Raw genomic sequence first — 105,000 nt, 5'->3', positions numbered from 1 at the left:
ACTGCTCGGCGGTATTAAACAGGCTGCAGAGAGCATAGCGTATGTATGTGCCCATCAGATTGGTGCAGATTGTTTCATTATTTTAATCCTTGTTTGCTTGCAAGGCCTTCCCATCTGCAGGAATCAAAGCTCTCCCTCTCTCTCTCTCTCTCATGGCTAATTAAAGGTATCCGCTATCCCGACCAAACACCGAGGCAGCATTCTATTGTGCTCGCTCTCGAGTGTGGCAACACACAATTTCCCTCAAATAGACCTCCATTCATCATTTAAAAACATCTACAAAAAAATGCACAACACAAAGCAACAGGCGGTTTTGAAGAGTTATAAAATTCACACGCTCCTCCCAATCATAAACAATGCACGGGGCTCACAGATGTCTTCTTCTGTCATGTCATTTGTGTAGCTACTAATTGCTATTGATTACCCTTCTGGCAGATTGGTGTTGTTGGGTTTATATTTATTGTCATTGTAATTAGAGTTATTTACCCGAGCTGGATGAGTGCGTAGTGGAGGGAGGGGACAAAACAAAAGCAACAGAAAAAAAAACACACAGACATCATTGCGGAGTGGACTGCCTGCCTGCCTGTGCAACACCCCCACGCATGTATTCCCTCTCTTCTTTATAATGTTCCCTTTTTGTGTGAAAGTGTGCGGACGCCCAGGGTCCGTGTTTTCAGCGTGGGGGGGGGGGGGTGAATGTGGAGTGTGTACAGTGTTGTTCCGTCCCTCGCTCTGGTCCTCCTCCATCTGGGTTTTGTGCGGATGTGAAAAGGGGCTATTATCATAGGACACATAACCCAGTGCAGAATGGACGACTAAAACTCTGTGGATGGATGGATGGATGGATGGATGGATGGGTGGGTGGAGGGGTGGGGGGTTCCAGGGGACTGGGGTTGGTTGGGGTTGGGGTGGAGGATCCCTTGCAACATTAGCGTACAGATTCCAAGCCCTCGTAGTTTAATTACCCGGCCCCGTGGAGGGATCTTGATTTTTAACGAGTTTTAAAATGCATTGTCTCCAGGCCTCCTAAAAGGGACGTGTGTTGCGAGGGTGAAAAGGCCAGAAGGGTAGAGGCAGATTTGGTGAGTGAACAGAGCGGCCTGAGGGTGGTGTGTTGATGTGTGTGTGTGTGTGTGTGTGTGTGTGTGTGTTTGAGTTTGAGTGTGTGAGTGTATGTGTGTGTATGTGTGTGTGTGTGTGTGTGTGTGTTGGGGAGGGGTGGGGATGGGATGGGGGGGGGGGGGGGCTTGGATTTGGTGTTGGAGTTGGAGAGGGGGCTGTTCTTCAGGAGGGAGGGGAGGATCTTTTTATTAACCCTAGAGTGACTAGCTAATGTGATTGAAGTGGAACCACCTGGCGGGTGACACTGCTCTGTCAGCTGCCGCTGAAGGCCTCGAATGGGGGAGGACCAGGTGCTAGGCTCAGGCCTCTTAATTGTTGCCATGTAATAGTTCGCTTGACTGCACAGTACGGCTTGGGGCTAGGATTAAAAAAGCTGTTGCGAACACAGAAGTCTATTTTCTTTCTTTATAACCCCCCCCCCCCTCCATACATACTCACACAGACACACACATAAATACACATGCACACACACACACACACACACACACACACACACACACACACACACACACACATAAACACAAGCACGCAACACAAGCAAGAAAGAGAGTTGAGTGGATAAGACACAGAGAGGGGAGCCAATAGAAAAGATGTTTTTATGTTGTAGACGTTGTGTTTGCAGGTGCTTGAACAGGCTGTAATTGGGGGAGATTTTTCTCCTCCATCTGTCCCTGGTTTCCATAGCTGACAGAGGGGGCCAATCCGTCCAGACTGCCTTCAAGTGCTCGGAGGATCACCTTTGTGACAAGCCAAAAAAATAAAAATAAATTATTTTTTTTTCTTTTTCTTTTTTTAAATCAACAGTTTTGAGGTAGATTGTGTTTTTCTTATAACATACCGTCTTGTGATGAATTCAGGGGACAAATGTCTGTGTGTATCTTCTGATAAGATTTGTAACTGAGAGGTGTTGCTGTTTGGGATCATATGGAGACCCATGTGTTGTGCTGGTCTTTGTATGCCCCCCCCCCCTCCCAACAGCTTGCACTGTGACCTTCAGTGACAGAGTTCACAAAGGATTGCAACAGCTAAAACACAGAGGGAGAGATTAAAACTTCAAAATGAAAATAAATATAACATTTCTAAAAATAATAAAATGTATACAAATAATAAATATATAAATGTTTATTGGGGTTTACATGTTTAATTTTAGACCATGTATTTTGACTTTCCCAGATTTTCTTAAACCATGAAAGCTGCAACTGGGCGGGTTTGTAAAACTCTAGTCGGCCATTTCTTTATGTTGTCAGGGTCAGATGCGGTGTGGAGCTCAGAGCCGTTGGGGGCCGGTCTAGAGGAGGGTGGGGGCGGGGTGCGGTGACTCTTTCTCCATCACCCTCTGGGACCGCTGCTGCTGACGACAGTCCAGAAATGCCTCGCAAAGCTGTCACCGCAACGGTCAAATCCCAGGAGACCCCCCCCCTCCACTAACACTGAAGGGATTTGCCCGCGCTTAGCCCTCCCCGTAGCCGTCAATGCTAGCCATGCCAGGCAGCTCCAGCGCCCTATTAGTACACCTGGCAGCCCGTGGGTGGAGGGTGGGGGGGAGCAGTGGACACAGGAGACCTCATCAAAGTGCTACGTGCTGCGCGGTGCAAGCGAGTGAGTCATCCTCAGAAGCAGCGGTGACGGCGCTCATAATGTGCCCCTCTTAATGCGCCCGGCCTGCCCGGGCCCCTGTCTCTTGCCTAATTGTCCGCCATTGTTGTTTTTACACATCTGAGCCCTGCGACGACAGCATAGCAGTCAACAATTGAGCCGCGCGGCGGCTCTGGGTGGACAGAGGGGAATGCTTTGTCACCGGGACTTTGGAGTTTGGTGGGGTGGGGGGTGGGTATGTGTGTGTGTGTGTGTGTGTGTGCTGGGTTGGGGTGGGGGGGAGGGTGTCACGTCTGTCTTTGACGGGCGCGCCGGCGCAAGCAGGGCCGGTGAGCGAGGCGCGGCCATCTGTGAGCGTGAGGCCCGTTGCCTCCCCGACCGCGAGTCCCATATGGCAGGCGGGCCCCGGCGGGGTGTTCTGCCTCTTGTTGCTGTTTGTTGTTGTTATTTATTTACGAAAGCAGAGGGATCGTTTTGAACTGTGAGCTGAGCTGAGCCGAGCGGCGGCAGGTGCCAGGAGTGTGTGTGTGTGTGTGTGTGTGTGTGTGTGTGTGTCTGGGTCTGGGTGGGTGTGGGCGTGTGTGTGTGTGTGAGAAATGGCGCTGGCATGGACTGGCACCGGTGTCGACGGCCGTCTGAGCAGTGAGCCAACGGAGCTCCGTTGTCAGGGAATGATGGGAATAGACCGGAGAGGGGAATGCTGTGTGTGTGTGTGTGTGTGTGTGTGTGTGGCACACCCAGGAGGACATCCTCATCTCTGGGGGCGGCTGACTCACTGTGACCCCCTGAGAGTGACCCCCCACAGCCCAGAGGTGTGGGCATCATCCAGATAGCGCCATCATACCACATCTGTACTTCTCAGCTAAAGCATTACAGTATAGCCGGGTTTGGCATAACAAAACTGAAACTGAAATGAGTAAGCACTTGCTCACTGAACTGCAAGATATTGGAAATCTCACCACGGACTGGAAGAGCAGTAGTAAAGTGCTGAACGCGCTCTGTATGTACCTGTATGTATCGGAGGTCTGCATGAAATTTACCACCTTAATAACTTGCTGCTTGTCTGCTTGTGACATATGTCCTTTAATCACTCCACCATCATCACACCACCATAATCTCTCCTGAAGTGAAACAAAAACATCCTCCGTGACATTTATACGGTTGAAGCATTAGATGATGTGTGTGTGTGTGATCATGCATACATAATACCGGTATTCCCAGGGTTGCTCCTGACGAGTTCTTGCCGACAGGGACAGCCCGGTGAGATCAGCCCTGAAGCCACTGATGCCAAGGCCAGACGAACCTGTATGCTTCTGAAATAACCGATGATTTCATTTCATCTCTTTTCATTTATTCATCGTCTTCTGGTGTTTGAAAGTTTTCATTATTCCTCTTTATTTTGTCATCATTTATTCAGTTTAATCTGAATTTCCACTTGGACACTTCCATCGGAGGCACGTACATTTTAGGGAAATGCGACTCTTTGGCTGTTCAAACCTCAATCTCTACATTCTTATTGTGACATTTGTTATTTATGTATTTGAAAAAAAAAAAAAAAAAAATGAATAACTAAAGCAGAAAAATAGAACAGTACTTTATCTCAGCCCGAACAAGATGGCTGAAAGCACTCGATCCCACGCCTGCGCACTGTTCCCCACACCCAGCTGAGGCTGTGTGATGCCGGGTAATGACAGTGAGTGGGCCTGGGCAGGCAGGCAGGCAGGCAGGCGTGAGGACGTGCGGCGTCCTGCATATTCACCACTGACTCACAGTTCTTGGAAGTTCAAAGGGAGGGGCGCGACTCCATGCGCTCCCCCAAAGGCTCAATTAGAGCGCCCCCACAGGTCCCCGCCGCGCTAATGACATGACTGCTGCTGCTGCTGCTGCTGCCAGTGCTGCGGAGAGCATTTCAGCACTTCAGAGCCTCCATCGTCGAGGAGGAGGAGGAGGAGGAGGAGGAGGAGGAGGAGGAGGAGGAATGAGCAGGAGATGCGCGCACCACCCAGAGTGCCTCTGTCCCTGCTCTCAACCTCAAGAGGGCTGAGGGAGGATGAGGTGTGGTGGGGTGGGGTGTGGTGGGTGATGAACTGCTGGTTACCATGAGGATGGGATAGTTCTTCGAATTCAAGATGGGTGCTTTTCCTCATTACTTTACACAGCTTCACTTTAAATCCTTTAAATGACTTTGAATCCTGTGGTCAGAAGAGGATGGAAAACACATCTTGTTATTACGTTATTATTAAAACAATTATTATTATTATCATTATTATTATTATTAATAATAATAATAATAATAATAATAATAATATTTAGCTTTAATTAGCGCATGGTGTTTACAAGACATGGTTTACTAATGAGACACCTTGTCCCCAGGTAGTTGCTGGCACTGTGCTGACTGCATTAAAAGAGGATGGGTGTGCCGGCTAATCACCCTTGTCTGCTAGCCTCGCTCTTGAGGCATCGGCGAGTCCTTCACTGCTGCTGCGACAACGCAGTCCACCTCTCTCTCCCCATGTGGTCCGAGCAGTCATTATATCTCCTCCGCTGGCGGAGTGAGTGGCCAGATGTTGAATTTCCATTAAAACAGGACGTCGGGGGTGAGAGAGAGAGAGAGAGAGAGAGAGAGAGAGAGAGAGAGAGAGAGAGACAGAGAGACACAGAGAGAGAGAGAGAGTGCGCCACAATGCTTCTGCCACCACCACCGCCACACATCAGTATCTATTACAGATGCATTTTAGCTCAGACGTACTTTAACACTGATGCTCGCCAGCGCAATTAGACGAGAGCATCAGCGCTCTCACGGTCGCCTGCAGGAATTAGGCCACACGGAGGTGAGGCTGATTCAGGGGCAGAGAATAGGCTAATTTCGCCGAGGTAATCAGCCTCTGGTCGTGGGGTAGAGGCAGTACTCTCATCCCCTGCACCTCCAAAAAAGCGTATGAAAATGTAATCAGCCCACTTATTTGAGTAATGGGCCAAAGATTGGATTACCCTCTCACTCTCCGAGAGACGGAACTGTTTGTGTGGCGGTGGCACAGCCCTGTGGTGATTGGGCCAGGCGGCTTTTTAGCACCTTATTAATACATGGGGGCTGATGAGGTTAATTGGGCTGCTTTCAGGATCCACGACTGCTTAACGACCTTTAGAGGATCAGAGGTGTTCTTCCCCCAACACCCCCCCCCCTCCACCCCTTGCTTGTCTCGTACGTCTCTTCTTCTCTGCACCACCACCCGTCCTCCTGCTTTTCTTGAAGGAAAACAGTCGATGTTGCTCTGTCCCTGTGTGAGGTCTCCGCTTTTGTGCCATTTTGCCGGTACGCTGATGTGCGATGTCTCCGCATTTGAGAGCCAAATACCCAGATCTGGGGGTGGGCAGGGTGGTGGTAGTGTGTGTGTGTGGGGGGGGGGGGGGGCAGATTGACTAGGCCCCTCTTGGGAAGGTCATGATGAACAGTAAAGGTTAATTACCCAGACTCTGTGCGAGAGGCACTTGAGTGTTGGCCTCCACTGCCCCCATCAACCACCACACTTCTCATCGGGGAACCTCAAGGGCACAGGCCCATAGCGAAAGCCCTTGTTGGTTGTGTGTGTGTGTGTGTACAGTATGTGTGTGTGTGTGTGTGTGTGTGTGTGTGTGGTGGTGGTGGGGGGTAAATAATTTCTTTCAGACATTTCATGCCTTTCTGTGCCATCTATAGAAATGTTCTCTTGTCCTCTGACCTTGTCAGTTCTTGTTCTTTTTTTGTTCTTTCTTTCTTTTTTGCTTCGCTGTCTTAGCAACTTCAGCTGTCACAAAGAAACCAAATGAAATGCCATTTTGATTCAGGTTATTAAAACTCTATTAGGAGTGAGATTTTCCTTTTTTATATACCACTCCAGTAACCTCTCAAGTTCCTGCTTTGTGAGAATTCTCCACAGCTCTATTTTGAAGTTCATTGCATGGTTGACATTTTGAATTATGTTTTTCTGTCAGGTCATTGTCACTCCCTTATGTGTGTTACTCTTGTCAGCCTATATCATTACAAAACACTCTGTTGCAACATAAGACAGGCCCCGGAGTATGAATACCAACAGCAAAAATGAGCAGTAACTGAATATTCTCTGTTCTCGTTCTCTTTGCATTTGCACTGTGTGTATGTGTGTGTGTGTGTGTGTGTGTGTGTGTGTGTGTGTGTGTGTGTGTGTGTGTGTGTGTGTGTGTGTGTGTGTATGTGTGTGTGCGTGTGTGTGTGTGTGTGCACGCACGTCTGTGTGTGTGTGTGTGTGTGTGTGTGTGACGATAGCTGAACATTCTCTCTTCTCGTTGTCCTTGCATTTGCCCTGGCTGTGTGTGCGTGCATGCGTGCGTGCGTGCGTGCGTGCGTGCAGGCATGCGCGTCTGTGTGTGTGGGTGACTATTTCTTTGTATAGCTCCTGAGAATGGTGGCTATTGAAGACTTCCCCCTTCATGAGACTAGAAAAGGACTGCAGTAACGCGCCAATAACTTAATATGTTCCTCTGTAGCCGTCCATTGAGAGCCATCAGCCAATAGCGGAGCCTTTGGAGCTTTCTATGCCCCCAAAATGCAGCTCTGTATAAAGAGGCTCTCTTTACAGCGGCTCACTCGTCTCACCTGTACTGTCACTGTCACCTTTGGCAACAACCCCACTTGTGTTATGTGTTCCAAGGTTGAGGGGAAAAAAATCAAATGAAAAAAAGATAGAAGATAAACAAAACTACTAACTACGATGTCAAGCAATGATGGCATCCAACATGTACAGGCATAATTGAACGAATCACAATAATAGCAGACAATTACATAGTAGCAAGAAAAATGAATTGTATGTTGCAGCGGCATGAAGGACTGAAACTGACAATAATCAAGTAGGCTATTCGAAGAGATGGCACTGAATAATCCACAACGATAACATAGGTTGTCAGATGAAAAGAAAATAAATTGTACATTGCAGTGCTATGAAGGACTATGACTGACAATAAACGGATGGACGTTTTTGAAGAGATGCCACTAAAAAATGTGTGTGTGTGTGTGTGTGTGTGTGTGTGTGTGTGTGTGTGTGTGTGTGTGTGTGTGTGTGTGTGTGTGTGTGTGTGTGTGTGTGTGTGTGTGTGTGTGTGTGTGTGTGTGTGTGCGTGTGTGTGTGTGTGTGTTTGTTGGGACCAATGACACTCAAGGATCAAATTAGTTATCTTCCTTCTTCTGCCAGTTCTAGTTGAAGAGGTTGGCCATTGCATCTGTGTTAATCGTTCATTGTTTATTTGATGTTTTCTGTTGCACATTATCCAGTCAGCATACTTGAGGTCCGACTAACCTGGTGATTTTATCAATCAATCACTCACTCTTTCATTCAACCAACAAATCAATCAGTCTACCAACCAGCCAAGTTGAGCCAACCCGTAAATCAATCAATCAATCAATCAATCAATCAATCAATCAATGAAATAGCCAACAACTAACCAGTCGAACGATCCATCTCTCTGTCGATACACTGCTCTCATTCTTCTATCCTTCCAGCTATTCCTCCATCCCTCCATCCATCCATTCAATTGATTTCTCTTTGACACTTATCTCCCCAGTAAGAGAGAAATGAACAACAGACAACAGACGACAGATTAAATATCACACTGTCGCTTTGGTGCATTTCTCAGATCAGAATTGAAATTCTCAAAATAGTTGCTAGTTCAACCTTCATATCATCTAGTCACTTGTATGCATCATACGATCAATTTCTCATTTCTTTGACAAGCATTGAGACAGGAATGCTTCATTCTGATGCCATTGACGTGTCAACTGGCATAAACGTTTGTGTTTGAGACCTAATACACTATGCTCATTTTGAACGAGTTAGGCCTATGTGCTTCTGCAGGTACTGCGTGGGGCAGCTTGCATAAATTGTTTCGAGAAATGCACTTACTGTTCTGCAAACATGATGATTCGAGGAATGGAATGCACCAAAGAGACTAATAATGAGAAAAACGAATAAAGTACGATTGGAAAACAATTACAGTAACTGCCCTAAACAGGGCCACTCTGGCCAAAATTACATTACTTTGTTTACACAAGGCTCTAATGCTTACAAAACATTTGGGTCTATGACGTGACATGCGTGATGAGTCCATTAAATGATTCATAACAAGCATCATTTTTTCTATAGGCTAGAACCTGTATAATTTGAAAATATTTTCTGTTTATTATAAAAAAAACTATACATAGTGCAAACCCACGTGCGGATGTTATTTGTTGATTTCAGCTCAGCATTCTACACGATAATCCCCCAACATCTGATGAGCAAACTGGCACCCCTAGGTTTCAGCACCACACTATGTAACTAGATCCTGGATTTCCTTTCTGAAAGACCCCAGTCTGTGCGGGTGGGGAAGAACACCTCCTCGGTCATCACACTGAGCACATGGCTCCCCTCAGGGCTGTGTCCTGAGTCCGCTGCTCTTCACATTGATGACCCATGACTGTGTCGCCAGGTCCACTACAAACCACATCTTCAAATATGCGGACGACACAACAGTAGTGTGGGCCTCATCCGCAACAACGACGACCAGGCATACAGAGAGGAGGTGGAGCAGCTGGTGCAGCAGGAACGACCTTCTCCTAGTCTGGTTTTCACCATACTAAACTCAATCTCTGGGGAGGCTGCGCTTTGTTTCTACTGCACTTTGCGTCGCTTAAATTTCGTTATAGTCACGTCACAGGCCAATAGCGTGCCAGGACTAGAGTATGGCCGTTTCTGATTGGAGCCAAAGGTTCTGGTAGTAAACAGAGGAGATAGATCTGCTGGTTTCCAGCCTGAGCTCTGACTCAGCAGTACAGCAGGTGAAAAACATCAAGTTCCTGGGAGTGTGCATATAACAGAGACATTAACTTGGACTTGAAAAACATATTTTAATGTAAAACTCTTTACAGGAACACGCCACCACCGTTTAATGAAATTGTTTTATTCACCGTCTCCCCTAGAGTTAGACAAGTGAGCAAAAGCATTGTAGCCTACTGTAGTAGTCCGGCAGGACCCCCTGCTAGGTTAGCTTAGCATAGTGAATGGAATCCTATGTTGCCGGAAAGGAGCGCACATTAGCTCGTCTAGCTGTCTGAGGGGTTGTGAAAATTAAGATCAGTTGGTTTAGTGAATGGTTGGAGCAGATACAGTATGTGGCAGGACTTTTATTTTCTCGAGATTGGCATGGCTTTATTTCAGTTAGCCTCATAGCTGGTTTGATTTACATTGAGAGATGATCTCAGCTTACAAGTCTGTTTTCATTGACAAATTGTAGGCCTATATCTACAGCACACAGTCTTTTTTTGTGGATAATTGATTCCTGATTGAAAGATTTTTCCAAGGAGTTTCACTCACAGACATTAGAGATTTATTATGATCATTCAAGTAATATCTGATAGCTGTGAACGGATTTCTCCAATTTGTTGAGTTGGATTTAAAAAGGTTGTCTTCTTAGGTCTGAGAGAACCAATCAAATCTGAGATGAACTTGACAGCACTCTAAGGGTCTTCACCTATACAACTCATATCAAAAGGTAACAGTTTTACTTCAGTTAATCCAGCAGAGTTTATAGTCTTTCTATGAGAGCTATGTTAAGTGTTTTGAAAAAGGGTGAAACCAATGAAAAACACGTTTGCAAGAGGCGACTTTTGTTGTGAAAGACGGTGAAGATGAAGAGTAAGTGAATCCCAGTTTCATTAAGTGCATCTTGGAGAAAAATGGCAAACAAATCATTGTTCTGCTTCTGAACTGACCAAATATCTTAGGCCTGCAACAATTAAGAGGTTATCTGGCCAAACAACAGCATGAAGATTCCTCTTACTGTAATTGCTTCATCTAAATACATGACAGAACAACTCTGTCAAGAGATTAATTGTTTTTTTATCTTCAAAATAAAAGAGTATGTTCATTCACACACAAAATACCAGAGCACTCAAGAGATGACCCCTTGTTACGACATGCTCCCTGTTGCCATGACAGCAAAACCCAGTATGCTCTTTGCTCACCCCATCTCAACATTTTTATTATGGCATAAAAACCCGCACCACCAGCACTGCCCATGTAAGAGGGAGAGGGCCCACTATAACTAAGTAAGTTCAGCCATCACTAAGCAACCAACTGAAATTTTCATTTGGGCTTTTCAATTTTCCATTAAAGGTATACTACAGTATAGCCTAAGAACCATTGACAGTAAAGGGTAAGAATGACCAACTGGTGTTTAAAATGAGTATTACAGTTCTCATGTTCTCATTAATTAGGCTAGCTTCCACATTACAGTAATATTCTCACGTACTGTAGGCTATACCACTAGCTTTATTGTCAATAAACTAGCCTATTGAATAACAATAAACAACCTACCAACCATGGCATGAATACATTCATTTCATATTTCAAGATTTCAGTAGCCTAGTACATTTGATAAATGTAAGGTAACAACAGTGTTTCAAAGTGTGCAGTAAAACACATTCAGTTAACAATACATTCAGTAGCCTGCTAGCACTTGGCTGGATCAGAATGTAATCGTATGACATGAAACACGTAACGATAAAACAAATGTGCCTTTCCCAGAGCTGTTCATATCTCTGTTTGTACCAGCATGGCTAGCATGGCTAGGAGTTTGAGTTGTGTGATAACACTTGTTGGACCATGGCAAGTAACTGTCCAACAATGTTGTCCTTCTAGGCTATTTGTAGCACGACTAGGCCTTCTAAGAATTTTTCATTGTTTGCAAATTTGGGTGATTGTTTCTAACTCTGTCTATGAACTAGCCTGGTCCTGCCCACCTAGATCTTCTTTCAGGGAGAGTCTGGAGCATCATGGTTCATAACCGTTTCCCTCAGACAAGAAAAAATGTCAGGCCAATCAGCGACGAGAGGAGAAAACGAAACCAAAACTTGTGATAAACAGAAACGGCAACACCTGCAAACATCGGAAAAATGCAGTTGGAAAAATGCAGAAATGTATTTGAGGTAGACCCACATATGTTGTTTCCTGACTGTTGGTGCTGTTTATTGTCAGATTGTAAAGTTTAAGCGAAGTAAGAAGTAATGTTAGGAATCTCTGATCAGTGTGATAGGTAAGGCTGGATCAAAGATTTCAAAATTAGAGCCCATCGCGATGCAAGTTTCCAGTCCAGTCCAATTATCCAGTCCAGAATTACCGGATTCTATTCACTTCGTGAATGATTTTGGATATTTGCAGGCTAAATGAATGGTGTTCCAGACTAGATCTCCCTTAAAGAAGATATATAGCTGGGCGGAGCCAGGCTTGTTCCTTCGGCCTGATGATATCTATATATCGATATACTTATGTCAGTCAGAGTGTGCCTGATGGGTTTTGGGGGTTGAAGGGAGACAGCTCAACAACCAGTCACTGCTATTAGCTCAATGCAGAGCAGTTTACTAACACTTCAGACATGTGTTGAGGTTACAAGAACAGCTTTTAATGTCTATTTCTAGCTAGCTTTGGCAAAATCCAATCTTTAAAAAGCCAACAAAAACAGGTTAATCTGCAAATATGTGTAATACAATCTACTGAACTCTGAGAGGCATCTTGACTTATCTGGCAACCTGTAGGTCCCAATATAGCTGTGTGATTGGTAAACTTGGCGGAGGGTGGCATAGCAAGCCAAAACACAAACTCAAAATAGACATTTGCGGACCGCAAAAAGTTAAAGTTTAAATTCTGAATAACCAGGCTATACCTCTAGAATCTCTGATGGCATACTGTACATTTGATCTACTGTATTACAAAAAAACGTATAGGCCACCTAAGGTTAAGCCGCGTTTCAACAAAGTTAGAAGTTTTCTTCAGTTCAGTGAAACCCTTTCAGTTAGAAATATAGGCCTAAATGTTGCTTCTATAAATGAACCTATGACTGACGTAGTGCACAATTGAAGCATCAAGGCTATTGCTAGGCCTATTTGTAGGTAATTATTAGCATCATTATCATGAAGAGGATGTAGAGTTGTAAAGGATCTGTAAAGCAGACTGAATATCTGACTGTGTAAAATAGACAAAAGCACACTGGACTGTGAGGACGTGTGTGTACAGTATGCCGAGACAGCTCACACACACAGACACGCTCGGGGTCGCCTGGCTCAGGTGCTGCGGGCTTCGCCCATGAATCGGCCCCCTTTCACCGATTGGTCACGCTTGCCTCGGGGTGCCTGAGGCAGCACGTGCCAGCCTGGCGTGGCCGAGCCTGTTTGTCCGCACCCCTGCGCCTCCCCTGCACCTCCCCGCGCCCCTCTCCCTGTCCCGGCCCTCCAGCCTGCTGCTGCCCCTGACGGCCTCCTCCTCCTCCTCCTCCTCCTCCTCCTCCTCCTCCTAGCCCTGGCAGCGGCCGCAGCTCTGAGGCGCTTCAGAACCAGAATAGCCTCAGTGCCGAGGGGCGTCCAGGGTCCCCTCAGTACCAACAGAAATGAGAGCAGCAACTACGGAGGTGTGCAGACTTTTTTTTTTTCAACATTGTGTGTGTGTGTGTGTGTGTGTGTGTGTGTGTGTGTGCGCGTTGGGGTGGGTGGGTGGGTAATTTACCACGAGTTCAAGCTGAATGAAAGAGGCAGGTGTAAAGGATGCACAGGCTTTATGCTCAAACACACACACACACACACACACACACACACACACACACACACACAGAGCTACACATTAGGCCTGCTCCTGCCACTCAGCGCCGTCCCCCTGTGTGAGTTTAATGGCGTTCTGAAGTGTTTAACCTCCAGCCCACAGAGGACAGGGCCAGCGCAGCGCCACGTTGTCATGGTTAGGAGGAGGCCAATGGAACCACTAACCCCCATCTACATCAGTCTGGAGGGCTCGACGAGCCGGCTCCGAGTAGCTCACGCTAGCAATGCTTCCTGTCATGCAAGAGTTATATGCTCAATGGAATGAAGGAAGACTACGTATGACCCAGAAACAATACTGGAGGTATATGGAGGTAGAGATGGATTTCATGAATTTAATCATTTTAAAGGCACTGAGTGGATGATTAGTAAATAACAGAAGTGTAACATTTGTTTGTTTTTCTTTCTTCCTTCCTTGTTTCATGTCTTTCTTTCTTTCTTTTTTCTATGACTTTTCCAATTTCACTTTTACTCATTCTTTCCCATTTCACTTTTACTCTTTCAGTCGTTTCTTCCCTCTTTCCATTACTTTTCCAGCTTTTCATCTCTTTTATCCACTTGTCCTTTCTTTCTTTCTTTCTTTCTTTCCTTCTTTCTTCCATTCTTTCTTTCTTTCCTTTTCTCCTGTCCCCCTCTCTCTCTGTTAATGCTGATGGTGAGAGGCTCCGTGGCTGAGCGGCTTTAGATTAATGACTGGGCTCTTTATAATAAGGCCAGGCTTAGGGTAGTGGAGGGGAGAGGAGGCTTGCTGTGCACCGCAAGCAGTGAACGGGCAGCTGAAACTAAATTACAGAACTGCTCTCTCTCATGCGCTAGCAAGTATCATGATCTGACGCACACATGCACATCATGCACACACACACACACACACACACACACACACACACAATGCATGCATGCCTGCATGCACACACACACACACACACACACACACACACACACACACACACACACACACACACACACATACAAACACACACACAAATGTCAGCATAGTTAAACTATTTCATTGTATTGATCTGTTTAAAAACAGCACATGTGAATTGTGAATTCTTTGTGACACTTGGCTGAACTGGTGCCGCCTCAGCCTATGGCACCATGTGCCCAGCTGGCGTGTGTGTGTGTGTGTGTGTGCCAGCCTACTCTGTCTTTGTCTAGACCCTGGTTCTGAAGAGCGGTTGCACAGATTTGAGTGGAACTGTTCCTCTGTCACCTCAATCAGCAGTGCCAAATGATCCTGAGCTTTATGGAGGTCCTAACACGTTGTTTTTCTCACCGAAACACTTAACATGTAACAGACAGGGAACTTTTTGCCTTAGGGGCTTACTTTATGTTATTTGCTGGGTTTTTCCTTAGAGTGTGGATATCAGTGTGTAAGAGTATGTGTGTGAACATGAATGTACTACATTGCATTAGATTGAATGCCTTTTTGTATGTGAGTGTCTGAGTGTCTATAATAAAAATTATATTTGCTTATGTATGGTATTGTATGGTGCTCATACTGTATGTACTGTACTTATGTGTATTTATGTGTGTGTGTGTGTGTGTGTGTGTGCGCGTGCGTGTCTTCATTTATGTTACACAAATTCACTTGAATGTGTTTGTATTACTTTTGTGTCTTTTTGCATGCTAATTTGTATATAACAATGTGACAAGGTAGCCATTTATAGTGTGTAATTGTGCATGTGTACCGAATATGTGTGTGTGTATGTGTGTGTGCGTGTGTGTGTGCGTATGTGCCTATATATGCACAAGTGCACGGATGCTTGAAGAGATTCTGCTGAGCATCACAGAGCGCAGGCCAGATAAGCAGACTGGCAGCATCAGAGGGGAGCCGGCGGCATTTGCATAATTATGCCCCTGCTTCCTGGAGCGGCATTGAGAAACCCTGCGCCGACCTCTATCGACCTTTCATGAACCCGAATACTGAGCAGCACTGGGACACGCTGGACAGAGAAAAGGAACAGACCTGTAATTACTAGAAGTTTGTATGTGTGTGTGTGTGTGTGTGTGTGTGTGTGTGCGTGCGTGTGTGTGTTTGTGTGTGTGTAGTGAACTGTAGTGTGCGTGTGTGTGTGTGTGTATGTGTGTAGTGTGAGCAATGGATGTCTTTTGTGTTTGTGTAAGCCTGTCTGCTATATAATTTTTATGAAATAAAAAAGTCCAACACCCCTTCACAGACAGCTTGTCTTCAGCCGAACTGTATATGTTGATGTGCATCTACGCGTCATGTGCTAGCGTGGATGTGCTAGCGTATGTCTCTTTGTAAAGACGTAGCCGTGCGCGCTCCCATGACTCACAACAACAACACAACAGAGTTCCACCACTGCAGCGCAGCGCAGCGCATGGCTTAGCTCTTGGCTAGCGCAAAGCAAAAAATAAACATTTCTCCTCATTGTCTCTAAATGGAGGATTTGTTTCATGTTCCCTTCGCTCTGGCCAGAGGGCCGCAGCCGCTCCCTAATCAGACTCTAATGCGAGAGGCCCTCTTCTCTCATTGGAAATTCATTCTCAACAGCTTGTTATTATCCAGGCCCCTGAATCTCTGAATAGATTTACAAGCATTAAGAGCGGCCATTGTAGGGGACATGTGTGGAGGAGGTCCTGGGGCTTTTGTCTGGGCCCCAGTTTGGAATCAGCTGTCCTCCCTGCGAAAGGGGAGGGGGGGCAAAAAAAGGAGGAAAAAAGCCGTCTGGTTTGGGACTAGAGAAATATGTCACAGGTTTTTCAGGAATCACACACAATGGACGTGTGCCAGACTTGGCCCCTGTCACTCACTCCAAAACAAGCAGTTAACACACACACACACACACACACACACACACAAAGGCATACACAGATAAACATGACATACACATGCAACAACAAACAAACGCACAAGTGGGAATGTCTGTGAACCACTCAGATGCTGGTCACATTCCGAGGCTTTTTCTGGTTATTTTTTGTCCGTGTTTTTCTGAACAAAATAAAAACATTTTTGGTTTGTGTCACTGCACATTAACACCCAGCATAAGATAGTAAAGATGATTTTCTTATTTATCTTTAAATATTTCTTTGGATGAATAAGAAAGGACCCTCACACCAGGATATAAATAATAAAACACAGCAACAAAGGCCTGGTCTAAGCCTCTGATGCCATGGCTCCTGAGATTGGCATCTAACTGAGTAAGTCCTCTGAGCGGTTTGGTTATTTTATGTGCAAATCATATAGGCCTACTTATGCAATGTGCATGTATGTGTACATAAATCCATGTTACCTGTGCATACACATGTGTGTATGTATGTGTGTGTGTGTTTTAGTGTACGTGTGTTTGTGTGTGTGTGTGTGTGTGTGTGTGTGTGTGTGTGTGTGTGTGTACACACACAGACACACGCACACACACACACATCTGCTTTTCCCCTGTAGCAAATCTTTTCCTGTTGACTTTTTCCCCTCTGCGCGCGTGTCCCTGACAGCAGCACCTGCCGTACTGGAAAATGCCTTGAGGTTTGTTTGACTTGCCAGGGGCTGCTGCGGAGGGCAGCGAGCGAGGGAGGGAGGGGCGAGCGAGCGGAGAGAGAGAAAGAGAGTGTTTACTTTCCTCTCCCTCCTTTTGTCTCGCGCCGAGGCAGATAAGAGGAGGCACGCGCGGAGCTGCACTCGTCTGTCAGGCCAGCTGAAAGAGTGCCTGTTCACTTCTTTCACTTCTTTTATTTCCCCCCTCCCTCCATCCCTCCCTCCCTCCCCTCTGCTTTCTTTTCAGGGAGGGAGGGGGGGGGGGGGGAAGAGGGGGCGGGGGTGGTAAACAGCAGACGGGGCGGGCAGACAAAAGCGAAGGAGAGGAAACCTGGAGATGCGTGGGTGGGGGTTGGGGTGGAGGGGGGGCAGAACGCAACACACAGGGCAGGTGTGCTCATGTTTGGCCTGGCTGATTTATGTGCTGTTTCTTTTTTTTCTCTCTCTCTCTCTCTCTGTCCAACGCAGAGGTGCTTACTTTTCAATCCATTCCTGGCCTGTGGTCCAGATAAAAAAGGATCGCAGTGGAAACACAATCGCCGTGTTTGCGGACCGCAAATAAGTGTCGGCAGATGCGTGCGGGGACTGAAAGATACCTACTGGCATCCTGTCTGCGTCGCACGCCGACCAATCGTCGCGATCTCTCGGCCCGTGTGACAGCGGCTAATCATGATGGATACTAGATGCAAACGGGGTGGTAATGACAAAATCTGGTAACTGGCAAAAGGCCTGCTGTGGTGGTGGTGGTGGGCCCATCCATGCGAGCCCAGTTCTGTCCAAGCCCACACCAGACCAGCGCCGGTCAGTGAGCCAGAGCGGGCCGAGGCCAGGGGCTTTTGGAGCTGCCGCAAACTGGTGCCCGGTGCGACCTCAGCGGGCGCGGGCGCTGATTGGAGTGGCCAGGCGTGCGGTCAGGCCCAGCCGGCGGTGGTGGTCCGGTCCGGTCCGGTCCGGTGGTGTGTGTGTGTGGTCAGTGAGTCAGGGAGGACGGGCGGTTCGCCGCGGTCTGCTGCACGTGGCCAGCGCGGGGCAGTGGGCCGGGCGGGCGGTCAGGCGGGCAGGCAGGAGGGGGGGTTGGGGGGTGGGGGCGTTGGGGGGGTTGGGAGGGTGCACTGCTGGCCTCAGGTCCAGGGCTGGGCGCCACTCAGCTGTGCTGGAGCTGAAGGGGGAGCTGGATGGAGAGTGACCACAGATGCCCTCCATGTCCAATTAAACAATGCCACATGCACACTCAGATAGAGACGCATACACACACACACACACACACACACACATACATACACACACTCACACACATTAATAATCACAGCCGTGGATCCATGCACACACACACATGGCATCTAAACACACACATACATGCTGTCATAGACATATACTGTATATATTCTTCTAGACAACATATATCATCTTCTGCAGAACTGTGGAAAGAGAGACTACCTCCTGTGCACCTCCTGATGACCACCTAAATGAAAGCAAATACATGATTTCATTATGATGACTTTTTAATATTTTTATTATCGTCTCCTGGTTATCTTTCTCCCTCCGTGATTCTGTCTCTGTCCCTGTGTGCGTGTGTATGCCTGGTCTGGGCCCTTGCGTGTAGCCCTGGTTCTAAGGTGAAGCAGAGCGACGGCACTGTTTGTGTTTGAGGGTCTTTATCTTCCTCTCTTATCGTTCTCTCGCTCTGCAGCTGCCACCCACCTGTCACTCACACAGGGAGTGGCATAAGGGGCGGTGCTAGTGTGCGTGTGTGTGTGTGTGTGTGTGTGTGTGTGTGTGTGTTGGTATACATGTGAGTTTCTCTATTTGTGTGTATAGATAGAGAGCGGGGGGAAAAAGGTGAAGTGATGGAATGTTTTCAGTAAGTTAAGCGACTTGCACGTTCTGGGGAAGCACCTTGGTAAAGCAGCAGAATTGTGGACGCTGACAGGGAATGTTGACCACACCCATTCCTTTTGATGGGGCTTCCCCCCCCCTCTTTCTTTTCTCCCGCCTACACGAAAACCTACAGTAGTATGTTTTCTTCATATCAGTTGATTATTCTCTTTCACACCTCAACCAAATGTCACAGGGTGTGACTACTCACACACACAAACACACACAAACTGTAAGTGCCACCGATCCATCCAACTGACGCAATATCCATTCACCATCTGCTATTTCTTCATGCATGTTTTCATAATAGGGCTTTCAGTGGTTGGAAAATGACAGTTGGCTTAGTCAGTGCATGTCCATGCTATACCCAGCACTGCTGTATCCCGCAGGACACTCTTTCTCTCTCTTTCTCTCTCTCTCTCTCTCTCTCTCTCTCTCTCGCAGCTAACATAGCAGTACTTTACTGACGGCCGACCCTTGGGTTTTTCCATTCAGGGGAATTGGTTGCCATGGCGAGGGGCAGGTGTAACCCAGGTGTGTTGAGGTCCCTGAGCAGCACCTTTCCACTTATAGTGCATCCGAGGGTTACAGATAACAGCTCTGACCAAGAGTGTCTGAGACAGACTCGACCTTCGAGGCTATTTGTCCTCCAAAATGTTCTCTTTTTTTTTGTCAAGCGCGAAAGTGTATGCTTCATTATATATGTATAAGGTGAGGATCACAGTATCAGACAGACAAGGTCTACACATGCTCAGTGACTGTGGAAGATTCCAGAACTTTCCTATGATGCTGTTATTTTCATGTAGATCAATCAAACACACACACACACACACTCACAAGCATGCCTGTGAACACACACACACACACACACACACGCCTGCATGCACGTATGCACACATAACCACGCGTGTGAACACGCACACACACCTGTTGTGTTTCTGGTCCGCAACATGCATGAGGATGCGGTGTGATGACGATTTCCTTTAATGTGAGAATACCATTGAACAGGCTTATTGCCTGTATTACTCCCTTGAGACTTGGGTCAGTAAGTTCATAACGCCAGAGGATCTTAGACAGAGTAATATACCACTGCTTCACTCAGGGAATGTATTCAGGTACACAAACAGGCAAATTCCATACTGTCTCCGTGTTTTCACACACATGTAACTTGTGCCTCTAGTCTCCATAGCAGTGGCAGAGAAAGTATGGTTTCAGTCACAAGCACTCAGTCAAGCACTGTGCACTCAGTCATGACTTTAACTTGACTGTAATTTGTACTTTTTCGTTGAACAGAACTCCTTTAAGGTCACTAGGCTTTTGATCTGGTCTGTATGAAGACTGCAGCCATTAATGGGATCTTTGATAAGCACCCATAAGGCACTTGAATGATAAGAGAGTGAGCTATTGTCATGGGCAATATTATGTTTATATTGGTGGTAGAATTCTATAGGTAAGAGGAAAACACCTTAGACACAAGATAAGTTCAACAAAATAATAACAATTGCTTATCAAACCACAGTGTTGTTTATTTTTGTTTATTATTTGGACACATAGCAAATACTGCAGAAACATAGAAGCATGTTAAGAGCTAATGATTACAAAATAAGCTGCCGGTAAACAATGATTGTACCTAAAGGCAATGGCCGTTACAAGGTCATGTCTTGGATTGCAAGCTAGTACACTTCAACTTAATCGAAAGCATCTAAGCAAACTTAGACGACAAGTCTGACAGAGACAACATTTGGCTATGTCAATGAAAACAAAGTCAACACGACTCACAAATTACTCTCACGAAACAATAAATATTTTCAATAAATAAATACATAAATAAATAAAATAAATGTGAAGGTAAATTTATTGCAATTATATAAAAATAATAAGTGTAGGCTACGATTTGTGACAAACGCATTGATGATAAATAAGACGTCCAAACAATCACTTGATAGGATACATGATTAAGGCAATTGTACAGCAGAAGATAATGTAGAGAACTCTATTTCAAGGCATTTGTGGCTACACTAAAAGGCCCAGGGAATTTTTCCGGAATGTAAAATGTTTTTTTTGTCTTTTTTTGTCTGGGAAAGCTAAATTCCAATGTCCACAGATTCACAAGCTATGTTAAAGCTAGTAAAGTGATAAGTACATTTACGGCCTGTGAATTAAAAAGGCATTTTTTTTCTCACGACATCACAGCTAGGATATCCCCCTCTTAGGTCTAGAAGCTAATGCGTAATCGCAAATGTGCAGAGATCCTAGAAAAATAATTTAACAGTCTAGTTTTACTCTCCAGATAAACTAAGTTACGTCAGAAAATATAGCATTCAAGTTCATTGGAGGATTTTAACATCCTGTTGCTGTTTCAAGAGTCACCTTGCGTTGTGAAACTCCTTGGTTCGTGACGTCGGTTCCATGAGAAGGCACTGTTTTGAGTAGTGATTTAGCAGGCTGGCCGCACCGGCATCTGTAAGAGGATGACTTGGCGGTTTTCCGACGGGTGACATTTGTTGATGTGTCGCGTTAGTCCCGGGGAGCTGTAGAACATCGCGGGGCAGTATTTGCAGGGGTACACCTGTGAGGAGTGCTGGAGGCGAACGTGCCTCTCTTGGCTCACTCTGCTGGGAAAGTTCTCGCCACAAACCGGGCACAAGTGACACTCGGAGGAGCTGAGATTCAGCGGCACTTGGTTTTGTGCCTGATCTGAGGCGAGCGGCGTCTTCGCTTTGCTCTCGCTCTGGGCTGTCAGGCCAACATCTTGGCTTTGGGAGGCGTGATGAGACACAATGTGCTTCCTCAAATAAGCTTGACGTTTGAACTTTTTCCCGCAGTGGTGACAGTCGTATAGCCCGTCTTCAGATCCCGACTCTGACAGCCCGGGGCTGGGTGTGTCTCTGTCACTCGCAAGCTCCGCGCGCATGGTATCCTTGGCAATCTCGGTCGACGCGCCCTTGTCCCCGGCGGGCATTTTGGTGACCTCCGATTTGGGGTTTTGGTTTCCAGATACCATCGTCGCGTTTTGCGGTTTTGGCTTGTGCCAGCGTCTGTGGGACGCCAGGTTAGCGGGGCAGCTGAAGACCTTGTCACACTCCGGACACCTGTACTCGACCCTGACGATGCGGGAGCACTTGTGCTGGGCCAGAGCGAACGGGTCGACGTACGCCTCTCTGCATAACTGACAGACAAACTCCCCGAGAGGCTTGTCGCCCGCTGAATGTGGCTGTGTGGGCTTCTGGTCGACCAGTGCCTCCTTTATTTTCAATCCAAGCACTGGCGAAGTTGTGACCTCATCCTCAAATTGCAGTTTCCTGATTGCTTTGGGTTTTTTAGGCGCTGGCCTGCTCTTACGCTCGGTGTTGGTGTCGGATGAAGGTCTTTTTGTTGTGTTGCTTGTAGCAGTTGTTGTCGGGACACTGTTAGTGGTGCCACTCCGGTTGCTGTTGCTGGTTCCGATTTTTAGGTCCACTGGTGCGAACAGGAGGTGATCTAAACTGTTGAGAGCCGCAGGTGTCGGGAATGACTCCGCGGAGACCGGTGAACCGAGGTTGAAGCGTCGCTCAAAATATGCCCGCTCATGCTCCTTGCTGACGGGCCGGGTGGGGCTGTATAACGCCTGGTACACTGCCTCCGGATTTCCGAACTGAACCGGTTTAGCATCCTGCCTGGATGGGTCCCGGCCGGACTCACTATTTGGTGGTGATGATGTTGCAGCACGAGGAGGGCTGGCTGCGATCGTGCCGGATGTCAGAGCACTCGCCTGTGTCGGCAGGACCGGGAACTGTCCCTGTTCCTCCTCATCAGAGCGAACTCTGTAGGAAACAGGTGTCGCTTTCTTGTTCCTTTTCACTAAAAATCCTCGGGGCATCTTGGTGGCGAAGCAGAAGGCACTGTTGAAAAAGGGGGGATGCGAGAGACGAATGGTGTCAAAACAAAAATCCCGAGTCTAGTGGATTGCAGACACCGATGATATTTCGGTTTTCTGTGGTCTCTTCACGTCTCGCCGCTGTCCTCATGAAATGCTTTTCATCAGTAAGGCATAGCTGCACTCTTTTTAAGGAGAAATGATGACATTGTTCTCGCCCCTCGTTGCCACATCCTCAGCCAATCAGATGGAACTAAGATCCCTATGGATTTGTGAGTGGGAGGGTAGGAAGGCTTGGTGTCGGGTGAAAATGTAGGAGGATTTGCAGATTGCTAAGCAGATGTACCTGAGGTTTATTATATTACAATGCGTCCCGCGCCCCTTCCTTCCCGACAAGGGCACACGCCGGGACCCACCTCTTTTTACGGTCTGATGGGTTTCTATACAAATGCACACGTGCCTCGGCTTTGTGCGTCTCCTTTGGGGGGCTCTGATCTGTCCGTCACTACCAGACCATCAGAATCCCAAATTAAAAAGGGGAGGGGTTGCCCATCAACGGAAAATGACAACAAAGCAGGGCATCGTGTGGACAACAGCGTTCAAGAGTGCTTGCAATTCTATCTTCTGTTCTCTTAAAGCAAAGAACCGATACGGAACACATAAAACATTATTATGCGTATACCCATTGTACCAAAACTGATAAATTGTTTAATTTTATTTTCGTTTTTTTGTCTGTTTTGGATATGAGCAAAGCGCCGACGGCGACATGTGTTTGATACGACAGTTGAATTCCGGACATATGAATCAGTCATCTTACGCATACATAATTAATAAAAGAGGGGGTCCCCTGCTTTGCATCACAAAAGCCATGCTTGTGCAGTCTGCACCCCGTATGCGGCTGAAAAGGAAATTGCACGGTAAAATAGGTCTCACAAGCAATCTGGTCGAGAGAGAGAGAGAGAGAGAGAGAGAGAGAAGTGAGGCGTAATCAGCTGGACAAAGATCTTCAAATGGGGCAAAGAACGATTACTGCTGGGTTATAAATGGTCTCAAATCACTCTCCTCTTACCTAAAATCCACACGTCTAAGAAGTGATTATGATTATATTAATCCCTCGTTGTTTGACTGGACCCTGACATGTGGACAGTTAATTCTGCTGTAAACAGAACATGTCAAAACAGGTTTCCAAATTGTGCACATCATGATATAGGCTTGTAAACAGACCCTGGGGTGGATTGTGTGTTAATAATATCAAGTTTAGCTCATCTTGATAGCTTTCACAGGGTACACACATACATTTGTGAATTAAACAAAATGGAAAACTATTGCAATCAAATTATTGGAAATCATCCTAAACTCTAGCGTCTCCACGTTGTCTTTCCATACTACGTGCCGGGAGCTCATTTTGACACATCCACTTGTCTGTAGGAATGATTATTTTCCGGCCACTCGAAAGCGCCGCATCAAGCTGCGGGCTGTGGGGCCTATTGTTCTGCTCATTAGCATAAAGCTGCTACGGGGCGAAGTTAAATTAGTGCACTGTCAAAGAATTAAGACTGTCCTCCAGAATGCATTTTCGTTTTGTTTTGTGCCCTCATCGAACCGTAGGCTATTTGTTGGCAAGTATACCAAACAAACAATCCAACTCAGGATTACTATGGAGTCCGGAATTTATTGATTTTAATGAAAAGGCATGAAAACCGCTAAAATAAAATGTTTGGTAAAATGATAAAAACAACTAGGCCTAATAAAAATGCATTTTTTGTAAGTGTATGGCAGCTCATTATTCCTCTCACACAAATCGCTTTTTGTAAAACTAAATTAGACAGAAGGCTGATCCCCAATTTAATATCATTGAACCATGTCAGTTGACGTGTTTGAATACCCATACCGCGCGATAATAGATAAAAGTTAATGGGCAAAATAGATGCCTGGCCGAGCTCATGCGTCAGGGCGCGCGCGTGTGCGCCTGTTTGTTCAGCGGCGTGTGCTGTTGCGCGAGAGGAGCGGTGAAGATTTGTGCTCAATTAACATACAGCTGCCAGAACTCCTAAAGGACCGCAAATGCGGCTCTGGCAGAAGAATGACTTTCTATAGCATGTCTGTTATGATTTCGGATTCTTCCAATCCACAGTTTACATTCAAACAACTAGTGGACGAATTTCGTGCAGTGCACACGTTTTTATTTACTTGATTTGTTCAGAAACAAAAAGAAAGACAAAATAGAGGTTAACAAAGAAGACAAAATACAGGGTAAACAAAAAAGGAAAAAGTCATAACGATGCCCTCATGAAATCACAACATTACAGAGTTTCTCATGTAGGCTAAAGAGAGATGAGAGAAGAGAGAGACAGGAGGAAACTGAGACGTGATCACAGTACCAGTACTCACAGTAATCCAGGCTGTGCATACATGGTCAGATGGTATCTGTTGTACTTAAGGTAATTGAGGGCGCTCTTCTTCAAGGAGGCTAATCCCTTGCTCTTCTCAAAACTCTTCTTGAGGAAATGCTCTGGTTGTTCTGTGATTTCCACTTTCGCCTCCACCAGTCTCTGAATGAGTTCAGGCATAGACACGGCATCACCCTGAAGCTGGACACAGAACAGGATTCAGACACTGCCACAGGCATTCTCCCTCTTAAAGGAGGGTTAATTAATCTTTCATACAACAGAGACAGAATCATTACATACAAGTACCATATATAGGAACACACATATATATTTTATATGGACAACTACACACCACTACACACACACGTGTACATGGAAAAGTACAAAACTGCCTCGCACAATGTCAAACATAATATTGAAAAGGCCGAAAAGAAGGTAGACCAACCTGTATTTGAGTGGATTCCATGATATGGTGCATCTCCTCCTCGAAATCAGGGAAGCGGTCATGGTAAATTGCCAGACACCATCTCTCCCGGAAGTAGCTAATAATGATACAAAACAAAAGGTGTCCATGTTGTTTTGGAACAGCACAAACATAAACACAACCATTCCGCCTGCACACACACACACACACACACACACACACACACACACATTTAGCATCCCCATTTAATAGTCCGGGTACAACAGCATGGTCAATCAATTATTTTAATGGTTCTTGGTGTTCAGCCAGCTCCAATAATGCCATTGAGAGGGGGGCCGCATTCAGGCCCTGTGACAACAGACAGTGAGGAATCCACATTTAATAAGTGTTAGAGAGCCTCATGACCACCGCTGGGCTGGCCGAGCCATTGTCAGGCCGCGGCCGAGCCCGGCAGATTGGACACCTGCACACACAGATTAGACGCAGGGGCACAATGGTCCCCCCCGATACGCAGGGGTCGCCCGAGTTAAAATATGAGAAAAGAGGTCATCCATCTCCAGACATGGATCTCTCGGCACACAAACAGTTGGAGCGAGGGGGACACAGACAGGAAATGTGTGCGCTGCGAGGAGGGTGGCTCACTGGGGGAGGATGTCATATCAGGAAGACTTGTGGGACGGCTTACGAGCGTGACGCGGACGACTCGGCCGCAGTATCTCGAGAGCTCGAGACGTACAGCTCAATCATGCTAATGACATGGCTGCCTGTTACGTGCGTTTTACACAGCTTTTCTAATCCAAGCCTAAAGCTGTGTCCATCCATGTCCAGATCTTTTTAGATGTGCTATGTGTATGCAGTGTCCATCCATGTCAAGATCTTTTTAGATCTGCTATATGTATACAGTGTCCATCCATGTCAAGATCTTTTTAGATCTGCTATATGTATGTACTCTGTACTGTAGTGCAAGAATCATACAAACCCATGTATGTTTGAATGAACACTTTAAGAATGTTTTGTAGATGTAATAATTTCACTAATAATTTTGTGAGATCACTGTATTTTCGAGCCACAGTGTGAAGACCCTCTTCAGTAAATAATGGTAACCAGGTCTGGTTGGATCATTCATTTGATACACTGGTTATAATTCAAGATCTATTAACTGAGTCAACAATTGACCCAGACAATTTACCATTCAATGAATCAGAAGAAATATACATCAGAAGATAAAACAGTGAATTGGTGGTTATGAGTACTAATCATATCTGTTGTACAATACAGGTCCTGTATTGGTCCTGTGGAGAGAACAGGTGAACTGCTTTCAAAACTGTATTTCATTATGATTTCAAAGGTCACAGAAAGCTGTGTGAATGTGCAGTATTTGGGCATTTTCCCCTTGAGATGCTTTTACTGCATGGTTTATCAAGGACTGCACTCAACAACACAGCTTTATGGTCCTATGATCGTCATAATTAAAAGAGAGAGAGAGAGAGAGAGAAGAGAGAGAGAGCCTCTGTACTGTATATGAATTGGTGTGAATTGCCATTTGATATTGTGATGAATGACAAATGCAAAGTAAATATGGATGTTTTTGTACATGTTTTCAGGCTTTTTTAAACTGACAATGTTAACTGAAAGTAAACCAGTAGCAATCTTTTCAAAACCACTGTGCAAGTTCAATAGCCTAGAAAATCTAGACGCGCCCTAGCAAAACATATTTTTTGCCTAGCGGGATGGTCTAGCGTCACACCGTTAAGGCCAAGCCTGCGCTCTATCTGAGTACCAAGTTCTTGAGCCCGCCTTAGCACGGTGACGACAGAGCTGCGCGACAGTGAGATAGCAGGACAACCATAGAGAACAACGTATCAAAGCGCTGATTGGTCACAAGTGCTGGCCTATTACGTGCAGAGGCAGTTTGAAAGACAACGATTCATCCCACCCACAGGCTTCAGCTCTATGAATGGTCCATGCTTGGAACCATATGACTCTGCCAAGCAAAAAAGCCTTTTAGTTGACTGGAGCTACTACCTGTAGAGGTCATAAACCAGGCCTTCGTCGTAGCGAGAGCACAGGTGGTTGAGCAACTGCTCGTGTTTGCCGTAGAGACACAGGTAGTTGGACACGGGCAGCGGCTTCATGGACATACAGGTGATGGCGTCCACCATGCTGTGCTGGTCAAGATGCAGGCGGAAGTAGTTCCCCGTCTCTGTCCTTCCAGTGATGATGTTCCTCCCCTGAGGGAGAGAGAGAGAGAGAGAGAGAGAGAGAGAGAGAGAGAGAGAGAGAGAGAGAGAGAGAGAGAGAGAGAGAGGAGAGAGAGAGAGAGAACCTACCAATTATTAAGACGGAGATGGCAGGAACCCATTACTGCTTTCTCTGTGGGACAAGCTAACAATTAAACCAACATAATGATTTGATTTGGAGTCTTAAGATGTTTTAGCCGTTTAATCCGAGTATTTTGGAATGAAGCAGCACTGCATGTCAGCACTGCAGTGCAATCCAATCACAGACACTACAAGTAAACAGAGATATCACCACCATTTCTTCTCAAACATATTGTATGATGAAGAAGACACACCATGGTATGAACAAATTAAAATAAGACTTACATCTGAATCTCTTGGGGATGTCAGCCAAACAGCTGGCCTGGTTGCATGCAGGTAACTGAACCCTCCTGGCAGTCGTGCACCTGTGCATACACAACCACAACACGCAGCACACACACACGCAACACACACACACACACACACACACACACACACACACACACACACACACACACACACACACACACACACACACACACACACACACACACACACACACACACACACACACACACACACACACACACACACACACGCACACACACAGGCAATTGATCTCTGGCTAATTGCAATACAATGCCGAGGAAAGGTACAGTATTTCCAGCTGTGATGAGACCTGTTGAGTGTGCAGCATGCCCCTTGCCCTGCCCCAACCTCTCCCAAGTCCCCAGAGTAATGAAATGTGATTTGAACATGTGTAGCCTTGTAAATGTAATGAAAAGAAACATCCAGCACGGCTGAAAACATCAGCATTGATTATATTGACATGGTAAAATAGCAGGAGACACTGAGAGCTATTGATCAGTCCTTTTAAGGGAGCAGGCATCTTCAAAGGAGAATGTTCTATGTGTGTGTACAGCAGGTGGACAGCAGTGTGTGTGTGTGTGTGAGAGAGAGGGCGAGAGAGAGAGAGAGAGAGAGAGAGAGAGCAAGAGAGGGAGAGAGAGTGTGCAAGAGAGAGAGAGAGAGGTGTGGAGGTGAGGCTGTCGGTCAAAATGAAGAAATGTAGCGGCTATGTGTGGATGCTATCCGTCTTTATCCTCTATGGTGAGCCCAATTCCTCCTCCTTACTCTCTCTGGTGCCCTTGGTGTGTGACCTGTGGACGCTCAAAATGGTGCTGCAAAAAAAAACGGAACAGAAACGTTTTCCGTGGCTCAATACTTCTACTCTTTGCACAACACGCAACCGAAGAGAGTGAAGCCTGAACAGCTACACATGATCTCCCCATATCTGTGGCCAGAGAGATGCTACTGCCAGTTCCACAAGAGCATTGTGCAACCGTTTTCAGCAAGCGAGACCAACCGGTTCAAGGACGGCTCGCGCGGTAACAATAGATACCAACAGAAGTGGTTGCATTGTTAATGTCTTATGCAGAGCGGCCTTGTTTAGGCTTTGTAGAAACCACACAACACAGCGGAGCCATACTCCTATGAGTCATCTCTCTCTCTCTCTGTGTATCCCTCTCTTTCTCTCTCTCTCTCTCTCTCTCTGTATCTGTCTCTCTCTCTCTCCAATAAGAGCTGATGAATGAGGATGTCTAGGATTCCATCACCACGGGCGGAGTGATGGGCCAGCCGAGTGGAGAGCCACGATGGTGCCCGCTGCTCGCCGGCGGCCCGAAGGACAATGCCCGCTGAGCTGTAAAAGCATGCTTTCACATTGCATTACAAAGAGCCCTCGCTTTCACTAGCAGATCAAGGGAACAGGAACCTGAGCACAGAAGGGGCCATTGCTGACACGCGCATTGAGGCCAGAGCAATAATACTGCAATGATAGCACTCGGGCGGGCTGAATAGTTAAGGACCATGAGCTCCATTCAATCTGACAAAAAAATACATGAGAACAGAAAACACACATGATTTCATTAAGGTTAGTGAAGAGTGCTCCTGAACAGTGTCTTTGTGTTATTAGATCAGATTATGTATTAATGTATCTAACTATAAGAAATTGATGTATTTCTTTCTTTCTTTACTTTCATATTTTAGCTCAAGCTTTGTCGTGTTTCCCCTTTTTTCCCAATACACTGATCGTCCTTCGGTGTCCGAGTGTCTGAGTGTAAAGTGCCTGTGTGTGTGTGTGTGTGTGTGTGTGTGTGTGTGTGTGTATGTGCAAGACCTTGGATCTTGGCTTGACTGTAGAGCGGTATGAGGCGGTCTGCGTCGACAGGGGGGTCTCCGATGAGCTCCAGCGTCGGGTCGAAGAAGGGCAGAAGCACGGCGGCCAGCTGCCGGCCCACCTCCGTCGAGTTGAAGTTGCCGTGGGACCACTGGTCGGCGTGGTAACGGCGGGCAAACTTAGTCATGGGGCCCGCGGCTCGGATGGTGGAGTCGTTGGTGTGGAAGGTGGTGTCGATGACCAGGCGCCCGTCATACACCAGGCAGGCGTCGTTGATGCTCTTAAAGGCGTCGTAGTCGACGTTTTTCGTGGAGAGATTCAGGAAAACCTGTAAGTGGATTGGGGTAGAATGACTGTGTGCAAAGTCGTCTCTCCACAATGAGATGCCTCAAGGTAGCACAGAGATTTTATTAGGATACTCCTGACAGCAAATGTGAATAAAAGGTTAATAGCTCTGAAAGCCAGGAGTCAGTAGCAGTAGCATTAGCATCAAACGGCCAGGAGTACTGAGAAGAATAGAACACTTAAAACACTACATGTCACTTTTGACACAATCCTCTGCTAAAAAATCTCTGCTAAAGATAAACTAATCTTAAAATGCAACTTTGGCATACCTGTGTGCTTCAACATATTCAGTAAATCCTTCAAATGCATTTCATTTCATATGAAACCATAATGAGGAGATGGACAGACCTGAAATTCCACAAATCAACAACTGCAGTTATTCAGTCTTGGCTCTTGCTCTGATCATAAACTTACAGCACACTCCAGTCGGAGAGGAGGTCCATCCGCTAGTCCGCTAGTGAAGGACGCAGATGTGATAGGGTCAGGGTGGTGTCCATCATTCCACTGAGCCAATAGGTAGCTGTTGTGTACGTGAACGCCACTCTTGTCCAAGGCCTTCGTCACTGCTTTGCCCACTGTGGGGTCACTGAAGCAGGACTCCAGGCTGTCGGTAGGTGGGTGGACCAGGTGTATCCTGGAGCCACACACCCCAATGGCCAACAGGGCCTCCACACAGCTGTACATGTCAATGCTGTTGCCATACACGATAGCGTCCCCTAGAGCCAAACAAAACACTGCTTGTTCACAGAAGTCATGGCATGCTGTAGTTATACGTTTTATTTCCAGCACTAGTACAATCCATCTGGAAACGCTGGGTTTTTTTTTTCAGTATGGGTGATGCAACACCTGCCATGAAACACCTATACCTAAACTAGATATGAAGAAAGACCTACAGGAATAATTTTGGCACAATAGCTTTGAACAAAGCCCAAATCAACACGCAACTGTTTGGCAAAATGAAACAACGACAACAGGAACAACCAGAAGACTAACGAGTAAGAATGAACAACACACTTCATTCAATTCACCGCGTGTGGAACAGGAATTGCTGGTGATTCAGCAGAGGCTTTTGGCAAATATCTCTGATGCTATGAGACCAGGGGAGGTCACTTAGCAACAGGCAGCCACTCAGTAAAGAGTCTGCAGGGCCTCATCTCTTCTAATCATACACGAGTGGTGTGTGTGTGTGTGTGTGTGTGTGTGTGTGTGTGTGTGTGTGTGTGTGTGTGTGTGTGTGTGTGAGAGAGATGGGACTGAGTGGTGAGGGAAGGGGTATTTTGAGAGAGCTCTAGAACAAAACTGCCCCCACAAATAGAAGCCATTGCATTACTAGATGTACAGATGTGAATGTAATTGTATCTGTAGTACAGCATTTGTAGTAGAACAGGAGCAAATGATGACAATTGCAGTGATGAAAAATAGATTGTGTGTGTGTGTGTGTGTGTGTGTGTGTGTGTGTGTGTGTGTGTGTTTCCTACTGTATAAGTGATTATTGAATGTGAGTATGAGATTGCAGCAGTGTTCTCTAGCTGACGATGTAAAAGTGTCTTTTTGCTCAGCCAGTGATCTCTGTGTCATGCACTTGGCTGGCCGTGCAGCCCAGGCAGTGGGCTCTGTCCGTGGTGCTGAACTACTACAGCTGTCTTAACACACATAACAGAAGCAGGAGTTTCAAGGGTATACTTCAGTGCCTGCCTCAAAAGCACGCACTCAAGGACAATTCTTTTTAAAAATTAAACCTTACTGTATATGTAACTCCACAAGAGCGGCACTCGTTTAACATGAAGGAGTCACAAAGAATATTACAAGTAAAAAAAAAAAAGAAAAAAAAGAGCGAGAGCGAGAGCTGATATAGACCTTGGGCTTGTTTATGTGAAAGCCAAAACAAATCATTCCATCTCGTCTCATGCACCAACACAAACAGGGCCCTCTATTCTGGGAAATTGACTAATCTCGCAAATTGATATCCTCCGTGTGCGCCTGCATCATTTGCATTTTCTCATATAATTGCTGGACATCCCTGATTGTTAGCGAGGCCTGTAATTAGCTAATATAATAGGCTTAATCAGGCACGGATCGCTGGATCTCTCCTCTGCCCTTAGCTGCAGATTAATCCCTGGCTCTCTTCTCTGCAAATGGATGGACGAGTCAGACTTATGGGCCTGTCCGTCTGAGAGTGGGGAGAGATTTGACTCGGCCTAATTAGGCCCTAATGAGTCTGTGGCTGTTGGGCGCACACTAGGCATAATGAGCACACACAGGAAACAGGAGTGTAAGGGTGTGTTCGTGGTTTAGTCTTGGTGTGTTTTTTTTGTATGTGTGTATGTGTGCGATATCACTAATGCTGCACTCCAAACCCTTGTGGTCTATGAGACTGTTGTTTGTTGTTTGTGTGTGTTGTTGTGTGACAGTCTATATGAATTTCTTTGTGTGCCTGTTTTTTTTTGGTAGTATGGTTGTGTATATTTGATACATGTCTGTAGCATGGTTTTATTGTTGTGCTACAACTGTTCTATAGCCCGTCGTCAACAATGGTACCATTTATGTATTCATACAATTGCTTTGAATGGGTATGTCTGTGTGTGTGTGTGTGTGTGTGTGTGTGTGTGTGTGTGTGTGTGTGTGTGTGTGTGTGTGTGTGTGTGTGTGTGTGTGTGTGTGTGTGTGTTGTTACAATGTGTTGCTTAGTAGTTGCACTGAAGGTAGACACTAAGACAGCACAGTTTCACAAACACATCTTATCCCACACCAGCCCCCAATTGTTTAGGAAGTCATAGCTCGGCTACAATCTCACAACAAGTCTATAGGGAATTAAAGTGCAGCCAGCCCAGACCAGAGAGCCTAACCTAAGGCTTCCCAACGGTGTGTATTTGTGTATGTGTATGTGGCATGAGTGTAGGCATGCATGAGTTAATGTGTATGCTTTAGGAACGTTACTGGAACATGCCGTACCTTCCTGCTCTATGAAATTGGTGACCAGCCAGCCGTAGGCAGCCTGGCAGTCGAATTCGTCGTTGAGGGTGAAGAGGTTGTAGGGCACTGGGGCCGTGTACCTCTCGTGCCTCGGCTGCACAGGGCGGCCGCCACTGGGCGCAAGATTACTGATGTCCACCCCAGTTGGACAGGGGACCTGCAGGTAAGCATCAGTCAATCACATCAGAGTCCATGATGGCAGGTAAAAAAAATGAACTGCATTTATTAGAATATCATTCCATTAAAAGCTCTTTTTTTTAAAAGCGATTTTGTGTTTTGTCAGTTAGTCATGTTAAAAAACCTGGTACTGTTGTCCAGTGCAGAGGATGAGATGGTCGTAAGGGACTTTTCTGCCACCTGTCACCAGTACGTGTTTGGAGGCTCGGTCAATGGCAATCATCTTACCCGTCACTATGTTTATCCAGGAGCGCAGAGAGAGCTGGGCATGGACCCTTGAACTGTAGCCATGGCTACAAGTACACAGAATGACAAAGGTCAGTCTCTGTGTCTCTCTGTCAACACATACACACTACTAACAACAATAAATCAGGAAATATCTGAAGAGTGATATGGAAGCATAGAGCAAATATCATAGGCACATCCACACACACACACACACACACACACACACACACACACAGTATGCAGGCACAGATAATAACACTAACACAGTCCATGAGTCTCATATGCGAGGGTATGTGTGAGTGGGCTGCCTCTCATCCACCAGTGAAAGGGGAGCCTATAGAGCGACGGCGCGTACCTCGTGGCCAGGAACCTGGTGGCCTCCGCGCCGTGACTGGCTGGGATGCCGTGAGTGGAGATCAAAGTGATGTTGTTGAACCTGAGATGAGGGCTGGAGAGGACGGGAAGACGGAAAACAAAGAGACAGAGAGGAGAGAGAGGAAGAGGGGGAGAAAAAAACAGACGAGTAAGGATGAGAGCCATTAAGAGGCCTGGTGAATTAGACTGAGTGCTGCTCTCTGCAGACATTCTTGGTATTCTTGTTGGACTCTCTCTCTCTCTCTCTCTCCCTCTCTCTCTCTGGTGTCATTACTGGGATGCACATGAGATGCTTTCACTACAGACAGATAAATAGCACACAAAACATGGAAATAGCTATCTATTGGGTTTCCATACAAAACATGGAAATACACAGTCACAACGATAAAAACAAGAGTTATGAGATGAAATTCCAGCTGTGAAATTATAGCCTATCCACCTGTGTATCAACTTGTGGTAGTAAGAGAGGGTGTGTTTGAACATGCCTATGTATTGGTGTGCAAGTATGAAAAGTGTGTGTGTGTGTGTTTGGGGGGTGCACATGTGTGTTTTCCTCTTATTTTCTGAAGTAGAGAGGAGAGTGCAGGGATGAGAAGGACCACAAAACGAAGCAGCTCAGAGCAGCACTGTGGTGTACCATTACTGAGGGGAACAAAAGCAGCAAAGTACCTAAGTGTCTGTGTGTGTATATTTGTATTTGTGTGTGTGTGTGTGTGTGTGTGTGTGTGTGTGTGTGTGTGTGTGTGTGTGTGTGTGTGTGTGTGTGTGTGTGTGTGTGTGTGTGTGCGTGCGTGCGTGCGTGTATGTGTTTCTATTCAAATGTTATTGTGTGTTTGTGTCATGACGTGCATGTGTGTGTGTGTGTGTGTGTATGTGAATGAATGTGAGTGTGCGAGATTACTGGACGAAGCAGATGGGGGTGCGGTGGGTGGTTGGATGGGGGGTGTTGTGGTGTGGTGTGCTGACATCTCTCCATCCATTCCTCACTGAGGCAGCCACACTACACGTACCCCCCGCCCCCCCCACCTCCCCCAACCCACCCGCCTTTGTTTCGTCATCTTTTTTATCCCCCCTTCACTCTCTCTCTTTCTCTTTTTTTGTCTCCTGCGAGCAGTGTGACCCTACTGGGTTTACCCTCGGGAGTGTAAAAGGTCTCTTGTCATGTAAATGACTTTCTTTTGTGCGCGCCAGAGAAAGACATTATCTCCATCCGCGCTGGGGCTGGGGCTGGGGCTGTGTGTGTGTGTGTGTGTGTGTCGGTGAGTGTGGGGGGGTGGGGGGTGGTGGGAGGGGGTGTGAACAGCCTCGTCTCAGGACCGACTCGTCGACGTCCTGGCCTCGCCTCACCCACCTCCTGTCCGCCCGCACTCCACACAACGGAGGCTGAGTCTCGGTGCGGCCTGTGAAGAACCCTCGAGGAGAGGCCGAACACAGCGCTTTCATTCTGAGCGCGTACGCTGACCGCGAGAGCACAGGGCCAGGTGTGAGGGACGTCTGATTACTGGCAGCGGCGGAAGCCATAGTGGTCTACACAGTTTGGCTTGACCTCATCAGTTTTGATGGTGGTGCATGCCAGTCGTCTTTTTTATTGCGGTTGTTTTGTTACGTTTCGAGCACAAATCACAGCTCACAAAATGCCCCCGCATGATTTCGATCGACGTTTGAAGACCTGATGATGGGCTGTATGTCTTGGATTCCGGATCTCTGTCGTGCGGCGAGCGGCTGAGCAGTTGCCGGGAGATGACACCTTGTTTTCTTCCCCGCATGCGAAAAAAAAAAAAAAAGATCCAAGCGTAGTAACGCCCCGAGTCCAATCTCAGTGCACTCGCTGCCCTTATCTCACACCAGAGGAAGGCTCTTCCGGCCCAATGACCCCAAGGGGTGATAAGTTAATCACTGCCTGCCCGTCACAGGGGCCCAAGGACCGCCCCGCCCCCCCCCCCCCCCCCCTTCCTGCTGGTGGGTGGACTTGACCAAATTACCCGCCGCGCGGACCCCCTTTTTTTTTTTTATTCGGGCCCTTATCAGCGGCTGACAGACGGCCATTGTGGCCCGGGCCCTGACCACCAAAGCAAGACTCATGCATCTTATCTGTCTGCGCCCGTTTCCCTGCCGTGACCCCCGCGTCCCACCGAGTGATGGAGTGGAGGGGGGACGGGTGGGCGGAGGTTGAGTGAGGGCGGAGGCTGGGTGGGGTTCAGCGGGGCTGGGGAGAGAGGCAGGGCTGGGTGGAGGTGGAGGTGGAGGGGGGGTTGGGGGAGTAGCGGGTGGGAGTGGGTGTGGAGGTCTTGGGAGGTGGTGGTAGTGGTGGTGGGGGGTGAACTTCAGTCCCCGTGAGCCCGTGGAAAGCCGAGGGGACAGCCGTTTGGACCTGGCTGATAAGAGTGCTCGGTGGGACGTTTGGGTGTTTGTCTGTGTGTGTGTGTGTGTGTGTGTGTGTGTGTGTGTGAGAGAGAGAGAGAGAGAGAAAGAGAGAGACCCTGTGTGTGTGTGTATGTGTGTGTGTGAGCGAGACACTCCCCCCTACTCTAAACCATCCATCACTGTTCCTGGGCAGGGCTGTCCCCAGCCTTAGTGGCTTCAGTGGACGCTAACTGCCTCATTAGTCACATCATTAGTGACAGCGCGCGCCGAGTGCTGCAGCGCTGCGGTGCCGAGCTGACAGAGGAACAGTGGTGCCCGCCGCTAATTGAGGGAACAGCAGCGCCGCCTGCTCCACGCGCCACTCCTCGGGTCAGTGGCAGCTGCGTGCCTGCCTCCACGGCTGGTACACTGACCTCTCTCTCTCTCTCTCTCTCTCTCTCTCTCTCTCTCTCTCTCTCTCACACACACATTCTCTCTCTCACACACACACTCTCTTTCTCTCTCACACACACACTCTCTTTCTCTCTCACACACACACTCTCGCTCTCTCTCTCTCTCACACACACACATTCTCTCTCTCTCACACACACACACTCTCGCTCTCACACACACACTCTCTCTCTCTCTCACACACACACACACACACACACACTCTCTAGTCACTTCTCGCATGCTCTCAACATCTTCTAATGTTTGTGTACATTCGTTCCATCTTCCCAACTTGATTGAGTTCCTCGTCTAGAGGCAGGTTTGACACAGTTTAGATCCCCACATGGACCTTCAGCTCACCGCACCAACGACTACACAAGCCCAACACACACACGGTCCCTTTGATGTGCTGCAAACTGCTCCTCCTGCTCTGCTAGGCTGGGCCCCATCACAAGTGGCAGCCCGTCTCCACAAGAGGATCTCAGCAGGCGTACTGTTGGGGTCCCTCAAAGTGGCAGAGCAAGCTTCTTCTTCTTCTAGCCCCATGTGGAGGGCACAATCCACTCCATCAGGAATGGTCCCGCAGACACTTTTCTGACCGGCCCCACTGTGATCTGATATCTACAGTAGTCTCCAGACTATTAGCCGCAGCTTATACATTGATTTTGCAACATTTGTTCAGCTATGAGGTTAATACAGGGGGCAGTTACGTAAGGGATAATGTATAGAACGCCGGTCATTATCGGAAAATAATTCCCGACAGGACGGACAGAACCCCGACGCGCAGCGGAGGGGTTTTGCTTCGTACTGAAGGGAATTATTTTCAGATAATGACCGGCGTTCTATACATTATCGCGATTATTATATGGCTACTTGCCAAAACGAGAAAAGAAACTTATCTCAATGTGTCTTTAGCAATGACTTAGCTACCGTTTCGTGGCTTCCGTAATAACTAGCGGAGTGAACCCGTTGCCATTGGCAGCGGTCATTATACCTCCGGAGCGGTCATTATGCAAATATAACGGACCGGTAGAACGTTGAGAGGCCCATTCAAAGTGAATGGGAGCTCCCTCAACATTCTAGAGAGCCATATAATAAAGTAATATAGTATTGATATGGTTTTGTTTCTTTTAACTTGCATAAAACACTGTGCTGCGGCTTATACACAATGCAGCTTATATGCGGGAAATGACTGTAGGCCACGCGGGGTGGGCACAATCCATAGAAGCCCTGACCTCACCTCACCTCACCCCACCCCATCTCACTCCACCTCACCTCACCTCACCCCACCCCATCTAACCTCATCTCACTCCACCCCACCCCATCTCACTCCACCTCACCTCACCCCACCCCATCTCACTCCACCTCACCTCACCCCACCCCATCTCACCTCACCTCACCTCATCTCACTCCACCCCACCCCATCTCACTCCACCTCACCTCACCCCACCCCATCTCACTCCACCTCACCTTTTTGTTTCTTTTAACTTGCATAAAACACTGTTCTGCGGCTTATACACAATGCGGCTTACAGTATATGCAGGAAATGACTGTAACCGTCCATTCCTCTGACTGTTCCTCTCAGTCTGACCCTCCCTGTCTCCTCTATGCCACTGCCATCTTGATACATCCTTTACTCCCCTCATATCCTTACTCATTTTTATTGCACCCCCACCCCTCTCTCTCTCTCTCTCTCTCTCTCTCTCTCTCTCTCTCTCTCTCTCTCTCTCTCTCTCTCTCTCTCTCTCTCTCTCTCTCTCTCTCTCTCTCTCTCTCTCTCTCTCTCTCTCTCTCTCTCTCTCTCTCTCTCTCTCTCTCTCTCGTTCTCTCTCTCATTCCCTGTGTCTCCAATGTCCAGACTCAGGGAAAAAAATGACCCTGGTTGCCAGGCAGTTATCAGCTTTCAGGCTAGCCAGCGGAGGTGTGGGGGTATTGTTTGCTGGAACAGTTAATCTCTGAAAGGCCAACGCAACACAAACAGAGAGCTCTGCCATTTGGGGTCGGAGTGATCCATGGTAATTCACAAACACACGGTTCCTTTCCGTCCTACAGGAAGAAAGTGCCTTTTGCGTTATTCATAAACGAAATACTGTACATCACCTATTCTGTCTCATGACACAGTAAAAGTGTTCATACCATTATTCCTTGAGAACATGACAGTAAGAAAGAAAGACAGAAAGAAAGTAGGACACACATTCATATCAGCAGAATTGGGAAAAAAAGAACCAGCATACAGCACGCTCCAGAACTATTGGCACCTTCGGTAAAGTTACATAAAAAAGGTATATTTTAGAAAATTTAAATCTTTTGGCGATTTATTGCAATCTCACAATGAAAACAGTGAAAACAATTGTAAAGGCGAATGGTCTTAAATCCCTTGCTTTGTATTCTCCAACTTTATATATATATATGAGCTGTTTTATTGTCAAAAGGCTTAGGAAGATATTACAAGCAGAGGTGCCAATAATTATGAGTGACGTATTTTTGCTACAAATATTTATTTCTTTGTGAGTTTTTCCCTATTCTCAGAATAAATTTGCTTCCCTTCAAAGTTGGGTTTTTCCTCATTGTTTTCATTGTGAGATTACAATAAATCACAAATAAAGGATGTATAGGATTTACACCTGTTTTTAGCCAACTATACGAAAGGTGCCAATAATTCTGGAGGGTACTGTACATGCATCAAGGTTTTTTCTTTATGTTCTTGAACTTCACAGAAAAGGTTTCAAAGAAAAGCACAATGTAACAGCAAGATTTTAAATGGCAATATTAGTTGATGCTATCTAAGTGTGCACGTGGAAGGTCTTCATATGAGTTCACTGACTCAATATTCAAAAACATAACTCTACCTCAGACCTATACTGTAACACATGTGTTTTATGTACACCAGTACTGCATTACTTCTCTGATGTGTCGTACTCTATATTTTTGCCTTTGATTCACTGTTGATTTATTTCTTGTCTAATTGACATGATATATTCTTGCTTATTTTTTTCCCCCAAAATAATCTATTCCAAAATAAACAGCTACTGTGCTTATAGTCTTTGATTAAGGACATTGCAAATACCCTTCTTGGAGAAGCAATCAGAGAGTTTGAAGGGCACAGAGTAAGTCCGTGTAATCTTTAGACACAAAGACACCCTAATTGCCTCAGTGCAAAATGCATGTTGAAGTGAGGGTTAGATTGTACATGAGGCTTTAAGGTCACATTTCAGGCAATCACAGCCTCTCCAACAAATCCCACAGATCCCGCCCCCTCATTAAAATCATCTCTCCAATGATGAACTTGTTTTTTTCCACTCTAATCCACTTGTGTAACGATGGAATTGTGATTTGCAAGAGGAATTGCATTAGTGGCAGACAGTGAATTTACCTGCTTGTAAATCCGTCCGCCCTGTCAAACATTGATTGAAGGGTTGTGTTGTGCCGTCACAGAGAGGCCCAACTGTTTACTTACCAGAAAATAAAGACCTCCAGGAAGGACAGGCCTGTGTCCGACGCGCCCACAACCACTATCCTGGCATTGATGGTGACTTTGGGTTCCATCGTCAGCTTCCGATTGAAATGGTTGAGTGCATATGGTGGCTGATTTCAAAACAGAGAGAGACAGACAGACAGAGAGAGATAGATCATATATATGAGAGAGAGAGAGAGAGAGAGAGAGGGAGAGAGAGAGAGAGAGAGAGAAAGACATGAATAGAAGGTTCAAAGACAGCCTCACCTGTAAGAGCATTCGTTTGTATAAGAAGCCTGGCAGAGTTTGCTCTCATATCGCCTTGGCTTCGCCCAGTAGCTTTTAGTCATTTATTTGGGCTTTAAAGTATTGGCCAAAGACAATTACCACATTCCTGAAAGCTTTGCTTCTGATTATGCACCGCGAGGAGCTTTTTCTACTTTACTTTTCGCCGTCTGTCGGCTTCCTTTGAATGAAAATGGGCCCGAGAGCGGGCTGAGATTTCACCAAGCACTTAACAGCCAAAATGTGCCGGCGCTCACTTAAAAAGAAATAAAAGAAACCTACATTTGGGAATGCTGGTGCATTGTACACCGCAAGGGAGAGAGGGAGGCAAAAAAAATGGAAATTTCCTTTAATCTTTGATAGCGTCTGCATTACGTATTGAGTGAAGAGAGAGCACCACTGCCAGCTCTCCTCCGTCTAACCCATCCCACTGCCAAAAAAAAAGAAAAAAGAAGAGAAAAAAAAGATTTATGGAGCAGGCCGCGCTCCTGAGCATGTAACAGACAGAAATGTCCTAATGTAAGAGCATTTCTGACCCGCGTTGTAAACGGGGGAGCGAAATTAACGAGGGGAACATGCTGCTCACCCGCCCTGCCGAACGTTTCGACTCGCGGCCCGCCGCCGCCACGCTCGGCTGATCATCTCTCCCCGGCGCTCGCGGCGCTAATTGGTGCTTGAGTGTTGATAATTGGACGGGTAGCTTCCACCGCGCACCTTGCCTGATGGAAAATGGCAGTTGGACAGGAAAAGACCCCGGCACCTGGAGGCAGATCTGGGCCCTCTAATCACCTCGTAACACTATTCCCCCCCCGGCAGGGTCGATGCCCCCACTGCCCACCTCTGCCCCGTGCCCACGCTCTACGTCCTCTGCTCTGGTCCGCTTCGCTTCGCTACAGGAGCGAAGGGAGGGGCATCTTATTCGAATCTAACACAACAGCTCCGTCTGAATAGCCCTGCATGCTCACCGCCATCACCGTTTATGAAGAGGCCAACTTGGAGAAAGACCTAATGAGGCGCATTCTACACTCCTGACCGCACTGATCACTCGCTGATTAGACACGGTAGCCAGAGTTAAACGGAAAAGCAAGCTCTCGGAAATGTCAAAACTGAACCACCTCGCACGGGCTCCTCACTGAGTACTTACTTTACACTCTCCCAGGATAGATGCTCACGAGTGTCAAAAGACTTAAAAGCTTACTTTAAAACAACAATAAGAAAAGAAGAACAAAGAACGATCCTGGTGACAAGATCAGCATAACCTTTTGCAATCCACTCCACAGAATGAACTGTTTTGACATCCACCAAACCCTTAAGTTATTGACATGCAGATATCTGGATGTTCTAGCTCTTGAGGCCAGAGACCTCTGGCCCTGAGGCTGTGCTTAACTGCCCTTAAGGCAGGCTAGCGTGGGCTTGTGACATGGGTGGCATTGGAGACACATAACCTTTACTGGACCATAATGGCCATGAGCCTGACTCAGGCAGCCCACAGTAACACGACCCTCTGTTGACAGAGAGGGAACAGGTGCTTTAAACATGATTACTGCATCCATGTCTGACATGGGGCTTAGAGGGGCCGTGGAGGAAGAGAGGGAGAGAGAGACAGAGGGATGGAGTGAGGGAGAGAGAGAGGGAAAGAGAGACAGGGAGAGGGGGAGAGAAGTAGAGGGATAGAGTGAGTGAGAGAAAGTGAGAGAGAGAGAGGGAGAGAGAGGAAGCGAGAGAGAGTGAGAAAGGGAGAGGGAGAGAGAGAGAAAGAGAGAGGGAGAGAGAGAGAGAAAGAGAGAGGGAGAGAGAGAGGGAGAGAGGGAAGGAGGGAGGGGGAAAACAAAGACAGCAGACGTTCTCTTATCTGCATGGCAAGCTGGAAAGCTGTGGTTGCTGCGATACAGAGTGGGCCTGGAAATGGGCGCTGAGTGAAGGAGAATATGCACAGGTGGACCTACGGGCAGGTTAATGCACTGAGCTGCAGTCACACACACACACGCACACACACACACACGCACACACACACACTCATACACACACACACACACACACACAAACACTCATTCACCTACGTAAAACCTTACAAGTATACATACATGACTAATTCCACCCGAAAGCCCGACCTAATACAGAACTGTTAAAAAACAAGAACATAAAAAAGCAAAAACAATTTTTTTAAAAAATCTACCCGGAACACACACACACACACACACAGTGTCATCGGGTTCAAGCGGCTGGCTATGCATACGCAAAGAAGACACTCTCCCCGTGGATGCGCGGCGTCTAAAGTAATGTGGGCCCACTGTGATTAATGTGACGGCCCAGCGTGGCCTCAGACAACACGTCCTCCATCAGTCTGCGCCCATTAGCCGTGTTTGCTCCCTAGCATCACTTTAGCATGTCAGCGCTAGTTGCCCGGGTGCGGTGCAGCCAACCCCAGAGAGAGGAGACGTGATGGGGGGGACGCATGAGGATGATCCCACCGCTGGGTGGATGGTTGGTGGCGGAGGTGGCGGTGGTGGTGGCGGAGTGGTAGTGGGGGCAGGTGAACAGGTGTCGGTGTGGCAGCATGCTGGCCAGTGCCGTTAGCTGTTGCTGGCTGAGTGGTGGTGTCTGTTTTACCTGTCAAACAGCAGCGGTAAACATTTTTTCTCTCCTGCCATCTGTGCCCGGTGCCATCTGCCACACAAACACGGGCTGTTAAATAACCTGGGGGCTCGTCGGGCGGGGTGGGGGGGAGGGTGGAGGGGGCAGTCATAAACAAGCTCCGACCCTCGCGTTTCGAGACGCTTCATTTGAAGGTGTTATTCTGACACGTCGAAACATGTGGCGATGTGGGGCTGGTCGGAGACACGGGTGCTTAATTATTAATTGGGCAGGGTGGTGCATCAGATAAATTATTGAAGAAAAAAAAGCACACGCTTAGGGGTGAGTACTTTAAGAAACAGTGCCACCCTGTGGATAACCTCGAACATGATACAATGACAGACTTCTCTCAACTTTAAAATATCTGTCATAGTTTTTTCCACAGTTTAACAATATCATGGCAATACTTCAGTCTACACAGCCTACAGTCTTCTCTCTCCATACTCTCCACTGTTCTACCCAACGGGCCCAGGCTTTGCCCTGTTCATCTCACCGTGGGTGATTTCCAGGGTGACTCCATGTGTTACCCATCTAAACCACTTACGTCTCTACTCTTCCATTTCTCCCTCCCTCCCTCCTTCCCTCCCTCTCTTCCTTCCCTCCCTCTCCTTCCCTCCCTCCCTCCCTCTCTTCCCCGCCCGCAGCACCCTGTCCGTCTCCCCTGTCTACCGTATGCCTGCCCAGCATGACATGGCAGCGCCCGCTCCCTCCGCCACGACAGCTTTCTCACCTGCTCCTTGGTGATCTGCTGCGATGGCGCGTTGGTGCCAAGCTCCTCCAGAGAGAGGACGATCTGCCGGCGCGGGCGCACGGGCACCATGTGGTGCAGCGCCACCGTCAGGTAGTGGCCACAGGAATTCTGGGAGTAAACACGTCAACATACTGTACAACAGCAACATAAAGTATTTTGTGCATTTAAAAGTAATCAAATACCAAGACACTTAGCATACAATTTTGTCCATGTTCTAGACCACAATTTACAGGGCATGCATAGATGGTTATGGATGTAAGTAAGTAAGTAAGTAAAATGTATTTATAAAGCGCATTTACACACAGCATAAGCTGACCAAAGTGCTGTACAGTGAAAGACTAAAATGACACAAAATAATACAAAGCAATACAAAGAACATTTACTAAAACATAGATAGTGAAATAAGTAACATTCAAGGCAGGGCACACAACACAGAACATATAGATGAACTCTTGAAAGCCATTTCAGACCCACATTAAGGGCGCATTCTTGTACTCCGATATTGTCGATATGAAGTGACTATCTGATATCCTTATAATGCAGCTGAGGAGTGTGGTAATGTAGTGGATAAGGAGCTGGGCTAGCATGCAGCAGCCTTAAGAATTGTGGGTTCAATTCCCGGCTTCCACCATTGTGCCCTTGAGCATGGCTGAGTTGCTCAGGGGAGAATGGACCTTGTCATATGTGTGCCACTTTGGATAAAAGTATCTGCTAAATGAATACATGTAAATGCAAATGCATCTGTTAATGTCTCCTAGTGGTACCATGTAGGGCAAAGAGGGCTAGTCGGTAACAAGGTTTACAGTGCAAAATATTGAAATGCTAATAAGGGTTAGCAGTGTGTGATCACTAGAGACAAGGCCCATTGTGTACACACTGAGCTGGCATCCCTCGTTCTCTCTCTCATTCCCTTGTATCCCCACTCCCTCTTCCAGTCTGTTAGTTTCCCATCATTCTATTTACACCTTATCATCTCTCAATCTGGCACATATTTGTACATGGTAATTAGCAGATGAGGCGAGGAAGCCTCAACGCCTGAGAGAGAGAGAGAGAGAGAGGGGGCCTCTCATGGCATCACAGCAAAGCGGGCCTCTGAAGCCCATCAGCACCTGCTACCTCCCCAATACACCAAGAGAGATGGAGAGAGAGAGAGAGAGATGGAGGGAGACAGAAAGAGAGAGAGAGGGAGAGAGAGTGTGAGATCCCCACATGGTGGGAGAGGTGTTACTGAGTGGGCACTGAGAAAGAGAGGGATGAGAGGAGGAGAGAATGAGCTTGCTTGGGTGGTGGAGATGGAGAAAAAGAAGGGAGAAAGGGGGAGAGAGAGAGAGTGAGGGAGGGAGAGAGAGAGAAAGACAGAGATGGAAAGAGAGAGAGAGAGGTGAAGATGGGAAGTGAATGAGAGAGTGAGAGAGAGGTAGAGACAAGAAGAGAGAAAGATAAAGGAGAAGAGAGAAGAGAATGTGAGAGTGTGTAGAGAATGTGAGTGTACTATATGCCTCTGAAAACACACAACTGCAGTGCACTTCATTCTCCTCTCTTCCCTGACACCATGTTGTCCTCATTGCTACTGTTGCATAATCAGGTGTGAGTAAGGTCTGGTGTGAATGAGCAGGAGAGTGAGACTACTTTAGACTGAGAGAGAGGGATGAGTGGATGGATGCACATCAACTCAATTCAGTTCAATTCCATTCACAAAGCTTTATTGGCATGATGGCCATTCATAAAGAATGTGTTTCCAAAGCATACAATATCTGTCTAGAAAACAGCAGAACATGAAATGACATAGAATCATAAAATGTGCCATCACACACACACACACACACACACACACACACAGACGCACGCACACACACACACACACACACACACACACACACACACACACACACACACACAGACGCACACACACACACACACACACACACACACACACACACACACACACACACACACATACGCACACACACACATACACACACACGCACGCACACACACACACACACACACACACACACACACACACACACACAGACACACACACACACACACACACACACACACACACACACACACACACACACACACACACACACACACACACCTGCTCACCTTGTGCTTGTGGAGCGGAGGGTAGACGGGGTAGTAGAGGCAGGACATGTGGGCGAGGCGTAGCGCCTCCTTGAGGAAGTGCTTGGCGTGGTGCTGAAAGGTGGGGTTGAGCGCAAAGTGGCACAGCTGGCCGTGCTCCTCGTGCCGGTGGTAGCTGAAGTAGACGAAGCTCTCGATGCTGTAGTTCGCACGGATGTACTCCATGTCCTAGCAGCAGGGATGTGGAGCACCAGGAAGGGAAGAAGTCAAAGATTAGGGGATAGAGAGAATGTGTGAGAGAAAGAGAGAGAGAGAGAAGGTTGAACAAGATCAGGGGATAGAGAGAATGTATGAGAGAGAGAGAGAGAGAGAGAGAGAGAGAGAAAAGGTTGAACAATGTGGTGGTAATGTCCTCTGTGTTATTTGCAGTCAAATGTGAATAACTGAAAGTGGTATGCACCTGTTCATTTTTAATGATCATTACTCCAATGATCTGCTTCTGAGCCACAGCTACAAATGCCTGCAAAGGCGTTCCATCCTAGAAAAAGATGATGGGATGATGAAAGGAAGAGAGAGATAGATAGAGAGAAAGAGAGAGAGGAAAAAACAAAGAGAGAGAGAGAGAGAGAGAGAGAGTGTTATCACACCTCCTTCGCCTAGAAACAACCACGGCACATGCAGTCCAAGGGATTACATGCACAAATGGCTCCAGATTCACACAAAATACCATCTTCTCTCCCCTGAAGCGTGATGCTGGAACCAGCACGGGCCGACAGCTGGTACCCTGATCCACATACAAAGCCCGGTTTCATTAAAAAGAGAGAGAGGCCCTGTCAACCACTCTCTCCAAGCTGGGCACAGGCAGTCCAAACTGTTCATCCACTTCCTTCTCCCCGACCCAAGCCCAAGCTCTCGGTCTTATCCAGCTAAGTGATTAAATTGAGATTCATGGATGGGCAATGTTGTGCTATGTTACGAGTCTGCTGAAGCATGCAGCGCATCTGACAAACTGTTGGACTTCAAATTAAGTGAAACTAAATTGAGATTCATTGTTGAGATTCGGCCGGTGGAGCTCAGCGGTGCTGCGTGGGGGGGGGACCGGACCGATGGGTCTGTGGTGGCTGGCGGGAGGAGCGGAAGCTGGACAGCAGGGGGTTGGACTGACCGGGTCTCGACGGGCCTTGAGGAAGCAGTCCAGGTCCGCCGCGAGAGACTGGTGAAGACGGAGCTGTTCCACCAGGCTTTGGATGTCGGGCATGTCGGCAGACACGACCACTCGCACGTCAAATGTCCTGCAGGGGGTGGGGAGGAGAAGACAGGTGAGGGTCCACGTTTGGACCACAGGTGTAAAAGGCTACCTGCCGAGTTAAGAAGACTACCCAGAAAGAGTGTGTGATTGCAGGTAAATCTGAAGAGAACACCACATAGAGCACGAGATTCTGGAAACAACAAAACGTGCCCACACAAGTCTACCCAAAGAAACACCACATTCATGGATATCATGAATTTCAATAGAACTGATCCATATGTATGTGTATGTATTTATGTATGTATGTATGTATGTATGTATGTATGTATGTATGTATGTATGTATGGGCTTTGGGTGACTTGAAAGGCGCTTACAAATAGACTGTGTTATTATCATTACTATTGGAGGGCAATGGGGCACGCACTTGAGCAGGCCGGCGCGGTGGAAGATGTAGAGCTCCTGGGGCAGGCTGCTGGTGTGGTGGGGCGCCACGCGCAGGAAGGACTGGAGCAGCGGGAACTCGGGGGCCAGCTTGGGCACGGACATGATGCAGAAATCACGATCCTGCTCCCACGCCACACAGAAACAGAGAGCGCCCCCCCAATCGCAAATCACATCTCAAACTTTGCTGTAGAGCTGGTAAATCATCCATAACACAGACTAGTTCTTGTTGGAGCATGTGTACAGTCAGCCATGTTTCAGAGGACTTTACACTACATAATTAAACTGATTAAATGTGTGTGTGTTTTTTTTTAAGCAAAGCCACAATATCAGGTCATGGTGTAAGTGCTTTGTTTATGTCAATGTACAGTATATGACCAATTATACTATAGGTTACATGAATACATTTGTCATGATTCTTGCCAATACCACCCATAACCTACTTACAGGAAACTGTTTGAAGACGTAAGGGAGGAAGTCTACAGACCTGTCAGGGAGAGAAAAATGGTAGACGGATAATTAATTTAGGACAAAAGATGGAGGGGGGGGGGGGGTCATCCCTGACCAAGCCTCACCGGCTCGTATCCCAGCCATGGCGTGAGACTCTCTCCCCACGGCCTCCCTGGGCCAACTAATCTGTCTGCGCAGCTCCCCAACTTTCTCCCTGTCCCATCGCCTGTCACTTTAAGAATTCCTCTCATTAATTACGAGCTCACTCAACATGGGAGTGGTGGTGGTGGTGGTGGTGGTGGGGAGGACAGGGCTGGACTCCATATTCTAGAACAGCTGGGCAGTAAGGTGGGCACTGGGAGGGGGCCCCAGCAGGAGCTCGCTCTGAAAATCAGCATCCCTTCATTCTAATGTGCCATAGGAGTGAGAACCACTGGAAGCCAGCCAAGGCCGGGGGGGGGGGGGGGGTGAGGGGGGCGTAGGCCTCGTTCGCATGGAAAAGGCAACTCCCCGTGTTTCATTAGCCGGTATTGATGTCAGCGGGCTTGCGTTGGCTTCTCCCGCTTTTCCGCGGCTTCTCTGTTAGGCTGGTTTGTTCGAGCCATGTGAAGTTTATTGTCTGGCAGCGAGCACACGCTGGGTTGGCAGCGCCGGACCGCGGGCCCGGAGACTCCTCCTCCTCCTCCCCAGAGCTTACCTCATCTCCAATCTTTTGTCGATGACAAAGAGCTGGACGCGGAATGCGTTTGGAGGATCCGACTTGGGCTCCGGCTCCGTCTGAGAGAAACGAGCGTGTGTTAGAAAGCGAACCCACTGTTTCATTTACATTTGTCTACTCAACATAGTCACAACTGCAGCAATGAATCGATGAATCGATTACTTGTCAACTGTTAAATTAATCACCAACTATTTTGGCAGTCAATTAATCAGTTTACATATTTTTAAAGGAAAATAAAAAAAACTAAAAATCTCTGATTCCAACTTCTATAACATTTTTACAAGAATATTTTCTTGTTTGCTTCCTGCTCTATGACAAAGACTACCTCCACAGTGCAAAACAAGTAAAACATCCTAATCTAATTCACCTCCGACTGCTGCTCACTGCTTAGCTGATTTGAGAGCTCTTCATCAGATATGCACTCCTCATTACTGTCAATCACTGTACAATCACTGACCTGCAAGTGGAATGTTTAGGAAACAGTTGTCAAATATATGAACATCTATCATAAATGGCAAAAAATTGGGGATTGAGGATAGTGTTATCATCTTATTGTTGTACCTCCTTGTTTGGCTTTTGTGCTTCAGTGGCGTCCAATGAGGGGGTGGACAATAGGGGGTCAAGCTGCAGAAGGGGCTCTGCAGTAGGGGTCTCTGCCTTTGTCTTGCGCAGCCCATTGAAGGGTCCAAGTTCAAAGCATTCATTGAGCATGGTCAAATTTATGTCCCCACAGACACTGATAAAACCCACGGCAGTTCCATCACTCTGAATGAATAAATACACGGACAGAAGCACATTATCAGACACGGACAGACAAAGAGATGCACCCCGACTCAAGACACACACACACACACACACACACACACACACACACACACACACACACAAAAACAAACAAAAAAGCATGAAGTAATACATAGCAGCCTCTATTAACAGTAATAAGAAATCCTATCCTAAGTAAATGAAACAGCTTTAGTATTATTTGTGCTATTTTTCTTTGTTCTGCTATTTTCCATACATAACTAATGGCACATCGCACACCACAAGGGCTTCAAGATATTACGAGTGCAAGTGGAAACGACAAAAAAAAAAAAAAGAAAAAAAAGATAAATCACATTTCTGGAATTATGTACAGCATTCACTGGAGACTGAAAAAGAACTCTGGATCCTTTATAATTCTCTTGGGCCGTGTACTGCTTGTTTGTCCTGTGCGGGGGGAAAATACAGGCACAGACGCCCCCAAAAATGCTACAGATGTCTGGACACAATATGTTCAGTGTGAGCATGTCTTGGCTGAGCATTAGCTCTCATCTACCATATGCTGTCGTGAACACATGTCAGCTTGAACTACAGGGAGGGAGGGAGGGAGGGAGAGAGAGGGAGAGAGAGAAAGAGGGAGGAGAGGCACAGGGGGAGAGGGAGGGGGCAAAGCTGTCATCACTCCGCTCCTGGGGGAATGCGCCCCACCAACATTTCTATGAAATCCACACGAGCATCTGTGATTTTTGGTGCACATTTTTGCAACGGCTAACTGTGCTGTTTGTGTGTCTCTCACACTCATAGTATTTTTTTATCTGTTGTGGTAGAAAAGCGTTGTTTATCGTCTTTCTTGCTTCTCGAAATGTGTATCTTAACCACCGCGCATCTGCATGTGTGTTTGCACATATTAGAAAAGATTAGATCCTAATAATTTAACTTTATTGTCATTGTACAGAGTACAATGTACAGAGTACAAGTACAAAGACAATGAAATGCAGTTTGTGTCTAACCAGAAGTGCCAAAAAGTGCAATATTATACACAAAGTATACAAGGATACAAGGATACAAGGAGGTTTATTTGTCACTTGCATATGATTACTAAATTATATTAAGTATAGACAGGTGGTGCAGTATAATCAGTATAAGACACTGTACAGTCTAGTAGTATACAGTTAAGAAAGTGGTATGGTTTATAGTAATATGAATTAAATAGAAATATGTGCAATGCATTAGCAGTAGCCTTATAAGACCTGAATAGATATGCAGTTTGAACTATGTATGAACAACATGTACAGCTACATGTATGTGCATTGTAGTAGCAGTAACATTCTAAGAGTAGTAAAAATGTGCCCTAATTATATGAAGAACACAGCCTAGAATTACTACAAACAACAGCTACTGTATAAGGAGCAAATTAGCTGGGGTTGCTATGAGTCTGGATGGAGAAGAAGCCTGGTGGGTAATATGCATGGCTCACCTCACAGACAGCTGCATGGTTCTCCTGATCCTGAGACTCGATGAGCTCAGCCAGGAAGTAGCTGCCATAGGTGCTGGAGAGGGCCTTCGTCTGCTCCGTGAAGATCTGGATGAGGTCATCGTGATCCTCCACCCTGCACACACAGACATGCAGGACTGACCACTGGCCGCAAACTCTCAGACATTCACCTTGATTTCAACAATCCAAGAGTTTGTCTAGCACAAATTTCATTTTGGCACCTACATTTAAAAGACATTATCAATCATCTATAATAATGTTCTTTCTATGTTATTTACTGTGGTTGCTCGTCAAACATAAATGGTGCAGACTTTTACTGGAAGGTTATACCAAGTCTCTAACTGGAAGCACTCCGTTTGCAGAGCGTGTGCTGCAAATATAACAACAGCTCCCATTATAATCAGTGGAACTGGCTACACCAGATGTGAAAGCAGTGCATAAATTCATTTTCCAAAACTATTTTTATGCTCTGCGAACAGAGTGCTTACAGTAAGTAATGCTCCTGTTGTAGCCCGGCTGTTATGTGTGTGTGTGCGTGCGTGCGTGCGTGCGTGCGTGCGTGCGTGCGTGCGTGCGTGCGTGCGTGTGTGTCTGTTAATAATTTAAAAATGTTTTTAACACATAAGTGTGCAGAAATAGAACTTTTTCTTAATTACTCACATACAAACTAAAAACCTAACTTTATTCTAAGAAAAGTTGTTCGCTCATGTTCACCTTGCTCTACGGACGTGTAGCTGGGGGCAGTGGTGATGCCTGTGGCATACAAATGCAGAGAAGGGGACCTCTGTGTTTTTCAAAGACTTTATCGGCTCAAAAATGTCCACCAATGCTGGCTCTAAGTCACCTATTTACTCCAGAGACAAAAGACAGCTGTGTCAGTTTATTATATGGATGAAACAAAAAAGTAAACACACACTCAAGCTTTAACTTATTTAATCAATATGAAAGCATATCACAAGACGGACGTGTATCGACCTATGCCGGCTTCAGATGCTGAACGTGCATTTACTTTTTCTGTTTCATCCAGCGCTTCCTTTGTTTACGCCCCCAAAACCCTCTTTTTTATATAGTTAAGCACAGTTTATTCTTGCCTGAGTTTATTATATGACAATTTAGATTTTGCATTTTAAGTCAATTAAAATAAAGAAGGAAAGAGGTAAACCTTGTCAAAACAGTAGTTTTAATTGAAAAAATATTAAAAGTACAGCATCTTTGTGAATGCAGTTCTTATGAAATGTAAAGAAGACAAAGCTCTTTCAAAGTAAAGTAGCATCTTTAAAGTATATCATATGCAATTAAGGGGATTCATAAGAATATAAACCCAGTTCAGAAGTTAAAAATAGCTTACCAATGCCGTGTTTGTTTGGTACAACCAGAAGGATGTACTGCAGTTCTGTGATGGCATTAAAGACAGTCCTGCAAGCCACATTAATTCAAATATTATGGACTGCCAACCACTCATTTTCCAAATACAGTAAGTAACCCGCAATCTATGTACAGAAAGCACACAGCAATATGAAATCTAATTTTGGATAATCTGAAATTTGGTTTCATGGACACAAAATTGAATAGTGCAACCACAGCTCTGTCAATGATGTATAATTTATGCGAGCAAAGACAATGTTCAACGCAGTGTAATCAAATGAAATCAGGATTGGCAATCTTGTTTGAGCAAAGAACATCAATCTGTGTAGGGCTTTTTTCTGCTGAAGGGCATAAACAGTTTTTTGAAAACAGAGCAAAAGCCCATAGCAGGATCAGAGTAAGTCACTGCTGTGTCTTATTACCTGACAATCTCTTTTGCAGTGCCGGAGGAAACATCGGGTTTTGCAACAAAGAGATGCAGAAACAGTGTGTTCATGGACTAAAAGACAACACAGGAATGGTAACATAACAATATATATATGAACCAAGGATAATGAAAATGCAGTAATGTCAAGATAACAACAATATAGTTTATAACCCAACACAGGGATTGTAGCAATTATAAATGGTTTTGTATGGTGGATTTTCTTGCTATATCTGTATTTCTACTGAAACTCAGAGTAGAGTACCACTCATAGCTTCACAAGAAGACTAGTAAACTACCTAAACTCAAATGCTCAATGTCAGTGTCAGTTTATTTATGTAGCACATTTTAACAACAACAGTTGACCAAGGTGCTGTAAAATAATAATAATAATAATAATAATAATAATAATAATAAAATAAATAATAGTAATAACAACCCAAAGTAGATCATAATTCAAAACAACAGTAATAAATGAAGCAGATGTCACAAAAACAATAAATCAACAAACAGAAAACAGAATCTATAACAACAAGAAATCAAATACAAGGTAATAATCTAAAATGTGGTCGTGGCGGAGTTAAAAGCTACAGAGTAGAAATGGACTAAAATGGGATTTGAAAATATCTCGAGAGAAAGGGGCCAGTGAAATGTGTGTGTGTGTGTGTGTGTGTGTGTGTGTGTGTGTGTGTGTGTGTGTGTGTGGGTGGGTGGGGGTTTATGGAAACGGAAAGTCACAATGCAAAATAAATAACCAACTGCATGACTTACTGTGCATTTTTCAGCATTGAAGTACTGTTGCAAAAATGACTCCCAAACAGCTTGATCCACAAAGTCTCCCATGGGGTAGTCCAGAAAGGCAGCATGTGCAAGAACTTCATCCTTTTTTGTGGTTACGGTTACTGCCAAGTTTGCCCTTTCTCTACAAACAGATAAGGAGGACACATGAGGACATGCAACTGCTCTATTAGAAAACTAATGTGAAGCCATTTAACATGATATCCTATAGGCCTACCTATCTTTGAATTTCAACTCAAAGGCTACTCAGTCAACTCAAGGCATCAATTTGGTACATTTTATTGCTTTCATTTTCACTGGAAGATTTTGAAAACAGCATACTCACAGCAAATATATTACATTGATATTTCCAAACATAGCCGTAGTTTCAGGTCTGATAAGATTGCTGATCTCCTGAGCATCAGCAGACTCTGTTCTTCTCACATTTACAGGTTCAACATTATCCGTAATGGTTGCCATTGTATACCTCTGGAAAACACAATTAAACAAAGATAATTAAATTAGAGACGGTGTCTAGCAGCTAGATGTGACATTTACTTGTGTACTTACTTGTACTAAGACCAACAACACAATGCAGTCGATTAGAAAGAATGTCCCATTTCCGAGAAATAATCAATTCATACTTTGCACGTGACGTCACAAAGATCGGCTGGCGGGCAAGAACTTCATTCACCAGCAACGAAACATAGTAGCTTAACCAGGATAGTTACTAGTTTGTAGGAATTTGGTATTTTGAGGCTTAAACAATATCGTCGCCGTCGGGTGGAAATCTCCAAATCCATTAGTTTTCAAAAAAAAAAAAAAAAAAACGACTTGTTAAACAAGTTATTAAGCATGTATGCCTCAAGTTGGTATTATACCTTGCTATCCTTTACTGTTGTGTACCAACATTAACACAATATTTCCTCAAAATCATGTTTAATCGGAGATACGAGATTTATGACTTGGGAGCAGGGAGATGGGAGTTTAAGCTGTCATTGAAAATAATGGTTGGCCTATGGACAGACGGCTGCTGCTATGTTCACCGAAGTCTGCGGCCGCGTTGAGCCTTTAGACAAGGTTTTAAGAGCTAATCAAAGCTAAAGATTGTAGTAACATACATCTTCCGGAATATATTTGAAACGTTGAGCTGAGTGATGCATTACGAACATAACACGATAAGACGATGAGACGGAAATGAATCTGCGAACAAAGTTTGCTGCCGCGTTGAGCCTTGTCAAGAGAAAAGGCTTTACTAGTTAACCAAAGCTAACGATTGTGATTGCTTTCTACACATTAGTTTAAAGGTTTAAGCGCCATGAGTGATGCAATATAAAAAAGATGAGCTGATAGGTCGTCTAATAGGCGGAAATGATAACTTACCTTGGCTCACGAGCTCTCTCTTGATTTTTAACCAAAACAGGCCTACTGATGTCACCATTTTCACTCGTTATGATCTAAAAAAAACAGCTCTTGTTTCTCCCATAAATAAAAACTTTGCTACTGGGTATTTTACATGCAGTAGGCCTACCATAGAGTTATAGTCTAGAACTAGACCTGGACAGCTGAACTTCGAATCAATAAAACAATAATAAAGACAACAATTTAATGGTGGTATCCAACACATTCAATTCATTTCAATTCAAGTATTATATTAGATACATTTTAAAACTTCAAGGCACATGTATAATAAGTCTAGCAATAATAACCCTAGTAATAGTAACAGCAGTAGATATTAAAAAATACATCAATGACTTGTATGAACACAGATTATGGTTATGGTTATTTAGCAGACGCCTTTGTCCAAAGCGACATACAAATAAATAACAATACAAATGAAATTAACGGTGAACAATTACAAAATAGGGAGAATAGAAGAAATAGGGAGAAATAAAACAATGAAATGAGAATAGCAATCTGATGAGTCACTCAGTTAATTATATAATAATGATTATGGTTGAGACTTGTTTTACTAAGCCTTACACTAAGTGTATTTGTGTTTGTGAGCAGGGTGGGTCTGTGTGTCTGTGTGCATGTATCTGTGAGGCTCTGTGTGTTTTGTTACATTGCCATCCTATATTAGTGAAGCAAATTGACGTAAAAGCTGTGAAAGTCCTTTGGGGTGACTTCCTTCAGGTCTTGGAGATGTTTGAATTTCAGCTCTGAGCACGCATTCTCTGCATCCAAGTCCTCTTCACTTCAACCGTGGAAAACTGCAAAATACATACACAAACCAATCGTGCATGAATGAGTTAGGTCTTTGTAAACTATAGCTGAAGGACCTTATCCAATGTACAGATAATTATACCAAAAAATGAAAATAATAAGCAAGCTACAGGAAAAATGGGGAAATGTTGTGGTTGCCACATGGGGCAACCAGGAGTGAGGAATTGGTTGCCACTTGTCAAAATTTGGTTGCCCGGGGCTACTGGGCTACCGTTAATGTCGAGCCCTGCATCTAACCTACCTGTATCAAACTGCACCTGCTTTGGAGCCAGCAGCGAGGCCTCCTCTCCCTCCAGACCATTGGGAGAGTATCCTTGGATTTTGCTCACACAGTTGCATTGACGCCTGACCCATCAGCCTGCGCACCTCACGCTCAACAGCTCTGGGGTATCAGTGTTACTGTATCCCTTGCCTCCATGTGCATTCTGTCGGCCCTCTTGATCCCTCTTGATCCTCCAGGCAGTAGTCCCCTTCTGGTAGTACTCAAGGGCCAGTTCTATGGCAACGGAGGGCCACATGGTCAGTTGGCAGGATGAGGGCTCAAACCTAAAGGGAGGCACAGATGCAGTGTTCTACAAGAAAAAGACATAAACAACTTGAATCACACCATACAGAATCAATTTTGAATACACACATGCCCAGAGTAGAAGTAAAAGCCTATCACTGCACATATTAGTGGTGCATTAACACACATTAAAAATCAGGTGGTCTGTTCACATATCTAAAACATATTTAGGCCTCGAATTTCGACTCCACACTGTAGTGACAACATCTACAGGGACTAAACATGCTAGCCAGATTATCTGATGAGGGTTTAAACACATTTTCAGAGACCCTCAACCCTCGTAAAAGTAGTAACAAAAAATAGCCCATTCATCACTCTGTTTTTAGCATGCAAATTGCGGTTGACATGTCTACACTTCTAAAGCATATTTACACATCGAATTTCAACTCCATACTATTGTAACACCATCTCTATGGTCTTAAGAAATGAGCTAGAGTGTCTGATCACGTTTTAAAGTATTACCAGTGATCGTCAGGTCATTACAGTGGCGATTGGTAGCTCATTCATTCATTTTCAATACATATAGCATGCTAATCGCGAGTGATATTCTAACGCATCTAAAGCATATTTAAGCTTTACATTTCGAGTCCACACAGTGGTGGTACGTTTCCCAATGTCTCAATATGTAAAATCAACAGTCTGATCACAATTTAAGTGCATTTCAGAGAAATCGAAGCAAGCTGTTTCAATGTAAACAAACGGGGCTAGCCTAGCCTGCTGGTGCACAAAATTAGTGTCAGTATGGGGCTAACGAGATTATCACGTAAAACCTTGAGTATCAGACAAATGATCCCAAAATACATCTTGTTGAATTAATTAGTTAGCACATAATTCGACCAAACGTACCTGAGAGTAAAAAGCAAGTCCGATGTCTATCATCAGTAACGTCCATAGGTAGCGCCGTCCGTCTGTCCACACTAAATGTTTGGTAGAGACTTTGCCAGCTTCAAATAAATGAATAAATCAGCAGGTGCTGTGTATGGATCACAAGTTCCGAGTATAGATATCTTTTCTTGATACCTAATATTGACATTTTCTGACATAATATGGTCTAAATAGTTGATTGATTCTAGTATTCATGTCTGCTGGCCGCTGTTCGTCGCCATTTTCCAACGTTTGTTGCCCGCCAGGTAACCATGGCGGTCACGTGACTGCAAAGTATGAATACCCTGCTTTACCTGCTGAGTTGTGGAAATGCACAACTCCTCGAAGAGCTTTTTTTCCACAATGTGTGGAAGAATATAAAGTTGCTTAGAGTTTGATAAGAGGGCTAATGTTTCATGCAGGTTTCATGTTAGCCATCCACTAGTTACCATGGTGACTTGACGCTGAAACATGTGATTGGTCGGAGGTCAAAGTTTGCGTCTGACGTGTTACGTCACACGTTCGCCAAAGTGTAATGGCGGAAACCTCACGCATTGAATACATGAGTTAAGACTTTGTTTTTGAAACGTTTAAATAATCGGTTATTTGATTGCTTTTCTACTGCTGATTAATAACACATTTCAAAGATGGCGTCCACCGCCGCAGGAAAACAAAGAATACCTAAAGTTGCAAAGGTACTAACTTGCGTGTTTTTTCTGGTGAATGTAACTTAGCTTGTTAGCATAACGTTATGCCAACGTTACTTGTATTGTTGCAAAGTTAACGCCAAATAAACTATTTACAGACGTTCAGTTAGTTTACAAGCAAGATGCCGTGTTGTATGACACTGTGTAGCACGAAGCCTTGTTTTGTAAATTGACCTGTTAAGAATGACCTATAACGTCACGTAGTTAACGTTGACTGACTAGCTAGCTTCGTGTAACTTCAATGCATGTTGCAGAAAGATAACTACCGACTCAAGGTGTACTAGAAGGGCTGTTGAACCGTTTACAAACTAGACACAAGCTAATCAACTAGTACCAATTTGAACGAGTGCTGCAACACTTGCTGATTTGTTTGGTTGGTGCCGTCTGTTCTCATAGGTCAAAAACAAAGCTCCAGCGGAGGTACAAATCACAGCTGAGCAGCTCTTGAGAGAAGCAAAAGAGAGGGAACTTGAGCTTCTGCCACCGCCACCAAAGCAGAAGATCACCGATGAAGAAGAGCTAAATGATTACAAGTTAAAGAAGCGGAAGGTGAGTACAAGTTTCTGAAGAGATTTTGTTGATGTTCAAAATGCTCGACTATTGCTTACTTGTCATTCACTGACTTCACTTGTCATCACCTGTCATAGGGGTTTGAGGACAACATCAGGAAAAACCGAACTGTTATAAGCAACTGGATCAAATACGCACAATGGGAAGAGAGTTTAAAAGAAGTCCAAAGGTAAAAAGTTGTATGGATTTTGAAATGACATTAGAGCTATGCTTTTTTTTATGTGGTTCTAAAGATTGATTTGATTGTTTCTAGGGCTCGGTCTATCTACGAGCGTGCTCTGGATGTAGATCACCGAAACATCACCCTTTGGCTGAAATATGCCGAGATGGAGATGAAGAATCGCCAGGTGAACCATTCACGTAACATCTGGGACAGAGCCATCACCATATTGCCTCGAGTGAACGCATTCTGGTGAGGTCCTCCCGTCTTGTCACCTTTCCATGACTTATAGAGTGTGTATTCAAAAGGATACATCATATCTCCTTGAATCCTGTATACATAATTTGAACCTTTCTGCGTCTTCAACAGGTACAAGTACACGTACATGGAGGAGATGCTGGGGAATGTGGCTGGCTGCAGACAGGTGTTTGAGAGATGGATGGAGTGGGAACCAGAGGAGCAGGCTTGGCATTCTTATATCAACTTTGAACTGCGCTATAAGGAAGTGGAAAAGGCCCGATTCATCTACGAGAAATATATCCTTTTGAAATTGCATTATGGGTGCATTTGCTGTGTAAAATGGTGGTCATGAACAGGAAGTAGAATCATTTTTCTGGCACCATAATGTGATGAGCAGGTGACCCCCACCAGGTGTTCCCACACTGGCAGTGGCACATCATCTTTTGTTGAATTCCTTGACCACAGTGCACTTGTTATTGTACATCCAGAGGTCAAGAACTGGATCAAGTATGCACACTTTGAGGAGAAGCACGGCTACATTGCTCACGGAAGGAAGGTGTTCGAGAGAGCTGTAGAGTTTTTTGGGGAGGAGTACATTGACGAGTATCTCTATGTGGCCTTTGCGAGATTCGAGGAGAAGCAAAAGGAGGTAGTGCATCATATAATGGATCATCATGCACACTGATCAGTGGAGTAATTGTGAATAGTTGAATAAATGTAACGTTAATGTTATCGTCCTCAAACTCACTGTGTTATCTTTTATCTTTCTTTAGTTTGAGCGAGTCCGAGTAGTTTACAAGTATGCCTTGGAACGGATCCCTAAGCAGAAGGCTCAGGAGCTCTTCAAGAACTACACTATGTTTGAGAAGAAGTTTGGTGACCGGAGAGGGATTGAGGATGTCATTGTCAGCAAAAGAAGGTTTCAGTACGAGGAAGAAGTCAAGGTAAAGTTTCCAAAGCCGTTTCTGTTGTCTTGTGTTGTCGAAATACAATATTCAGGGAATGTTTTGAAGTACATAGGGATTTTGGTAGTTGTGAAAATGTGAGTACTTTGTCTGATTAGGCGAATCCCCACAATTACGACGCCTGGTTCGACTACCTGCGGCTGGTGGAAAGCGACGCTGAGCCGGACGGCGTGCGGGAGGTGTATGAGCGAGCCATTGCCAACATCCCACCCATCCAGGAGAAGCGCCACTGGCGCCGGTACATTTACCTGTGGATCAACTACGCCCTCTATGAGGAGCTGGAGGTCAAGGTGAGGCAAACCACTTCAGTGCTCCGCAGGTTGCTTCCTACTGGGAGGCTACACAATGCATATAACTGAAGCACTCACTTTGTTTAGCATAAAAATAGATTTGGAAGACTGGTCATATTTTTTCTATGTAGGTGTTATTATCTGTCTGGTGTAGCCAGTTCCATTGATTATAGTGGAAGCCAATTGTTGCAGTAGACGTGAACAGAATGCTTCAGTTACTACGTGCCTGATGTAGAAACCAGTGATACTTCAGTCTGTTAGTCTGAAGCAGTTGATAAACCCCTGACCTATCCAAATATTTGCTGTGAAATATTGAGCATTATTTAATTTGGTCAAATTCCCTAAATATCTTTTCATTACACAGGACCCTGAAAGAACAAGACAGGTGTACCAAGCATGTTTGGAGCTCATCCCTCACAAAAAAGTACTGTCCCCTAATATAACCTTGAACATTCCATAAATTTGGTTTTGCTACTGTGACCGTGAATAATGTGACATTACCGTTCATGTGTACTTTTTCCAGTTCACCTTTGCCAAGATGTGGCTGCTCTATGCTCAGTTTGAAATTCGGCAGAAAAACCTTCAGGGTGCACGGCGAGGCTTGGTAAGCTGTTCTCCCCTCTCCCCTATTCAATTAGTCCTTTTCACTTAATATGTTGTGGCTACTCACTCTGAAGTATCACTGGTTTCTGTCCATAGGGCACAGCCATCGGTAAGAGCCCCAAGAACAAGCTGTTCAAGGGCTACATCGAACTGGAATTGCAGCTGAGAGAGTTTGACAGATGCAGGAAATTGTATGAGAAGTACCTGGAGTACAGCCCGGAGAACTGCACCACCTGGATCAAGTTTGCAGAGCTGGAGACTATTTTGGGAGATGTTGACAGAGCTCGGGGCATTTTTGAGTTGGCCATTGGGCAACCCCGTTTGGACATGCCAGAGGTACGTCTCCAACTATGTCCGATTTCTTCTCACAGGGAAGCTACCCTGGCCGTACAACTGAAGTGTTACGTTTGCAATGTGTAAACAAAAAAAAAAACATTTTAGAAGACTGGTCTATTTTTTTTTTTTTCGAACGTATGCACCGACTCTTTTTGATTATAGTTGGAAGCTAATAGTTGCAGCAGACGCAACGCGAAGGGATGGGCCTGGTGAAGCTTCCCTGTCAGTCACTGTTTTCACTCCAGTTTGACACAAGTGAATGACTACCTTTTGATGTTTCTGTAATATGTACCTCTTGTGACTTTTTAAGGTCTTGTGGAAGTCCTATATTGACTTTGAAATCGAGCAAGAGGAGTATGACAATACAAGAGGACTCTACCAAAGACTGCTTCAGCGTACTCAACATGTCAAGGTATGCATGGTCTCACTTTATGTAGTGTTTGTCTACTTTGTTTTGTTGTGTCTATGTAATTGTCACGTTAATTCTCAAGATATCATATTTTCAGCTGCCAGCTGTATAAGCAGATGTGCTAAACAAGTGTAGGAATTGAATAACTGCACTGTTAGATTGGCTACTACATCTCTTTAAACCAAAGTGGCATATCAACATGTGGATCATCATATCTGCAATGGTTGTTGCCTACAGGTCTGGATCAGCTATGCCCAGTTCGAGCTGTCCATCGACAGCGTCGACCGCCTGCAGAAGTGCAGACAGATCTACGAGGAGGCCAACAAGGGCTTGCGCAACTGCGAGGAGAAGGAGGAGCGTCTGATGCTGCTGGAGTCCTGGAGGGACTTTGAGCAGGAGTTTGGCTCGCTCACCACACGGGATAGGGTCAGAAAGCTGTTGCCCGAGAAGGTCAAGAGGAGGAGGAAGCTGACTGCCGAGGACGGGGTAAGGAAGGCCATACAGTATATGGGGTGTTGAAGTGGGGAAATTTGTCCATGTCAGTACATGTAATGTTGATGGTTTAGTGAAAAGACTCTTTAATACAGCTGTGTAATTTGTGGCTCCATATGAATCCATGTAGATATCTTCCTGTTTCATTTCAGAGGATTAGATGTAAAACATGTAATGTATGGCAATGCAAGTGGTGTCCTTTTGGGTTTTTTGGAGGAAACTTATTCTTTATTCTACCCTTACCCTAACTAGTCGGACGCAGGCTGGGAGGAGTACTACGACTACATCTTCCCCGAGGACACGGCAAACCAGCCCAATCTCAAGCTTCTCGCCATGGCTAAGATGTGGAAGAAGAAGCAGGAGCAGGACGAGGAGAAGATCGAAGAAGTACAGGAGGACAAGGAGTCGGACGAAGACCAGGAAGACAAGGAGTCGGACGAAGACCAGGAAGACAAGGAGTCGGACGAAGACCAAGAAGACAAGGAGTCGGACGAAGAACAAGGAAACAAGGAGTCGGACGAAGAGCAACAGCCCAAGGAGTCAGAAAAGGATAAGGAGACGGAGGAGAGTCCCCTGGCCGGCCCCAGTGAGGTCCGGGGGTCGCCACCAGCAGAGCCCTCAGAGAAGAACGGGCATGACGATCGAGACGACGAGCAGGAGAGCAGCAGTGAGACGGACAGCAGCAGCGACAGTGATGAAGACGAGAACAAGGAGAAAGGGAAGAAAAAGGAGGAGAAAAAGAGATCCGATTCCGAGGACGACTAATTCTTCGCCTTTTTCCTTCACACAACATGGACTCTTGGGGACCCTATATACTGCTGAAATTCATTTCTATTATGTTTTTACAAGAAAATAAACAAAGAAACAATAATGTGCACGAGTTCTCTTTATTTCAGATGCTTTCAAAGCAGCAGTAGTAGTATAAGAATCGTTACAGGTGTCCTCTCCTTGCTGATGTTGTATTCAGAGGCTGTTGTCTTTTTTCTAGGGGAAACTAAAGGCTTAAATAGTGTTCACAGTGACTCTCAGGCATCAGTAAGAACAAATCAGCATGATCATTCAATTCTTCAAGCAAAGGATGAACTAATAAAAACATTTCCCCCAATATGGGTTGATAAGATGCCTTAAAGAGTCACTGTCCTGTGCTATTCTATGTCTTCTGGTCGGACAGGATGTGGTAATGGGACGATTGACTTCTTCTCGGTGTCCCTCGATAAGGCCTTCCTCATATCTGCAAAGACAGACCAAGAAGATATGTTGATTGTCAACCATCACAAGGTGAGTAATGGATAATAACCCCACTAATTTGTATGCAACAATAGTAATCCCACACATCAACACTTACCATATGCATCTTCATCTGGTTCACCGTTGCTTGCGGAGTAGTACTCTATAACTGTGCGATACACACTGTAACCTAACTGTTTGTACATGTTCACCGCCACTTGATTGGAGACGCGAACAAACAGGTCAACGAAGAAAGCACCTTTCCTAAAAAAAACATGACAAAGGAGATTAGCCAAAGCCACCTTTCTCTGACATATAGGGTGCCTCTCATTTGGTCTTTTATACACCCTCCCTTCCTTCCTCGATCCTCGTCCTCACTGATCTAGATTAAGAATGATGGGGCGGCAACAATGAGTCTATCCAGTGTTAGTTACGGATTAGTGGGAACGAGGAGAGAGTTTGAGAGCCACCCGTAATATCCCAGGACATCAGCTTAATGGATACCTCTCAGATATCTCCTCCAGCATGTCCATGAGTTTGGCGGCAAGTCCCAGCCGGCGGAACTCCGGGGCTACGGAGAGTGCTGTGACATGTCCGTGCCACTCCTCTCTGGCAACAGAGCCCTCTGCCTTTCCCATGACTGAAGGAGAGTACAAGTAAACGGATCAGACATTACTGTATAGAGGGGTTTCTCAACTGGGGCGGTACAGCCCCCTGGGGGGCGTTCGTACAAGCAAGGGGGGCACTGGGAGAGTCACAAGTTGGTTTGTGTAGTAGTCATTATTTTTAACATGTAAAACTTGATTTCAAAAACAGTCTAACTGCAATAAATAGACCTATCATGATAAGCGGTTATGGGCTAATTTATTAGGTAAGCAATATAGCATGAGTGGGGTTGGCAATGGACTCAGCCTACCCACAGGTGTAGCCAAAAAAAAAAAAAAAAAATGGGGGATGGGTGCGCCAGAGGATCAGGGTAAGGTCAGGGGGCGTTTGCTTAAAAAAGGTTGAGAAGAGACCACTGCTGTGTAGTCTTGTTATACCTCCTCTGTTATGTTATTTATTCCTTCACTGGTATTTATTAGATTAGCACAATTTGCTATACAAAACAAAAAACAAATAATAGTATTTCTGTCTAATTTGATGTTCATAAACATAGATACCAAAACACATAAACAATGCAAGTCATTGGACATGTAAAGTTAACTTATCACAGGAGATCCCACCCTGATCAATACTTACTGTAGCCCATCAGCTCACCGCCGGGTGCCTCTGCAACAATGAAATACTCCGGCCAGTGGGCCAGGTACTGTAAGTAGAATGGTATACCATACTGCAAAGCAACTAGTAAAGGAGAAATGAACAGTTTGTAGTGCACAACAGAACATGATACAGGCTAGAATGCGTGTGATAACAACAATAATAAAGGATACAGTCTCTGTCAGGGGGTCCAAATTGCTTGAAAGGGGAAAGAAACAATGAATGTTAACCTTACAGTGTAACGCACAAAAGAGTTTGAATGCAAATGCTAAACCAGCTAGCTAACTGGGTAACATGTTGTCTGCCCTGCTGACTGCGGTTTCTTTCAACCATCCGTTAAGTAATTAAAATGGAAGAAACACTGCATAATTAATTCCACAATTATGGTTTGTAATAGATCAATATCATAATATAAGCTTCTTTGAGAGAAGCAGATTAATGTAGCTAGCTAACCATATAGCTACCCCACCACAGCTAACATTCGATGTAACAAGCATTGTATTATTGTACTGGCAATCAAAATCTGAACAAATACAGTTGATACAAAAGTTTGACTCGTACTGCACTTACATATTGTTAAATTTGAAAAGATCGTCACAGTTAAACGCACGTAATGTTGTCATTTTGGCGTCTGTGTGAGCAGCAAGGCTAGCCAGCCACTATGACCTTTCAACTTCTACCCCTAGCGTCAGATGGGTGGTTTTGTTAAGGGGGAAATAGCTCCATCTGTTGCAAAACCGTAGTATGACTATTTGTTGAAAGAATGTTTTGGTTTCAAGGTCAGTTTTAAGTGTTTGAACTTGATTACCAACATGGTTTTGGATGTCGTTTACTATTCATGGGTTTCATTCAAGCACCTTGATTATCAATGCAGACTACATGGTGCTTGATTAGTACACCTGTGGAAAGGGACCTGATGAAACCCATGAATAGTTTGCTTTTCAAATACACATGAATTACACTGTGACAATGCCTATGTATGAGACAAAATTGTTATCCTTAATGACCTTATTATTTCCAAATAGCCTACTTAGGCCTACTATATCCAGGTATCATTATAACTGTCTTTCAGATATTTAAACTACTGCCACTGGGAAATGTAGCCAATAATGGTGCTCACTGAAATTTCCCTTTGGTCAAATGCATCCTTCCATAAGCTTCATTTGATATGTCTATTTTGCGTTGGAACGCCTACCCCTGGGCAGGTATAGGTGGGGTCGTCTTAGTTGGTGTGAAAAGCATCCTACCAAGTCTTTGGTTACACATTCACAAAATAACATAGATGAGGGAAGCTGCAAATGGAGTGGCTTCAAGTATTTGGGCTATTTGGATTTTTTGTATGTTTTAGTGGAGCGCAGATCACACAAAGGTAGGCCTATTTATCCCCTGTTTTATGTTTTACAATGGATTTCTGCTGAACTTAGAAAGATAAAGTAGATTTTAGAGAGTTTGTATAAAAAGGAGGAATGTTATTCCTCCTATGCCCTCTTTATGACATTTGGTCAGACCACTGTAGCCTACAACTGTTTTCTTAAAAGGTCACTTTAAAATGTATCCTTCCTGCAAGGTTAAGCATAGATACACCATACCAATCCAACACGGTGCTGTAATAATAGTCTTTTTGTAACAATAGCAATAGGTAGTTAGTAATTTTCTAGCACTTCAGATTTAAAACCTTTATTGCATTGGGATTTTATTCCACAGATCCTCATGAGATATGGATATTATTTCCAGATTTATCTCTTTATTTCATTATTTATTTGTAATATTTACATAATTTGTTTCCTCTAGTCCCAGTCCTAGTCCATCGTACCTCATCTCAGTGCCTATGGTGCTGCGTCATGGCATCCCAACTTCTCTCTCCATCACCGTTCTGAGAGACTCACCTGTTCGTGTTGTGTCTGAGATTTTCAACATAAACACCAGTATATCCAAGACAGAGAGCATCATTCCTGGAGGTAAGCCATTTCTTGCTATTATTACCATAGGGCCATGGCATAGCACATGTTGTTTCTCATTATTGCACTATTTCAGGGTACCAAAATTGGTATTTTGATAGCCTAATCCCTAATGTATAAGGTATAGATATTCAGTCATGTTCTTAAGTGTGAGATTGTGGAAGCTTTATGAATGTTCTTTTATTTATTTTATTTGTAAGGGTCCACCGGGTTGCAAGAGTTGCCTGCTGTGAGTAAACCTACTATAACATTAAATCTGTCTCAATAGTCCCCTCCATATTTTCCTCTCTTCACTCCCATCTCGAAAGTACTTGATCCAGCATAGCCTTTCCTATCTAAAAGTATGTGCCACTTGTGAGAAAATATCTGATGGCCAGAGCCATTGTTCTTGGGATTAGGTCTTCTAGAAGTATTGTGTCATGGGTTTTCATAGGTGGTTTTGTTTGTCTAAAGGTTAGAACTTTCATGATGCCCAGTGTCAATTAAAAAACTTCAGAGTTTAGTTATCATCCCTTACGAAGTAAATGTCAAGGTTGATCGGGTGGCAACATGATTTCACCTACTAATCCTTGGGCAGTGAATTGAAGCTCACAGATGGCTTTGAGGATTTGAACAGCATGTCTTACCTGAACTCAAGAGGGAATTCCACTGTTGCCACAATCTATTGTCACAACCTAAACAACAGCCAGCATATCAGTTAACATGAATGTGCCTCTGCTTTATGCCCTGATCCTCGAATAATAACTACATTGAAATGAGAATAAAGGGACAAATTAGTTGAACGATGAGAAATCACAGCACATGAAAATATATGTGGACTAATGTGAGATTCTTTTATTTACAAGTTTGCTTATTGACATGATTTTTATGATTGTGGTAATTTCCATAGGTCCCTGAGAGTGATATGAGCTATTGGCATCCCTATGAACTGATTATCAAAGGCTATGATGGAGGCAGTGTGGTATTCACCAACTCCACCTATCTGAGATTCAGCCCCAGAAGCTCGTCCACCTTCATTCAGACGGACAAGGCCAACTACAAGCCCGGGCAGGTGGTGAAAATCCGGGCTGTGTCCATACATCAAGATGGCCGACCTTTTGAGAGCCAAGTAGACATGGTCATAAAGGTGTGTGTATTTACAGAGAGAGAGAGAGAGAGAGATTTAAATATACTTTTTTTCGTTTCAAAACAGGACAATCAATCAATCACTGCCATCAAAAAAGTAGAGATAAAAATAGATAAATAAAAACATTTTCAAAGAAAAGATGCAATTCCTTTTCAAACACAGTGCATATTGCTTCTTTGGTACACCACGCATCCTTAAAGGTTTCCAGATTTTGCAACTTATAAAAATGGACGTTAACCAAAACTCTGTCTTTAACCAGGGCAGGAAACAGAACAACGACATTACTGTAGTTCCAAGTTGTACTCAACCTTATTCCTCCTAGTGATATAAATAGATATTTTGGCTAGGGATGAAATTCAAAAGTTTTCAACCATTTAATCTTTTTTTGACATATTTAAAACCAAGGACAAACATCTCTGTGGAGAACTCTTCATTGAAAGAACAAAATAAACCTTGCAGCATGCAAAACAAAGTGAAAAAGCATGAAAAACAGATTCCTTTGTTAGCAGAAAGGACATTCCTGACTAGTATTTGTGTTTATCACTGAAACAAAAGCATTGACAGCAACTGCTCCATGAAGAATTCCTCACTGTATCACCCACTCTCTTAGAGGGAGAGAGAGAGAGAGAGAGAGAGAGAGAGATGATAATGATGATGATGATGATGATGATGATGATGGTGATGATGATGGCCATAACATACATAGAGTAATTAGACTAACTTTGGTAGGTTCAAACATCTAGATTATATGACGCCGTTTCAGGTGAGAAAGTGAAGAATGATTAACTTGAATAAAATGTGTGCTTTTATTGGATTGATGTTAGTTTGGACATAAGTATCAGAATGATGAATATAAAAATGGCATGTATGACTGTAAACGTCCTGGTGTTGTGAAATTAGCCAGGGGGAAAGTGTGTATTGCTGTACTTAGCCTAGGTGACCACATTGTGATGGGAGACCGGTTCTGTAACAAACCCATGAATAGCTCAGAGGAGAGGCTTCCTGCTAAAACCTGTTTGTTGTGTTGATCCTGGGGGGCCAGGACCCGAGAGGGAACATGATACGACAGTGGCTATCTGTGGACAGCGTCTTGGGTATCATATCCAAAGAGTTTCAGCTCTCCCAGAACCCACCCCTTGGCATGTGGACAATCGTGACAACAGTCAATGTGAGTAAACTTTTCTTTAAAGAAAATAATAATAATAAAAAAAGATAACTAATGGTTTTCCTAAATAAAACTGAAGTTTTCATACATTTTTAAAAGCTTTAGTCAATCCAAAGAGGTACAGCATGTGGATGCTGTTATCATAATGGCCTTTTTAATGCATCTCCTATTGTTAAGCTCAAAGGCCTATTTTTTTTGTTTTGTGTTGTTTTGCTAGCATGATCAAGACAAACCATCATGAAATTTCTGACTGAAATGAGTGTTACACGAAACACATGTTAAATAAATGCTCCAGAACGACATAATTGCAAACGAATGGTTTTAGCGAATGGGTTCCTATACAGAGGTCTCAAAGAATTTTTGTGTTTTGGATGTTTGGGTAAAGATTATGCCGACCTTCCTCAATCTCTTCATGTTTGTGTACACAGGAAGCCACAAAGGAGAAATACTTTCATGTAAATCACTACGGTAAGCTGACTATTTACAGCAAAGAACTGTAAGAGATGAATCATAAAACCGGCATACAGGCTGCATAAACAGAACAAACATTTATCATTTATTTCTAAACAAAGCAAAGCTATAGTTTTCCTCAGTGAACATTTGTGTTAAGGTGTGTGTACCATGGCTCTATAAGTAGGTCATTCCAGCAGTGAGCCATATGTGTGTGTGTGTGTGTGTGTGTGTGTGTGTGTGTGTGTGTGTGTGTGTGTGTGTTTGTGTGCAGTTCTACCTAATTTTGAGATAAAGGTAGAAGTTCCAGAGGTTGTGCTGCAACACGAACCATTCAGTGGAACAGTACATGCTCAGTAAGTAGTTTTACACATGCTCGTTTTTCCCCCACAAAGTTATTCCTTGTGCTCTGATGTCTTGAAGTTTTTTTCTTTTTTTTTTTACCAAATTTATTCTCCAGTGACATTGTGGTTTGAAATGTATTTTGTCTGATTCTGTAGATATATGTATGGAAAACCAGTGTATGGGTACCTGAACATAACATACACTCATTTCTTCCATGGCATTGACGTGGACTATCACGAGGGAAAAGAGGTACATTTGATAGAACAATCAACTGTTGCCTTCTGTTATTTTTTGCCTGCGGGTGAACACGTTGTGTTTATGGTTAACACATTTGCCTTACAGTCTGAATGATTGACTTGCCTGTGTAATGAAGCCTAAATGGATTAGGGAACTTTCCTCATTTACAATCCCACAGATTGATGGCACAGCCGAGTTCACATTCTACATGCCGGACTACACAGAGTCTAAACGCGCAGCAGACTACATGTATCAGTACTATGAGGGCTACGGGGAAGACGAGTATATTAACATCACGGTGTCTGTCACTGACTACACCACAGGTGACTCAGTTGCATTGGCTTGGTGGATGGCTTTCAGCATGTATCATTTGGGAACTCACTTTTGAGAACTGTCTGAACACAAAATGTACCTTGTGTCTTCTAGGGCTGACATACCATAGGACCGTACCTGTTACTTTGGTGAAATGCCGGTACAAACTTGCATTTCATGGATACCCCAGCATTATCAAGCCGTCATTGAACTTCTCAGCTCAGGTATGTAGGTATTCCTCAGTAGACACATGCTAAAGCTTTGAAGATTTATGAGTATGTTTTCATTTGAAGATGCAGTCAATCAGAAATGAAGATGTTTGGGGCTTTTCAATGGACATCCACCTCATCTCTCGCAGGTGAAAGTGTCTACCTATGACCACAGCCCTCTCAGTATGGAGGACCACGGGAAGATGTTGCGACTGTCAATCTCTCAGCAGAAGAGGAGCCCTTGGAGCTGGAGACAGGACGATATGGACATCCTGGTTCCGCGGATGCGTAACATGTCCATGGACTACCCGAGTCCATCCGAGGAGATTCCCGTCATAGAGATGAGCATTCCAGTCCCAGCTGATGGGATTGTGCCCTTCCACATCCGGCTCTCTGACGAGGTGGCCACACTCAACATTGAGGTGAGAGAGAAGCTAACTTTCCCCCTGAAACTGCCTATATTTAGCCATTGCTAATTTAGCCATTACAGCCCTATGAATAATATATACACACGCTAAGCTAATGGGGTTTCTACAGAAGAACCTAATTCACGGGTTGTTTGGGTTTGTGCTGTTTCCATAGGCTTGGTTTGAGGATGCCCACAAGGGACTTCAGCTGTATAACACCTACTCGTCACCAAGTCAGTCCTACATCCAACTTCACAGAGATGGTGACCCACAGGTATTACAGGTTTTGGAGATAGATAGGTCGGAAGATAAAAAGGATTTGTTTTTCCCTTCTGTTTATCATAGCATTTCATGACTCTGAATTGTATTTTATCCTCCAGATAGGAAATCCCTTACAGCTGACTGTCCTGGGCAGTTTTCCATTAAACGAGTTTCATTACCTGGTTAGTACAACCAACATTCTACATAAGCTGAGCAATCTAGGGTTACCATGGGTCCATGAAAAAAACTTAGCTTTGTACATTTTTAATATATAGTGTCATATATGATATAATATAATATATAATCAAGGCCATTCAAAGTGTTTGAATAGACATACATAGACATGAGTTATTGAAAGTTCTTGAATGTGTTTATTGTGTTATAATATTCTGCAGAAACTATAGAGTCTACCATCACACCACAGTAACCCAACATTCCTGACATCTGTCTGACTAACCCTCAGAGCTCAGTCTCTCTGTGGACTGCCGAGGGAGATCTAGCGCTCATTTTGTGGCGTATTCCCCCTGTCCTCAGGTGATGGGCCGCGGCCAGCTGCTGTCAGCAGGAACGGAGAGCTCCAGTTCTTTCTCTCTGACCCCAGACGAGTCCTGGGCCCCCGAGGCCTGTGTGCTGGTGTATTGTATCAGGCCTGATGGAGAAATCATCAACGATGTGCTACGTGTTCCCGTCCACCAAGTCCTGAGAAACACGGTAGTGTCCTCGTTTGTGGAAGGCTCTTGTGAGCTGAAGCCTTGTGTGCTGTTTTTTGTTCTAGCTGTCATCACCTCAGTCCCACTTCAGGAAAGTGTTTTGTGAATTTAGCTTTGTGAAATGCTAATGAGGAACACAGTGACTTAGCTAACGACAGATGCTAGGAGATTGCACAGAACAATCACGTCTCTGACAGTTTTCCCTTTGGGACGACGTGCGCCACAATGGAAGTCTTGATAGTGGCCATTACATCACCTAAAAATGAAATAAAGACAAAACTGTGAAGAGATGTGTGCGCATTCACCAAAGTGCACAGCTGTTTTAATGCATCCTCGGTGGGAGCTTGAATGTCCATTCCGTGCGACCGTAGGTGTCTCTGTCGTGGAGCCGAGACAAAGTGGAGCCCGGTGAAGAGGTGAGGCTGGACGTGTCCGTGGCCGAGCCGGGGTCAGTGGTGGGCATCCTGGTCGTGGACAAGGCCTCGCATCACCCTGACGATGACAATGACATCACACGGGACACGGTGAGGAAGTCTCTCATCAAACAAACAGTCAAATATAATGTGCTTAATTAAATTAAATTAAATTAAAACAACAGGGAACAGCTCTATCATCATTCTTGCCAACTTACTACTTTAACTGCTTTTTGCCTTATTGCAAAGATGAGAGAGAATACACAGGTGCTGGTATTGAGTTCCATTATGGTGTAAGTGTTGGTGAGAACAGCACAGCCCTAGGGCAGTGTGTGTATGTCTTTTATCGCTTTCTCATAATTTACAGACAACCCTTTACTATGTAACAAAAGCGAACAGAAACTCCCTTCAGTCGCTCAGGCATGCATGACTCAGGCTTTTTCCTTTTTGTCTGACCACTGTTGTAATACTGAACAAAAAGACATAATTGTGCCTAGTCACATTTCTTTATCTTCTTTTGATGTATAGTCATTCCCGAATCACTATTCCCAGTTGAACTGTTTATTTGTCAAAGTGTTTGCAACTCTCTGCAACATTTTGAAGGAATTTTTATCCTCTTGTTTTCCAACTAGATTTATGTTGTATCGGTTTCAGCTCTTTTTCCCCTGTGTGTAACCTAAGGACTACAGTGTAGCTCCCACCCAAGTATCATTTAGGTGTAAAAGAAAAGGCAGAGAAGACGCTGTTTTTCAGAAACCAAACAAGAGGTTTTTCATCTAGAACAAAATGGAGTCTTTTGTCAAGTCCTCTGTTTTCTCTCTACAAAGGCTGTTATATCAGTGGATTTAGTGAAAGTGGGAACCTTTTTTTGTCTTTGTCTGTGTAGGTTCTGGATGAACTGGCTCACTACAACATGGGCGGAGGCTCCACGGATGTGAAGAAAATGGGAGATCCATACTCGGTCTTTACGGTAAAGTCTAGCCTCCCTGAGTAATCCATCTTATGTGTATCACCTATCTGAGAAGTATTCAGTATACCCATTGTGTGGAGGTAAACAATGTGCATTTGGAATGCATTGTTCTGAGACTTCTGTTCGTCTGCGACCGTCCCAGGGTTCTAATCTCATGGTGCTCACTGACGCACACTTAGACAGGAGAACGGACTGGAAGCCGGAGTTCCGTAAGTTTTTATAAGGGATACATCCGAATGGGCATTTCAGTCCCAATATCTTCACCATATTTCTATATTTTAGGACAATCTTTTGCTGACCGACTTCTCTCCAACAGCAGGGGAGATAGTAATGCACAATGGGGAGATGGACTATCCCATGGATGACGGTGTAGTGGTGCGGCACAATTTCCCAGAGACGTGGCTTTGGTTGGACGCTGACCTTGGGTGATTAAAAGGAGACGCCAGACACACACACTCACTCAAAATCACTCATATCACATATCAACGAGATGTTATAGATAGATACAGTAGATAGAAAGATAGATAGATAGATAGATAGATAGATACTTTATTGATCTCCAAGGGGAAATTCAAATTATAGCAGGTCTACACTTAGTATAAGTGACATTTTCCACCTATTAACTCGTTTAACTGGTTTAAAACATTAATTTAGCAAAATGTCTACTTTGAGGGTGGGGTGCTATGAGGGCTCAATGGTTCATACATGGGTGCAGTCAACACACAGTTTAGTTTTTTTTTTTAATTTGCATACAACACTGTTATGTGGTTTATATATAGCGCCTCACTTGTGAGTTATAAGAGATTATACCACAAATATTCACAGCCACGCAGTTTGATTGGTTAAATGGACTGCTGTTTTCTTGCGCCTGAATGTCTACAGTACATTGCCTTAGATTCGGCAGATTCAGCACTGGCCTATGAATAAAACAATGAGAAATATTTCATATCGAGGGGCCTTTTGCGATTCAGGGGCAATCACATTTTCTTTCAATTAATTTGCACAAGCGTGTGCGGCATCTGGGACGGACATAATAAGCAACAGTAGAAAAGCACATGCCATTAGATGCCTTGCCATTGTGAAATATATATAAATGTGACAGCACATACTGTAATGTGAATGTGCTGTTCACCTTTGGATGGCGACACTTCCCTACCAGTGCGCAATGTACAACAGGGCAAAACATATATCTGTATACAGCTTAGTGAATCAACACAATGGCTTTATTCAGGAAGTTAGTGTTTATTTTACTCAGTCTCTTCCACATGTTTTTCCTCAGTGCCTCCACGGAGAGAAGTTTCCCTGTGGCCGTGCCAGATAGCATCACATCCTGGGTGGCCACTGCTTTCGTCATGTCCGAGACGCTGGGCCTGGGGATCGTCAGCTCCCCAGCAGAGGTGCATTTTTACATCAGTTGAATGGAACTTTCACAAGACTGATTATACTTGAAACTGTCATAGATTGCATTGCTTTCTTATAAAAATAGATGCAATGATTTAATCTGTGTTGACATTTATAATAAACTCAAGTCTCAAATCAAGTATTGGTGAATTATTAATAACTCTTAAATTAATTTAGGGATCACTGCCACTATTTTTTTTTAAATAAACTATCCTCTTTTGTTTACATGCAAGAATGTTGTTGTTTACCATGTCCACAGCTCACAGTGTTCCAGGACTTCTTCCTGGCCCTGAATCTCCCAGCGTACATCATAAGAGGAGAGCTGCTGGTCCTGGAGGTCAACCTCTTCAACTACTTAGATGAGGATCTAGAAGTGAGTCCTCAGGCCTTGTCCGTAACCTCACATACCAAATCCCCTGCTGTGCTGTGGGAATGTGACCCATCATATCGAAAATATGCAGTCTGTTATGTTTATTGTTGGCTCTGTGTGTGTGTGTGTGTCTGTCTGTCTGTCTGTCTGTCTGTCTGTCTGTTTCTCTCTCTTGTGTATCTCTTTCTCAGGTCATGGTGATAGTTGCAGAGAGCGAGTCCTTTGAGTTCGTCTTCCCGGACACTGAAGGGATCTCTATGGCCTCCACACGCACAGTGTCCGTGTGGAGTCAGAATGGCACCTCTGTGCTGTTCCCCGTCAGACCCACAGTGCTGGGGGAGATGCGCATCCTAGTCAAGGCCGTGTCCTCCTACAACTCAGACGCTGTATTCAAGACCGTTCTTGTCAAGGTACAATATAAAGTTGTTGTGAAAGCGTTAGAGTTAGACATCAGATTCTGCTTTCACTCACTCTTTTCTGAGTTTTCATTCTAGCTTTTAAATCTTAAACTATTTTCAGATTTTTTTTTTTTCCAATGTTAACAGTTTTGGATAGGGGGTCAAAAATACATTACCGTAATGATAAAGCAACTTTAGAGAACCTAAACTAGCATATGGGGCTGTACAAACACAGTCGATTCAGGATCAGACAGATTGATGTAAAAGAATCAGTTAAGAAACGAATGCCAAATAGCAACATTTATAATCATTATTTAATCATTGTCGAAAGAAACAAACAGTACACAAACAATAGTTTATTTTGCCTTTGTTTAACTATTGAGCATTGTGCTTTTGTTATTGTGCTCATCACCCCATTCTTTCAGTGAGTAATTCTGCATCTCCCAGTTTGTTTATCCAGTATGTTTTATACATGGTAAGGAGTGTATCGTTTCCGCCCTGCTCTGCCCGTGTCAACAGAGAGCGGTGTTTGAGAAAGCAGCGCCTCCTGAGAGTCCTCGTTTGACATTTGAAATGTGGGTGTTGTGTTCCATTTGTTTATTTATTTATTTGTTTATTTTACAGCCCGAAGGAATCGAGCAGTCGTTTACACAGACTTTGTTCTTGGATCTGCCTCCGACACAGTCTAGCGTTTCCAGGGAGATCTCTTTCACCTTCCCCCCAGATGTGGTGCTCGGCAGCGAGAGCGCTCGAGTGACCGCGGTCGGTACGTCTGCTCATCTGTCTGAAACCGTAGCCCCCTCCTCTTCCTCCTCTTCCTCCTACGGCTCCCCTTTCCGTCTCCGCGACCCCTCCCTGCAACAGCATGCATGTCACACCGCTGGCGGTTAATGAAACACAGCATTTCCCAAAGTGCCTGGCTTAGAACCACATCAGCGACTGATTAGCTTTCAATCACTCCAGAGAAGTCTTTTTTTCCCTTTCTTTCTTTCTGTCTTAACCTCCAAATAGAAGACTTTACAGCATCTGTAGGAAAGACTTTCATACTCGAGTCCTAGGCCACAAACACATTGAGTCACAAACATTTAGATCCAGTTTTGGGGGGGGGGGGGGGGGGGGGGAATGTTGGAGAGAAAAAAAAATGACATGGCAAAGGCTGAGAACTGAGTGTTTTTGTATGTTTACCAGCTGTGTGATTGCTGTTAGCCATGTGACAGTAGATGGTACGGATCTCGGACACGCTATGCAACTCCGCTTCACATTCCGTTCACGCTTGTTTGCGATTGTTGTGCTCAGAGAGTGGTAAACAGGCCTGGCTGTTGTTTAGGTGGCTGGCCATGTAAATGCAACACTATAGAGCTTATTTGCTTGTGTGTGTCACCTTGTGTGCTCTGCAGACGTGGAGAACGAGGTGATTTATCAGTCACGGGTGATTTGGGTCTTGTTCTGATTGCTGGCTTCTTGTAGCCTCCTCTTTCCTGTTTGTGTCTCTTGTGGTTTGTAAGGTTGCATCTTTTCAACATCAATCACAGACCTCACACAAGTCCACATGTGCGGTTCCGCTAAATAAAACATGGTCATCTTAGTTCCAAACAATTGAAGCTATTAGTGAAAAGCTTTTCGAAGGAAATCATATGGTACTGGAAATGATATCTGGAAATGGAAATGTTTCATTCGAACAGTAAGTAAGGAATGAATAATGGTCAGAACTTCTTGAAGGCTTTAGTTCAGAGCCAGAAGTAGTGTGTTCTAGTGTAGCTCAGCTTGTGTGTTGTTTAGCCTTGAATCACATTCAATTATTTTAACCAGTTCTCTTCTTTTATGTTTTTTTTTTGTGGGTTGAAAGGTGACATCCTTGGACCATCCATCACAGGCCTGGAGTCTCTCATTCAGATGCCTTATGGCTGCGGTGAACAGAACATGATAAACTTCGCTCCAAACATTTACATACTGCAGTACTTGGCCAGCACTGGACAGGACGACCCACAAACCAGAGAGCGAGCCATTTCATTCATGATGCAAGGTGCAGTCCTTTCCTCCAGTCTCCAAATCTGTTGTTCCACTCTATTTGGATTCATAGGCAGGTTGTTGGATAGACTATAAAACCCAATGCCCATGGTTGCTTTTAAAAACAGAAATATCGAGGTGATGGTCATCATAGTTGCATCAAAGGCTACGTTTTACTAAGAGCAAAAAAATGGCTCAGAAAAACACATTATTATTTACAGTCTCTACATTTACAAGATCTCACAGGCACAGGTTTGATCAAGGCCTTTAAGGTGAAACAGACTCCCAGGGAGATGATGATGTGCCAAACCAAAATATTGTACCAAACGCTATCTCCTAAAGATGTGGTAAAATTGTACAGAATTCTACTTAAAATCACTATCTGTAAACAATACCGGACAAAACACTGACCTCTACCATCCCACTGGACAAACTCCCTGGCCTTCAGTGTGTGCCTGAGCCCACAGTGTCCATGTAAAATCAAATTACTAACACCAGCAGGTTAAAATGTAATATTCAGAAAATCCAGACTTATTTTACCTTGCTATCTATTTTACTCTCTATCTACTGTATCTATCTATCTATCTATCTATCTATCGATCTGTCTATCTATCAATTTAACACTTTGTGGGTCCTTTGCTCCTCCCAGTACAGGGTTCAGGATTCAGCCCCTAAATAAATGCAGTTTTTTTTTACCTACTGTATGTAGGTTATGAACGTGAGCTGTCCTATCAAAGAATGGATGGATCCTTCAGTGCTTTTGGTGACAGTGACCAGTCAGGGAGCACTTGGTATGTACTTCTCTACGTGGTGCTACCATAGACTGTTTATATAGAACACAGTTTATGGGTGCTACCTTATGTACCTCTACACACAGCAACCAAATACCGCAAACTGTGCAGATTCACACATGTACTTTTAATTGAAACCATCAGCGCCACGACTTACGAAATGAAATCCTTCGTGTTCCAGGTTATCGGCGTTTGTGCTGAGATGTTTCCTGCAGGCCCGCTCGTTCATTCCCATTGATCCGCGGGTGTTAGACAGGACCGCCATGTGGCTCACCGCCCAGCAGGCCCCCGGCGGGGAGTTCGTCGAGACGGGCCGCGTGATCCACACCGAGCTGCAGGGAGGCCTGGACGGCCCCGTGTCCCTCACTGCCTACGCGCTCATGGCTCTGCTGGAGGATGACGCCTACAAGGTGGGGAGTCATCGCCTGAGGGGAGTGTGATTTGTAGCGGGTGTTCATTCTTACGGGGACAGTCACACTCTTACACACACTGTGCCGGTCAATGCCCTTTGCGGGGACCTGGAGACTTAACAGGCTCAGAGTCATTCCTGACAATGTGCGAAGGCATGCGACTTCTTGGGGCTTTGAGACTTCCGCTGTCCGCACCCGTATCTGACACTCTGTCGGGGAACGTGATTTGTGGGGGACACCTTTCCGCCCCACTGTTTTTCCTGACACATGATTCACGAGGACACATTACTTTTTATGTTCCCTCACAGAACATGTACGCGAGCCAGGTGTCCATGGCGCAGAGTTTTCTCGAGTCCAGGGTGGCCGTTGGAGTGTCTAGCAACTACAGCCTGTGTCTGGTGACGTACGCTCTGTCCCTGACCAACAGTTTGAGCGCGCAGGCGGCCCTGGACGAGCTGATGGGGAGAGCGGTGGAGATGGGTGGGTCACAGCAGGAGACTCGGATCTCCCGACACCCAACACCCACACACCCCGCAGTCTGGTCCTAAGACTGGAGAGGGTTGATCTTTTTAAGTTCAAGCAACAAAACAGTAGAAACACGTATACCGCACGGCACATTTATTAATGAAGAAAAACAGTTTGAGCTAAATTGTTTGTGGCTTTTGTGTGTTTTTCCAGAGGTTTCCGAAAACATGCTGGACCCATAAATTTCGGAATGAGGCCTCCATGCCTGTCGGTTTAAAAAAAAAAAAAAAATAGATGTGATGTGATGTGTTTCTGCTTGCACAGCTGTTCTCCTCAGCTGCAGAATTCTGAGTCTGAGTGTGTGTGTGTGTGTGTGTGTGTGTGTCTGTGTCTGTGTGTGCGTGTCTCGGTGTGAATGAGTACAGACGGGGTGCCGATGTGGAGCAGACCGGACGCTGGGCTTGCGGAGTCTTGGCAGCCGCGCTCGTCGGACATCGAGATGGCCGCCTACGTGCTGCTCTCTCTGCGCAGGCTGGCCCTGATGGTGCGGGGCATCCCGCTCATGAAGTGGCTCAGCCAGCAGCGGAACCACCTGGGGGGCTACGGCTCCACACAGGTCAGTCTCAGGCCCAGTTCACACCAAAGAACCGCAACGAGACGATTCAAGATTCAAGATTCAAGATTCAATACTTTAATTGCCATACAACAGAAGTTGTTAGGAATTTGCTGCGGTGTGCTCCACAACAGACAAGACAACACCACACAAAAACAGACAGAGCAGCACCAAGTCGCCATAGGAAGGCGCCATGTTAAAGACAGGAAACCGCTGCAGAAGGAGTTTGCAGCGGTGTGAATTAAATGTTGCACATCGTCGCAAGCCGTCGCAAAGCATTCGACATGTCTAGTCGCAGTTGCAAGGTTTTCAGAGCGTCGCAGCTTGTCTCGTTGCAAATTTTTGGTCTGAACCCCACTTCAGACAACATGGCTTGGTTTTCCAGTCAGGCCATTTTCACTGCCAGGTTCATGCTGTGCCTCCAATGGCTCTAGCTCATGTCTGGATATATTGATCAATGTTAAACTGTTTTTTCGATGCCAAGTCTTCTGTCAAAAACCCAGTGTGATTTTTCAGTGTTCTGTACGAAAGCAAACGACTTTTGAGAAGAGATATGTTAGACTCTTTAGACATTCACTACAAAATGATGTTACGGGTTTGTACACATTACAACAAACAGCTGTCTCTATCAGGTCATCTAGGTCTTCACAAACGCTTTACCACATTTTTATCTATGACCTTTGACCTCTCCACATGTGCTTCTCAAAGTTCCTTGGCCTATGCAGCGCCTGCTCTCTGTCAGAAGCGCAAGTGTGCAGTGACGGCTATTAAAAGTAAGATGCAATATAGGTACAGCGCGGACTGAAAGCTCCTGGACCGTGCCATGAATCTCGCAAGATCGAGGAAATACTATCAGGCTGTATGAAAAATGGGGGGTTATTGTTGATTTTCCAGCAGCCCCTCTGACTCATGCGCTCACTTCTTCCATGGAGCGGAAAAGAAGAGTGAGTATGTGTGTGTGTGTGTGTGTAGGGAGATGGAGGGAGGGAGAGAGAGATGGAGGGAGGGAGGGAGAGAGAGAGAGAAAGAGATGCAGGGGAATGATTAGACGGGGGGAGCAGCTGCTCTCCTCAGTGTCATGAGAGGGAGGCGGCTGGCCGGGGCTTAAAGGGGAACGCCGTGGGGTTCAAAGCAACCAGCTTGGATGCCGTTAAAGGCTTCGCACGAGCTGCGGGTCCTAATGGCTAGCATGCGAGTGCAATCTGGGTCCAGGACTGGAGACCCAATATAAAGGCACCTGCTTTTAGGGCTTGCATGATACCTCGAACGTGACCAACCCAGGGATGTGCACACCTGGGAAGGCACACCTGCACCGGTGTGATTGGTTGCAGGTGAGGTGAGGTCAAAAGTCCAAAAGTTCAAAATGTATATAAAAGTATATAAGTGCAGCTGTACCTTTTCGACCTGCTTTAAGCTGTTGTTCCTGGAGTCGGTCAGTAATTCTGTGTCATTTGTGCCATAAAACGCCCGTGTTGCTCTCTCTCTCCGCAGGACACTATTATTGCTCTGCAGGCCCTGGCGGAGTACGCTGTTTTAAGTGGATCGGAACTCATCGATCTCAACATCGAGGTTCAGACAGATTCCCTAAACACAGTCGCCATGTTCAACATCGACGGGACTAATTACAGGCTCTACCAGACGCACGAGGTCCTCCTTGTCACTGCTTATTAAATTCTCAATTTTAAATTTAGCTATTTACTTGTGCAGGGAAACGAGCTGGAACCATCGATAATGACACGGTCCTGTTTTCTTTTCGTTTCTAGATCGAGGCGGAGACAGACATACGACTGCAGGTCACAGCCGAGGGAAAGGGCTTTGCTCTCTTTCAGGTATCCATTTTTCTATTGGCAGGCCGCGTGATAATCCCCAGGCCCCCAAAAGCTTACGCAGTATCTAAGTCATCAATGTGATGTGAGCACCTCATATGGTTTTGATGCTTTTTATGGGCCGTGATGCAACGGGCCACTGCAGTGCCTTTTTCGACCATAAGATACGGGGCTTGATACTCCGGAGAGCTCCCCACTGGTGGGAGACTGTACGGAGTTTGGTTCGAAAAAACTGGCTCTCGCATGCACCATTTTAGCAGCTGGAGTCCTCCCTGCAAAGAGAACTTTTTGCCAGTGCCTGGGAGACTCCAATTAGTAAGGTACTGCACTTGAAAGCAGCAGTTCCACAGCTGTGTGTGATAATCTTGCGTCATTTCTGCTTACTCCTTCTATTAAAAAGCTTGCCTTTTTTTTTGTGCGGAGGACGACTGGGGTAAAGGCTGTGGGGGTTAAAGAGTGGTGCTGTTTCCTTTTTCCATCCGAGTTGCTCATTATTGGGAACCAACCAGCTGTCAGCCCTGTGTGACCGAGCCGTCTCCACTCACGCGTTTTTCTCTCCCACGAGCCGAGAACCCCCCCACACGACCCCACCTTCAATGCGACTTAATGTCCTTAACTGGTTTTTCTTTTCTTTTTTTTTTTGTTCAAACAGTCATCAGTCACAGATAAATATTTGAAAACGAGTCTGACCTGCTCAATCATGTCATTGTTTTGGTGTTTGCGCGCCGCTCAGCTGGCTTTGATAAAACGTTTTACAGTCCCGAGCACTAGGCCTTTGTTGTCGTGCGCTGGCCAGAGCGCCGCTCCTGACGTCCTGACTCTCTCTGGCTCTGCCTGACAGATGACCGTGTTCTACAACGTGGAGAGCAGCGGCATGTCCCGCAGGCGGCGAGGAGCAGACATGCACGAGGCCTTCGACTTGTACATCGAGACCTTCGACATGGACACCAAATATGTCCACCTTCTCATCTGTGTGAGGTAATGTGTCTGGTGACAGTGGACTAATACAATACAATACAATATAATGCAATGCATTGCAGTACAGTGCAGTACAGTACAGTACAGTACAGCACAGCACAGAACAATGCAATGCAATGCAATACAATGCAATTCAGGGCAATACAGCACAATACAATACAATCAAAGTCTTTTGTGAAGTTTGATTATTTTACCACTTTTCTTCTGCACGGAAGCTCCAGTGGTCTAGCCATTGGCCCTGAGACCTATTGCTTCAGTCTAATGCTTCACATCTCTGATTGACTGACCTCTCTTCCACCAGCCTGCACGAGGGTCTGGGCCTGAACCAGACGGGCATGGCCATCCTGGAGGTGGGGCTTCTGAGTGGCTTTGTGCTGGCACAGGACAGCCTTCAGACGGATGACCTCGTACGGAAAGTAGAGACCCAACCGGGAAAAGCCATCCTTTACCTGGACTCTGTGAGTTCACATGTTCATCACCACTGTTGAATCAGTGTGTATTGTAAGCTAGCAGGATTTTGCTTGTGGGTGTTCGATGATAATGTTGTTAGTCCTGATACCGAGTTCTGTTTTGAATGGCATTTATATAAACATGAATACAAGGTAGAGAGTGAACATGAATTCACAACGTTCATTAAAAATGAATCTTTTCAGATTTCCACCTCGGAGTCGTGCATCGACTTCCCCATATTGCTTGAGCACAAGGTGGCCAAAGTCCAAGATGCAGTTGTGGTCGTCTACGATTACTACGAGCCCCGTAGGTTGCCGTTTTATTCCCAGTCTCTCCAGACATAGTTATGCGTAACCTCTTCTCCTACACACAGTATAGTCCTCTCATGGTTATTAGTGCTGCTTTAATAGCGTATCCCAATTCTAACATATGGGAGTACCACACCTCTGTCTATAAGAGGAAAGTAGACTTTGAAACAGGACCTCGTCTATTAATTAATTTATCCCCCTCTCTTTCTCTCTCTCCCTCTGTCTCTCCTTTGTTTTTTTTTGTAGGACGGAAGACCGTGAGGACGTACAACTCGTGGACAAGGACGGACATGTCCACCTGTGTGTTCTGTGGGGAGGACTGCAGCGAGTGCGGAGAGTCTCATAATGACTATGACGACTACTATGTGTCGGCCTCCCCCTCTCTGCCCTGTCAGTGTGGCGTTCACCTTTTGTCCATGGCACTTCTTCTTCTTCTGTCTTGGGCCTGGCAGTGAAGACCAGTCATATACATGCCTATTTAGGACCTTTCTTTGTTTTTTAAAAAGAACAAAGAGAGAATCTCTTGTCATTTCAAACAAGGCCAAAAATGGCAGCAAGCATAGCTAGGGATGTTCATAGTTTAATCGAGTGGCTCATGCCATCTGGATACATTGTTGTACCATGTGAGTTTTAGTCACTTTTAATGCACTGTAAGTTTTTTGTATTATTCAGTTGTTACCTTACGTAGAAACGTATAATGTCTCATCCTGAATATAAGCCATAGTATGGGTAGGCTGAACTGAAATTGAATAAATATCCTTTTGTGTCTTCCCTCCGTACAAAACTCTCCAGATTCATTTTTTCCACATAAAAATAAAAAGACAGACAGATAGTCAGACAGACAGACAGCGAGCGGGGAGATGTTGAACGGCCGACTGCAAGCATGACCGGCACTTTTAGCGCTCTCTCTAAATCACGGCTCTTAAGCAGGTATGCTGCTCTGGTTCCGCTGGAGAGCGCCAACAAATCTGTCCCACAATCAAAGGGATTGAGATGTGAGTAGGAAAGAGAGGGAGAGATGTCCGACTTCAAAGCAACACCGGTGTGATGGAGTGCCCGAGGAACCAAAGACTTTGGAGCAGATATCTTGATCTTTTACCTGTCTTGATCAGAAAGTGCAGACGCATATTTCTTCGTGATTCCCATTAAAGATGCTTGTCCTTTTGATGGCAAACGGTAACACTGCCCCAGTGCAGAGATAATGTATCAGTGTATTTGACAACAAACTTGATTTACTCTGCACAGATCCCCCATTTTTTTCCCCATTCATTTTAATTCATTGCATTTTAATCTGGATGCAATCAATGTGGTGGTCAAATTACCTTTGGAGATGGTTGGGGAATGTGATGCTCAGCATCACTTTAATGAAGTCTCCTGTAGGGCCTAGATGCTTCACATTGTGTGACTAAGGCCAGACTCAACCAATAAGCAGCTGAGTCATGGGCTTCCATTTCCCCTCATTCGGTGCCTTGCATTGCTTACTTGGGCTGAGTAAAGGTGATCTATCGAATATTACATCACCACCTTATGTATTCCTGAATGATGATTTTACGTTCCTGTTGACGTCCAAAGCATATGCTTACTGTACATCCCATTTACCCTATGCCTTGATCAAAAGCACGTTACAGCACACAGCGAAGGTGCACTTTATACGAAGACCTATCGGTTCTCCGAGAACCAAACGCATGGCCTCGGCCTTGTAAATGTCAAGCTCCTCAAATGTGAGCCCCGGGAACTCCTCACCTTGTCGGATCTGCTCCACTTGCCTTGCCTCCCGGTTCCATAAGGGAGGCCTGGGTATGTTTACTGGATGCCCGCCGGCCTGGGCCTGACACACGGAGTCAGTGCAGGGACCCCCGAACCCAGATGGAGCACTTCCCTGTTCTGCCGGTAGTTCCTCTCGCGCTCAACCTGTTTCTGCTTACCCCTGCGAGGGGCCTGGGGGACACGGTGTTATGATGACCAATCTGTACGTCTTCCGCTGAGGTTAATGCACATCCTGATTTGGACCGGAGGCGCGCCGGCCCCGTGCGCTCAGCCCCGTTGCCCTGCGAAATTATCCAGCTGACTTGAAGGGGGAGGAAGTGTGGAAGACGGAACCTTCTCAAGAGTCCCGGCAGGAGCAAGGCAATGAAAACATTTGCTGTGGAGATGATATCTCTTGAAGGATTCCTGACTGCTCATGACTTGCTTTGGCAAATAGCGTGTGCTTTTGCATGTAGGAAAAATTTATTAATTTGATGAGGGATTACGGATCAAATATAGCTCGTTTGGCAACGGTGTAACACAAAGCCTGCGATCTCTGGGCCGGTGGTGAGCAGAAGGAAAACGAAGAAGAAGAGCTGAATGAATATGAGCAACAACACGGCCGCCGTCACATTCTCTGTCAGAAGAACGGCCTAAAATAACAGTGACGTCTCCTGGGGGTGGGGGGGTGGGGGGGGGGGGGTGAATCGGCCAAACAAAAACACGCATACATCAAAAGCACCACCTTAAATAAACAAGTCCCCGCAGCACACATCTTGGCCGGCACGCCTCTCGGGTCTCTCATGAGAACGCGCCGGTCACTGTTGCTGAGGCAAAAACATCTCGCTGGGCCGAGGCTCAGAAGTCAAACCAAACACATGTCTCAGGAACCTCATCACTTGCTCGTAATTTATCAGAGTGGCGTGTACGTCGACGGAACACATGCATCCCAGGCACTGACAGCGAGTCCTGCTGAGATGAAAAGGCCAGTGGAGGAATTTGTTGAAGTGATGCTGGGGCTTCGGCATATTCATAAACGAGGGAAAATAGGAGCCACGCACACACACACACACACACACACACACACACACACAGACACACACACACACACACACACACACACACACACACAGACACACCCTTCCTTACATTCCAGTCAGGGAAACTTTGTAAATGCTTTACCATAGTTGTCAAGCCCGCATCCAAACCATTTTTTTTTACCCCAAATGGAAAAATACTTGAGTTTCGAGTGAGGAGGCCGTGAGGTGAATCCAGCAGTCTTTTTTTTTTTTTTTTTTGCACTCGAATTGACCCAGTTCACTTCGGCAGTGAGGACACCACAGGCTCTGGCCAGCGCCACGATTGTGTCCAATTAGCGAGTCGTAATTGATGAGGAGATCTTTCTGGAGGGACGCTCGCGAGCGTGTGTGTGTGTGTGTGTGTGTGTGTGTGTGTGTGGACGGCGCTGGAGTCCACGGTGCGCTCCAGACTTGGGAAGCGGCGGCCAAGCTTGTTCGCAGAGGCAGGGGGAGCCCGGCGTGGGAGCCAGCACTCACGGCTTCCTTCCCCCCCGAGGCGGCCCGACGTGAGTCACAGCTGAACAGCTCGTCGTCATTCAGACGTTATGGATCTGGACACAAGGCCACACTGACCGCCGCAGTTCTTGGACGGATGCCTTCTTGTTTCTTTTTTTTTTCTAACTGTGGGCAGCTATCCACCACTAGATGGCAGACTTGGTCAAGCCAGGCTGTCGTCGTTATGGCCAAGTTGGAACAGATATGGAGACTGGTGTTCATTATTGTGTTTATGCAGTCTTATGAGCCCTAAGTAACAGTTCTACAATCCCATCATCCATCTTTGGATAAAAAATGGGGAGTTTTGACGGGGAATGTCAGGTACATATCACTGTTGTTTGACACTTCCAGCTTTCAAAAGGAAATGGACAAATAATCCTGTTCACTTTGCTCAGCATTTGGGCAGGCGATGGAAACTCGATGTTCTGTCTCTCTTCACTGTCCCTCTCCTCTCTAACATCAACAAACCGCACATGCCTGATATGCCCAGGCTTTAACCACATTTCACAGGTAAATAAGCACTGCTGGAGAAATATTGGAGTTTAAGCCACATAACTCAATGATAACAAATTAGCCCCTGTTTCCTAACATAACGAGACTCTGCTGCCTGTTAATCACCGACCCCAAAGGATCATGGGATGAAAGCTCAGTCTTTGGCAAAAGTTGTCATGGTTACGGCAACATTTTGGGGCTACAGTATGCTGCAAATGCACTGCAACTGACTTTTTGGCCTGCTGACATCAGTTCAGCTCCTCTATATGAAAAACCAAACAGAGACAGAGCAGGGGAACATCTTTAGGAAAAGGCACATTCCTCCAGAAAACCCAGGCGAGTGTTGGAGGCTGTTGCTGCACACGTACGCACAAACACACACACACACACACACACACGCATACATACACACACACAGAGCCGCTCATACAAGCAGAGCCAGCAGACGTGCTCTCCTCCCAGCGGCTTGTATGGAATTCTATCCATAGGGATGATTTACTCCCAGGATACAGTTACAGACTCAGCCTCTGGAATCCTCCACTCCATCAGCCCTAGACACGCACTCACACACACACACACACAAACACACACACATGCACTCTCTCACTCCAAGCCCTTCAGTTGGTCCCTATGTTCATAGAGGAGCACTGGGAGAGCGGAGGTCTGAAGTCAGAGACGGATCACTGCAGTAGCAGCATGACGATATGGTCCCAGGGCTCTGCTTGCGGGGATTAACGACTGACCGCAGGACAGTGGTGCTGATTGAGCATCTTCCCCTCTGGACTGCTGCTTATCCACCTCAGACTAATTACTAGCTGCAGGGAGGCGGTCATGTCCCCCCCCCCCCGCCACCATCACCACCATCACCACCCCTCCTGTGTCTCCGCATCGAGTTGGCTGCTCACTGTTTGATTATCTATGGTGCCGCTGCAGGGATTAGTCACTCACATTAGTCATTGCTATTGGCGTGCACTGTGGGACCGAAATGGCCTCAATGTTTGCCGTTTGATGCATTTTGAAACTGAACTCATGTAAACAGAGCGATTTAGCCTCCCAGCAGCACGCACTGGACCTCGTGTTTGGATACAAATCGATGTCTGGGAATGGCTAGATGCAAAATTCCTCTGGGAGCGAAGGAGATTTAACTTAAATATTGTCATGGAATCAAAACAAAAGACAAATTGCTGCATGGCCTTGTTAATGCAGTCACGGGGTAATCCAAATGAACGCATTGATATCCCGCCCAAAAGGTCGTCATGGCGAGAGGCCTAGCTCCATAATCTGGTCCTTGCATGTGACATGTGCGCAGACCTCACAGGAGCCTGCAGGTTGTTCGAACCCCCATGTGGCCAATCACAGCCCAAGAGTGGTTATGTGTCCTCTGACAAGCACTTGTGTGTTAGACTCACAGGCCTGTAAAATAGCGTTGCCCCGGCAACAGTGTAAATAAACAAATAAAAGTGCTGTGGCACTTGCTGACTTTGCATTATTAGCAACATAATTATAGCTTGCAGGGAAAGGCACAAAAGTTTGGAGAAATCGGACATTCTTGGCAAGCTTTTCAGTCGGAGACGAGGACAAGGGCATGAGGAAAAATGGATGCTTTTCATTTTAGGCTGAAGGAACCATTCAGAAGCAGGACATCGATATTTAATTAAGGAATTTCATTATGATTTGTGCTTTAAACCCAGCTGTTTCACAGACCAAAAAACCTATTTTCCTAATCAGAGAAGACATTACTGTGCGGCAGTAGAGGCATTTAGCCGTTCTGGGTGAGTGTGAAAAGGTCAAGAGCTGACGTCTCACTATTTATGGTGGTCATTAACTTCCTAAATGGCCCATTCAAAAATTAGAAAAAAAAACTCCATCCAAACAATCTGTGATTAAATGCTAACAGAGTCTGAGGGGAGAGCAAGGACTTCTGAAGGACTTCTTAAGCTTCTTCTCACTTTGGAATGGGGAGTTATCACTTTGTTACACAAGACTTTAGCAATCTTAAATTGCATGTGCCCCAGCACAGTTCCAGGCGTTGGGAAGGGGAGGGTGAAAACTTTTCTCATTGGGCTACCTCCCTTCGCGGATTATCACCTCTGATTTACGCCGAAAAAACTCTCAAAGCCGTCTGATGAGAAAATGACTCCAGAATGAAAGAGGTGAGAGAACCACTTTTTTGACTTTACTGTCTCTGACAGTGGATTTCCAGGTTATCGCTTTTCACACATCCTACGCCCTCACAGCCTATGACATGACAAGTGAGAATGAAATCAGAGCACGGTGTCTTATCGCACTAACACATCTAGCCCTCCGCAACCGACTTGAACTTGGCGGCGGCTCAAAATGATATCATGCGTGTGCGGGGGCCGGTGGGGAAAGTTCTCATTTGTTTCAGACAAACAACCAAACATGACCTTGCCCTCGGGCCCAGCAGAGATGAGGCGAGCGTCTGGCAGGACGTCTCGCGCGGCGCGTTGCGTCTCGTGGACTCATGGAAAGTCCTCCACGGACATATCCCACCCAGGGTTTTTATTTAAACAAGCGCGCTCATAATTCAGTCTGGGCCCGCTTCAAAGAGACGGATCCTGGGCCCTGCCCTGCCGCCGGTGTCGACCCAGAAATCTATCTCCTCCGCACCGGCGTCCCCTCCCAGAGCAGTGGATCATGGGAAAGGTCAGAGGTCAGGTCAGGAGGTGGATCCTCTCAGGACAACTGCCTCTCACCTCGGTGGCGAGGATTGATGAGCGCCCTTTCGCCTGGGTGTGTTTTGTGCCGTTATTTGTTTTTGGTTCAGTTTTGGTTTGGTTTTAGTTTGCTTCTCCTGTCTCATTCTGGACCCATCACACACCAGCAATGATAATAAACACAGCGTTTGCCAAAGCGAACATAGCTGAAAAATAAAAACCAATTACATAAACAGACTCCTCTAGTTTGATGTTTAATTGCCACGAATTAAATCAAGACTTAGCCTGAAACCATTATCAACAATACTGAAGCTCATTGGACAACTAATAAATAGTATTCGAGGGCACATTTTCATAATGGCAAAAGCCAGATATGACGTAACTATGGAGAACATGACCGATTTTATTCCTGGAGCTGGAAAAAAAAAAAAGTAAAAAAGGAAAGTGGTCCTAAAACATCCAGATCCTGCCTATTTTAGAAGGGGAAAAAGAAAGGGGGAAAATGTGCCTCTTAACTCAGAGGTCAAAAGGTCACTCCCTCCTGTGCATACGTGCGCGGCGCGGGCCACATCTTGCTTCTGCAGTGAGTCGAGCGAGTGAGTGGGTGAGTCAGTCAGCCGGTAGCTCAGGTAGTTTATGGTCCCTTGAGCGCGAGGGTTCCAGCAGGAGTATCCGGATGAGTGTCCACTGCCAGGAAAAGAGCTGTGTCACTGGTGAAGGGGGCCAGCGAAAAGGGGGATGCGGACCTAGACAGAGAGAGAGAGAGAGAGAGAGAGAGAGAGAGAGAGAGTGTGTGTGTGTGTGTGTGAAAGAGAGAGAGAGAGAAAGACGGGTTTCCCGACTCCAGGGGCAGTGATCCACTCTCTCCCCCGTGCTGGCAGTCATATCGCTGGCTTCCCTGAAGTATGCGTGAGCTGCGTTTCTATCAGCTTGTTGTGCCGCTAAACACATTCCGTTCCTCTGAAGACGTTTTGGCTTCCGCGCCATCTCCATGGAAGATGTGGTGTGAGTGGATGACATGACCCCTGGCTTGCCGTGATATTTCACTTCCACTAATACACATTAGGTCAGATGTTTAAAGTAGGAGCTCGGTTGACATGGTTACTAAACGACTGACCTCAAAACAAAGACTGTTAAAGCTCACGAAGACCAATAACAACAGCTTGTCCCGTCTGTGAGCAGTCTTGGAGAAGACAATGCAAGTAAACGTTTTAGTGAAGCATTACTTGAAGATTTGGTCATCCTTTTTAGGTGAAACCAAGTGTGGAGGAAGCCTCACAGACTGTTTAATGGAGAAATTTAACTAATGCTTTAGCTCTTAATTGTAGCCTGGGGAGCTGTTAGCCCAGAAGCTAGAGGCCTAGCCAGTCTCCTATTAACAGAAGTTTGCTCATACCCCCAGCACAGCAGGAGCCTGCTGACACATTTGCTACCAACGACTCCCGCTCATTTTACCTTACGACATAGCTTACCATCAGTCTGAACAAATAGTCTGTGGCAGAATTCATTTGCTGTGCGTACAATACAGACTAACATTCAGCTTCAAATTTTACCCAAAGATCTGTATTCAAGTACATCATCACTTATAACTTAATTACATCAGCATAGTCAATGTATGTACCATATGGGTGCTCTTGTTTGACATTATCCTTGTAGCAGATTTTCTGGCAGTCACTGAAGCAGCAGATTAACTAAGACGGAGGCTTTTCAATAGACTTAGCTGATGTCTGATGTCTGATGTCTGTAACCGTATGGATGAAATGAAGGAGGGGCTAGTAGTGTTGAGTGAGTGAAACGGCAGACGCAACTATCTCCCATCTGGGCATGTCGGCGCTCCTTTAATGATGGCTATTGTCTTATGTCACCGTATGAAAGACTTCAGGATATAAAAGGCAGCCAGGTGAGACGTCATCTCGTTTTTACCGGCAAATTCTTGACATGAGCGAATCTGATAGATATTTGCTGTGCAGGAGAGAGCGGCTCAAAAGTGAACCGTTCCAACCAGAGCTGGAGCTCATATGAGGGCTTCAGTGGCATGTAAAACAATATGAAAAAAAAAAACCCAAAAAAACTCAAGCAGCAGCATTTTTCACCACCGCCTGAATCATAGCGTGTGTCGGGGCTCCGTGCCCGGAGTGGAAAAAACGAAGCCCACTGAGACAGCTTTCCGGATCCTTCCACCCACCCACCCCCCCCACACCAAAATCCTGGTGGGAAGGAGTCACTGCCTGAGCATCCTTCCTGGGGCTCCGGCTCCCCCGAAAACCACTCACGTCAGTCAGACACACCGGCCCAGATCCAGTGAGCGAGGTCGGGCAGTCGTGTTACTCACTAATTGCCTCACACCTCGGCCTTCTTGGACAAGGCAACACAAATTAAAAACGTACAATGGGAGTTATTGTTCCCATCACTTCTTACTTGGAGTGTATTCAAGCCTTTTAATCTCTTTTTTCCCTCTCTTCTGCTCAGCAGCAATGCATGCCGGCGTTTTTTGGGTTCAATCTGCTGAGGACAGAGAGCGAGATTAAGAGAGAAAAAGAGAGAGAGAGAGAGAGAGAGAGAGAGACAGATGGACAAAAAAAGGGAAAGATTTGGTGGGTGAGTTGGAACGGTTTTCTCACGAGTCACACTTTCCACATTGTCCAGAGTGTGATGAAAGTGTGATTCCGCGTGCCAAGCCTCTTACGCTCTGCGTGGCCGCAAAAGGCTGGATTTCTGAATGGCTACAAATGAATCTGGGGGTCCACGCTCCACATGTGGATCTCTTGGGGCTGCGGGGGAGTTTGGAGCACACGGCTTCGTCAGGGCTTTTTTATTGTTCTGAGAAACAAGACATGTGGATAGGAATGCACTAAAGTATACACACAACACATACAGTATATGCTAGATCTGCTGGCCTATTTGTCTGTGGCGAAAGCTGCTAACAATTTTGAGAGGCAGAAGCCTGTATATGGAGAGGAATACCAGCAAGCATGCAAATACATAGTCATAGACCCATTTGTCAGTCTGTGAGCTAAGCTTAAATATACAACATTCATCAACTGTTGTGTGGAAACCACTGAAAAGCAAATCCTGTTCTCTCTTCCCAGGCCACTTAAAAGAATCATCTGAACTGATGTGATCATTGCAATTAACTGCATGTGTAGCGTAATCCACCACAAACCAGAGACTCTACCAAGTCACACTCACTGCCATGAGTGTCAGTCAGCCAACCAGACCAGCGCTCGGGTCTTTGCTCAATGTGGAATCAATCTCCAGGTTATAAATTTGATCTGGTTGCTAACTTAAGCCTGCTTGGCTGACGTTCTGCTGAGGAAAGAAATATGCAGTGGTGAGTAGAAGTCTATACGGGAAACCCAGCGCACGCACGCACACACACACACACACACACACACACACACACCAAGACACAGCCAATCCCAAACCCCCCCACCACAACCACCGCCATCGCCGCTAGCTGCTCCGTTCACCATATAACTGCCCCTCTAGTTCAGGAGGTCTTTTGAAGAGGGCCTCCTCGATGTGTGGGATTGCTGATGACTTCTGACACATGTTGTATATTTCATTCAGTATATGTATGCAGTTTGACACGAATGAGCCATTAAAAAGAAGAGAAATGGTCTCCAAGTGTTGACAGTGACACGCCGATGCATTTTTGGTCCGGGTATAATGGCCGCAGGCCGAGAACCAGACTTCCGCAGGCAGGCGTCCGTGCCTCTTGAACCATAACAGGGTCAAACCCCTCATAAGGGAGATTTATGGATCAAATTTACAGCCTGCATGACAGAATGACATTTCAGGCCTTTGATCCACCTATGATACCGCTGTGTGAAGTGAAAGTTAAAAGTAATTTAACTCAGTCATCATGATATAACACATGAATTATGTTTGAGTATCGTGAATGTTTGACATTTTTTCACCAAACTGGTATTCTTGCAGGTAAGTAGCGTTCGTCTCATATTGATGGTGTTTGTGAAAAGAAAGTATGCAGTCCTCTGTTTTCAGGTTAGAGTCTCTTTGGTTATCAGACTCAGATTTATCAGCGCAGAAGGAGCAGATTCTTATGAACTTTTAACGAAACAGAAGAAAAGGGAATTGTCTATCCCTGTGCTGTTGGCTCACACACACACGCACACGCACACGCGCACACACACACACACACACACACACACACACACACACAAATGCCACCTTTGCAACAACTGCTCTTTGGTGAAGATTTACAGTTGTCCAGACATAAACATACGTTTATTACATCCACAAATCACAGCAATGACCATGGCAACAAAACCAGGACCGTGTCCATTACATCCACTGAACTGCTGGCATTGCAGATCCTCAGCAGCACTCACACAGGCATACACCGTGAGGCCACACACACACACGCACACACACACGCACGCACGCATGCAACACATGCCTTCGTCCTGGTAGCAGAGATTTGTGACGCTCATCCCCCACACATGCACGCTTAAATTATTTGGTGTGGAATCTCTCTGTTGGAAACATTTTTTTTCCTCTCTCCCGCTTTTCTGTCTCTTTTTCACTCACATTCTCTCTCTCCCTCTCTCTCTTTTCTCTCTATCTCTCTCTTATCTCGCTTTCTCTCTCTCTGACTCACTTTCTCTCTCCCCTCAGGCCATGTACTTCGTCTCTTTTCTGAAAAGTCTGATTCTCCTGCGTGAGGTGCCACATACTGAAGGTTGCCAGATTCGGCAGAATTATGTGCTCCGAGGAATTTCCTTTTGATGGCTCACTTCGAACATCTGAGATCCACATGAAGCCCAGCCGTCCCTGCATGCGCACACGCTCACACACACACACACACACACACACACTCTCAGACACACACACTCACACACACACACACACACACACACACACACACACACACACACACACACACACACACACACACACACACTCTCAGACACACACACACACACTCACACACACACACACACACAGACACACACACACACACACACACACACACACACACACACACACTCACAAAGGGGGAACGCGATCCGGACTCATCTACCCATAAAGACAGAGACATTACACAGATTTCTCGCAACACAGGTACTACACAATCCAAACAGACATCTACTCATGTACCTCATGATGTCCCCCACGTTTGTTATCTTTTCTCATATTTCTGGAGGGTTGTTTAAAAAAAAAAAAAAAAAAAGAAAGAAATCAGCTGTGGAGAGCTGCGGTCATGTTCTTGTCAGGCTGATGGTCGTAGTTTGACATGTGGGCATATGGTAGGCATTCCCTCCTAGTTAGATGTGGAGATTAGATAACTGGGGCTTTAAGTGATTGCATAGTTGTGTGAGAGCTGTGTGTGTTGAAGGGCATGTGAAGTCAGTCTCCTGCACTATCTTTCCTCATATCTCCACCTGCGAGAGGAGAAAGCAGAGGGAGGGGGCACAAAGGAGCCCTCACTCTTTAACCTTTCACCTTTTGTGACCTTTGCTCTGCCCTCCACCGTAATGGGTATTGCTTAGCGATAAAGATGAATAACGAGTATCACACCCCTGAACTTTTTTCCCTTGAAGCAGCAAGTCCTCCTGTAATCATGTAATGTACAGTACACCGCCACTTTCCCTCTCCGGTGGCTTCAAAGCCAAGAAGGGGTCATTGCCAAGGCAACCCAAACATCAAAACAACTTATCACCAAAACACATCAGAGTGTCACGATTCCACTAGACAAGTGTTCTCCTCCACTTTCCCTTTTTTTGCACTCTCCCTTCACTTTGTTTTGGGACCTCTCGAGGGTCTCCTGAGTCGGGGGCATGCATGCCTCAGTGTCATGGTTGCAATGTAATCAGATGACACTGGAGCAACACAATAATAATAATAATGATAATAATAATAATACATTTAATTTCTAATGCACTTTTCATCAATGATCTCAAAGTGCTACAGGTTAAAAACAAAAATAAGATGAGTTTAATGAAAAACATCGATAGTGAACATCGAAACGTTCGTCTTTTGCAATGCTGTGCACCGTTGCATTAAACATTTCTGTGCTGCTCTGGTATCTCTCATCAGTTTGCGCTGGTCCCCTCCAGCGGATGCACCAGTTGTTTGCAGAAGTGCATATAGGATCTACTCCTTTTTCGAACGTAATCCAATGACACTTTGTGTAATGTACATAGAATTGGTTAAGCAGGGTGTGGATCAAGTCCTCATTGTGGTAGTCCTGTACACTGAATTCTAGATTTTCCAGTGATATTGAAGTAATTCGCACAGTCTTGGTGCCCTGATGTAAAAAGACTAAATAGATTGTTTGTGTGGAAGAAACCCCACATGCAGTGAATAAATAGTCTAAATCTTCTCGAGTCGAGTTCATTTTCGAGTTCATGCGGAAAGAAAAAGCCTTAAATCAACAGGAAGTCACGAGGGCAAAGATAAAGATATGAGGAGGTGTTGATTTGACCTCCTCTGTCCCTGCGGGTCATTCGTCTTATCTCCTGTCTCTTGTGGTATGCTGGTCAAGAAGAAATACTCACAGCTGGACTCAAGCCCCTTCTGACTGCGTATACCTGCCTGTTGTCTGTCGTTACGCGGGAAGGGGAATGAATGAGTGATGGCTGTGGACAGAGAACAGGTATCGGGGGGGGGGGGGGGGGGGTGGGTGACGGACGACTGCTGCAACACGTCCCCAGCGGTCTGACCACTGCGCCAGATGGAGGGAGGGAAAGAGGGAGAGAGGGAGGGAAGGAGTAAGCATGCAGCATTGCACAACAGGGGAGGCTGTGGAGCGTTAGTCAGCTGGAGCAGCAGACAGAGTGGTCGAGGGACACTTTGTACTGCTCTCTTCCCTGCTGGACCAAGAAGGAGAGTTTCCATTCGACTCACACATACGCACACACACTAAGACAGATGCACATGTGTGTGTGTGTGTGTGTGTCTGTCTGTGTGTATGTGCGCACATACACAGACGGCTGTGACCGCATACATACACACACTCACACAGAAATGAAAGCATGTGCATGCAAGTAGACCACAAACACTCTATCACACACACACACACACACACACCATCAGCTCCAAGAAAGTCAGAGCTCTCGCGATGGTACTGAAACGAAGTCGATGCTTGAGCGTCTGGCTCAAGTGTGTGTCTGGCTCCGTTTGTCCCTCTCTCTCTGTCACCTCTCTCTCTCTCTCTTTCTCTCTCTCTTGTCCACGTGACTGGCACAGACATCATCGGTGCGCGCGGCCGCTTGCCAGCCGCTTCAGTCAATCAGAGCTCGTTGCGTTTTATGGAGGAGCCGATGAGCCTAGAAGAACCCGGAGACATGAGGTGCAGCGGTTACCTCACCTGCCTGGTATGACGGAGAGATAGCTCCACGCGTCACTCACAGACCCACTCAGGCAGCCCCAGAAATGGCCCCGCCAGCTGGTACCGGGCTACAAAAATGTCATCCGTCCACGCGCTTCTGCTTAAAGTCATACTTGTCCTTTACGAATCCAGACAATTATACATGCTGATGTCATGTAATGCTTCGTAAAACGACTGTAAGCCTGACCTATTACAGAAGCTTTGAAAAATCACCCACCATGAGGTAATACGTCTTGAGTGAATGTGACTGATATTAGCCTGTAAAAATTCCATATATATATTTTTTTTTTTTGGGGTCTTCAAAAACTTCAAAGCATTTACACGTGTGATAGGGCTGTTATTCAGTATATGAACAGACTTGGAAAAAAAATGCCTCGATTTAGAGAATTGGAATGTTTATAGAGAATCTTTCAGGATTTTTTTCTTATTATTTTGTTTAAAAAAAAATGTCTCAATGTCTAAAGAGGTTGGGAATGTTTATAGAGACTCAGGATTTTTTATCAGGATTTTTGTTTTCTTCATTTGTGTGTCACCTGTGTATCTACAGAGCGTGCATAACATCAGGCCACACTTTCTGAAGTCAGTCTGCATGGTTCACATGAGGCCAGACAGACATGCAGTGGATTCCCAGCGTCCCAGTAAAGATATTTATTCTTTACCAGTAATGCAAAGAGTAGGGGCTCCTGGAGCTCCTGCCACTTTGTACTCATTTCGAATCCAAGTAACACGCCCCATAAATGCACTTTTATGCATTTAATTACTACATCCACGGGTGCTGTCATTAAAAACATGACCAGTTGGGGAAATACACAAATGTGTAATCACACACCCACATGCATGCGCGTGCGCGCACACACACACACACACACACACACTGCCAGCTCAACACACTCGATGCCTGTTATGGCTACACTACATACCATCTTTATACCCAGGTATTTCTTTAGCCCCGGGGCTGTAGAATACTTTCCAGGCCAGCTACATAAACACAGCCTAGAGTTCCACTTTCCACTCATTAAAAGCCTGCATGCACACATGATTAATTCAGCATCGTCCACGTCCGTCGCCAGGCCCGGGCGGGCACACACTGACAAGTGCTGCGGGTCACACAGGAACTAGATTCCCCGCTGTGACTGAGCGAACCCTACGGAGACAGTTTCGATAGGCAGTCGCCGTTGAAGATTTGCTGAGCGTGTATCTGTATACCCCCAAGGTGGGCTGTCACAAGACGGCCATATTTCATCACACTTGCAGATTTATGTGCTCACTGAGGGCTAGAGCCATATAAATTAGTCTCTCCCAGTTGTTATGGGGGAGGACTGAGCAAACAGCTAATTTAGGGGGGAAATTTGCATCTAGGCCAGTGGGCTCGATTATGAAATACACCAAAAATAGAAGATAGATATATCACATATCAATATACTGTCCTTGCCCTAGATTATGATTGATATGGACAAAAATAGGTATGTGTTATGCCGGAGGAACTTCACATAAGTGAGTAGTCCCAGGTAAGGTGGAATTTCTCATTTTTTTCCGTTAAAAAATGTTTTGAGTGGAATGAAAATGAGTGTCACTCTTTCCATGAAGTGCCCGCGAGGAATGATAAAAAAAAAAAAAAGTACCGTGTAAGTGCTGTCCATCAACTTTTTATTTTTTTTATGAAAAAAAGTAATTTATCAGATCACCTGATATTGATGAAAGAAAATAAACCTCAGCCCTTGTTTTTCTAAAAGAACCTCTCTTATGACCTATCAATAACCCATACAGTTCTCTCCCCATTGCACATGTTACGGTGCAAGACAATTTCCCTCCAATTGCTGGATTAAAGGAACACCCTACCGTTTACGAAATTGGGTTATTCACCGTCTCACCTAGAGTTACGTGAACAAAATCATTTTCTATCTCCGTGCATGAATTGTCTTAGTCTAGCAGCGCCATCGCTAGCTTAGCTTAGCTTAGCTTAGCATAGTGGATGGAATCTCTTGTTGCCGGATAGCATGTCATGAGTAAAAGTGAACAAAAAAATCCTAATTACTTCTTGTGGCCTGCCTTCACAACAAGTGCAAATGGCAATGTAGATTAAGACGAAACAATTTCCTGACTTGGGAGAATATTGGGGCGAAGCACTGGTGAAACACCTGCTACTTGGTTGCAGAGATATCATGAGCACCTTGTCTCACTCGCCACACCACAGACAATCTCTGTGCCCAAGTAGGCCTATCAGTGCTTGGCCTGTGCCTCCATGGTATGGAAAAGACATTCCATTCACTATGCTAAGCTAAGCTAGCAGGGGCGCTGCCAGACTAAAACAATGCATGCACGACACGTAGACAAATCGTTTTTGCTGACTTACTGTATCTAAGGGAGACGGTGAATAACACTTATACAACGGTGGTGTGTTCCTTTAAATTGTGTGGCCAGGTAAATAACACTGATGAAAGTGATAAACTGTGTATTGTCCTGACAGAATCACTTCGATGCCTCCTCAATATGGCTCTGCTTGTTGCTCTAAAGGTGTCCCGCCCTCACGTCCTCGCGTCATGAGGAAATAATCACACGCTACCGCCCAATCAGACACAAACAAATTAAAACACAATGCATTCTTGCGAGGCTGAGGGAACGTCTGAATGGCTTTTTAGAGTTCTAGAGTCAGTTCTCTTCTCGGCCTAATTTCCTGTGTCCCTGTTTTCCTGACTCCCTTCCATTCGCTGTAGGCAATGGTACCATGTCATAGTGGAAGAAAGTGCCACAAATGATCTAAGAGCTTTTTTTTTAGAGAAACCGAGAGAGTGAAAGAGAAAGAATGACAGAATGAGAGAGAGAGAGAGAGAAGGGGGGGGGAGTGGCAATAAAAAGTCTCTAGGTAAATCATTAAAGCATCAAAAAATCAGTCCGTGTTTTACCTCAGTAAATCACGCCTGGAAATATCTCCCAGATGTGTACCTGAACTCTTGAACAACTCGTGAACATCAGGTCTTGTGGAGACAGCGATCGCTTGCTCTAATTTGCGCCACCATGCCACACTTTAGATGGTGGACAGAGGTCACCGCTGATGCTGACAGGGTCTAGGGTGGAGGCAGCTACATAAAAGCCAAACGCATTAGCTGGAAGAGCATGATGATGCGCCCAAACCCGATGACACCCAAGCCCACCCCATCTCCCCTCACCTCCCCTCACCTCAGCTCAAGACAAGTGTGACATCGGAGATGGAATGTTACAGGTGGTCTGTTGTGATGAGAACACTTCATCACTCTCTCTTGTCTGCCCTTTACTGCAACCATACCTCAACACCGGCGAAGTGCTATGTTGTAAAGTGGAAACTCTCGGTGAACCTGCGTGTGTCTACTCACCTCTTGCCCCGACTTTTGCAGCAGGAGCTGCGTGGTTTGGAAAAATCAGGTAATGGTTTTACATAACCTCTTTTTGATAGGGACGAGGCAAGCAGAAACAATTATGGTTGCGCTATGCTGTGTAAAGCTAATATGTGTGTATGTGTGTGCAAGGATATGTGAATGTGTGCTTGAATGTGTGTATGAGGGTGGGTGGTGGGGGGTGCGAATATGTGTGTGTGTGTGTGTGTGTGTGTGTGTGTGTGTATGTGTTTGTATAACTCTATGCGTGTGTATGTATGTGGGGGTGTGTGAATGTGTGTGTCTGTGTTTGTATAAATCTATGTGTGTGTGGGTGTATGAATGTGTGTGCGTAGACAGAAAGAATGTGTCAGACAGAGATAGAGAGAAAGAGAGATGGAGAACAAGAGAGACATTTATTTTGAGAATTCCCAAATGAATCATGGTGCGGAGTCACTGCTCTGTGGTGGGAGCAGGGCAGGGCAGGGCTGGCTGGGGGTAGCTGGTGCTGTAGGGGTGTATACAGTAATTTCCCTGTATTAACCTCATAGCTGAAGACATTTTGCAAAATCAATGTATAACGCCGCGGCTTATAGTCGGGAAATTGCAGTAGGCATGCTGCTGATCAGTCCTGGGCCTGAGAGATGTCTCTGCCTCCAGCCAGGGATCTTGTGGAAAGAGGACGGGTGGAGAGGGGAAGGCAGGAGCCTGAGAGTTTATGAGAGTCAGTTATTCATGTTCCTGTGCCATTGGACCCAATCCATGAGACACAGCGAAATGGGAAGAGGGAGAGGCCTGGTTTGCAGTTTTTCTTTCAACAGGGTGCGGAGATGCATTCTAATCTTAGATCTGGTATTCGAACAATATACTTCTTTAGGGCATTCCCACTAACAGTCGCTTGGATCGATTTCGACCAGCTTTTCGTTAGCACCCAATAAATAGCTCAAAGCTGTTTTTACTTTGAAATGCGGTAATTTCGGGCCAAGTCTCTGTTCTGAATTTTGGTCAGGAAGTCAATAAACCTTCAGTGTCTGCAGGTCAGAGTCGAGAGGAAGAGAGCTTGGACGGATTTAATGGTGTCGTTCTTGGGAGCAAATGCACAGATGTTCATTTTATCAAACAAAAACAAAGGAAACGGGACAAGTACTGGAGGCCAAAAGTATTAAGAGTCAGATTAGGGCAGCAGAAATGGAAAATCATTCTCAGTCCATGGATTGGGGTAATTTGGAGATATGAATTATAAAAGACAACAATTAGTGAAAATGGCTCACAGACACACACATACACACACACACACACACACACACACACAGACAGACAGACACACAAACACACACACACTGTGAGTGTGAAGCTGTGGGAATTCAGAGAATGCTGGGTGATCAAAACCAACAGGGTGTTCCCTCCCTGCCTGAGAACTGAATTGAGGACACTTACTGAGGGAGCTCTGTCTCTGTGTGATGCTTGTATGAGCATTTGTTTGATTTGCACATTCAATCAATTCATCTGCAAGCGAAGGTTTGTCTCATGCGAACACCTCCACTTGACTGTCTGACACGTTGATCTAATTACTGTATCTGACGCGTTGGTTCAATCTGAACGCTTATCTGTCTGCAACATTATTCATTTCAATTAAGGCCATTATCTGATGAAGCCGTTAAATGAACACAGTTGTGCACTAAAATAGAGGAGAACTGGTTTTGCAGAGGTTTGGTATTAGTTTTCATGATCTTTTGGGAGTTAAGAAGCTGTCATGACAGACTTTCCACTCAGGGAGATGATTTCAAAATGGCCATTTTTCTCCTTGGGTTCCCTTATAAAGTCATTGATTCGATCAAGAATTTCCTTGGCGCATACATTTGGAGATTTGCGCATGTTATTTATTTGCTCTGAGCAAGAAGGGATTAAATGTGACGCGCTGGAGGAACGACTAGGTTTCCACTGGAATTTGAAGATAGGGTTTGCTGTTTTAAAAGGGCCCTAATTAAATTGACTGTGTTATTTCTGGGTATGCTGCACTGTTACGGTCCTGAAAAGGCCCTAAATCAATGTCTCTCGCTACTGTTTTGAAAGGAGAGAATGCATTGTGGTTTCTTCCATTTTAATCAAATCTCTCACGCAACACGTCTCGAAATGTCTGCGTTTAAAAAAAAAAAAAAACTCTTGGACTTCCCCCACTCATTCACTGAAATGTAAAACCGATTATCCAACTTTGGATTATCTGTCTTTGTCTGTTTGGCAATTAGTGATATTGAAGCCTTTTTGTGTCAACTCAATCTCTGTCTCAGCACAATGTGTCCAATTGATTATAAAACCTTACTTATCACTTGAGGGCGAATACCGGTACATCGAGGACAGCCAGAAAACACCCCTAGCATTACCAAAACCGCCCCAGACGCAGCACCAAATTTGGCATCCCAATCACAGAGCTGCCAGAGCACCAGTCCCTTGGTAAATGAATGGAGGCGGAGTCTTTCCTTTCATACCGTGTCGTCCCCAATACAGTGGGACACATTATTCAACCCCGCCATTATTTCCCACTATTTCCCACTACCCCCCCCCCCCCCCCCCCAACACACACACACACACACACACACATACATACACCCTCGATGATGTCATACCCCACACTGGAAAGACTTGAACCATCAATGATGTCAAATGGTGCTGACCTTACCATAAAGAGGGAGCCTGAATGGGGAGATCCAATTTAGTGTAATTACACAGTAATAACAAGCTGTTGAGCCAGGGCCCAGGGCCCGTGGGCAAGAGACGCCACGGAGGGGAAAAGTCCAGCGAGTTCATTCCTCTCTGTGGTCATTTGCACTGGAAATGGTCTTGGAATGTTGTATAGAAGCCGGTTTTTTGGGGTTGGTGAGGGGCGTCTTGGCTGGAGCCTCGCGGGAGCGTACAGATACACGGGTTGGGGGAAGGAGTGCGGGGTGGGGTGATGGTGGTGGTGGTGGTGATGGGATGGGGGAGGAAATGAGATGTCTGCTTTCGCTCGTCCCCCAACATCCAGAGTGGGAATGACCACTAGATGCCAGTGTGGATCTGCCGGGATGTTTCGGCTGAGATAGGAGCCCGTTCGTATTGCTTTCACTCATGGTATCATTTCAGGCTTTTCTGCCTCCCCGCCTCCCCCTCCCTGCTCAGTTGTACTTCCCAGACCCCCCCTGCCCCCTCCTCCTTTGGCCCACGCTGCAGAACATTCTGACAGGCGCTCCGCAGAGTGGAGGATATTTTTCCACTACTGCATTTCACCTCAGGGCGACCGCGTCTCGCAACACAATATCTCCACAGAGGTTGTCGGTAGGAACCAGCGACATACGCCCAACAATGCCTGGGTGCCAACAACCCCTGTCTGGAGAGCACCTATGTGTCTGAAACAAGCATTGTCCACATTTATGGCAGTGACGTCAGGGATGAATCAGACCCCTCATTCGCCATTGTTTCCTTACCAGCATAATTATGTATCTGTGTGTGTGTGTGTGTGTGTGTGTGTGTCTCTCTCTCTCTCTCTCTCTCTCTCTCTCTCTCTCTCTGTGTGTGCATATTGTATGTGTTTGCGTGTGTGTGTGTGTGTGTGTGTGTGTGTGTGTGTGTGTATACTGTATGTGTGTGTGTGTGTGTGTGTGTGTGTGTGTGTGTGTGTGTGTGTGTGTGTGTGTGTGTGTCTGGCTGCGTTTGTGTGCAGTAGTAGTATAGGGCAAGCCACTGTTTGAATACTCATGCTTACTGGAATCGAATGACACACTGCAAAGAATATCCAGCAGCCAGATGCATGCAGGTGTTAAAATTATTTGTCTGAGCTACATGCGTAATGCTCTGGCCCTGGTCAGCTTCAACTACTCGCTTTGTTTTTTTCCATTTGTTGCACAGTAGCAACATAAACCATCTTACCACACAACTCCCTTTCTCTACCCTTCAGGATGTGAGCAACTAAAGTGAGGGCTACAGTACAATACAAACATCTTGGCTTTCAGGGGAAACGTTTCAACTCTGCATCGATTCCAACCCCCTTTCGGATTTTCGAATCTGTGCTAGACGTGGATAAAACGTATGCTCTCCTCCCCCCCCCCCATCCCATAAACCGCTCTAAATATAACCTCAAAGCGTCATAACAGAGAAAAGCGCCGGGATCACTTTCATTTTCCTATGGAAAAGGGTGTTGGAAAAAAAAAAAAAACTGGAAAAAATAACAAAGAAGAGAACGGTATAAGCGATTGAACACTCTCCCATGTGTAACCTCAGGTTAGTAAAGGGGAAAATATTTAGCATGGACAAATATTACTTATACTATCCCGTCATAAAACACAATCATCTTCAAAATAAATCCAGGGGATATGCAAATGTCTAAGCGTCAAACTCTCAACATTCCCCCTTAATAGGGGAAAATGCCCTGCTTGTGACAGCTCCATGCGTCATCCTTTTTTCACTCCTCAAGAATCTAATGACAGGAGGCACTTCTGTGTCCTCTGTATACTCTCGGAGCTCTACTGTGGGGTGATCGTGTGCCTCTATGTCTCCAGATCAGTCCTCCAGAGACACCCTAGAGCACGTACAACCCCCCCACACACTCTCTCTCTCTCTCTCTCTCTCACACACACACACACACACACACACACACACAAAAATGCATCAACACTTCACAGGCAGACACTCATAAATAAAAGGCCATTAAACTCAGCTTGTT

At 45.5% G+C, this 105,000-nt stretch overlaps 5 protein-coding genes across 5 annotated transcripts; 2 read left to right on the top strand and 3 right to left on the bottom strand.

The window, feature by feature from the left end:
* Nucleotides 1–20,227: 20,227 nt before the first annotated feature.
* On the bottom strand, nt 20,228–22,713 carry insm1a (insulinoma-associated 1a). Its single transcript, XM_062550840.1, has one exon. It carries the CDS (start codon nt 22,579–22,581, stop codon nt 21,160–21,162), a length of 1,422 nt encoding a protein of 473 aa, XP_062406824.1. The 5' UTR covers nt 22,582–22,713; the 3' UTR covers nt 20,228–21,159.
* A 2,032-nt stretch (nt 22,714–24,745) lies between these two features.
* On the bottom strand, nt 24,746–57,695 carry cfap61 (cilia and flagella associated protein 61). The gene is made up of 26 exons (XM_062550756.1): nt 57,586–57,695; nt 53,963–54,103; nt 53,611–53,761; nt 52,838–52,914; nt 52,399–52,466; nt 51,765–51,894; nt 51,033–51,165; nt 49,358–49,561; nt 49,164–49,253; nt 48,776–48,855; nt 48,076–48,115; nt 47,612–47,751; nt 47,104–47,230; nt 46,399–46,476; nt 45,960–46,166; nt 43,827–43,955; nt 40,181–40,308; nt 33,911–34,003; nt 33,452–33,620; nt 33,130–33,307; nt 30,592–30,893; nt 29,833–30,160; nt 27,999–28,078; nt 27,418–27,623; nt 25,414–25,510; nt 24,746–25,169 (listed from the first exon to the last, which is right to left on the bottom strand). The coding sequence occupies exons 2-26, from the start codon at nt 54,094–54,096 to the stop codon at nt 24,966–24,968; spliced, it is 3,573 nt and encodes a 1,190-aa protein (XP_062406740.1). The 5' UTR covers nt 54,097–54,103; nt 57,586–57,695; the 3' UTR covers nt 24,746–24,965.
* A 107-nt stretch (nt 57,696–57,802) lies between these two features.
* On the top strand, nt 57,803–62,914 carry crnkl1 (crooked neck pre-mRNA splicing factor 1). Its single transcript, XM_062550566.1, has 14 exons — nt 57,803–57,966; nt 58,375–58,527; nt 58,626–58,717; nt 58,802–58,960; nt 59,078–59,244; nt 59,419–59,597; nt 59,722–59,892; nt 60,012–60,203; nt 60,568–60,627; nt 60,727–60,807; nt 60,903–61,142; nt 61,453–61,554; nt 61,789–62,037; nt 62,296–62,914. Exons 1-14 carry the CDS (start codon nt 57,919–57,921, stop codon nt 62,806–62,808), a joined length of 2,406 nt encoding a protein of 801 aa, XP_062406550.1. The 5' UTR covers nt 57,803–57,918; the 3' UTR covers nt 62,809–62,914.
* On the bottom strand, nt 62,915–65,218 carry naa20 (N-alpha-acetyltransferase 20, NatB catalytic subunit). Its single transcript, XM_062550567.1, has 6 exons — nt 65,101–65,218; nt 64,704–64,728; nt 64,513–64,603; nt 63,775–63,910; nt 63,389–63,534; nt 62,915–63,274 (listed from the first exon to the last, which is right to left on the bottom strand). Exons 1-6 carry the CDS (start codon nt 65,151–65,153, stop codon nt 63,189–63,191), a joined length of 537 nt encoding a protein of 178 aa, XP_062406551.1. The 5' UTR covers nt 65,154–65,218; the 3' UTR covers nt 62,915–63,188.
* Nucleotides 65,219–66,329: 1,111 nt separating this feature from the next.
* Nucleotides 66,330–83,831, top strand: cd109 (CD109 molecule). Its single transcript, XM_062551365.1, has 32 exons — nt 66,330–66,488; nt 66,689–66,717; nt 67,378–67,614; nt 68,657–68,782; nt 69,208–69,247; nt 69,504–69,585; nt 69,730–69,823; nt 69,990–70,134; nt 70,238–70,347; nt 70,482–70,754; nt 70,915–71,013; nt 71,120–71,182; nt 71,535–71,711; nt 72,082–72,234; nt 73,010–73,093; nt 73,236–73,302; nt 73,410–73,518; nt 74,373–74,490; nt 74,754–74,867; nt 75,056–75,274; nt 75,887–76,028; nt 77,109–77,285; nt 77,979–78,060; nt 78,242–78,470; nt 78,779–78,950; nt 79,361–79,551; nt 81,040–81,195; nt 81,312–81,377; nt 82,216–82,352; nt 82,654–82,810; nt 83,006–83,108; nt 83,357–83,831. Exons 1-32 carry the CDS (start codon nt 66,359–66,361, stop codon nt 83,563–83,565), a joined length of 4,290 nt encoding a protein of 1,429 aa, XP_062407349.1. The 5' UTR covers nt 66,330–66,358; the 3' UTR covers nt 83,566–83,831.
* The last annotated feature ends 21,169 nt before the right edge of the window (nt 83,832–105,000 follow it).

This window comes from Sardina pilchardus, chromosome 12, assembly GCF_963854185.1.
Source record: "Sardina pilchardus chromosome 12, fSarPil1.1, whole genome shotgun sequence".
NCBI classification, from domain to species: Eukaryota; Metazoa; Chordata; class Actinopteri; order Clupeiformes; family Clupeidae; genus Sardina; species Sardina pilchardus.
This window is presented reverse-complemented; position numbering and strand designations above follow the sequence as displayed.

Excerpts from the sequence above, each read along its gene's own strand:
- insm1a (XM_062550840.1), bottom strand. The coding sequence starts at position 22,581 with ATGCCCCGAGGATTTTTAGTGAAAAGGAACAAGAAAGCGACACCTGTT.
- cfap61 (XM_062550756.1), bottom strand. The coding sequence starts at position 54,096 with ATGGCAACCATTACGGATAATGTTGAACCTGTAAATGTGAGAAGAACA. Across the intron at positions 30,894-33,129 it reads CAATTTCATAGAGCAGGAAG|GGGACGCTATCGTGTATGGC; the intron begins GTACGGCATGTT and ends GTTTGGCTCTAG. Across the intron at positions 30,161-30,591 it reads CTCTCCGACTGGAGTGTGCT|GTTTTCCTGAATCTCTCCAC; the intron begins GTAAGTTTATGA and ends ATCCACTTACAG.
- crnkl1 (XM_062550566.1), top strand. The coding sequence starts at position 57,919 with ATGGCGTCCACCGCCGCAGGAAAACAAAGAATACCTAAAGTTGCAAAG. Across the intron at positions 58,528-58,625 it reads ACAAGTTAAAGAAGCGGAAG|GGGTTTGAGGACAACATCAG; the intron begins GTGAGTACAAGT and ends CACCTGTCATAG. Across the intron at positions 60,204-60,567 it reads ATGAGGAGCTGGAGGTCAAG|GACCCTGAAAGAACAAGACA; the intron begins GTGAGGCAAACC and ends TTCATTACACAG.
- naa20 (XM_062550567.1), bottom strand. The coding sequence starts at position 65,153 with ATGACAACATTACGTGCGTTTAACTGTGACGATCTTTTCAAATTTAAC. Across the intron at positions 64,604-64,703 it reads TGGACCCCCTGACAGAGACT|TATGGTATACCATTCTACTT; the intron begins GTATCCTTTATT and ends GTTGCTTTGCAG. Across the intron at positions 63,275-63,388 it reads ACCAGATGAAGATGCATATG|ATATGAGGAAGGCCTTATCG; the intron begins GTAAGTGTTGAT and ends CTGTCTTTGCAG.
- cd109 (XM_062551365.1), top strand. The coding sequence starts at position 66,359 with ATGGTGCTGCGTCATGGCATCCCAACTTCTCTCTCCATCACCGTTCTG. Across the intron at positions 66,489-66,688 it reads AGAGAGCATCATTCCTGGAG|GGTCCACCGGGTTGCAAGAG; the intron begins GTAAGCCATTTC and ends TTTATTTGTAAG. Across the intron at positions 77,286-77,978 it reads CATTTCATTCATGATGCAAG|GTTATGAACGTGAGCTGTCC; the intron begins GTGCAGTCCTTT and ends TACTGTATGTAG.